This window comes from Cajanus cajan, chromosome 4 (genome assembly GCF_000230855.2).
Source record: "Cajanus cajan strain Asha chromosome 4, NIPB_CcT2T_4, whole genome shotgun sequence".
Classification (NCBI taxonomy): Eukaryota; Viridiplantae; Streptophyta; class Magnoliopsida; order Fabales; family Fabaceae; genus Cajanus; species Cajanus cajan.
This window is the reverse complement of record NC_138520.1, coordinates 71,019,102-71,163,280: the sequence shown is the minus strand read 5'-3', so window position 1 is coordinate 71,163,280 and position 144,179 is coordinate 71,019,102. Positions and strand designations below refer to the sequence as shown.

The 144,179-nt window shown below is 32.9% G+C and overlaps 6 protein-coding genes and 2 long non-coding RNA genes across 22 annotated transcripts in view; 6 read left to right on the top strand and 2 right to left on the bottom strand.

The window, feature by feature from the left end:
• The window catches only part of LOC109802693 (MATE efflux family protein), a 5,618-nt gene extending 3,103 nt beyond the window's left edge, over nucleotides 1-2,515 (top strand). The window contains exons 3-8 of the mRNA XM_020364105.3: nucleotides 365-421; nucleotides 515-753; nucleotides 841-959; nucleotides 1,804-1,890; nucleotides 2,084-2,148; nucleotides 2,277-2,515. Of these exons, the coding sequence (XP_020219694.1) occupies nucleotides 365-421; nucleotides 515-753; nucleotides 841-959; nucleotides 1,804-1,890; nucleotides 2,084-2,148; nucleotides 2,277-2,304 (595 nt within the window). The 3' untranslated portion in view covers nucleotides 2,305-2,515. The remainder of the gene's footprint in view (nucleotides 1-364; nucleotides 422-514; nucleotides 754-840; nucleotides 960-1,803; nucleotides 1,891-2,083; nucleotides 2,149-2,276) is intronic.
• Nucleotides 2,516-18,320: 15,805 nt separating this feature from the next.
• On the top strand, nucleotides 18,321-23,435 carry LOC109802572 (AT-rich interactive domain-containing protein 1). 5 transcript variants are annotated; one of them, XM_020363988.3, is made up of 3 exons: nucleotides 18,321-18,476; nucleotides 19,146-20,129; nucleotides 22,097-23,435. In XM_020363988.3, the coding sequence occupies exons 2-3, from the start codon at nucleotides 19,233-19,235 to the stop codon at nucleotides 22,958-22,960; spliced, it is 1,761 nt and encodes a 586-aa protein (XP_020219577.1). In that variant the 5' UTR covers nucleotides 18,321-18,476; nucleotides 19,146-19,232; the 3' UTR covers nucleotides 22,961-23,435. The 5 variants fall into 5 exon arrangements, with proteins under 5 accessions (XP_020219577.1, XP_029127993.1, XP_020219575.1 ...); XM_029272160.2 differs by lacking the exon at nucleotides 18,321-18,476 and adding an exon at nucleotides 18,650-18,901 and having other exon boundaries at nucleotides 19,160-20,129; XM_020363986.3 differs by lacking the exon at nucleotides 18,321-18,476 and adding an exon at nucleotides 18,650-18,901.
• A 26,030-nt stretch (nucleotides 23,436-49,465) lies between these two features.
• On the top strand, nucleotides 49,466-55,055 carry LOC109802548 (uncharacterized). Of its 3 annotated transcripts, XM_020363951.3 has the most exons (4): nucleotides 49,466-49,599; nucleotides 49,771-50,018; nucleotides 50,181-51,459; nucleotides 53,616-55,055. In XM_020363951.3, the coding sequence occupies exons 3-4, from the start codon at nucleotides 50,359-50,361 to the stop codon at nucleotides 54,468-54,470; spliced, it is 1,956 nt and encodes a 651-aa protein (XP_020219540.2). In that variant the 5' UTR covers nucleotides 49,466-49,599; nucleotides 49,771-50,018; nucleotides 50,181-50,358; the 3' UTR covers nucleotides 54,471-55,055. The 3 variants fall into 3 exon arrangements, with proteins under 3 accessions (XP_020219540.2, XP_020219541.2, XP_082929106.1); XM_020363952.3 differs by lacking the exon at nucleotides 49,771-50,018 and having other exon boundaries at nucleotides 49,468-49,599; XM_083072980.1 differs by lacking the exon at nucleotides 49,466-49,599 and having other exon boundaries at nucleotides 49,681-50,018.
• Nucleotides 55,056-72,981: 17,926 nt separating this feature from the next.
• LOC145956951 (uncharacterized) lies at nucleotides 72,982-75,361 on the top strand. 3 transcript variants are annotated; one of them, XR_014433371.1, is made up of 3 exons: nucleotides 72,982-74,277; nucleotides 74,548-74,675; nucleotides 74,760-75,361. It is a non-coding gene; the product is annotated as an uncharacterized LOC145956951 (long non-coding RNA). The 3 variants fall into 3 exon arrangements; XR_014433372.1 differs by having other exon boundaries at nucleotides 72,983-74,277; nucleotides 74,548-74,634; XR_014433370.1 differs by having other exon boundaries at nucleotides 72,983-74,277; nucleotides 74,548-74,670; nucleotides 74,760-75,360.
• Nucleotides 75,362-81,099: 5,738 nt separating this feature from the next.
• On the bottom strand, nucleotides 81,100-90,211 carry LOC145956950 (uncharacterized). 3 transcript variants are annotated; one of them, XR_014433368.1, is made up of 5 exons: nucleotides 89,917-90,211; nucleotides 89,324-89,451; nucleotides 88,941-89,004; nucleotides 84,159-84,260; nucleotides 81,100-81,655 (listed from the first exon to the last, which is right to left on the bottom strand). It is a non-coding gene; the product is annotated as an uncharacterized LOC145956950 (long non-coding RNA). The 3 variants fall into 3 exon arrangements; XR_014433367.1 differs by lacking the exon at nucleotides 89,917-90,211 and adding an exon at nucleotides 89,598-89,852; XR_014433369.1 differs by lacking the exon at nucleotides 89,917-90,211 and adding an exon at nucleotides 89,598-89,852 and having other exon boundaries at nucleotides 89,351-89,451.
• Nucleotides 85,980-87,492, top strand: LOC145956949 (putative serine/threonine-protein kinase PBL22). The gene is made up of 4 exons (XM_083072978.1): nucleotides 85,980-86,239; nucleotides 86,324-86,419; nucleotides 86,921-87,139; nucleotides 87,226-87,492. Exons 1-4 carry the CDS (start codon nucleotides 86,023-86,025, stop codon nucleotides 87,345-87,347), a joined length of 654 nt encoding a protein of 217 aa, XP_082929104.1. The 5' UTR covers nucleotides 85,980-86,022; the 3' UTR covers nucleotides 87,348-87,492.
• A 16,579-nt stretch (nucleotides 90,212-106,790) lies between the features above and the next one.
• Nucleotides 106,791-109,659, top strand: LOC109802172 (ubiquitin-conjugating enzyme E2-23 kDa). Of its 2 annotated transcripts, none has more exons than XM_083072977.1 (6): nucleotides 106,791-106,978; nucleotides 107,077-107,156; nucleotides 107,695-107,809; nucleotides 107,948-108,000; nucleotides 108,113-108,241; nucleotides 108,321-108,658. In XM_083072977.1, exons 1-6 carry the CDS (start codon nucleotides 106,935-106,937, stop codon nucleotides 108,416-108,418), a joined length of 519 nt encoding a protein of 172 aa, XP_082929103.1. In that variant the 5' UTR covers nucleotides 106,791-106,934; the 3' UTR covers nucleotides 108,419-108,658. The 2 variants fall into 2 exon arrangements, with proteins under 2 accessions (XP_082929103.1, XP_020218997.1); XM_020363408.3 differs by lacking the exon at nucleotides 108,321-108,658 and adding an exon at nucleotides 109,362-109,659 and having other exon boundaries at nucleotides 106,795-106,978.
• Nucleotides 109,660-129,092: 19,433 nt separating this feature from the next.
• Nucleotides 129,093-143,498, bottom strand: LOC109801999 (chromatin remodeling ATPase BRAHMA). Of its 4 annotated transcripts, none has more exons than XM_020363182.3 (15): nucleotides 143,100-143,498; nucleotides 142,824-143,011; nucleotides 139,147-140,460; nucleotides 137,691-138,986; nucleotides 137,422-137,534; nucleotides 137,088-137,175; nucleotides 136,914-137,000; nucleotides 136,619-136,711; nucleotides 136,449-136,532; nucleotides 136,162-136,365; nucleotides 134,869-135,111; nucleotides 133,255-134,793; nucleotides 132,613-133,152; nucleotides 131,636-131,887; nucleotides 129,093-129,934 (listed from the first exon to the last, which is right to left on the bottom strand). In XM_020363182.3, exons 2-15 carry the CDS (start codon nucleotides 142,986-142,988, stop codon nucleotides 129,314-129,316), a joined length of 6,639 nt encoding a protein of 2,212 aa, XP_020218771.2. In that variant the 5' UTR covers nucleotides 142,989-143,011; nucleotides 143,100-143,498; the 3' UTR covers nucleotides 129,093-129,313. The 4 variants fall into 4 exon arrangements, with proteins under 4 accessions (XP_020218771.2, XP_020218772.2, XP_020218776.2 ...); XM_020363183.3 differs by having other exon boundaries at nucleotides 143,205-143,498; XM_020363187.3 differs by lacking the exon at nucleotides 143,100-143,498 and adding an exon at nucleotides 142,598-142,697 and having other exon boundaries at nucleotides 142,824-142,964.
• Between the last annotated feature and the right edge of the window lie 681 nt (nucleotides 143,499-144,179).

The window sequence follows — 144,179 nt, the reverse complement described above, 5'->3', positions numbered from 1 at the left end:
TGATTGAAATAATTTCTCATGAAGTACTTATAAAAAAAAATAAAAAGATAAAATAAATTAAGTCTCTTTTATAAAATAAAATTAACTTATACATAGTGATAATAAGTTAATCTATAGAAACTTTTTTATTTAGCTTCTTCAAAAGCTGATTGAGATTATGCATAAATTCATTTATGTTCATTAAGGAAGTTTAATTCATTTCACCTTCTTATTTTCTTTTAGTTATAAATTCATACCGGTACGTTTATCTATAGGTGGCCAAACTCCATGACATGGAACAACATTAATTATGTTCTTTACTTAGGTTGTTCTCTTAAATACTCTTTGTACTGATTTCATACTTGTTATGTTTTCCCTCTTTCAGCATGAATATCAATGGATGGGAAGGTATGTTATTTATAGGGATCAATGCAGCAGTGAGGTAAATTCTTCATTTATGACTGATCCCACCCCCCCAAACCTCAGTGTGAAGATTATTTTACAACTTTTTTTGAATGATTTTTTATTTTGTCAGTGTGAGAGTTTCCAATGAGCTTGGATCAGGACGGCCAAGAGCAGCAAAATATTCTGTCATTGTCACAGTTGTTGAGTCCCTCATCATTGGAATAATTTGTGCAGCCATTATTTTAATCACAAAAGATCATTTTGCTATCATTTTCACTAAAAGTAAAGACATGATGAAAGCAGTTTCTAAATTAGCAGGCCTTCTTGGAGTAACCATGGTTCTGAATAGTATTCAGCCGGTAATATCAGGTAAGAGGATCCAATAACTTGTATGATATTAATTATTATGTAATAGAAATAGCCAAATCATGAAATATTGCTTCTATGTTCTTGCAGGTGTTGCTGTTGGAGGAGGTTGGCAGGCTTTGGTAGCTTACATCAATCTATTCTGTTATTATATCATCGGACTCCCTCTTGGTATCATTTTTGGTTACAAGTTGGGTTATAGAGTGAAGGTAAAGTTCACCATTATCACTCAAATAAAAAACTAGACAATCTCATCATTAAATTGATGAGGGAAAAAAAAAGTAATTTTATTTGAGTAGATTACTTTCTCTAACTAAAGAAAGTAAGCAATCTGTATGTAATTTCACAAAATCTCATTAAGTGTCTATATAATTTATTTATTTTGATTTTATTTTTCTTTGGGATGAGGAGTTTTTGTAAGTAAAATTATTTTTCATCTAATTTTCTCTCCTACAATATTTGGAAGGAAATGAAGGATTTAAAAATATTTTCAATATAATATCTAAAATATTTTTATATATTTTTAAATTTAAAATTATAGGAAGATAAATTAGTTTTTGAAATTCTTCTCCCTTCATATACTAAACAAGAAAAGAGGCAACTCCCTGTCCCTCCATTGAAATCCCCTACCTCCCCCCTCTAAACCCTAAAATTAGAATCACTAGCCCATTTGATCCGTTCAAATTTTTTCTTGACTTTCGAAATTACCTAAAACTAATAAATAAATGATAAGATTCTTAACAATGTAAAAGTTTTTACTAAAATCATATAATAAGAAACCGTTATATGATATATATTTACTTTTATAATAACAATTTAAAAGTCATATTAGTTAAAGTCAAAAGGAAAAAGTGCATACATGTTGAACACAACTAGTTTGATATTTTACTTCAACCATTATCATTCAAATTAGTTTTGGCTTTTATGTATATTAGCCAATTTTGATTCTTATCATTAGGGCCAAATCAACTTAGGGGTTGTCAACTTAAGGAACTAAATTGACTTGTTTAGTAATATTAGAGACTGAATTGACGATGGAAAGTGTTGTTTCAGGGTATTTGGGTTGGAATGATCTGTGGTACAGCGTTGCAAACTACCATCTTGTTGCTCATTGTCTACAGAACAAACTGGAACAAGGAGGTGAGAATCAATGCTTTTCTGGGTAGTCATGAAATTAATATTTCATCAACTAAAATAATTGACTAAAAAATCGTATTTAATGCTTAAAGTTATGGCAAGGGAAAAAAAAAAAAAAAAAAAAAAAAAAGCTCAAGCAAATACAATTGTATATTGGATCTTCTACTTTTGATTCCTAATTAAGATTAAATTTCAGGTTGAGCAAGCATCAGAACGATTGCGGAAATGGTCGGGACAAGAATTTGAAACTAATAGTAACATGTAAAATTAACAAAATTCAAACCTTTTCATAATTTGTGTGTATTTGTTATATGACAAATATTGTCATATATATCTTAAGCCACATGCAGCAGAAGTTTCTTATGGTTTTGTTTGTCTTTTGAACGAAGGGAAACTAATCAAACAGCCACAAAATAATCTCTTTCAAGCCTAGAGATCGCTACATAGTGATGCTTAAAGTGGACTTCATCTCTCTTAAAGAAGCTTTCTTCATATGCTTAAGAAATTTAGCCATCTGCAAATTATGTTGGACAATTTTGGTGGATCTGCTTTCTTTGATAGTTTTGTATTTGTAAATATTCATATTATCTATATCATTATATAAAGAGAAAACTTCTTTCAATAATTATTTTTTATTTTCATTTTAGTATGGATCGTTTTAATTTTTATTCATTTTTTTATAAATTTTTAAAACTATTTTTCATGCATTAATATCTCTTTTTCTTTACTTTACTTATTGTATTATAAAATTTATATTTATATTTTAAAATTATTTATAAATAATTGCTCATAATTATTATTTTTTAATATAGTGTAGGCACAGTGTGCCTTTTTCATGATAGTATTCTTTAACGTTTGTACATTTTATAGGTTTTTTGAATACACGTTTTTCATATTAATAATATAAATAAATATTTGTTTTATACCTTTAATGTGCATTGCATCTGAGGTTAGAACATGGATAAAATTTATTTTTCGATTACGTTCTCTATCTTCTCATTCTTTTATTATTATTATTATTATTATTATTATTATTATTATTATTATTATTATTATTATTATTATTATTATTATTATTATTATTGTGAATACATCAAATGATTTAATATTTGAAAAACAATTTTTTTATAAATTCTGCAGTGTATTTTTCAGTACAACTTTACCGTGGATATTCTATAATTTATTTAATTAGAAAATAATGTTGATTTAAAAATTATAATTTATTTATTATTTTTTGTGTACTAAATTATTGGTTAAATTGTACTTTTGATCTCTATAATATAAAATTTGCACTTCTATCTTTCTATTTTTATTTTCACAATTTTAGTCCCTTAATTTTACAAAATTTACTTATTTGGTTCATTTATTGAATATTTATTCATTAATCATTAAAATTATAATGTCAATTATGATGAAATTTAATTAATAATATAATATTTAATATTTAATAATATTTAAATAAAAATTCTCTTTTAGTTCTCATTCTAAAGTCATAAAAGCGATAAAATAAGATGAAAATGAAAACTAAAAATATAATTTAGTTTAAATTTTAGTTATCATGTTATCTATTTAAAGTTAGCTCACGACAAACGTTACAATTTAATAATTAGCATGTCTATATGTGGTGAGGGAACCAAAGTTACAAATTATAGAAAGTTGAGGACTAAAATTATGAATAAAAAATATAGGGATCAAAATTGTAATATTGTAAGTTCTGTTTCATTATTTTTTTGTATTTACAAGTAATTGCATGTGTGATGCTTGATGTGCGGTTGAGAGACTCTAAGGGGTTAAGGAACTCTTATAGAGTTGTTAAAGTGTTTGGAGGGTTTCTCTAGTTAGAGGTCTAGTTGACCCTGTGAAATAAGGTATTTAAAGTTTCTTTTAAGATTCATGCTTCATAATCTAATTCTCAAAGAATCTTAAGGAGAACCTATAGAGAGGAGCTCTAAAGCTAATCCTTATTATTCTTCCTTCTAGATTCCCGAGGTAGTAGAAGATCCTTGTTGATCAGTGGTGTAGCAATTTGAAGCTGCTAAAGTTGAGGATTTACTTTGATGTAGAGTTTCTCAAAGCTTAGAAAGCTTCTTCTTCTTCCTCTTCTCTCTTGGATTGTGAGACTATTGGAGATAAGGGTAGCTACGATTTAATTATTGATTGAATTTCTTGTTGTTGTTTTCATCAAATGTGAGCATGTATTTGGTTTAAAATCGGATTGAATGATGGAAGCAGTGAGTTTTGGCATTCTTGAGCTATGAAGGTGATTTTGATGATTCTGAATGATTTGGTGTTGCATGTTGTTATTTGGATGAGGAATACTTTATGTGGTGTGTATGGATGGATTCTGGTGTTGTATTCTTGTGTTGTTTGATTTTCAAGTGGTTAAGGGTGAATTTGCGATCTACATGCATGTAGAAATCTCAGTCATGTCGAGCACGATCCATGGTGTTGGGCATTATTCTAACCAGAGGCCTCTATCTTGATTCACGTTAGGTGTATAAGTGATGGTGTCGAGTGTGAGGAGAAAAACTTGTCATGAATTGAATGGCATTGGGCATGAGACTCCTAGAAGGGCTCTAACTTGGTGACATTAGACCTAGATGGATGGTGCCAAGTGCGATCAAGGTAAAGAATCTTTGCCAAGACGACGTTGGGCACCAATGAGGAGACATCAATCATGGATCAGGCAAAGGTTCTATGCTTGAAATGAGTGTTGGTTTAGTGGCGATGGGCATGAGCAAGGCAAAGAGTTTTCTACCTCAATGATGTCAAACGCAGGTTATGTGATGTCAAGCATGAGTTGTTTTGAAAACTTGTTATTTTGTAAGTTGAAAGGTGAACATGAATATAATGTTTGAATCTGTTGCATGATGATGCTAGTTGTGTGTGTGTGTATATATATATATATATATATATATATATTGATATAGGATAATATATGTAGATGTTTGAATGATTAAATTGTTGATGAGCATTGATATGCTATACTTGAATGAATTGTTAAGCATTAGTATGTTATGCATGATTAATGCAATTTGATCTTTATATTCATTGACCAAGGATAATTATATAGATTATGAGTGTTGATATTGAGAATATTACAGGTATTAAAGCATGTCGATTGACTTAGGACTTGAGGAGAGGATGTTGATTTAAAAAAGTTGAATATCCCATTTAGAAAATATTTTTATGATACTTTGGGAGGCCATTTGTTGAAAACCCTCCTTAAGTAGGCATGAAACTCTTGGAGTGGATTTATTGAGTCTACTTTAGGTCCTTAGTTAATGTTGGAATAGATTTATTTTGTCATTCAATTAAACATTTTTATAAAAAAATCCATTATAATTAAAACATCCATTTAAAATGGTATTTATTAAAGTTTAATACTCCAAACAAAATTATTAAAATATTCATATAAATAAACATATTAATTTATAAAATTATCTTTAAAATTAAGTAAATAATTTTTACTATAAATAATTAAATAATATTCAAAAGTCATCTTATATATGTTGAATAACTAATCGATTATAGAATATTTTATTTCTTTATATAATGTTAAAATAATTAAATAATTTCTTATATAAATTTTTCTTTAAAAATATTATTAAAAGATTTATCAAACTATACAAATTTAAATTTATTAAATTTAAATGACAACCATAAATATTTTTAAATTTAGTATCTATTAAATTAATTTTTTTAAAAACGATTTTATATTCACATTCGTTGCAACTGTATTTTTAATAAAACTAAAAAAATTAATATCAATATACATTGAATAAAAGATTCCATTTACTTTTACGTTTTAAATTATAAAATATACATATATAAGAATTCAAAATTAAATGGATCATTTTCAATAAAATGAAATAGTAAACTTTTACCTCTCAACAAATCGATAATAAAAAATTAGGCTAAAACCCTATTTTGGTCCCTTATAATCTTTTTTTGTTTCAATTTAGTCCTTCATTAATTTTTGGTCTCAAATTGGTCCCAAATTAATTAATTGGTTTCAATTTAGTCCCAAATTAATTAATTAGTTTCAATGTGGGACTTCCGTCCAAATTATTTAAACGGAGTTAACTTTTGGCCACGTGGATGCCACGTAGATGCATACGTGGCATCCACGTGGATGAGAAAATTCTTTTTAATACACCTGGACCCGGAACGGACCGTTCTGAAACCGGAACGGGCCGTTCTGGTTTCAGAACGGCCCGTTCCAGAACTGTGAATAAAATATTATTTACTTAATTGTGTTTTTGATATTATAATTATGCAATTTTGATCTCTAAGATTTTAATTGAGTAATTTCAGTCCTTAAAAAATTATAATTGTGTAATTTTAGTCTCACAATTTTTAATTGAACAATTTTAATCTCTCAAATATCATAATTGTGGAATTTTAGTCTTTCTCATTAAAAATTTAATAATTTTAAATTTTTAATATATATATATATATATATATATATATATATATATATATAATGTTTTAAAACTATATAATTGTTTGTTTATTTAAATTAAAGTATATTATTTTTTTTAATGTATCAAATGATATATATTTACTATTACTAAATAAATAAAATTTATATATTATTAGTATTTTAATATTACTGATAAATTAATATCAATAATATTTTTACCGGTTAAAACCCTATTTTGGTCCCTTATAATCTTTTTTTGTTTCAATTTAGTCTCTCATTAATTTTTGGTCTCAATTTGGTCCCAAATTAATTAATTGGTTTCAATTTAGTCCTAAATTAATTAATTGGTTTCAATGTGGGACTTTCCGTCTAAATTGCTTTAACGGTGTTAACTTTTGGCCACGTGGACGCCACGTAGATGCATACGTGGCATCCACGCGGATGAGAATTTTTTTGAAAACACCTGGACCCAAAACGGCCCGTTCTGAAACCGGAACGGGCCGTTCTGGTTGCAAAATTAAAACACCACCAGTGAAGCAGAACGGGCTGTTCTGAAATCAGAACGGGGCCGTTCTGCTTTCAAAACGGCCAGTTCCAGAACTGTGAATAAAATATTCTTTACTTAATTGTGTTTTTGATATTATAATTATGCAATTTTGATCTCTAAGGTTTTAATTGAGTAATTTCAGTCTTTAAAAGATTATAATTGTGTAATTTTAGTCTCACAATTTTTAAATTGAACAATTTTAATCTCTCAAATATCATAATTGTGGAATTTTAGTCTTTCTCATTAAAAATTTAATAATTTTAAAATTTTAATATATATATATATATATATATATATATATAATGCTTTAAAACTATATAATTGTTTGTTTATTTAAATTAACGTATATTATTTTTTTAATGTATCAAATGATATATATTTACTATTACTAAATAAATAAAATTTATATATTATTAGTATTTTAATATTACTGATAAATTAATATCAATAATATTTTTACCTTTTTTATAAATAAACTAATAATTTGATAAATATAACTTAATATATATTAATATAATTTTACAAAAATATAAATATATAAGATCATATATATATTTCTAATTAATATACTTATATTTTTGTAAAAGTATATTAATATACAACAAGTTATATTTATCAAATTATTAGTTTATCTATAAATATATTAATAATATTATTGATATAATATCGAAAATTATAATATACGTTAATTTGAATAGATAAATAATTATTTAATTTTAAAATATTATATATATATATATATATATATTAAAATTATTAATTTTTAATGGGAGAAACAAAAATCATACTATTATGATATTTGAGGGACTAAAATTGTTCAATTAAAAATTGAAGGACCAAAATCGCGCAATTGCAATTCTTTAAGGACTAAAATTATGCAATTAAAATCTTGGAGATCACAAAACTGCACAATTGTAATACTTGAGGGATAAAAAATGCAATTAAACCAATATTCTTAATTAATTTTATTAAAAAATATAATAATTAATAAGATAAAAGGAATATCACTTTATAATTTTTTGCAACTTATTTAAGATTAAAAGAATAAAATGATAAAAATTAATAAGATAAACATAATAAAATAAAATATAAAAAAAATATTAATATATTTATTTTATTGGATATAATAACATAATTAAAATATAATTAATAATATATATTTTATAAAATTATTAATATTTTATATATATAAAATAAAATAAAACCGGAACGGCCCGTTCTGAAACTGGAACGGGACGTTCTGGTGCATTTTGGGTGCGTTAATTTTGCACTTGGAACGGGCCGTTCCGGATGCAAAATTAACACACCAAAAGTGCACCCAGAACAGCCCGTTCCGGTTTCAGAACGGGCCGTTGTGGGTCCAGGTGTTTTCAAAAAAATTCTCATCCACGTGGATGCCACGTATGCATCTACGTGGCGTCCACGTGGCCAAAAGTTAACACCGTTAAAGCAATTTGGACGGAAAGTCCCACATTGAAACCAATTAATTAATTTAAGACTAAATTGAAACTAATTAATTAATTTGGGACCAAATTGAGACCAAAAATTAATAAGGGACTAAATTGAAACAAAAAAAAAATTATAAAGGACCAAAATAGGATTTTAACCTAAAAAAATTATCACTTTATAACGTCAATTTTACGTTACTATTTGGGATAAATCTTTGATATGTAACACATTTTGGATATTACTGGCGCATCTTACTAATTAAGATTATTTTAGTGTGATTTGATGCAAGACTACGCATAAAAATGAGCAAAATTTATAAGAGACTAAATTGAAACAAAAAAAAATTATAAGGGATCAAAATAGGGTTTTAACCTAAAAAAATTATCACTTTATAACGTCAATTTTACGTTACTATTTGGGATAAATCTTTGATATGTAACACATTTTGGATATTACTAGCGCATCTTACTAATTAAGATTATTTTAGTGTGATTTGATGCAAGACTACGCATAAAAATGAGCAAAATTTATAAAATTAAATTTATGAATAAGTTTAATTTAGAAAATGATTATAAAATTAAATAGTGAAGGAAAAAATTGAAGAGTATAAATAACATTTACTACACAATTGCATAAAATAAGTTAAATACTTTTTAGTGAGGTTCTTTTCAAAGACTAAAAAGGTATAAATTGTTTCCCAAAAATTGAACCAATTCACATACTCTACAAAAATATAAAATTTTTAAGGTGGTTATGAGTTTAATACCTAATTAAGAAATATTGAATTTTTTTTAATTTGCAATTCAATTATGTATTTACTTCCCCATAAAAAAGTTATAAATATGCATATGTATATATAAATTAAAAAAATTTGTTAATAATTTCTAAATAAATATTATATTGATCATCCAATTACTCTTTTTTTTTTATACCACTAGTCTTTTTTTTTTAATGATTTTAAGGTTTAAAAATACGAAATACACAAAATTAGGTATAGAAAAAAAAACATGACATTTGAATAATTGCTTCATAATTTTATAGGAATGCAAGTAGTGTTTTTATCAAAGTACATATAAATTATTTTTATAATTTTACCTAGATCTTTCCCACAACAAGATTTAAATAATTATTTACAATAATTTCTCATGATAAGAATTTATCCTCCTTTAAAAAACACAATAAAAGTTATTATATCATTAAAATATTTGTATCTCAATGATATTTCAAAAAAATATCTTAAGAAAAATTATAAATAAAGAGATGATACTTTATTATGAAATGTATTAAGGATGACAACTTATTATTGTGAAATGTAGCACTGAAGCTTTTGTTCCACCTATGTTTCGAGATTTCCTTTCCTTGTTGAGTCAACTTAACACTCATATGATTAATGCAGGAAATGAACAATTATCAGATCATTGAAAATTAACTCATAAAAATGTTAATAGAAAAGTACAAAAGAGATAAATGATCTGGAAAATATATTATTATATTTGTTCAATGTTTGGATGAAGTTTGCTCAAATTTTCAATAACAAAAAAAATAGTAAAAAAGACAAAAAAAAAAAGTAAAATAAACTATATAAAAGTTAATTAACAATGTGCATTAAGGTATGCTAAATTGTCAATAGAGTATGAATATAAATGATGAGAAAAAATTGACAGTAGAATGAAGATGTGATAGAAGATGAGAAACTGAAAGGGAGTGAGAATGAAGAAAACATTGTAGAGGTCTTATACTTCTTAACAATTATCTAGCATCATTAAAGAAATGTAGGAAAAGAAGAAGAAAAAAATAAGTGAGAGAAAATGAAATTTATCACCCAGGATAAAAAAAAAATCATTATTTCACCATTACATGCATATAAGAAATTAATCATAATAAATTGTCTCATAAATAAACTTTAATTTTAATTTTAATTAAATTAAAAAATAACCATCATTTTACTATTATATGCATTTAATATATTAATTGTGTTCCTTATAATATTTCGAATTCTCTATGAAAGATTATTTATGTGCTTAATTAGAGTAATTTAATTTAATAAATATTAATAAAAAAATTATAATTAATAGGAAACATTTGAATTTTAAAACTTTAAAAAACTTAAGAAAAAATAGGTCTGAGTATGTAATTTTGACAAAACAAAAAATATTTTTTAGAATATTATTATAAATTTGAATTTAAATTATGTTAAAAATAAATAAAATTAACTATCATTTCACCATTATATGCATTAAAAATATTAATCATATTTCTTATAATATTTCAAGTTTTTTATAAAAAAAATTTATTTATGTGCTTAATTGAAGTATATTCAATTTATTAAATAATAATAGATTTATTTTACAATAAATAGGAATGTTCAAATTTTAAAAGGGTAAAAAAAATTAAGAAAAAAAAAGGTCTAAGCTATGTTATTTTAGGTAGGAAAATTATTCTACTTGTAATAATATATATATTGAAGAGACACTACTATAATTTATCCTATTATATGTGGCTTTTCCTGCAAATTTTTTATAAAAATTCGCAGCAAACGTTTCTACAAATTTTTCTGCGAAATTTTATTTACAGGTAATACCTTCGTGGATAATATATTTTTGCGAATTTTAAAACTCGCAGGAAATTTTCCTGCGAAATTTCTTGCGAAAAAAATTTGCAGGAAAGTTTCCTGCAAAAAAAATTTGCAGGAAATTTTCTTGCAAAAAAAATTTGCAGGAAATTTTCCTACAAAAAAAATTCGCAGGAAACTTTCCTGCAAATTTTTTCGCAAGAAATTCTGCAGGAATATTTTTTACGAAAAAAATTAAAGAAATTACTATAAATTCTAATTTTTAAGAATTCATAATCTTTTATTTTCATGTCTCCAACATGTGATACATAATCTTTTAAATTCTAAGATTGTAGATTATAAGCCTAACACTCAACTATACAAATCAACTTATAAGGTAAGTGTTGCCCCAACTTATATACTTTTTAATTGTTTTATTTTCAATCGATGTGGGACTTGAAATTTTTTTAAAATATTAAACTTATGAATTTAAATATTTTTTTTATTTTTCCTGCAGATTAAAATTTGCAGGAAAATCCACCGGAAAAATTATCTGCAAAATTTTTCAACCATTTAGTAAACATTACTTGCGAATTTATTTTTGCAAGAAAATCTGCAATAAAATAAAATAAAATTCTTACAATATTTTCTGCAAATTTTTACTATGAAATTTTTTTTCCATGATTATTAAAATTGTAGCAAAATTTGTAAGAAATATCTGTAAATTATTTTTCGCAAAAAATTTCTACAAAATTTTTTTGCAGGAAAATTCGCAAAAAAATTTCTGCGAATATTTTTTTGCAAGAAAATTTGCAAAAAATTTCTACGAATATTTTTTTGCAGGAAAATTCTCAGAAAAATGATACTTTTCTAGTAGTGAGATTAATAAATATTTTAACTATTGGTAATTAAAAATCATCATTCATATAAGAAGTTAACATGATAAATAAAATTAATACCTTTACTTTTATATTGCATACAATTTTTATTAGATTTTTTATTTATAAGTTATCTTTGTTATTCAATTTTTTTTCTTAGCTTTTTCTTTTTTTTTTTACTATTGATTAAATCAAATTGTAGTTTTGATTTTTATAATATTTAATCTATAATTTCGCTCTATCAATGTTATAAAATTTATAATTTTAATCTCACTATTAAATATTTATAGGTTGACTATTAAAATTATAACATTAATTATATTTTTATATTAAATAATAATAATAATATACAAGATATCCATACATTGAAAGTAATCAAAAATTAAAAATAAAGTATTCTAATTGAAGGATTAGATTTTGATTCATCTTGTTTATTTGTTTCAAATTGTGTGAAGTAGGAATGAGAATGGACAGGGTTTAGATAGGTCTTATAGGACTTGTCTAGTTCCTGCGTTGAATGATAATACTTGTACTCAACTTTATATTCATGTGAGTAGTAATTTTGATCTTCATTTTTATACCTGTTGAGTACTTAAATACTCATATTCACACTTTACTTATATACGAGATTAGCAATAATAAATTAATTAAAAAAAATTTAAAGATCTTTCTTTTCGACAAGACCAAATGAAAATTAGCAACTGTAGTTTTTAATTCAATTTAGTAAGAAGGAAAAAAAATTACATGGAAGGTGAAGATTGTTCCACACTCATATACATTAATTTGATCATACCACAAGTCAATGTGGGATCTTTGTAACACACCTCCCTCACATTGAGGACTAAACATCTTGAGCGTGAAATTTGTAGGACTGGACTTTTACAAGTGGTCTAATAGCGACTTAGTAGCGGGTGAACTAATAAGCCCAACAACACTCGCTAGGATGGACTTTAATATGCTTTGATACTATCTTAAGAAAGAGAATTAAGAGTTTAATTCATCCTTACAAAAGCCAACTTGTAAGGTGAAAATTGCTTTGACCTTATTTCTAGTCGGTGTGAGATCTCCAACACACATCTCTTATATCGAGGACTAAACATCTCAAACATAAAATTTGCAGGATTATACACCCACAAATGATCCTAACATAACAACCCGATAGTCGGCTAGATAAGTCCAACAATAGGAGTTTCTATGATAGACATTGATACCATTTTAAGAAAGTGAGTTAAGAGTCTAATTCAACTTTACAAAACTAACTTACAAGGTGATAATTGCTCCCCACTTATATACACTAATCAATGTGGGATCTCTGCAACAACTTTGCATTATAGAAAAAAGTTTGAACAAGTAAAATGGATATCAAAACCACAAGGGGAGTTGGTGAATATAAAATCGACCAAACCCTACTCATATCTTGTTTAGATGGAAGTTAGAAGCATTTTGAGAGTTTTTCTATTGGAAATAAATAATATGTTTCAGTAGCAAAACTCTCAAAAATATTTTTAAGTTTGTATCCAAAGAGACTTTCAAATAGTTAAGATATAGTCAAATTTTCTACAACAAATCAAGGGTGAGCTAAACAACCTGCTTAAGAAAAAACATTGATGTATTTACTTGGTTTCCAATGGATTTGTCATGACTTGACCTAGAGATGTTTTGTCACTCTTCGTCCATAGATCAATGTGTGAAGCCAATATGTCAAAAGAGAAGTTGGACGAGTCCAAAGCGAGCTGAAGAAGTTGAAAAGCAAGTCGGAGAGCTCCTAAATATGAGATTTATAAGCGAGATCAGAACATCTCCAGTGATGGTTTTTAAAAGTAACTTATTAATGTTTTTATTTTACTTTAGATAGGATCTATTGTGTAACGTTGTGAGTAGATTTCAGAGTTTAGTTGACTTTGGAGAGAAGAGTATATAAGGGTTTCTCTGAGAAAGGGACTTCATAAGTTCATTCTCAAAGAAACTTAGAGAGAAGTTTTAGAGAGAAAGACTCTGGGTTCATGAGCTTCTTTCTCTCCCAAATTTCTCTTTTTGATTCTTCTTCTCTTCTAGATTACTAATCTCTTTTGTCTTCTCTTGGAATTCAGGCTAAAAATTTTGCTTTTGGAGGATTGAAGTCCGGGAGTCGAGCTTCGAAGGAAATTCTTCTTCTTCTCAATTTGTGGCTATTCTTGAGCCAATCTTTCAGGTGATATAAGCTAGAATGTAGGTTGTTTGGTTGCATGTGAGTTTAGGAACTTCATTGATGCATGAATTTTAAGAATCCATGGTTGGATTGGAGAAACTTCTCATTTTCGGGGTTTTGGGAAAAATAAGGGTTTTTGATGATTTTGATGCGTATGTTAGATGCTTGTTGAATCTGAGGTTATTTTTGAATTGTGTGAAGCATATGTGTCGTGTTTCATGGATTGCATGTGGCTAGATTTCCTGATTTTCAGGTTTTAGATGGAATTTTCTAGGTTTTGGGGGTTTCTGCATTCATCAAAGGCAACCATTTCTTGATCACGCTGGGCGCGAGGCTAGTCGTGCTGGGCGTGATTGAAAATGGAAGTCTCTAGATGAGTTCACGCCAGGCGTGGGGAGAACCACGCCTGGCGTGATATTAGATAGTGACCCTATTTGGTGTTTTACTGATGTGGCGCCAGGCGCAGGGTTGATGCGTCGGGCGTGAAGACCCTTGGAAGTCTATGTTTGATTTGGCGTCGGGCGCAGGGTGTACGTGCCGGGTGTGGAAACACTTGTGAGCCTCTGTTTGAAGGACGCCGGGCACGAGTTGATTGCGCTAGGTGTGAATGAGCCTTAGAGCTCTCAGGTTAGATATTAGGCTGGGCGCGAGTTGGCTGCGCTGGGCGTGAATATGCTTAATGATGTTGATTGAAGATGATGCTTTTGCATGTTTAAGAGTGAAGTTGGATCATGTATGAATGTTTAAATATGATATGACATGTGTATATGTTCATATGAGGATGATTATTGATCATGATTGTGGATAGACCATGTATGATGTATGATGCATTATTGCATGTGATGTCTTATGACATGTTTCTAGCCTAGGACTTGAGGAAAGGGAAAATGCTTTAGAACTGGAAGAGCTCACATAGAGTCTCTTGATAGTGGTGCTTGGATAGACCACTGATTGATGAGAGTGGTGCTTGGATAGGCCACTGGTTTGGGTGAGAATGGTGCTTAGATAGACCACTGATTTGGGTGAGTCTCCTCTAAGTCCTTAGTTAGTGTTGGAGCGGGGTATGAGGTTGAGAGTTATTCCTTTAACCAAGTACTGGGAAAGATGCGTGGTTCCTTGTGGATAGTCGGTGGGCGAACTCCACAAGTGGCTTGGTAATGCATGCCAAGGTTGTGGTAAGCCTGTATCCAGCTGTGCTATACCTGACTGTGAAACTGAACTTCCAAGTGTGTAAGTGACATCGTCCAAATAAACCCAAGTGAGGATTTATATCCTATTTAGTTGTGGCCAAGCGGGCGCATTGGGCGTGAAAACGATTGGGGTGGTTTCGGTAGGATTGGGATGTCACTTATATTGCTTTGTTGTTAGGGAGATCTCCTAGGTGTATGTGTGACGACGCATTAGATGATTGATATGCATTGATATATGTCATAAGTTGCTATTGTTGCATGATTTCTAGTATGATGAAGTGTATGGTGTTGACTTCATGTTTGATGAATTGATGATTGATTGAGATGGAAGTCCCTTTGGGACTTGATTCGATGATTATATAGTATAGATTATTGTTCTATACTTGTATGGTTGTTTATTGAACTCTAGCTTACTCTTCTGTTTCCATGTGGATGGACTGCAATGATCATACTGTGTATGGGAGCAGATCAAGGTTAGGTTAGAGATGGTCGCGGTGACTGCTGCGAGATGAGGAGTTTTGTCTTCGTGTCAAAGTTACCACTTGGGTAGCTGTTTTGTCTGTGCTTGACCGGCACTAGGAAGATATTATTTTTGGGATGACTGTACATATTTGGTGTTATATTTTGTGCATTGAAACATAGTTATTAATATCTTTTCTTAGTCTATCTGTATAGCTAGTGCGATTTCTCTAAGTGTAAGGACTATGGCGAGTTGTTACATATTGCATTATTCTTAAGTTACTCACATTACAATTTTACAAATTTTGCTTCAATGGTAAGATCTTATAAGCAACTCACACTTTTATAATTTTTTATTTATAATTTATTTTTGTACAACTTTAAAAATTAATGTAACTATTATAATTAATCATTAATTTAATTAAATATAATAAATAATATTTTTAATTTATAAGAATAATGTGTATTTTAAGTAATGTTTATTTCATACTCATTTCTTATTTTTAAGCAATTTCATATGTCATATTATCACATTAATAGAAGTTACTAATAAATATTGTTACTTGCACAAAAACTTTGTATTTGAGATGCTCGTAGGCATACCATGTGGTTGGTGAATATTATCGTTGAAAAGAAGCAATTAGGAATGATAAATAAACCCGTACTCGTGGGTAATACTCGAACCTGTCCTGAATTTGACGAAAAATACCTGGTTTGACCGGGTACGGGTACGGGTACGGGTATATACATACCCACCCCATACCCATCCCCGTTCCTGATTGAATTATATTAAAAAAAATTAATATTTTATTGTGTAATTATTTATTATAATGTGAAATATTTATAGTTGTTTAATTATTAAGAAATCTCTTGATTAAAATATGAGATAAAGAAACAATTTAATTATAATGATAATATAATGAAAAAATAATTTAAAAATATTGTATTTTTTTGTAAAAAAATAATAATAATTTTTTACAGGTACGGGTATATCTGATACCCGACGGGGACGAGAATGGGGACGGAAATTACATACCCAGTGGGTACGGGTACGAGTACGGAGATAAATTTGAGTCGCGGGAACGGGTATCATGAAACCCGTACCCGATCTGCCCCGTTGCCATCCCTAGAAGCAATCACGAAGCAAACATAACGCAAAAGATCTGTATGCATTGAGATATAATTTTTTTTATTGTTGTATTTAATGCCTTAATTTATTCACTATATTTTAAATAAATTGTCATTTAAAGTAATACATAAATTTTATAAAGTAATTAATACTTATAATAACAATTTTTTATCTATGCTAATTTTTTTAATCATGTTATTAGTATGGAGTAGGGTATAAGAGAGTCAGATTAGGTCGGGTTTTGATGGATTTATTACTTGACTCGATTAAAATTTAATAGGTTTAGTTAAGTCAGGACTCGCATTTTTTTAAATCTTACCCAACCTGCTCACAATTCATAAACATGTTGAGTTAAGTAAATCTAGTCAACATAATCAATTTTATTTTTTATTATAAAAATTTTAAATATTTAAGAATATATGTAAATTATTTGATATTTTACTGCAAATGTTATGTTATCAACTCATAGAATAAATAATGATACAAATTAAATTCTAAAATAAATATTAATGTTACTAACTCAAACAACTCATTAATATAATATAAAATTTAAAATAGATCTGTTGTACTATTATGAGGCAATCAACCAAAAAGTACAAAATCAGTTACTAAACAAGAGTGATAATGAGTATTATCTCAAGTAAGTAATCATTCAAATACTAACTTATTATAATACGTGACTGGTTAAGGTCACATGTAAAAATTACAAAATCTATTACTCAACATGTAGTGTCAAACTTTGATTGAGTCGAATTAGGATTGATTCGAACTCCAAAAAAATTGATTTGAATTCATTAAATTGGTTTAAGTCAACTATCACTTGCATGTTACATGTACTACCATGTATTACTTACATTCCTAATACAAAGTATCCACCGATTTTGCTAATGATTGATATATATCTGGGATCCTTGGTTGGCCATCTTTAATATGGCCTCCCCTCCCAGCCATTTTTTATTATACACAAGACGTGAACTCAAAACTTTGTTAGTTTTGTATCTCGTAATAATTTATTTTTTTTTCTATATATTACTAAAGAATTGAGTTATATCAACATTTTTTTAAATATTTAGTTATTTCCTAACTATGTTGGACCTTATTAATAAATAAGAATATTTTATAATAATTAAATACTCTCAAAATAATAAATAATTTTTAAAAATAAAAAATATTATTTTTTATCAATAAAAATTATAATGATAATAATAAAATTCAAACTTAAGACAATTTGCATATACCCAACTTCCTAATACTATGTGAGCTATAATGGTTCAAAATAATTAATATTTACATTTATAAAAATAAAAACATTTATAAATCTCATTAATAACCAACCACTTTTGAATAACACATGATTTGTAATTGTGTTGATATATACTATGATGAGTCATTTCTACTTTTTATTTTACATAGCAATCCACAATATAAAACTCAACCCAATTCAATCAATCTATCCCTAGTTAAATAGTAACCATGATTAGTAAAACCTCCACAAACCCAAATTCAAGTATATAAAAGGGTAATGTTACTTGATTCTCTCCCCATAAAAAAAAATCTCTATATATTTTTTAAAAGTTGGATCTCTTCAAATTCTTCTTTCCTCTCTCCTCCTCCTACAAGCATATATTAAAATAGAGAGATAGAAAAAGGGGTTTAGGGCAAAAAATATATATATAAAAAATACAACAACATTTGGGATTTGGCAAGTTAAGAGATATGTTGGTGAAAATTAGGATGAAAGCATTCTCTCAAGTTTCTCTTTATTGATACTGGTATGTCTCTCTCTCTCCTCTATTTTTCACTTCCAATGAAAATTATTTTTTATTTTATTTTTACTTCCAATGAAAATTATCGTCCCGTTTGACAAATATATTTTTTTTTTCTCTGAAATTTCTGAAAACCCTTATTTTTATTTAATTTTCTGAAGCTATTTTCATTTTCTGATTTTCAAAAACCCTATTGGATTTTGAAGAATAGGGTCTGCATCTGTTGAAAACTTGAACTTTGGCCCCTCCTTCATTCTCCAAAGTCCAAAATACACCATCTGCAATTTTTAGATTTTTAGGCACAGAAACAAAGCGCGGGACTCTGAAAATTATCTCCCTCGCTTCGCTTTCTCTCTCTTACTAGTGTTGTGTAGAGAGAGAAAGCACAGAGTTTTCTTTCTCCAAAAGCCACGACCCATGATTCTGAATCGGTACCTTTTCTCAATTATCACCTTGAATCCTTTCATACCTAGTGTCCCTTCTTTTGTCTCTGCATTTTTTCAATTTTCCGGTGGCGGAATAAAAATCGAACCTTTACACCGTTTTATTTTTGGGGGGGATCTGGATTTGAGATACATGGCAGGTTGGTGTGTCTCGTTAATGGGATTGTCTTTGATTTCGCTAAAACCCCTTGAAAGAGTTTGAAGTTGAAATTGATACTAAGTGTTTTTGTAGGTTAATGTTACCAGGGCACAAGCTGTCTTGATCATTTCCTTGGTGGGTTGTTTTTGAAAGAGATCTGTGCCTACTGCCTAGAAATTGATGACTAACGGGGAACCCTTGGATTTGTATAAGCTTTTCATGGTGGTGAAGGAGAAAGGTGGTTATGATGCTGTTTGTAAGAACAGGTTGTGGGATTTGGTGGGGGAAGAATATGGATTGGGTGGGAAGGTTGGTTCGTCTGTGGAACTAGTTTACAGTAAGCACTTGGGTGCTCTGGAGACATGTTTTAAGAATGTTGCTGATGGTAAGTTCCGTGAGGGTGGTTTTGTGGATGATAGAGTTAAGTTTTGCAAGCGTAAGATTGAGGCACCAGTTGAATCTTTGTCGAAAGATTATGTAGAGGAAGAAAGGGGGGATGAATTTGAGAGGAGGGTGTGTGAGTGTCCGGATGGGAGGAAGTTGTGTGGTACTAATAGAGTGAAGGGTGTGAAACCTGAGTCTAATGTGGCCAATGAAGTTCAAAGTGAAGGATATGTTGATTTGGATATGCTGGACAATGGGGCGAATGAGCCTATTCCCGAAAACTTTTGTAGCCTTAATACTGAAAGGGATATACTGAATGTACCTGGTGTGGGCAAAATACTAACTGTTGATGCATCTGATGCAGAAAGCGACATGCCTATGTTGTCCGATGGAAGCAAGAGCTGTGATAATGATGACGACAACAATAGTGGTGAAGTCTTGATATTGGATCCATCCAGTGTTGACAGAAAGAGCTTTGGTCGTAAGAGGAAGAGAGAGACCAAATCAGAAATGCTAAGTTGGATTACTAGCATTGCTAAAAATCCTTGTGATCCTGCAGTTGGTTCAATGCCTGAAAAGTCTAAGTGGAAGTCTTACAGTAGTCGAGAGATGTGGAAGCAGGCTTTGTTGTTTCGAGAATCTGTCTTTCTGAAGAAAGATTTTCAGACAACCACCGAAAAACTTAGTTGGCAGGTAATGTGAAAAGACCATTTGCTCTTCATTTGCCATGCAGGTCATTTAAGAAATATGAATTAAAATATAGGGTTCGATGTTGTTGTTTTGTTTTGAGATCATATATCATGGAGAAAGATTATCATAAATTTTGGGTAAATTTATTTCCTGAATTATCTAATAATCGAATAGGTGTCTTTATGTGATTTTTTTTTAATGTTTGGTAACTATTATCAGTATTTTTTGTTATAGTCCCTTTCACCATTAGCATTATAATTATTGTATTTATATGTGAAAATCATGGATGGTGTGTTTCTACATTTTTTCCCTTTCATTTATTAATGCATTGGTATTTGTTTATAACTACTATCTTCTTACCTGTTTTCTGGATTGCACCTTCCTATATTGTATTGTTGTATTAAAACGTTCATATTGCAAATCTTCTGTTGATTTTTCCCCCTGTTGAATGTGTTGTTTTTTCATTAGTTGTTAGATAGATCTTTTATGTCTTTAATTATGATATACTTACTACTTAAATCTTGCCCTATTGTTCTCCATACTTTAATTACTGGATACTTTTTTTTATATTTTTTTATTTCCTTCTCATATGTGTTGTTGCAATTCTATTTATGTTGAGCCATGTTCCGTTTCAGAAATCCTGTATATAATTGACATTGATATATTGATATCTATAATCTATAATCTATAGCAATATATAAAGGAATATACTAATTTGGTCTCCATTTTTTTTAAACGATTATACCTTTAATTAACTATAAGGATATAACCATGCACATATGCCGTATCCATTCTTTTTTGTATTTTTTTATTCCTTTACCCCTCAACTACAATGTGAACATTTTTACACTTTATATATATATAAATATATATATACACACATACATATTGATTTATCTATGAAAATGTAACTGCTCTGTAACACATTCCTCCATGGTTTTTCTGGTCCTGCGGAATACGCAATATGTCTTCCGTGTTTTTTTTTTTTTTTCACCTTCTATTATCTCTATTTTTATTTTATTTTTAAATAAATATATAGAGGCAAGAAGTGTCTCTTTCCCCCTAGTATAATATAAAAGAAGAATCATTTAAAATTGATACGGAAATCATTTAGCTTGTGACATTAATGTTTCATCAAAGTTGATGTCTCAGTTTTTCTGTGCTTAATGTTAGCACAATAAGTTATTACAAAAAAATTAAAATTTCTATTTTTATCTTATTACAAACTATGCTAAATTTAATTACCAAAAAGAAAAATTATACTAAATTTGAATCTTTGTCAATATCTTATTTATGGTGAGAATTCATTAATATCTTACTACTTAGTTCTTTATTTTTTTTTAATTTTATATTCTTCTCAAGCAATTCAAAATTTGAATTTATGTTAAATCAAGTCATTATTATTGATATTTTATTACAATGTTCAAAAATTTTAATTTTTGGTATGAAATGATTGTTGATGTAATGTTTGATTAATTTAGAATTCTATTAGTTGTCTGTTAAATTATCTTTTAAATTATTCCATCTGTTGCATGGGTGTTAATCTATTTTTGAAGTAAACAGAACTCAAAAAACAAGGCAGAGAAACTTGATGAAAGTTCAGCTCATAACTGGTCTTTTGTACTTTTTTTGTATTCTATGAAAGCACAAACACTTCTAATTTGAGGTGTCAGATTTTTACATTCATACTGATATAATAAACTGGTAAAAATAGTGTTAATATCAGTGTATTGCCAAATAGCAGAGGGTAACTAGTTATTAGTTAATTTAATAAGTATCATGTAGTTACTATTTATAGATAAGTTCTTGATAGAATTATTTGCTTTCCTTTTGGATGATAATGGTCTTTTTCTTAGCTGGTACATGAGATGAATTGCATATTTGTTCAAGTGTTTCGACTTGTTTTTATTGAAAATAGAAAACATCCTTGTTGTATCATATTAAAACCAAAATCTTATGCTATTTTGTAGGGTCAGAAAATGCATCCTTCCATGTATGAAGATCGTGTTGGTGGAGTGTACAGTCTTAGACAGAGGTTGAAATGTGACAAGAGGCTTTTATCAGGAAATTCTAAATCTGATGGAGTCTCTTCATCTATAGGAACGCATGGAGGTTCAGAGAAAACCCCAAGTCCTCGTGTTGAAAATCGTCCTGAGAAACAGTTACTTGACTCTTGTACTGCACGCTCAAGTCGAGATAAATGTGCAAGGGTGCGCGTCCCTGTGGGGCCAAAGCATCAAGCTGAAGTGCCGAAATGGACTGACATGACATATGAGAGTGATTCTAAGTGGTTGGGGACCCAAATATGGCCTCTGGAAGAGGTAAATTCCAAACTACTTGTTGCTGAAAGGGACCCCATTGGAAAGGGAAGACAAGATTCATGTGGCTGCCAAGTACAAGGTTCTGTTGAGTGTGTCCGATTCCACATTGTTAAACAAAAGTCTAAAGTTAAGTTGGAATTGGGCGATGCTTTTTTCCGGTGGGATTTCCACAAGGCAGGTGAAGAAGTTAGGGGTTCATGGACTGAGCAAGAAGAGAAGAAGTTCAAAGATGTGGTGAAATCAAACCCTGCTTCACTTGATAAATGTTTTTGGGATCATCTTTTTAAAACCTTTCCTACAAAGAGCAGAGAAGATTTAGTCAGCTACTATTTCAATGTCTTTCTTTTGCAGCGCAGAGCATATCAGAATAGGTATACTCCAGATAACATTGACAGTGATGATGATGAATCAGAATTTACACCATTGAGGAAAATTTTTGGACATCAATCTCAGAAATCGCGCAGCTTCACCTTGTTATCCCCGAAAAAGGCCACAGACAAAACGGCAAAATAGCAAGTGGATGTTGGTCAAACCCTCTGCATCATAGAGAACGTGAACCGACAGTTTTGTGCTTCTTCACTGCAGCAATTTTGGTATGATTGGATCTTTCTCTCCTTACTTAGAATTTTAAATCACCATCGATTTTGGGGAGTAGAAAATGGAACATTAAAAGACTTGTTTGGTGGTAGGGTCAATTTAGGAGAGATGAAAGGTGTTTTTTGGAAGCTGACAACTGAATATCTGACGCTGTGAAAGTTGGGTTGACTTTTGGTTTACATGCTTCTATTCTTGAAACATGCTTTTTGTCTGTTTGCAGTGACATGTTGCACATTTTATTTTCACCATGTTTTGGCAAGGGTTACTTTCAAGTTAAAACAATAGCATAAAAAATATATAGAGCAACATTTTATTGTAGAGTTTTCTGAACAAATACAGCAAAGTGTTATTCAAATTTGTGCCTTTCATCTGATGGGAATTTCAATCTGAATGCTTCTTGCAATGCTATATAGATATTGTTTTTGCTCGTTGCTCTAATACCATTTTTTGGTATTATTTTCCTATTCGAACTTCTTTTTTCTTCTGTAACTTGACATAATTAATGTTTGCATTAAAGATTGTGTCATCACAGGGAAATCTTAATTCTAATTGGAGAATAATACTAAAAACACGTAAAAAATAGAACTATATAACAGTTAGCTATATATATTTGGTCTGTGTAATGTCTTTGTATAAATATTTTTGTAGTGTGATTGTTCATTGTGGCGAGTTGAATAACAAATACTGATCGGAACTATTATACATATTTATTTAGCTAGGCTAGTTTCAATGACGTAACCTGCAAATGAACAAACGTTGGGAAGTAATATCTTCTTTCCTTGGTCAACATTTTAAGTACATGTCACAAATTTTTTTGTTTTCCAAAGAAAACAGCCAAACCATCACAAAATTCTATCGCATTTGTTTATGTGCTATTGCTATTAATGTTATCATCGATGCTGTTCAAACGACAGATTTCTACTACTATTTGGACAAAGTTTAGGTATTACTTAGGTGTTTTTGGAAGTTAACCAAAATTGATACACTCAAGTCACTAATGATTTATTTGTAGATCTCTAAAATCTTGTTACAATAGGAATTAATTACAACTCCACTAATTACTTTATAGACAAGTTAAGTTATTCTGAAATTGAGTTCTTAATGAGAGCTTCAACCCAAGTGTAGAGGTAGCAACTTTATACGGGATTTTGATCTGTTAAGAGTCTGAATTGGCTCTGATTTGTGAGAGACGAATTTAAAGATCTGTCTTAGCTGTTCGTAGCCACTAGGTTTGTTGAATTCCAATGTCTAGCTTCAAATATGTTATGTACAAGACATTAATGTCAAATAAGCGAAAATTTGAAAATGAACTAAAATTGAGGTTTAAGCTCAACTAAGCTCGTCGATACAAAAACACAGTCAAATTACAAATATTAGATACACATATTGGTCAAATATTTTTTTGAAATAATTCGTAATTGAATGTATAAAGTGTGTTTTTATCAATTTACCCCACACATAGTCTTTTGTATTATCGAGCAAAGAGAAGAATAGGATAATTTCCGGGCTAATAAGATAGGTACGAGTAATTTAGTACCTAACTCTACCCATACTTGCACAAAATAATAATAATAATAATAATAAGTGTCTAATTTGAAAAATGATATATACATCTACTATTTTTATTTTTTTTATATAAACACACCTCATATCTTTTTTTTAAAAAAATCCTAAAATGTCCTTCTAATTAATTTTTATCTTTTTCATTCACCCCTTACCTTCCTCCTCCTCCTCATATACACCTTTTTTTTTTAAAAAAAAATACACCTCCTATCTTTTTTATTAAAAAAATCTTAAAATGTCCTTGTACTTAATTAAAAGGGAGGACAAGGGGATACATGTGAAAATTGAAAGGGAGAGAGAAGGAGATTTGTGGAAAAAAAAGAAGAAAGTGTAAGATTGAATGTTGGAGAAGTAAATTAAAAAAATTAGAAAATAAAAATATTAATAGTATTTTAAGAATTTACTTATATATAAAAAAAAAGGTGCTAACAAGAAGGGTTATTTAGCCCATTGCGGGCTAGTCCAATGTGGGTCACGAGTTACAACATATTAAGTAAAGGTCTGAATTTAATTTTGTACAAATGATGTATACACCTCCCTATCTTGATAAATAAACCCCACTTCCCTATTTTATTTCCAAAATAAATCCTTAAACATCTTTTTAATTTATTCCCTTATTAAAATAAATTTTATTTTCAATAATTATTTTCCTTATTCTCTCGTTCTTTCTCCATTCATTGTATTTCGTTACTTTATCACTCTAACTATTTTTCATTGTTTTTTTTTTTTTTACCTTTTCTTTCTCTACAATCACTACTCATCTTTATTGTTATTTAAATCCAATTTTCTGCACTCTTAACTTCTTTTTTAAATCAATTTTTCAACCCATCTTCCATATTGTATACGTTGGATATAATATTGTAAATTTTTTAAAGTATTGTTTCGAAAGGTATGATCCATAAATTTTAAAATAAATGATTGATTAGAGATAATATTTTATTTTTATTATTATTAGAAAGTAATTTTGCCATATGAACACAAACCCAACTCATTTTGTCATATCTAGTCTAAATAGGAGTGAGCCTTTTTGGCCAACTTATCTGAATTGGTGACTTGCTTAAGGTTAGGCTAATAACTAATATTTATTTTTTTATCATGATATTTATAGAAATATTTATCAGTTTCGTAAAAAATTAATCTTTTTTAAAATTTTGACTATATTAAGATTATTATTTTTAACGTTATTTTTTTATATCAAATTTAAGATTTAATAATATTTTAAATTTATAAATTTAAATTATAATTTTGAATAATAAAATTATAAAGAAAATTTTAAATTTTTTATTCTTATCTACCCAATTACTTTTGTAAAATCCTTTTCATGATTATATTTATCTTTACTCTTTATGTGTTGCTATTTATTTTAATTAATAACAAAAATTCTATATTAAAACTGACACAAAAGACTTAAATCACAAACTAATCTAAAAATATCTCTACAAATTTGTCACAATTATCACAAATAAAAACTAACAAACAAAATCATTTCATTACTCTATAGACTATTCTAAGTATTGAAGCAAAACACGTAAAATAGTTCTTATAAGATAGATTATTTTAGGAACAAAAGTTGTAAAAAAAAAAAAAAAACTCAAGTCAAGGATAATGCATGGAGATTGTTAGATAATATTAGTTGAAGATGCATAGAAATTGTTGGATAATATCGGTGAAAAGAATTAGGGACGAGAATAATTTAAACTTTAAACAAGGACATATTATCTAGTTTATTTAAAGTCTGGTTTAATTTAAATAATTTAATAAAAAATTTAATTTTAAAATTTTAAATTTTATTTATTTAAATAGATTGAGCTTCTTTTATGTCAAATATGTTTTTAACTATATAGTATAATAAATATATTAACAATATAATTAAATATAATTAAATAAATAAATTTATAATGAAAAAAATCATTTATATTTCAAACAAAATCAATAAATAGAAGGTAGAAATTATAGTAATTACATTTTCATATACTCTTTTCCTTTATCTTCATAGTCAATTATTTGGAATATTTCAAATAATATAGAAAACATTTAGAAAATTTCTTTTTGTTGATAAAATTACCCACTTTTACCACAATTTGTCGTGAATGTACTTAGTATAAATGAGTATGTATGAGATGTTTTTCTTATATAAATTTTTTAAAATTTAAAATTTAATAATAATAAAGTGTAGTATTTTTTTATAGCACAAATTAAAAAATACGTATATTTAAGATTAGATTCGTGACTTATTTAAAATTAACTTTATTGACTTGTTAATATAAAATAAGTTTTTAAATAAACTAAAAAATAAGATTAAACTTTAAAAAAAAATTAAATTAAGTCTATAATAAAATTTACAATAAATAATAAGTGAAATCTAAACTTTAGATATGACGTATTTTAATACTTAGAAAAATATCCCATGATAATAAGGAACCAAATAATGCTTTTGTAGGAAGGATTTAATATTTTCATTAGCATTATTATTTAGTTAATTACTTAAATATATAATGATCGAAATTACTTAATTGTAATGCTAATGAAGACATCTTGAGCTCTCATTTTGTTCTGTTCATTATGTTTTTTTCTTAGCTTTCAATGACCGACGCCGACAAAACGCAATTCATGACCATGATGTTAATTCTTAGGCATTTTGAACGAGGACTTCTTTTTGCTTTATCTTGATAGCAAATTTATTTATTTTTAGGTTTTGACCCTCGAAATCATTTATTTTACATGTAATATGGGATGACCCATGTGGGCTGGGCTGAATAACTCATTCAATATGACACCTCTATTGATATGTTTTGTAAAAGTTTTATTTTTTTATAGGATTTTAATTTCATTTATGTCATATTTTACTTAATATTTTTATTTAACATTTTTTCATAGTTAATGAAAGCACGAGTAACGAGTATAAGTACGAACATTTAGGTACTCAATAGAGAAGAACAATACAATTTTTAATATAAGAAAAAGACAATATCATATTCGTTTCTCTCATAAAGGACAATGTAAATTTACTCGAAATGATAATATGCTATGAAATAGTCATTTGTCAACGTGATGGGTGTAATTGAAATTGTGACACTCTATACAATTTTTTTATTATTAAATTGTGAAAATTAAGATAAAATCTTATACAACTACTTTATAGATAAAAGATTCACATCACTAAATTTTCCCAATAAAATTTTAAAATAAAATTATGACAAATATAAAAGATTAAGAAGACACTCCAAAAGAGCTTTACAAAGTTTATTAAAAATTAAAAGGTATAAGAAACTAAAATAAACAAAGGTGAAATTTAAACAAACTAAGAATTATATTTTCATCTCCACACTCTAATGTTACATTTATTAGAGTATAACTTCAAATAAAGTAAAATAAACTAGAAACTTAAGCTTTACCTCTAACATTCTCATCATGCACATATAGTTGAACCTTGTCTATAAATAACATTTTTATCCCAAAATATTTTTTTAATCATTTAAATTATAAATTTATGGATAAAATGATATTTTTTTTAGATAAAATGGTCCTCTTAACAAAATTTTCTCATATAAATGAACACAACTTGATAAAGACACTCCAAAGGTGTATATCAAAGCACATAAAAAATTAAATTAAATTAAAAGATACCAAACTATTATGAAAACTAAATGAGAAAGGTTAAAGTAAACATGAATCTCTCAAAATACCTTGAATGTCACATTATGAGAGAAAAACCATACAACTATAAATGGGAAGCCTAAGCTTCATCTCCAACACGATTCTCATCATCTGCCTAAATCTCACCTATAATTGGCAATCAATTTAAACTAAAACAAAACACAAAAAGGCAAACACAGAGAGTGAGATACATCTCATATCATGCCTTAGTATGAAATGAAAAACTAGGTAGTATCTTAACACATATATAATCAAATTATATCATACTCAATCACACTTCTCAAATCACATCTAATGCAGACTCTTATACTATTAACTTTGTATGCACATGGTACCGATTTCACAAATGGCCAAGTCTTGGAATTAGTCTTTGAGAAGTAGTTTAGGAGTACATGAAAACCAATGAGTCACTATAGTATGAGCATCCACTGTCCCATTCTCAACTAGTCGAATATTCAACCAGGCCTAACTAGGATCTCATAGTCACATATGGATACCTTTTTCTCAACATGTTGAGGAGGAGATCCCAACATACAAAACCCCCGTGGTATTGATAAATGATCATAAAACCCCCCTAATTAAATTTCATCACAAAACCTCCAATAGGAAATGCATGGCTCGTATACTTGCACAACTCATCATAACTTAATTCACATTTTGTTAAGTCTCAAACTTAGCCTTTTCACAACGCTGATAAGCACTAGACTTAGTCTTTTCACAAATTTGCTAAGCTCCACACTTATTCTTTTTCGATGGTTATGCTTGAGGATTATTATTTCATAAATCTCACATCACAATTATTCATTCTTTTTTCTTATTCACAAGTTATCTATGCCTTTATTATAACTTGCACAACTTCACAAAAACCTTACATTGTTACTATTATAAATCTCAATGTACTTAATAACATACATGGAAATTCACACTTTGATCGCACAGTCAACACAATCATATTATTCACAAGCTATCTATGCCTTTATTATAACTCGTGCTACATGATCATGATAGGGCTAGCACCTGCATGTTGCCCACTAACCATGTGCGTGCTTGGTTTGTCACATCTCCACTCATTTTTTGATCATGAACATGCTTCATTTAATTACAATTGTGTTTGATTTCTCTCATTTCTTCTTTGAAAAAAAGCACAACATCAACACGACCTTGTCATTGAATATGACCATGTTACCCAACACGACCATACTCAATTTGAGAATACTTTTGTGTTTAATTACAACATGAGCAAACTTAATTTAAGAACAGTCATGTTACCACCTAGCATGGTTGTGCTCTCAAATATGGAGTCCTAGACTTGGCGACTGAATCTTTGCGAGTCACAATTTTAAAGCCCCAATTTTGTTTAATAGCTATATGATTTACTCTTGATTTTACGACCCATAAACTACTCGATTAGATTATAACTCATTACCTAAACAATTGTAGTAAAGTGCCAAATTATGAATCTTAATATATTCAAATTAGATAAACTCATTATCATTCAATCAGATCAACATCTCAATTCATCCAATTTCATCAATTACAACCACAATGTATCCGATCAAGACACAACACAAAACAACATATATTCAACACTCTTTTAGGGGTGTTCATAAAACTCTTTCAAAAGCATACAACTCATAATTCTAAAAAGGTTTGAAAGTCACTCCACTACCCACGATTTTAGTTCATACATATAGCAAGATGAAACTCATTCCCTCTTACTTAGATAGTTTGATCTCTAATGTGAAAGGTGTGGTTTACTACTCCAAAGTCATCTCCCCAGGTTCCTCTATTTCCTTTTTTGCATGTCCTTTCAAGCATTAAAAAGAAACCCCATAAACACCCTCCACTTTTTCAATTGCTCTCTCAGATTCTGACGGGTTAAGTGATACGTTTGGCTCCTAAGAATTTAGAAGTCCATTACTTAATTCTTTAGACCAAACTTAATCCAACTCCTTTTATTTTTCAAAAAACAAAAAACACATCCACATGTTATTTTAAAAGTCCAATTAAATAAATTAAATTAAACTAATGTATTTAAGATATAAAAAAAAAACATTTACCACTAGGCTAGACAACCAAAACATGTCATGAGTTATAAATATATTATACATATACAACTATTTTGCAAATAATGAAACATTTAAAACATTATTTTGTAACTAGGGGAGATTCGAACCTAGTCACTTCTAGATAATATAGGGCCTAATTACCACTAGGCTAGAAAGTTTTTATATGTTATGTTTTTAAAATTTTCATTATTTGTAATATAGTTGTATATTATAACATATTTGTTAATCATAACTTATTGTGGTTGTTCACCTTTGGGAGCATTTGATCGGTAAAATATTTTTACTTTTGTAGGAATCTTGCATTAGAAATATTAATTTTTAATGTTTAATAGCTATTTAAAAAAAGGTTCTTAGGATATATACTTTCTTGGGAATAATTTTTATTCAACTTCCCACAAAATAATTCCTAGGGGGTTTTGAGAATCCAATTTTCTCAAATTAAGGAGAAAGTTTTATGTATATAAAATATCACAATACCCCTTTTTAAAAAATAATATATATAATTGAGATTCATTTTCTTCCAAAACATTTATCTTTTCACATAGTCCCATTGTTTATTTTTCAAATTCTAAAAAAAGATAATAACATTGTGCACTATCTCATAAGCTTCATATAAGTCCTTATCTCTCTCTCTCATTCTTCTATCTCTTTATGATGTGAATATTTTTATTGATTCAAAACTCATGATTTTCGTTATCTCTTATTTGATTGATTTTGTGTCATTACCTATTTGATTAAGTTGTTAAATTCTATATTTTTATAATTTCATAAAACACAATTTCAATAAATGAAACCTAATTTTTTTTATCCAATATCACTTGAAAAACAAACAAAAAAAACATGAAAACAAATTATTTTTATTAAACAATTAGAATATAAATTAAATTAAATAATTTATTAGACATATTTTTTTTGTTCTTTTATTTATTTTATCACTTTTAATTATATTTTTTTAGAAAAAAATCAGTGTAACGTTTCGTGTACAAACTCTTAACAAATTATTTATTGTATTTTTATTACAAAATATTGATTGTTTATTATGTAGGAATTACTATTTATTTTTATTATTTTTCTCTTTAACCTAATAATAAAAATCAAATAATTATATAATTTTCATAAGACGTGATATTTTTATAATCATTTAAAATTTATAAACTATAAAAAACCATCCAATGAGATTATTTTAATAAAAGATATTTTTGAAAAAAATTCCATATGTACAAGAAGGTAATATTGTAACAAATTTGGAAATCTTTATTTTTCAAGAAGTCTATATAAATATTTTTGAGAATTTTTATGAATAATCATACAGATTTTATTCATTCTTAAGAATCATGATTTTTGAGATTTGTAATTTTCAGGAATCACGATTCCTAGTATAAAAAAACTTTTTTCCTGCCAAATATCCCCTTAGTGGTTAGTGATTTATATCTTCAAGTAGGGGGATAGGATTCAAGTGCCCCTCGTGTAGGGCTGGAAATGAGTCAAAATGAGTTGAGTTCGATTTAGCTTAGTTTGACTCAGCTCGTAATTCGACTCGAGTTTGAAAGGATCTTCTTTTTTTAGTTCAAACTTAACTCAATTCAAACTCAATTTTATTAGCTCAAATCAATAATCAATTTTTTTAATCTTATACATTTCAAAATTTCAATTTAATAATAGATTTTAGATAAAATGGTAGTTTATTATTTTTTTTAAAGATAAAACATAACTTATTATATCAACTTTGTAAGGTTACAAGGTATGGCTCCAAAGAAACATAAAATTGAAGTTTGTATAAGTAAAAATTACTCCACCATGCATAAAATAATAAAAAAAACTCAATCCATAACCACGGACGAATCAACATTGTGAAGAGTGGGGGCACTTGCCCCACTACAATTTGACACATACATATTTTTTTGTTTAAAAAATAATATATTTTAAAAAATAAGTTATATTTTAATAATATATATATGTTTAAATTATCATATGTATAAAATATAGATTCGGAAAAAACGTTCATTTATTTGATGTTTTTCAAACTTTTGAAGGAGATTAATTCTCTTATGTGATAAAGAATACTTCTTAATGACGAATAAACTTTTTTAAAAAGTTTAATTATAATATATATATATATATATATATTAATACTCACATACATAATATAATATATTAAAAAAAATTAATTTTTGATAAAATAAAATTTGCAGTATGTATGTTTACCTTTTGTGTTTTCTATTTATTGTATACGTTGATTAAAAATGTGAGACCCGCTCCCTCCTTCTCCCCCCTCCCTCTCTACATTTCCTTTTCATACTCACTTTCTCCTTCCCACTCTCTTTGCTCAAGTTATAGATTCTCAAGCTCTTGGTGATTGTAGGTGCTGACTAGAGGTTAGTAGAGTGCACCGAGTGGTTCATCTCTTCTCCGTTTATCTTCTTCTTCTTCTTCTTTTCCCGGAAGCTCGGATTCCTCTCCTCCGAGGTAAGGGAAGCTAGATTTTTGTGCAGATTGTTTGAAATGAGTTTAGAAACTCAAAGGCTGCGTGATTCTTGAAGAATGATGGTCGGATTTGAGGAGATTGCATGTTCTGGGTTTTCGGGAAAATGGGGATTTTTAGGTGTTTGATGGTTGCATGTTGAAATTTTTTTTTTAGGTTGTATGCTGAAAATGTGTTTCATTGAATGGATTGCATGTGTTTGAGCTGATTGATTTTGCAGGTTTTGGGTGGAATTTTCAAAGTTTGAAGGTTGTTGTTCGTAATTGCGCCGGGCGTAGTTCTTGGCACCGGGCGTGTAACCATCAGAGAGTTCCATTGGTCAAGCATGCCGGGTGCAAGGTTGTTTGCGCCGGGCGAGCTTGGGAATGGAAGTCCCTGGATGGCTCATGCCGGGCGTGGGAGAACCGCGCTGGGCGTGATATCAGGCAGGGACTCAAGAAGTTGGGTTACTGGTGTGGCGCCAGGCGTGATTAGATCTCGCTAGGCGTTGAGACTCCCTAGGGTCTCTGCCAGTGGTGGCGCCGGGCGTAGAATGAGCGCTCTGGGCGTGAGACCTTGGTAAGGTCTCTGCCTTACTTGCGCCGAGCGTGGGTTTGGTACGCCGGGCTTGTGAGACTCTTGGGAGTCTTTGCCTTCTATTACGCCGGGCGCAATTAGAATTGCGTCGAGCGCGTAAGAGCTTTGGAGCTCTCTGGTTGGTCCAGGTCGGAAGCAAATCCTTTTGCGCTTAGCACGAATGTGTTTTTTTATAACTATGCTGATTAATGTTATTAATGTTGTATGATGTAAAGTTGAGTGGTGTTGTATGATGTTTAGGGTGTATGATGTAAAGTTGAGCTGTGTTGTATGATGCTTATGATAATTAATGTTGTTGAGCCGAGCTGGGTTGTATGTTGTCTAAGTTGTTAATGATGTTAAGTTGTGTTGTGCTGAATGTTGAATATGAGCTGTGTAGGCCATAAGGCTGAGCTGTTGATCACTAAGTCTAAAGAAAATGTTTTTTTGAAGATGCTCATCCCATCGTGTGGATTGAGGAAGCTGTGGTGCTCTTAGAGCCCAATTTGTTGAAAACCCTCCTTGGGAAGTTGTCCCTTAGAGTGGTCATTGTGTTGTTCTCCTCTAGGTACTTAGTTGGTCTCGTGTGTGGGCAAGGTCGAGGCACACATGTACAAAGCGACCACGGTATAGGGGTCAGGTCGAGCTATACCGATTACAAGTGACCAATCGAGTAAAGTACGAAGTCGAGAACTCAGTTCTTAACTGAGTATGAGAAGGTTGTTGTATTTGGAGGATAGTCGGCAGGCTAATTCCATAGGTGGCTTAGTTAAGCTAGCTAACGTCGTGGTAGGCCTAAAACCCAGTTGTTCTATCCTGACATAGTATCATACTTCCTTGTTTAAGTGGAAAAGTTTGAGAAATCGTGAAATTGTGGATTGATATCCAAATTGTCGTTTACCTAGCAAACCAAAAAGGTTCTTTGTTGTCGGTTCGGTAAGACCTAGTCACTTAAGCTACTCACCTTTGTTGTAGGAGATCTCCTAGTTGAAATGTGTGACGACACATAAGCTGTTAGATGTTGATTTTGCTGAATGATATGAGCTGTATGTGTGTAGTGTGTTGTGAGGCTGAGATGTAGATGTATGTTGTTATGTGTTGTATGTTAACTCTGTTGAAATTGATGATGTGCTATTGAGTTGAAGTTGTTTATAATCATTTATATGCTAATTCTTTCACTAGCTTACCCTTGCCTGTTTCCATGTGAGTTAGACTGCAATGATCATACTGTGTATGGGAGCAGAGCAAGGATATGTTGGAGTATAGTAGCAGGACTGCAACTAGCAGATGGAGTTGATATTTGTGTTATTTTTGGCTACTTAGTGTAGCTAGGTTGATGTTATTTGTATATTGACTTGTTGAGTCTCAGGCTAGACCTATGTATATATATTTTCTTTTTATATGCATACTCTATTCTGTGTGGTGTTGTTTGTTGTGCGACGGTTAGGCGGGTCGTTACAAAAAAATCAAAATAGTAGAATTGTATATATTAATTAAAAAAAATCAAAATAAGAAAAATCAGAAGATTTATATTCCATTTAGAATTGTTATTATAAAATATATTTTAAAATAAACTATCATCTAAAAATATATATTAGATATTAAAAACATGTTTATATCATAAATAAATTAAACTTGATTTTTATAAAATTTAACATATTTATTTTTATATTTTTAATAATGTTAAATTATTATAAAGTAGGTCTTTAAGATTGTAGTTTTAACCAAACATTTAAAAAATGTCTATGATAAATAAATAAGTCATACTTAGGATATATATTTTTAAAGAAAGTTAGATTCAAACTTACTGAATTATAATAAAATATAGTCTGACCTAATTTATTATCATATTTAATTATAATCGTAGATATAAAAGCTTGTAAAAAATAATTATGATATATATTTATACTTTTAAAAGTTATGCATAAAAATTTTAATACTACAGATATATGAATAAGTATTGTCTTCATTATCTAAAACTTCTAGATTCATCGGTGTCCATAACCATGAAACTCTAAAGTGTTCACTTTATCATTATTGTTGTTGTTAATTTACAACTAAATTTTGAAGATTCTTTCAAATTTTGATAAGTTAAAAGTAAATAAAAAATTAATTAAATTAATTCATGAACCGAGAAAACAAAATTATATGCAATTAAAATCCGACTCATTTATTTATTAAATTCAATCTTTAATTTAAGTTCAACTCATTTAATTCACGAATTAAATTTAAATAATTAATTATTGAATCAAGTTTTAAATTATTCATTGTCACCTACATCTGTATAATAAAGTTTCTGATTAATTTTTTTTATTATTAAAATAACATTGTAAACTGGACTAATGCATGACCGAGTCACCGTTTTTTGACAGAAACCAGCTTTGACCCGATTTGATCAAGATAGAAGTGTTGTAACTAAAACCAAAAATAAATAAGAAGTGTGAAAGAAAATAAATCAAGATAGAAATTTTTTAATTGTATTTAATTCCATAGTTGTTCACTGTATTTTTTTATTATTTGTCATTTAAGGTAATACATTTTTTTTAAAATGTAATCAATATTTTTTTAAAAAATTAAATAATTTTTTTTATTTGTACTGAAAATATTCACCAACTAATAATCAAATATATTATTGAGGTGTAAAGATCATGAAATTGACTTTTGTTTTTCCAAATAAAGTATTCTCTAATGCATAGATAATCAAACTCTATCAACATATTTAAAAAAAAATTAGTTATCTACCAACTATGCTAAGCCTTAAATAAAGAAATCAAGTAATTAATATTTGTGTTTATGGAAATAAAAACATTCATAAATCTCATTAATAAACAACCACTTTTAAATAGCACATAATTTGCAATTGTGTTGATATACACTATGAGGGGTCATTTATCCTTTTTTCCATAAACCTTTTTTTTAAGGTGTAAATGGGTTGGTCAAGTTAGATTTTGGAATGTTTTAGTAACCAACCCAATTAAACTTAACTGAATCGAGTTGGATTAATTTTTTTTTTAAGCAATCCAGCTTAACTACAATTGGATCAAGTGTATTTGTGCAATTAAAAAATTAATATATTTTAAAAATTTGAAACAAAAAAATAGATATTTAATTTAAATTTTAATACATGATTTAAAGTACAAATATCATTATAACAATTACAAATAAAAAATCATAATTGTTCCAAACAAGCAAATATTAAGTCTCTGACATAACAAATTTTGAATTACATAAAAAAAAGGTAGATTTTATTGTCTTACTTCATGTCTTTTTCAATTTAATGAATCAACTAATTCCTGTGAAAAAAAAAAGTAGAATTAAATATGTGTCTATATATTAAATCAATTATATAAAGAAAGTAAGTTTACTCAAAGACTTCAAAGACACTTCTCACCCTAACCTCTTCATCTATCACAAAGCTTGTAATACCCAATATCTCTAATAAAACGTTAGGTATAATTGCATTTCTACTTTCTATTTTTAGTATTTTGTGAGTCAACAATATTAGCAAAATGTTTATTGTATGTCATCATATAATAAACTCCTTGATCCGTTGTCCAATCAAATTATAATTGGATAACATAAAATTTATCTAACCCAATCTGATAGTCCAACCTAGTTGATAAAAATGTAATTAGGTTGAGACAAGTAGGTTAGATTTGTGAGTGGATTTTACCCGCTTACACCCCCTACTTTTTTCTAAACCCCTAATATCAATGCGCAACGTACCTATTCAAAAACTCAACCTAATTCAAACATTTCACGCACAATTAAATAACAATGATTAGTAAGAGAGTTGTCATTTTGGGTTAGCTCGACTCATTCATGCTAACCCATCATAAGCCAACCTAGGGCCAATAGTTTTTAAAATACAAAAAATATAAACTATTAAATAAATTAGTTTTATTTTTTAATAACTTTAAAAAATGAATTTTTTATTGAAGCATACTTATATTATTTCATTAATAACTGTACTATCTGTACCGCGAATTCGAGCTTGAGCTCGGCATCATAGCGCAGATTGACATCGAACATGCACCACATGATATCGGTCACGCCAAAGGCCCACTATCTAAACATGTCATAACCGAACTCAGGCCCAAGTCCCAGAAAAACCCTAATTTACACTAAGGTACGTGCATTACTTATACGAGACCCATATACCCACAAACACTAACTTTAGCATCGGAGTCTCTTTTGCAGGTACCACCCCTATTTTGGAACAACAAGCGTACCCAGTGAAGGAGGCTCACCAATCTTGCCCAGCAGATCGTCCCTATGACCGATCTCTGGTAAGAACATTTGGCGCTCACTATGGGGCCGATCAAGACATCTCTTATCAGCCACGCTTATGGTTTTAACCCAAAGCCATAGTAGACGAGCAACAGATGACCTAGATCGCGCGACAAGAATGGAAGGCAAAGCGACATTGAGGCGGCTGATTGAGCAGGTCGATCAAATGCGGCAACAACACGCCGTCGACCTAGAAAACATCCACACCAGGCACGAAGCCGACCTAGCGGTGCGGCGCGCCGAGAATGAGCGCATTTGCGCCCAGCTTCCTCAGTGCCCTTCTGATCAACCCCTTTAATCGAGTAATCAAAACGAGAAAGATGGGCACTCGGTTTCCCAGCCACCGACTGTGCCCAGGGCGGCGACCCATAGGTCTACTGTTCATCGGTCACACGTACCAACGAATAGGTCAGACCACGAAGTCAGCAATGCGCCTGCCCAGGCTCTAAGACATAGGGCAGGCATCTGCCGCCATCCTTTTGTTAACGGCATCATGGAGACGCCCCTGCCTTTTGGATGGAAGCCTCTCAACATCGACCATTATGATGGCACTGTCGACCCAGATAAGCACGTCGATCTGTACGTCACACAGGTAAACCTAAACACTAACGAGGATGCTATTTTGTGTAGGATTTTTTTGACCTCGCTCAAGGGAGCAGCGCTCGCTTGGTATACTCAATTGCCGGCGGGGTCAATCGACAACTTTGACACCCTGGTGAGACGATTCACGGTGTAGTATGCAACGAGCCGACCTCACCACATCACGTCGGTCGCCTTGGCTAGTCTCAGACAGGGCGACGACGAACCACTAAGGGCGTTCATGGAGCACTTTGCTAGCACCTCGGTCAAGATCCGCAACCTAAATCCCGAGGTCGCCCTTCACGCCATGCTCATGGCGCTCAAGCCAGGACCTTTCGTTGACAGCCTGTGTCGACGACCTCCCCCAGATATGGACATACTCCATGCCCGAGTTGTAGGGTACATTCAGATGGAAGAGCACACCGCTTTTCGTGACAAAGTTCATGGAAAATCACAGGCGAAGCTGGACCACGACCATAAGGATAAGATGAAAGTCACCAATGATAGCTAGTTCAAAAAGGCTAGGGAAACCAATGGAGGGAGGTATGACTTCTACACTCCCTTGAACGCACCCCGAGTACATATCCTAGAAGAGGCCAACAACACCAATCTGCTCACTCTGCCACCACCTGGACACAATCCAAACAGTGCAGACAAGTCCAAACACTGCCGATACCATAGAAACTACTGTCACACAACCAAGGAGTGCCGCACACTCAGAGACCGTATTGAGGAACTCGTCTAAGGAGGGCATATCGGGCAGTACGTCCAACGACAACAATCTCACAGAGGAGGTTACCATGGCCGAGGACGAGGGCGAGGCCGAGGTTCTGGCACTCGCACAGACCAACTCTCCGGATCTCAGCAAAATAATGGCGGAATGGTGCAGGCCGAGGTAAGTCAGGATACAGGATCGGCTCCCTTACGAGGAGTCATCAACACAATTGCAGGTGGCTTCGCAGGGGGAGGCTCCAGAAGCTCGGCGCGCAAAAGATATTTGTGCAGCATCAACAATGTCCACACTACCACCTCGACCCCGCACCACAACACACCACCCATCACCTTTATGGACGACGACTACACTGGCATTTGTCTAAACCAGGATGATCCCATGGTCATCGTAGTGGAAGTCGCCAGATGAGAAGTCCACAAAACATTGATCGACCAGGGAAGCTCAGCGGACGTCCTATACTGGCTGACGTTTCTAAGGTTAGATATCCCTCACTCCCTCATTCAACCTCACATAGAACCCCTAGTCAGTTTTGCAGGAGAGCGAGTTCACACTTGAGGGTACGTAGATCTGCTGACAACCTTTGGAACTCCCCCCGACTCAAGGAGAATCCTGGTCAGATACCTCCTCGTTGAGGCCAACACGTCATACAACATCATCATCGGCAGGCCAACCCTAAACCAACTTGGAGCTGTGGTGTCCACCCCACACCTGACAATGAAATTCCCAGGGAGCAATGGAAAGATCATCTCAGTCAGAGCAAATCAGAAGATAGCTCGGCAATGCTATGCTGAAAGCTTGAAGGTCTCACCATCTGAGGAGCGCCACAAAGGTGATCCCCCTACGGTAGCTCACATCGCCCAGGTTGACATCACTGACCTGGACCCAAGGTCGGAATCCCATGACGAACGGCCAAGTCCCATCGAAGAGCTCGACGACCTTCAAGTCGGTAACCTCCTTGGACAGTGCATGAAGATAAGCCGACAACTAAACCCAAAGCTGCGACAGCGGCTCATAGAGGAAATCTGTAAAAATACCGATCTTTTCGCATGGTCAAGTGTCGATATGCTAGATATTGATCCTAACCTCATCTGCCACAGGCTAGCCATCCACAAGGAAGAAAAGCCGATTGCTCAGAGAAAAAGGAAAGTCGGAGGGGAAAGACGCGATGCCATCATCATCAAGACACAAAAGCTACTGAACGCGGGCTTCATCCGCGAAGTCAGATACATCACGTATCTGGTGAATGTGGTACTAGTCAAGAAGAACTCGGGGAAGTGACGTATGTGCGTCGACTATACCGACCTCAACAAGGCGTGTCCCAAAGACTCATACCCCCTTCCGAGCATCGACAGGTTGGTTGACGGTGCTTCCGGCCATGCTCTCCTCAGCTTCCTCGACGCATACTCGGGGTATAATCAGATCATGATGTACCCACTAGACAAGGAGCACACAACCTTCATCACCGACCATGCAAATTTCTACTATTGCGTGATGCCCTTCGGCCTCAAAAATGCCAGAGCCACTTACCAGCGTTTGATGGACAAAGTCTTACAGCACCAGATTGGAAGAAACATGGAGGTGTACGTGGACGACATGGTCGTCAAGACATTGTCAGCCGAGGCTCATGCCACCGACTTGGCCGAGGTGTTCAGCCAAATCCAAAAGCACAACATGCGTCTAAACCGAGAGAAATGTGTTTTCGGGGTACAGGGAAGAAAATTTCTTGGCTTCATGATCACCAGCATGGGAATTGAAGCCAACCTGGAGAAGTGCAAAGCCATTATACAAATGCAGAGTCTGCAGACTATCAAGGACGTCCAATGTTTGGCAGGAAGGTTAGTCTCCCTTTCTTGCTTCATCCCCAGGTTGGCAAAGAGAGCAGGACCATCTTCACCCTACTACGGAAGCCGAAGAATTTTGAATGGACTGACCAATGTGAATAAGCTTTCAAGAGCTTCAAAATCTTCCTCACCACTCTGCCAGTCCTTCAAAGGCTGAATCATCACTCCGACCTCCTCCTCTATCTCGCCGTGGTAGAAAGCACCATCAGCGCGGTCATCGTACAAGAACACCACAAAGCGCAAACACCAATTTACTTCATCAGCCGAGTCCTTCAAGACGTGGAGAAGCGATATCAAATGATCGAGAAGATGGCATTAGCGCTCGTCACCGCAGCTTGGTGTCTCTGACCTTACTTCCAAAGTCACCAGGTGGTCGTCAAAACCGACTACCCAATTAACCAAATATTGAGAAAGCCGGAGCTCGCCGGGCGTATGATAACATGGTTAGTGGAGCTATCCGAGTTCGGAATCCAATATGAAAGCCACGGCCCGTTGAAAGCTCAATGCCTGACAAATTTCATGGCCGAACTCACCCCAACCTCGAATAAAGAACAACATGTATGGACTTTACACGTTGATGGATCCTCCAATTCTAAAGGTGGTGGTGCAAGTATCATTTTGGAGGGGACCAAATAAAGTCACTGTAGAGCAATCTCTTAAATTTGGCTTCAAAGTGACCAACAATCAAGCAGAATACGAAGCGCTACTAGCAAGATTGAAGTTGGCACGTGACCTCGGAGCACAGCGGGTGAGTTGCAACAGCGACTCAAAACTCATGGTAGAACAGCTTAGTGGGGCATACTAGACCAAGGATACCCTACTGCAGAGGTACTTTCATGTAGCCTCCCAACAAATCTCCTCCTTCGATGAGTTCACCATACACCATGTGCCCCGTGAGCAGAATGCCAAAGCTGATCTCCTATCCAAACTCGCCAGTACGAAACATCCCGGGTAACATCGGACCATCATCCAGGAGACCCTGAACTCACCCAGTCTAGACGAGAAAGTTGTTAACACTAGTGACAGTGAAGACCAAGGATGGATGACGGGCATTTGGAGCTACTTAAAGGAGGGTACTTTGCCCGAGGACAAAGATGAAGCACGAAAGATGAGGATAAGGTCGGCTAAGTTCGTCATCATTGGAGACGAGCTGTTCAAACGTGGCATCTTCATTCCTCTACTGAAATGCCTAGCAGAGTCCCAGGCCACCTATGTCATCAAGGAGATCCACCGAGGGATCTGTGGGATGCATTATGGGGCCCGTTCGATGGCGACCAGGGTACTCCGGGCTGGGTATTACTGGCCTACACTGAAGTCGGATTGCCAAGCTTATGTGAAAAGGTGCAAGGAATGTCAGCAGTTTAGTAATGCACATCGACAACCACCTGAAGTCCTTCACCAGATGATGTCACCGTGGCCTTTCGCCCAGTGGGGAATGAATATCCTCGGACCATTTCCCCCTGTGAAGGGTCAACTCAAATTCCTCCTAGTGGCAATCGACTACTTCACCAAGTAGATCGAGGCATGCCCACTTGCCAAGATCACCGCCGAAAATGTACAGAAATTTACCTAGAAGAGCATCATTTGCAGGTTTGGCATCCCACATTCTCTTGTCACCGATAATGGCAGACAGTTCATCACATAGAGCTTCGAGGACTTCCTCCGCGAACTCGGAATCAAGTACCTCCCAACCTCGATGGAGCATCCCCAAACTAATGGCCAAGCTGAAGCTACAAACAAAGTAATACTCTGAGAGCTCAAGAAGCGGCTAGGAAGCGCCAAAGGATAATGGGTCGACGAGCTCCCTAGCATTCTTTGGGCGTACCACTGTACTCCTCAATCGACAACGCAGGAAACGCCTTACAGGATGACCTACGGAGCCGATGCCATGATCCTAGTGGAGGTCGGCGAAACGTCTCATCGACGTCATACCTTTGATAGTGAGCAGAACGCTCAAGAGACAACAGTCAACCTCGACCTGATTGACGAGCTTAGAGAGGAGGTTCGGATTCATGAGGAAGCTTGCAAACTTCGAGCCTCTAGGAGATACAACACGCGAGTCTGACCTCGCTCTTTCCGGGTAGGCGACCTGGTGTGGCGACTACAAGGTGAAGCACGAAAAGACCCATCAAAAGGAAAACTCGCGCCTAATTGGGATGGCCCATTTCGAGTTACAGAAGACTTAGAAAATGGGGCATACCGACTAGCAGAGCTCAGCGGCAAAACCATCCCACGAACTTGGAACGCCACGCATCTCAAGTTTTACTTTAGTTAAATTGTACAAATGGGTTGTGCACTCTTTTCCCGACTCAGTCTTTTATCCCAAAAAATAGAAAAAATGGGTTTTGGTTGAGAGAGTTTTTAACGAGGCATACCCACAACATCAATAAAAGTGAATCACTCCACTCATTTCTTCTTAAATTTACACCATGTTGGTAGGAATTATACCATGTTAAACCAAGGTCGGATTCGAACCTTGGTACGAATTACTTTATCTTAAGCCAAGGTCGAATTCGAACCTTGGTATGAATTATTTTATCTTAAGCCAAGGTCGAATTCGAACCTTGGTGCGAATTACTTTATCTTAAGCCAAGGTCGAATCCGAACCTTGGTACAAATTACTTTATCTTAAGCCAAGGTCGAATTCGAACCTTGGTACCAATTACTTTATCTTAAGCCAAGGTCGAATTCGAACCTTGGTACGAATTATTTTATTTTAAGCCAATGTCGAATCCGAACCTTGGTACAAATTACTTTATCTTAAGCCAAGGTCAAATTCGAACCTTGGTACGAATTACTTTATCTTAAGCCAAGGTCGAATTCAAACCTTGGTATGAATTATTTTATCTTAAGCCAAGGTCGAATTCGAACCTTGGTATGAATTACTTTATCTTAAGCCAAGGTCGAATTCGAACCTTGGTACGAATTATTTTATCTTAAGCCAAGGTCGAATTCGAACCTTGGTGCGAATTATTTTATCTTAAGCCAAGGTCGAATTCGAATCTTGGTACGAATTATTTTATCTTAATCCAAGGTTGAATTCGAACCTTGGTACGAATTACTTTATCTTAAGCTAAGGTCGAATTCGAACCTTGGTATGATTTATTTTATCTTAAGCCAAGGTCGAATTTGAACCTTGGTACGAATTACTTTATCTTAAGCTAGGGTCGAATTCGAACCTCGACGCGAATTACTCGACACGATCAAAATCAACAAAAAAAAGGCCAAGCTTGAGCCTTAAAGCAAAAAATACAGGACAAGTTTCGAACCTCAAAAACAGGTCATGACTAAGCCCAAAATTTCAGATTCACTCCCTAAGAATAAAGTCGATGGTCAAATTTGAACCTTATCAAAATGAGAATCATCAAAAGAGCAAGACGCGTGCAAATCAAATAAGAACCGCAAATGAGAAAAGCAAATTATATATACATAACAAGTTCATTAATGCAAGATATGAGTTCAAAAGGCAAGAAAAGTAAACTAAATTACTACAGAAGGCCTAGGCGATAGTGTTCTCGCTTGAGCTGTCAGGCAGGTCGTCCTCATTCACTAGTTGGCCACCTTGCACCTCCTTCTCTATGTGCATAGCAAAGAGGTCGACCCTCGGCGCCAACAACCTAGCCTGACGAGCCACTTTGGCAAACCCCTTGTGCTCCCTCAAGACGGCCTTCTCAGTTTCCACAAGTTTCCCCTCCAAGCTCGCCCACGCCGTTATCACCCAATCAAGGTCGGTCTTCAAGGCACCTACCTCTTCCTCTTTACCGGCCAAAAGTACCTCGTCATAGAGACGCCTCTCGGCTGCTTCTGCCAGGTCAGCCTTCAGCGACGAGACCTCATCTTCTAGGGAGTGCGCCCGACCTCGAGAAGTATTGGCAATCTCTTGAAGCTCGCCAACCTGGGCAGCGTAGACCTCGTTAGCCCTCAAAACAATCTCCAAAGACTTCTGAGTCCTTGCGAGATCCCTCCTCGTGGCTTGCAGCTCGACCTCATTTTTCTTTACTGCCTCGCTCAAAGCGGCCCCCAAGGCCCGGTTCTCCTCCTCTAGGGACTGAACTCGGCTTCTGGCACTCTCGAGCTCCCCTTGCAGCTTCGACCACCTGCGCTCCCAATGGTCCACAATGGTGATCGACCTCTGCATGAAGACCTCCTCCGTGTTTAGACCCTCCACTGGCCCTACCTTCTCGATCATCGCCTTGTCAATCGAGCGAAGTGCACCTCTCGGGTAGAAGGTCTCGGTGGTCACCTTCGAACTCCACATCGAGTCCACATCCGATGACACGCTCACATGGTCCAACCTTGCCAGGGGGTAATTAACATCGAAACGCTGCGCGATGAACTTCCCCTTTGGAGCCCCCGATAGAGGAGGAGGCGGCGCAGCGGCTGCAAGAGTTGGCGTCGGAGTCCCCGAGCTCGGCCCCTCTCCGTGGACCTCGGCGGGGGTTGGAGTAGGAATCGCCTGTGCAATAGCTGAGGCACTCGGCCTTGGCGCCCCTGAGCTCGGCTTCAATAAAGCCTTGGCGGAAGTCGGGGCTGGTTCCACCTACACAAAATAGAAATTTTTCTAAGTTACAATACAGGACAATCATGCAACGCGGAAGAGAAATAACAAGGAAAAAACACAAACCTGCACCTTATGAGCGACCTCTTCCGTGGCCACTCTGGATGACCCCCCAACGGAGGACTCTCAGTGAGGTTGACCGGGTCGACGTCGGTGGCCTTCAAGGTCACCTCTTCAGCATCTTGAGGGGTAGAGGTCTCGCCGACTCTCTTTTCACCCCTCTTTCTTTTTCTACGAGTCTCCAGGGGAGCAACCTCCTCCTCCCCGGGCTCGGGGATCTCAATCTCCTCGGTGTTGTAGCGGGCTTTCAACTCGCGCCACTTACTCTTGCCCATTATACCTGCAAGCACAAAAACCCAAGACATAAGAAAAAGCAAAAAGGCAAAGAGCCTCACAACTAAAGAAGACAAGGTACTCACTCTCTAAAATCCTCTCCTTGTTCACCATGTTAACAAGCGACAGAACGAGCTTGCAATCCAAGGGGCCGGGGAGCACGGCTAGGTCAGCAATGGCAGCAGTATCCGAGGTCATCAACTAAAGACTGCTTGACCCGTTGAACTTGATCGGATTCTGCTGCCAGAAGAGAGGGAACCACGACAACCCGCTGAAATGGAACACTTCATCCTTTAGCAGGTCGGCCTCGGCAGGCCGAACTCGGAAGAACTTCTTTTTGAAGCTCTTGTACGACTGGGAGTAAAGTGAAAACAAACCCCCAGCCTTACTCCCGTTCAGAGACACCCAGCCCAAGGGAGGCTCACCCAGCTTGAGCTGGTAAAAATGGAGAAAAATGGGCATTGAAAACCCTATCCCCAGGGCCGAGCACAGGACTTGAAAAGCCCTAAAAAAACCCCAACTATTGGGGTGCAGCTGGCACAGAGCCGCATTGATGAAATTTAGAAAATCACACTCAAACCGTGTGAAGGGAAGACATATGCCCAAGCCCCTGAAGAAACACTGGTACATGTAGAAAAAGGGGATAGTGGAAGTACCCCCAATATACACACGCTCATCGGGTTGACAAGGCTCAACCCGGATGAGCTTGGAAATGGTCGCTTGGTAGATTCTATGCGATTTCCACATCACATTGACCTCAATAAACGATTTAAAAATGCTCTGGAATTCCTCGACGTCCCCCTAACCCATTCATAGCCAGGAGCGGTAATGGTGGGGTGAGAATCTTTAGGGTTATTCCCACCCCTCTTCTTTTCGGCGGTGACCGTCTCGTCGGCCACCGCCTTGCCACGCGCCTTGCCCTTGCCCTTGGCCGGCGCAGAAGGTGCGACACTACTCTCTCCAACCATCAAGAAGATGAAAAGACTAGAAATGGGGGGAAAAGGAGTAGAAGACGGAGGAGACGAAGTACCTAGTACTCCTTTGATAATGATAGAACAATGACAAAGGACGGGGACCTGATTACCGACAACGGCAACGACGAAGAAGAACGGAAACAAGGGAGGTAGGAGACGGAGAAAAAAGTGTGCGAGGGAAGCCAAAAAGATGAAAAGGAAGTGCGTGCATAGAGGAGAGGGAAAAATGCTTTCAAAATAGGAATGTGGATGAACGTGACGCGAGGGCAAAGAAATGACAAAAGTAATGGGCATTAAATGAAGCCCATTATGATGGGTACAACCATCATTACAAAATTGTTAGTACCCATTTACACGCCTCCCATGCGTTTCGGGAAGCGAGGTGACGCTTAGGACACATGGCACCACGACAGAGAAGCGTATGCGAAGAGTCACGACCCTTCATCGAGCTCGGTATTAACTCCTCAACCCACGGTCTTCGAAGCTCGAGGGGCTAGTGTACTATCCATATCGCGAAGTCGAGCTTGAGCTCGGCATCACAACGCAGATTGACATCGGACATGCGCCACACGACATCGGCCACGCCAAAGGCCCACTATCTAAACAGGTCATAACCGAACTCAGGCCCAAGGCCCAGAAAAACCCTAATTTACACTAAGGTACGTGCATTACTTATACGAGACCCATATAACCCACAAACACTAACTTTAGCATCAGAGTCTCTTTTGCAGGTACTACCCCCACTTTGGAACAACAATCGTACCCAGCGAAGGAGGCTCACCAATCTTGCCCAACAGATCGTCCCTACGACCGATCTCCGGTAAGAACAATAACCAACTGCTCAATGCATGGAATAACATGATTGAAAGTGAAGGCTACGTAATGATGGAGCCACCCTAACAAGCTCATGGACAACACCATTTACTTACCTCTTAATAAAACAATATCATATGTTGGATTGTGAGACAAAGAGATTTTGCAATCTTCTACTATGGCTCATAACTCATATTTATCAATAGCAAAACCTCTTATTTTATCTACCACTACTTTGCTATCTAATTCAAATATCACATTGTTCATACCTAAAAGGGCAATAAATTAGATTGTTGATAAAATTATCCATGCCTCACCTTCTGAAACATCCATACAAGGTTGGTGCCAATTGGTTATTGTGATAGTATTATTACCATCGACATTACAAATACAATAAACAATACCAGTACAATTTTGCTCATAAAAAAAGTATCAACATTACATTTGAATGAACTTGGTGCAAATGGCACTACAACAAAATTTATTATTACTGTCAATTATTTAACGATAATAAATTAATTGTCTCTATTTTATTATCTAATAAAAATATTAATGACTAATATATAATAACCACTAAAAATATATTTACATTACACCAAAATTTACTATTATCTACAATTTTTTATTATAAAAACTTAATCACACATCGACTATAGATAAAATAATTAAAGATTATGTAAGTAGAAAACAACTATTACCTTACAAGTTCCACATCTCTTAGGAAATAAGACAATTAAAAAAAGAGGAAAAAATCCAAGCCATACATCGACCATAGATAAAATAATTAAAGAGTATGTAAGTAGAAAACAACTTTCACCTTATAAGTCTCATATTTCTTAGGACATAAGACAATTAAAAAATAAGAAAAAAATTCAAGTCCCACATTGACTATAGATAAAAAACTAATTAGGAAATAAAACAATTAAAAAAGTAAGGAAATTAAAGAATATATAAGTAGAGGACAACCATCATTTTACAAGTCTCACATCGACTAGATATAAGGTAATTAAAGAGTATTATGAATCATTTCTTAAACTTTTAGTGACAATAACAAAAAATATTAATTGAGTAAAACAAAAGCTTATACATTTTTTTCGACCATTATAAGGATCTTTATCAGCATGCGAATAATTGTTGATAAATGTTTTAATGACATTGCATACAATGATTAATGTGGAAATGCTGGTAAAAGATTTTGCAACATTTTTTACTGTCATCGAAAATCATATTAAATGTCATTAAAAATTCATTTTGTTGTAATGTGGTGTCCATTACGTGACAATGTTGCTTATAGGAGTTGGTCTTGTGCATCTAGTTGCACATTGAGTGCTATTTCATTCATGAAAAAATCCATCACCATGTTGAATAACAAAATAATTTGAACAAGCTTTATCATCCCAAGGCTTATCATATCATCTTTGCCACAAGCTCTAAATCATCATAACTACACGTTGTTGTGGATTCAAATCTTGTAAAACAGTAAATAGTCCAGAGAGAATATATTGAATTAAGATCATTATTTTAATCACTATGAATGATACATAACAATAGAAATAAAATAAAGTATATCAATTATAACCATAAATAAATGCTAAAAGTTAAAACAAAATTCAATATGCATAAAATGTCAACCTTAAAACAAAGATATACAAATATAGTATTAAATTTATTATTTATTATTTTATCATAAATAAAGCCACCTCTATTTAGTGAAAATTTAAGATCAGATTGGATTTAACCAAAATGACCTCAAACATAATTTTTAGGGATCAATCCAACTAATTTATTAGGCCCATTGGACCAACAGACAAACATTTTTACATTTTTTGAAACCTTTTCAAACCCAAATCCATTTAGTGTTACTTGATTTCTTTCTTCATAAAAGACACCTTATTTTTTTATTTTTAAAATGAAACTCTTGAAATTCTTCTTTTCTCTCTCCTCCTCATATAAGCATATAAAAAAGGAGAAAAGAAAAAAGTTTTAGGGCAAAAGAAAAAAAATTAGGATTTAGCAAGTTAAGAGAGAAGTTGGTGCCCAAAGCAAAAGTAAGGTCACATTAGGTTGGTTGTGGAAGCATTCTCTCAAGTTTCTCTTTATTGATACTGGTATGTCCCCATTTCTTTCTCTATTTTTCACTTCCAATGAAATTTTTTTCCCCTCTTTTTACTTCCAATGAAAATTTAGAATCGGTCCGTTTAACAAATATATATTTTTTCCCTGAAATTTCTGAAAACCCTTATTTTTATTTAATTTTCTGAAGCTATTTTCTTTTTCAGATTTTCAAAAACCCGCTTGGATTTTGAAGAATAGGGTCTGCATCTGTTCAAAACTTGAACTTTGGCCCCTCCTTCATTCTCCAAAATACACCATCTGCAATTTTTAGATTTTTAGGCACAGAAACAAAGCGCGGGACTCTGAAAATTCTCTACCTCGCTGTCTCTTTCTCTCTCTTACAAGTATCGTGTGGAGAGAGAAAGCACAGAGTTTTCTTTCTCCAAAGGCCACGACCCATGAATCTGAATCGGTACCTTTTCTCAATTATCACCTTGAATCCTTTCATACCTAGTCGCCCTTCCTTAGTTTCTGCATTTTTTCGTTTTTCTCGGTGGCGGTGGGGGAATAAAAATTCAACCTTTACATTGTTTTTTTTTTTTTTTTTTTGATTTGGATTTGATATACATGGCAGGTTGGTGTGTCTCGTTGGTGGGGTTGTCTTCGATTTTGTTAAAACCCCTTGAATGAGTTTGAACTTGAAGTTGATACTAAGTGTTTTTGTGGGTTTATGTTATAAGGGTACATGTTGTTTTGATCAATTCCTCGTTGGGCTGTTTTGAAAGAGATCTGTGCCTACTGCATAGAAATTCATGAGTAACGAGGAACCCTTGGATTTGTATAAGCTTTTCATGGTGGTGAAGGAGAAAGGTGGTTATGATGCTGTTTGTAAGAACAGGTTGTGGGATTTGGTGGGGGAAGAATATGGGTTGGGTGTGAAGGTTGGTTCCTCTGTGGAACTTGTTTACAGTAAGCACTTGAGTGCTGTAGAGACATGTTTGAAGAATGCTGCTGATGGTGAGTTCCCTGAGGGTGGTTTAGTGGATGATAAACTTAAGTTTTGCAAGCGTGTGATGGAGGCACCAGTTGAATCTTTGTCGGAGGCACAAATTGAATCTTTGTCGGAAGATTATGGCGAGGAAGAGGGGGCCGATGAAATCAAGAGGAGGGTGTGTGAATGTCCGGATGGGAGGAAGTTGTGTGGTACTAATAGAGTGAAGGGTGTGAAACCGGAATCAAATGGGGCCGAACATGAGAGGTTATATATGGATTTAGATGATAGGAAGTTGTGTGTTGGTAATAGAACGAAGGACAAGAATAAAGATTCTAGTGGCGATGAATCTGTTAAGGTATGTGACTATCTAGATGGGAAGAAGTCGTGTGGTACTAATAGAGTGAAGGGTGTGAATCCAGAGTCTAATGTGGCCAATGAAGTTCAGAGTGAAGGAGTTGTTGATTTGGATATGGTGGACCATGGGACGAATGAGCCTCATCTCAGAAACATGTGCAGTTTTAATACTGAAATGGATATATTGGAAGTGTCTGGTGAAGGCAAAAGAGTAACCATTGCTGCATCTGATGCAGAATGTGACATGCCTAAATTGTTTGATGGAAGCAAGAGCTGTGATAATGATGATGACGACAATGGTAATGATGTCTTGATATTGGATCCATCCAGTGTTGACAAAGAGAGCTTTGGTCGTAAGAGGAAGAGAGAGTTGAAGTCAGAAATGCTAAGTTGGGTTACTAGCATTGCTAAAAATCCTTGTGACCCTGCAGTTGGTTCAATGCCTGAAAAGTCTAAGTGGAAGTCTTACACTAGTCAGGAGATCTGGAAGCAGGCTTTGTTGTTTCGAGAAGCTGTCTTTCTGAAGAAAGATTTTCAGACAATCACTGAAAAACTTAGTTGGCAGGTAATTTGAAAATACCATGTGCTCTTCGTTTGCCATGCAGATCATTAATGAAATATGAACTAGTTTATAGGGTTCAATGTCATTGTTTTGTTTTGAGACCATATGTCATGGAGAAAGATCCTTATAAATTTTGGATAAATTTATTTCCTGAATTATCTAATAATCAAATAGATGTCTTTATGTGATTTTTTTTTAATGTTTGGTTACCATTATCAGTATTTTCTGTTATAGACCCTTTCACCATTAGCATTATAATTATTCTATTTATATGTCGAAATCATGGATGGCGTATTTCTGCATTTTTCCCCTATTACTTATTAATGTATTGGTATTTGTTTATAACTACTAACTATTTTCTTATCTGTTTTCTGGATTGCACCTTTCTATATTGTTCTATTAAAGTATTCATATTGCAAATCTTCTGTTGAGTTTTCCTCTATGTTGAATATGGTTTTTTTTTTTTTTTTCATTTGTTGTTAGATAACTCTTTTATGGGGTTTTTAATTATTATTATGTACTTATTACCTAAATTTTGCCCTAGTGTCCTTCATAATTTAATTCTTGGATAATTGATTTTTAATTTCCTTCTCATATGTTTTGCTGCTATTTTATTTATGGTGAGCCATTTTCCTTTTCGGAGATCATTTATATAATTGACATTGATGTATTGTTGTATAATATGAAAGGAGAATCATTTATAATTAATATTGAAATCATTTAGCATGTGACATTGATGTTTCATCAAAGTTGATGTCTCATAAATTTTCTGTGCCTAATGGTAGCACAATAAATTATTTCAAAAAACCTTTAAATCTAAAATTTCTATTTTTATCTTATTGCAAACTATACTAAATTTGAATCTTTGTGAATATCTTATTTGTGGTGGGAATTTGTTAATATCTTACTACATATTTCAATTTATTTTTTGATTTTAAGTTCATCTCAAAGAATTCACATTTTGAATTTTTGTTCCATCTTTTTTATGGAAAGAAGTCATTATTATACATGTCTTATTACAATGTTCAAATTTTTAAATTTTAATTTTTCAGTATGATTTTTTTTTTAAATTTTTATTTTTAACATGAAATGGTTGCTGATGTAATGTTAGATTAATTTAGAATTTAGAATTGTATTAGTTGTATGCAAGATCATCTTTTAAATTATGCCATCTGTTGCATGGGTGTTAATCTAGTATTGATGTAAATAGAGCCCAACAAACAAGGCAGAGAAACTTACATAGTGTTTGGTTGGAGGAAAATGGAGGGGAAGGGAGAAATTTTATTAAATTTAGCTTGTTTGGTTCAAATTTTAGGAGGGGGAGGGGAGTAAAATCTCTCCTAACTCAATTTTAGCTCAGGGGAGAGATTGTAAAACATTTGTAGTATAATGTCTAAAATATCCTTACTTATGTTTTAAAATTTAAAATTGTAAGGTTACAATGGTAAATTGGTTTTTAAAATTCTTTCCCTCTCCTTGTAAACCAAACGAGAGATGAGTTACCTCCCCTTTCCTCACCCCTTCTCGACCAAACAAAATTTTGAACTCATTTCCTCTCCTCCCTTCTCTTCCTTTCCCCTCCCCTCCATTAAAATCTCTCCCTTCCCCCTCCTTTGAACCAAACAGACCTTTAATGAATGGTGGTGGCTGATAGGAGAAAGAAGCTAGGCTTTTTTCGTTTCTAGTATGAGAGTGGGTGTTGATCTTGCACGCCAAATTGAACCACTCTCCAACCCATACATTAAGGAAATATTAATGCATAATTATAATTATATATTATATAATAGAGAAATCTATAATATATAATAATATATAAACAAAATATATATAAATAATGCATGCTGTGAATATTGTAAGCCCATCTTGTTGATGACGTGTATGCCATTAATGGATTTATGAATGGTTTTCTGGGAGGGTTTTGCCAAATTGCAGAGGGTCATTAGTCATTAGTTAATTTAATATGTATCATGTAGTTACCATTTATAGATAAGATCTTGATAGAATTAACTGCTTTCCTTTTGAATGATAATGGTCTTCTTCAAAGCTGCTTCTTGAGATGCCTTGAATAATTTTCCAAATGTTTCGACTTGTTTTTTATTGAAAATTGAAATCATCCCTGTGACATCACATTAAAGCCTAAATCTTATGCCATTTTGCAGGGTCAGAAGATGCATCCTTCCATGTATGATGATCGTGTTGGGGCAGTGTACAGTCTTAGACAGAGGTTGAAATGTGACAAGAGGCATTTATCAGGAAATTCTAAATCTGACGGAGTCTCTACAGCTTCATCTGGAGGTTCAGAGAAAACACCGAGTCCTCATGTTGAAGATCGTCCTGAGAAACATTTACTTGACTCTTGTACTGCACGCTCAAGTCGTGATAAATGTGTCAGGGTGCACATCCCTGTGGGCCCAAACCATCAAGCCAAAGTGCCGAAATGGACTGACATGTCATATGAGAGTGATTCTAAGTGGTTGGGGACCCAAATATGGCCTCTGGAAAAGGTAAATTCCAAACTTCTTCTAGTTGAAAGGGACCCCATCGGAAAGGGAAGACAAGATTCATGTGGCTGCCAAGTACAAGGTTCTGTTGAGTGTGTCCGGTTCCACATTGCTAAGAAAAGGTCTAAAGTTAAGTTGGAATTGGGCGAGGCTTTTTACCTGTGGAATTTGCACAAGGTGGGTGAAGAAGTTAGGGGTTCATGGACTGAGCAAGAAGAGAAGAAGTTCATCGATGTGGTGAAATCAAATCCTGCTTCACTTGATAAGTGTTTTTGGGATCATCTTTTTAAAACATTTCCTATGAAGAGTAGAGAAGATTTGGTCAGCTATTATTTCAACGTCTTTCTTTTGCAGCGCAGAGCATATCAGAATAGGCATACTCCAGACAACATTGACAGTGATGATGATGAATCAGAATTTACACCTTTGAGGAAAGTTTTTGGACATCAAACTCAGAAATCGCGCAGCTTCACCTTGTTGTCCCCAAAAAAGGCCACAGACAAAAAGGCATAATAGAAAGTGAATGTTGATCAGATAGTCAGCGTCATTGAGAATGTGAACTTACAGTTTTGTGCTTCTTCACTTTAGCAATTTTGGTATAATTGAATATTTCTCTCCTTAGAATTTTAAATCACCATCAAAAGATTGGTTTGGTGTAGGTTCAATTTAGGAGAGATGAAAGGTGTTTTGGAAGCCGACAACTAGAATCTAAGACACCATAGAACTTGGGGTTGTTTTTGGTTTTCATGCTTCTATTTTTGAGACATGGCTTTTGTCTGTTGGCAGTGATATGTTGCAGCCACAGGTACTCTTGCACATTTTATCTTCACCATGTTTTGACAAGGGTTACTTTGAAGTTAAAACAATAGCATCAAGAATATATAGAGCAACATTTTATTGTAGAGTTTTATGACCAAATACAGCAAAGTTTTATTCAAATTTCAGCCTTTCATCTGGCGCGAATTTCAATCTGAATGCTTCTTGCAGTGCTATATAGATATTGTATTTGTTCAGGTATATTTGCAAGTTAGTCTATTACCATTTTTTATGGACAAATATTAGTGGCAATTTCATGTTTCTGCTATTGTTTTCCTATTAGATTATAAGGTTTTGTTCTGCAACTTGACGTATTAAATGTTGGCATTAAAGATTAGATCACCAAAGTGAAATTCTAATAGGACAGTGATACCAAAAGCATGGATAAGAATATAACTATTAACAGTTTGTTATTTGTATTTGGTCTGTGTTGTGTCTTTGCATGAATATTTTGTAGTGTGGTTCTTCTTGTGTTGGTCATCTCCTTTCAGAGATAATATCCAAACTAACTGAAGTAGTTGTGAGTGCATCATTGTGGCGAGTTGAATAACAAATATTGATTGGAACTATTATACATATTTATTTTAGGGTAAAAATACTCTTATATTATTTATTAGTGTCAATTTAGGCTCACTTTAATTAATTGAATTAATTTAGTCTCACATCTTTAAAATGTATCTTAATGTTTGACCTTTCGTTTTTTCTGTTTAAATATTTAACATATCTGACACGTGTCTTGTCATTGTGCTATGTGTCATGCCACGTGTCATGATGTCGTGTCACGTGACATGATAGCATGACACGTGTTACATTCGTGAAGTATTTAAATAGAAGAAACATAAGATTAAATATTGAGATACATTTTAAAGATGTGAGATTAAATTAATTCAATTAATTAAAGTGAGATTAAATTGATACTAATAAATAATATAAGGGACAAAAAGTATATTTTTACCTTATTTTAGCTAAAGTTTCATGACCTGACATGCCAATGTACATTATAATAAACGTTAAGAAGTTGATATCTTTCTTCCTTAGCTATTGTTTAAGTACAGGTCATACTACGATGAACCTAAATTATACTACCTGTCTTTGATTATAAATTTTTTTTTAAATTAAATTATCCTCTTGAAAGTAATTAATTAATTTAGTTAATAGTATTAAATTTGTTAATAATAAATTACTTTAAATAAATTTTTATTTTTATTTCTATAATTTTTTTCGTTGTTTTTCTGATTTTTATAAAAAAAATTCTTTGTTTTTCATCTTTCTTAAATTTAAAATGATTGATTTTAATTTATTATAATATATAATCATTTTTAATTACTTATTAAAAGATTAAATAGTAATCTCGTGTTTTTCATGTTTGTTATTATTATTATATTAGTATGTAATATCTCAATTTTTTTAAACTCTTTAAAATAAATATTATTCATCTATCTAAAAATGATTGTTAAAAATTAAAAATGGCAATTTTAGATTTTAGAGGACAAAAATAAAAAAATGTTTTGTAAGGACTAAAATTTAAAACATATTCATTTTATAAAGGACTAAAAATTGTGTTTACAAATTTTAGAAAAATAAAAAATAAAGAAAGAAATTTGTACAAACTAAAATCAAAGTTTGCTTATTTTATAAAGATTTAAAACATATTTAAGTTTTTCCAAAATTACCTTTAATATCTCTTAAACTAACATTCTCTCTTTTTAATTAATAATTTTTCACCTATTTAATTAATGTTTGGAAGAGATCAATGTGTTTATTTATATTCTTCAATCCTAACATAACTTAATTATTTATATTAATTTACATTTTTTATTACAATTAGTATATTAATTTGTCATTTTTTTATTTTAGATGGAGATTTATTATTATTTGTGGATGTTTTTATATTTTATTAAAAAATTAAATTAAATATTTTGATATATTTAGTTTAAATTTTTACATGTAAGTTAATTTTGAATTATCTATAAAGAAAATCAAAGCGTCCATTGATAGTCTCATTAGAATGTCCAATGATTTTTAACAGGCAAGTGTTTAATGATTTATTTTCCTTTATACTTTAAGTGTTGGAAAAATTCTTATTCAGTTGGATCATGTTTAGTATGATAAACTTAAATAATGTACGAATATCATATCATAATATATTTTTATTTGTACAATTAACATATGCATATTTTTGAGAAAAAATAATGTATGTTATTTTATCTTATGCAAAAAAAAAAGTTCATAGTTACAAGTTCGATACTTTACCATTACTGATGATTTAAAAGAATTAATTAGTACTATTCATATTAATAAGATGTATTTATTTTTCGATAAGTTATCACTTAAGAATTCATAGTTACTTGTGCTTGACTTAAAATAATTTAGGGATGAGTGAACTTCTAGGAAATTTTTCAGAAAGTGTGAGTAAAAACAAAACATATTGAAAAATATTATATTGATCTATGAAGATAATAATTGATTCCAAAAGTGGACAAGCAAGTTGGAGAGCATTACCCATAGAGGATTTTGATCGAGGAAAGATTTTAACCAAAAAAAATTTGAGTAAAGTGTTATGGAGTGTATATGTTGAAATGTCAAATGTAAAAGGCATTACAAATGGTATTAGAGTTAGATTCTCTCTAATTTAGGTATCTAGATGAAATGTGATAGGCTTATAATATCAATGACATACCGAAATGAAAAAGATTCAAAGGTTGCATAAGTGTGAAATTGAACAACTGATGATGACTTAAAAGAATTAACCAGTAACATATATACTGATTTTGGTAGCTTATCACTTAATAGTTAAGTATTTTTAATTTGGTAGTATTTTAAGAATGAGTGAGATTCTAGGAAGTTTCTTAGAAAGTGAGTGAGAAAAAAATACATAATCTTGTGTTTGTTTATAGAGACAATCATTGATCATAAAAGTAAACTTGCATCTTGAAAAGGGTTACCCATAAAAGATTTTAAATTTTTAATTAGTGAAATATTTTAATCAATAAAGAATTGAATAAAGTGTCATTGTGTGAAGTGCAACTACTAAAATGTCAAACCTGAGAGATAATACAAATGGTATCAAAGTCATGTCATCTTTAATTTAGGAAATCAAAGGAAGTGTGGTGGCCTTGTAACATCTTTAGCACATTGAAATGATAGAGATCCAAATACTGTATAAGTGTGAGACTATATAATTGATGATGACCTAAAAAAATTTAATTAATATTACCTATACCAATAAGATGCAACTACCTTTTAATAACTCATCATTTAAGAATTTCATAGTTAAACGTACTTGACTTGAAGTAATTTATGAATGAGTACAATTATTGATTTTTAAATGGATACTTCAAATATGAAGAAAAATTAAGGAAAATTATTTTTTGATAATAAAAATAATGATCGAAATACAAAAAAAGAGAGCATGTATTCGATTTTAATTTAATTATGAAATATTATTTTAATTATGCGAATATATTTTACATAATATTGATTGAGAAGGTTTGAGTATTAATTAATACTAGAGATAGGTAAGAACTTTGTTGGTGCTTTGCACATTGAACTTAAAAGGCGAAGGAGAGAGAGAGAATCTCGTGTGGCAAGAGAATGACATGTCTACATGTAAAAGAAGCCCAAAAATTAAACCAACAGTGCATAAGAGAATAACATGGGGGCAAAAGTTGGGTAATTTTTATGAGTTAATCATCTATACACTGTCAATGTAAAGTTTTTTACCCTGACAATTAATTATACCTTTTAAAGTTGCTTATTTTATTATTATTTTATTAAATAAGTAACTGACATGACATTATTAAAAGATATGATTGGTTACCAGTGTAAAAAAATTTTACACTGACAATGTATAAATGATTAACTCAATTTTTATAATGGACAAAACTTACCTGTAGTAACATTGATATTGTAGTTGTTATTTTTTAATCAGTATCGAAATTTTACTTTTACTATAAGAAAATTGTCATATAGTGACATACACCCTATAGTGACACTATACATGTTATTAAAAATTACTTTTACTCATACAATAATTATAATATATGTTGGTATATTAATAAAAAGTGTGGGTATAGGCTATAGTGACACATAAAATATATTATTAAATCTCATTCAAAATCAACACTAAAATTGTGTGTAACTATATGTCAAATAGACATATACCTATATATATTATACTTATAGTGACACTTTTTGTATGTCATTATATGTAACATTTCTTGTAGTGTTTAATAATGAATGTTTATAATCAGGGAGTGTTTGATACTCGATAACTTTTTTTTTCATAATGAGAATCATAAATTATGGCAATCATCATTCTTAAGAATGATGAAAAAAATACTTGGTTGGGGATAAATATTTATAAGAATGTTTTTTGTTTTGGTATATAAAGGGAAAAGAAATAAGAAATGAGAATGTTTATAAATGTTATATGAGAATTAATTTTTTTTTACTACATAAAATAAGTAAATGAAATTAACATGACATTTTTACTGCATCAAAGTTTTATCTTTAGTTTGAGAATGTTAGTTTTTCAACTTTTGTGGGGTACCCATATAAAAACCATTCCAAGAAAATAATGTGTTCTAAGAATGTTAATTTTAAAATAACCAACTAAATATGAAAAATTAATATTTTCAATGTCAGATTCTAAAAAAAGAAATATGTATCAAACACCCCTTAATGAAATTCTTTATTGGTCATATTACCGAGGTGATACTATAATTTTGTTTGAAGAATAACACCTTTTAATATAGTACCTAAATTTTATCTTTTTATATAACTATAGACTAAAGAAACCATAAAAAATATGTATAATGATGACAATAAAGTTTAATTTGAATTTAAAATCTTGTGAAAACTATTCAAATATCTACTAACACTATATTGATTCTAATATGTACAAAATAAAAAAAAGGGAAACTAAAAAAATATCCTCTAATTAAGTAATTAATTTTTCAAATATAATATTAATTTCATTTGATATAAAAACTTAAGCATGATGTGTTATAAATATGTATCATTGTCATTTGAAATTATATTTTAAAAGACAATAATTGACCTGTGAAATTTTAAAATATTGTGCCTGAAGACAAAGGGACTAAAGAAAAAGAAAAGGATGTTAAAAAACAAATAATATTACGTGAACTTAATTATAATTATTCCATGAAACGTCAAACATCGCTAGCTACCTCATAGATTTTGATTGATGGAGGAGGAAACATAAGGTTGATTGAATTATTTATCTAAAAGGGTACCATCCATTTGAATGAGTTGGAAAAGAAGCACCATGAATACTCAACAAATGTGCTTCACCCACTCAAGTTATATTGCCGTCTAAGTATGAAAATTTTAGCCACACATGACTCCAACATGCTCCTAATGGGTATCAGTCAATTATCAAGTTGCCAAAACGAGACCAATATGATTGTCTTTTAGTTTGAATTTTTAGCTGGTTAATCATGAATTCAACAGATATTCACATGTGATGGTTTAGATAGACAAACCAATTCATTTTAGGTTCATTCTAGAAAATAATAGTGAAAAAAACAAAATAGAAGTGAAAGCTACATTCAATTGTGAAAATTTTTCACCACTTAATTATGAATTATGATTGTTTGTACAGTATATTTATTTTCCATTCTAATCCAACTCGGATCAGTTGGCTAATAGAATACCACGTATTAAACTAAAAATAATCCCTAAGGATCACGATGGGTAATGAATACAATGAATATTCGATTTTTTTTTATTTTTTTTATTTTTATGATGGATGGGATAATTATCCACTTAATAAGTACAGGGACGAACAACTTACTATCCAATCTACTCATACACAACAATATGAACAAGAATGTGTTCAAACAGTTGGTCGAGATATGAAAAAGTACGTAATAAATGTTAAATTATATTTATTTAATTAGATTTGTGTGTATTTTTATTACTTATGTCACATTGTTGATTTTATGATGTTTTAATTTTAATTGCATGATTATTGTTGTCTAATTGTTAGTTGTTGTAGTTTTGTTGTATAAGAACTCTACAGTTAATGAACTTTGAGATTTAAGTTGATCTTTGAGAAAGTTAGACTAGAGATAAGTTAATTCAATTTAAGGGAGGGTATATAAGTTTTTTTTTTAGACACGAGTCTCAAATTCAATTTTAAGAAAAATTTAGATAGAAGCTAGAGTGAAGTTTTCTAGAACTTGAGTGAAACTTCTCCACTTTTCGTTGCTAAAATCTTTCTCTTCCTAGCCTTGTAGCTGATCAAGCTTAGTTGAGTTGGAGATTCAAAGTTGTGTAGCCAAGAACACAAGGTCAGAGTTGTATGAAGTTAGTTATTCTCTTCCATTCATGCTGATTCAGTTCTCCAAGAGATAAGGGAAACTTGTGTTGATTGTATGTTGATACATTGTTATTTGGTTGCATTATTGATGTCTGTTTTTGGAATGGAAAATCTAAATGACAAGGTAAATGTGTGGTGTCAAGGTTCTTTGTTGCATTTTGAAGGAGAATATGATGATTTTTGGTTGTGATGGATGCCTAATTACTACAATGCATGTGTTTTGGTTGCTGCATTTCAGGTGATTTTGGGTGAATTCAGTTTTGCATAGGTGTAAAATTGATATTGTGTTAGGTGCGCCATCAAGATGCTAGACGTGATTTCAACTAAGGGGTTTTGTCTCGTTTACGCCAGGCGTTGTGACACCCTCTACCCCAACATACATATATAGTAATTATAAATAAATATATATAATTTTACATCAATAAAAATCAATTTTCCAACCACGTAAGGGTAAAGAGTTCACATTCATAAACTTAATCCAAATAACATGCCGATAAAATTACAAAGAAATAAAACTAAATTTTTCAAAATAATTTAATAAGAACATCTTAAACTAATCCTATCTATGCCCCGATGTCACATATCCTATCAGAGCAAAACCCAACATAGAAGCCTAAGCTTCATCACCAACATCCTCAGCCTCACACTGATGATCACCTGTATAATAGTCACAACAAAACAACACGAGAAAAGGGAGTGAGAAACATCTCACTCTGGCTCACAGTGTAGAAATATATGCAGGATAGCCAAACACAAACAAAACAAGTATAACATAAATAAATTAATAATAACATCACATTCATCCAAGACATAAACCATCACTTTATCGTATAACATTAAAAATGTATAAGTATGGACACAGACTACATATTATCATGCATGTGGCGCCAGTAAAACATCACATGACATATTGCCGCTAGCAATACACGAAGAGTAGTCTAGGAGTACATGCCGGGTCACACCCTCTGCGCACTCTCACTAGAAGGATATACTACCAGAGTCTCGTCGGGATAGCTAAGCCGCGCAAGATACATCTCATGCACACAATGGGCGAGACTGGGACTTCCAAACCGAGCTATCCCCAAGGACTAATCCCCAAAGCTTTTACACTAGGGGGCCTTCTCTGGCGGTGTATTCCATATCGTACCCTTAAAACACTTATGCAAATGATGCATGTCAATCAAGACTCTATGCATTCTCATATCACATTATCATTTCCCATGGTTATTTCACATCATCACATTTCGTCATCACATTTCATCATCATATTTCTTTATCACATTTCATATCATGTCTCAATCACATTCCGCATTATCTCATCATATTCACAAAGCCTCCACAGAGCACTTTAATTTATATCAAAACTCGTTTATTTATAAAATTAAATACATATTTTTACATCTCATCAAACAAGAAATATAACAGAACAATCAGAAATCAAAACAGAAAATATTCATATTTTGCTTATTTCTCCCGCAGGAACCCATAGAGCACTTTAAATCATATCAAAACATGTTTATTCTCAAAATTAATCACATATTTACACATTACATTCAGCAAGGAATACAACAGAACAATTAGAAGATAAAACAGAAAATATTAGAAATATGCCTGTTTCTCATAGGGTTCTCACAGGAACCCACAGAGCACTCTAATTCATATCAAAACTTGTTTATTTTCAAAATTAGACACATATTTACACTCAACAAATATCAAGAAACATAATAGAAAACTCAGAAGATAAAACAGAAAACATTTAAAATTGTCTCTTACAATTACCAATGCATTCCCTAAGGGTTTCTCACAGGAACCCACAGAGATCTCAAATTACAAATTTATATTTAAATATAGGAAAAATAATATAATAAACATATATATAATTAAGAAAAATCCTTCATACGTGAGCATATAACAACAACAATAACAAACAGGGGATTGAGGGCCAATCCCACTACCCAACAACATTCCCACACCCAGAGTAAGGTTTCTCAGTTCCCCCTTACCTGGATGAGCAGAAGATGAATGGTCTTGGTGTGATCTAAGGTTGTTCTTGAGTACTCTTTCTAGAGCTCTTTGTTTCTCTTCTTTTTTTCCCTAACCTTCCAGAACGCAAATGAGGCAGATAAGATTAACGCTACCTGACTCTTTTCTTAAAATTAATCTATTGGGCTGGGTCAACCCAACCCATTTTCCTTCTCTTCTAACCCACTTCTCTTTTTCCTCAAAATAATTAAATAAAATAAATACATGTATATTATACAATATTTTTCCTCTATAATAATAATATATTTCTGACCTAAAATATAATAATAAATTTCGATAACAAAATATCATATAAAATCAACCTTCTCTTAAAACATATAAATATTCATTTAAAAATACTAAACAAAATAAATATTTAATACGTACAAAATAATTGTCCAAAACAATAATTATTTAAACGTACAAAATAATATTCCTCTATAATTATTAAAATAATTATGACCAAATACCATATAATAATAATAATAATAATAATAATAATAATAATAATAACCTTTTTGAAAACTGAGGTGTTACAATTCTCCCCTCCTTTTAAAAATTTCGTCCCCGAAATTACCTGAAGCAAATAAAAATGGATATCTCTCTTGACTTAGACTTTCTAATGTTTCACGTTAGACTTTTGGAATACTACACACAAGTCCACAACTTCCTCTACTCCTCTCTTCAGCTTAGACCATTACGCTTCCGCTACGCCACTCTCATACATCCTCCTAAGGTCCTAATCCATCTAATAGCTCCTAAGTGAATACTAAGAGTACTCTTATTGCCTTTTTCAAAGATCATCTTCCTTAATTCGGGATTATTAGGCACATAGATTCTATCCTCAAACCACAAAACACCATCAACTTCCACTCGAAAAGAGTTATCTATAGCCTTACCAATCCCCTATGCACTTGGTTCACTAAGAAAGGATCTAACTCTTAGGCTCCTCTAATCTCATCCATTAATTTACTAGTCACTTTCGACATACTCAATTCAATGCTTCTAAGGGTAAGCTCACAAATTAAGCTTAAATCTCTAAACTCTTCAATCAAATTTAACCTTTAAATCATCAAAACGATAGATGAAAGATCATCCTACTCAAGGCATCTGTCACCACATTGCCTTTTCCTAGATAGTAACTGAGATTAAAATCCTAGTCCTCAAGAAATTCCAACTATCTCCTTTGGTCAAAAGATATTTAAGACTCTAACAATCACTAAATACCTTGAGCTTAGAATCATATAAGTAGTGTCTCCAAATCTTAATGTAATATCATAACCACTAACTCATATATAAGGTAGTTCCTCTCATGAATTTTCAATTGCCTAGAAACACAAGCTACTACCTTTCCTTCTTGCATCAACAATGCACCCAAATTCATCTTATAAGTACTACTATATACCACAAAAGGCTTACTAAAATCCAATAATATTAACACTAGTCAATCTTGCCTTAAGAGTTGGAACTACTCTCATACTTACTATCCCACATAAAGACAATACTTCTCCTAGTGAATGTAGTTAAGGGCAATGCTATCTTGGAAATTCCTTCAATAAATCTCCAATAATAATAAGCTAACCTCATAAAATTCTTATCCTTACTAACTGGTTTAGATATCTCCCCACTTAAACACAACTTCTACCTGAGACAGATCCATGTTTACCTCAACTGGAATTTACAGGAACTAGAAAACTTATCTCATACAATAAAAAAAAATAATAAAATAAGATAAAATAAAATAGTAATACTTAGATAACTTAACATACAGCCGTCTTGGATATATCTTCACCCTCAAATACAACATGATCATATCACACCCCAAGATCAATCTCACTAACCACACGACATTCACCAATTGATCCCTAAGGTCATCTATCCACATATCAACATACATGCATATTAAATCATATTAGAATACCTACTTTAAACCTTCAAATATACCATCCATAAGCATGTACATGAACAACCATTACCACATAGCATCATACAACCTTAAACAACCTCTCAATCCACATGAAAACACCCCCAAAACATCTTAACAAATTCAATTCTTATCCTTGCGTTGCCTAACGATTCAAAAATATCATGACACCATACATATCCCTTCAACAACGATCAAAGAAAATGATACCTAGAGATTTATACTCATCCAAATGATCTCAAACCAATCTCAAAAGAAAGCTAAGAGAATAAGCTACAACTCCTATGAGGACATAAGATTCTAAAAAGATCATCTTCTTAGCTAAAAATTTTAAAAACCGCAGCAGATATATTCAGCGCTTACAGCTAGACCTTTGATCACCAAAGTAGCTATAACTGGAGTTCTAGACCTCCGTTTTACCTGATTCCAGTTCCATTGGAAAGATAACGTCCAAGGCTACAACTTTTGTGAAGACCATAAAATCTAAATCTGTCAATATGGTACTCATCCTGGCACAACAAAACGGCAGCAAAATATCCTCTACACCAAACAGCAATAGTATATCAATGTATTTAAGCCCACAAAAATACCTCAACCCTTCCAAACTCACACCTCGACTTCATATTCAAGCTTTCAACTACACTCCTAAACCAAAATAACTCACATATTCAATACAAAAGGCTTAGAAAATAAAATTCACATTCTACCTAAACTATAAAAGGTCAACATACAACCATCAAACTCTAGAAATCATCAACACTTCAATCTCTCCTTAAGAATACCAAAACTCCAATTCTCAACATACATCATCCTTGGATTCAATCGCTACAACTATAGTTTTCAAAAATTACACCAATCGTAAACTCTTAATACACTAAAAAAAATCAATGTCTTACCCAAAGCTAAGGCCTCAATAGTTTTTACAATATTAGCACAATATCTCGTCCACCACTACTCGGACATATGCTTGCAACACAAGCGATATCACTCAACCACTACTTCTTACATAAGCAAGAAGTATCAAACAAATAAGCAATCATAAGAATGCAAAAAAACAATCATAATGGTATTAGTTAACACTATCATGACTATCATTCCTCTAATTACAAAATAGCTTAACAAAGTCAAACTCAACAATATCAACACAAGAAGAACATTATCATCATCAAAGCAAAACATCATCGTAGTACACAACAAACAAGACACAGTCAGAGTACATAACAGAGTCGTGATAAGTACATAACTCACGGCCGATTGGATCGACCGGCTTTGATACCACTTAATGTGACACCCTCTACCCCAACATACATATATAGTAATTATAAATAAATATATATAATTTTACATCAATAAAAATCAATTTTCCAACCACGTAAGGGTAAAGAGTTCACATTCATAAACTTAATCCAAATAACATGCCGATAAAATTACAAAGAAATAAAACTAAATTTTTCAAAATAATTTAATAAGAACATCATAAACTAATCCTATCTATGCCCCAATGTCACATGTCCTATCAGAGCAAAACCCAACATAGAAGCCTAAGCTTCATCACCAACATCCTTAGCCTCACACTGATGATCACCTGTATAATAGTCACAGCAAAACAACACGAGAAAAGGGAGTGAGAAACATCTCACTCTGGCTCACAGTGTAGAAATATATGCAGGATAGCCAAACACAAACAAAACAAGTATAACATAAATAAATTAATAATAACATCACATTCATCCAAGACATAAACCATCACTTTATCGTATAACATTAAAAATGCATAAGTATGGACACGGACTACATATTATCATGCATGTGGCGCCAGTAAAACATCACATGACATATTGCCGCTAGCAATACACGAAGAGTAGTCTAGGAGTACATGCCGGGTCACACCCTCTGCGCACTCTCACTAGAAGGATATACTACCAGAGTCTCGTCGGGATAGCTAAGCCGCGCAAGATACATCCCATGCACACAATGGGCGAGACTGGGACTTCCAAACCGAGCTATCCCCAAGGACTAATCCCCAAAGCTTTTACACTAGGGGGCCTTCTCTGGCGGTGTATTCCATATCGTACCCTTAAAACACTTATGCAAATGATGCATGTCAATCAAGACTCTATGCATTCTCATATCACATTATCATTTCCCATGGTTATTTCACATCATCACATTTCGTCATCACATTTCATCATCATATTTCATTATCACATTTCATATCTCATGTCTCAATCACATTCCGCATTATCTCATCATATTCACAAAGCCTCCACAGAGCACTTTAATTTATATCAAAACTCGTTTATTTATAAAATTAAATACATATTTTTACATCTCATCAAACAAGAAATATAACAGAATAATCAGAAATCAAAACAGAAAATATTCATATTTTGCTTATTTCTCCCGCAGGAACCCATAGAGCACTTTAAATCATATCAAAACATGTTTATTCTCAAAATTAATCACATATTTACACATTACATTCAGCAAGGAATACAACAGAACAATCAGAAGGTAAAACAGAAAATATTAGAAATATGTCTGTTTCTCATAGAGTTCTCACATGAACCCACAAAGCACTCTAATTCATATCAAAACTTGTTTATTTTCAAAATTAGACACATATTTACACTCAGCAAATATCAAGAAACATAATAGAAAACTCAGAAGATAAAATAGAAAACATTTAAAATTGTCTCTTACAATTACCAATGCATTCCCTAAGGGTTTCTCACAGGAACCCACAGAGATCTCAAATTACAAATTTATATTTAAATATAGGAAAAATAATATAATAAACATATATATAATTAAGAAAAATCCCTCATACGTGAGCATATAACAACAACAATAACAAACAGGGGATTGAGGGCCAATCCCACTACCCAACATACATTCCCACACCCAGAGTAAGGTTTCTCAATCCCCCCTTACCTGGATGAGCAGAAGATGAATGATCTTGGTGTGATCTAAGGTTGTTCTTGAGTACTCTTTCTAGAGCTCTTTGTTTCTCTTCTTTTTTTCCCTAACCTTCCAGAACGCAAATGAGACAGATAGGGTTAACGCTACTTGACTCCTTTCTTAAAATTAATCTATTGGGCTGGGTCAACCCAACCCATTTTCCTTCTCTTCTAACCCACTTCTCTTTTTCCTCAAAATAATTAAATAAAATAAATACATGTATATTATACAATATTTTTCCTCTATAATAAAAATATATTTCTGACCTAAAATATAATAATAAATTTCGATAACAAAATATCATATAAAATCAACCTTCTCTTAAAACATATAAATATTTATTTAAAAATACTAAACAAAATAATTATTTAATACGTACAAAATAATTGTCCAAAACAATAATTATTTAAACGTACAAAATAATATTCCTCTATAATTATTAAAATAATTATGACCAAATACCATATAATAATAATAATAATAATAATAATAATAATAATAATAATAATAACCTTTTTGAAAACTGGGGTGTTACAGGCGTAGGATTGATGACATTAGACGTGAGAAGAAAGAATTGTCTCCTCACGTCGGACATAATCTAAGTGGCATTGGACATTATGAGAGAGAATTGTCTCGAGTAAGAATCATGTTGGACAACAATGGAGTGACATCGAGCATGAGTTGTGTGGAGATCTCAACACGCTGGGGTTAGGCATGAGCTCTTGCCATGCCAACACAATAGAATGGGAAACTCTCTACCTTAATCACGTTAGATGTGGGTAGTTTGGTGTTGTACGTGGGTGACAAGGAGCCCTTTGCCTAAATTATGTTGAGAGTCCTCTAAGTGGCACCTTACGCAGGTTGCATGATTAAAAATTATTTTTTTAAGTTATTTTATAGTTGAATGATGATGAATAAGTTATACGGATGATGACTTATGATGATGAATAGATATGTTGTACGTTGATATATTATATGGTGACATTTAATTTGTTAAGTTGTAAGCTATTAAAATGATGAAGTTGTATGATGCTATAATTGTTCATGTTGTTAAAGCTATAAGCATGTGGGTTAGATACATGTCTTAGTTATAACACATAAAAACTAGAGGAGAGTGAAAAATGTTTTAGAAATTAGAATATTTGAGAGCCTAGTTGAAACCCTTTAATAAGTAAGTTAGTTTCTGAATGGGTAGTTGTTTTAAGTTATCTCTCATAGGTTTTATTTGGTAGTCATACATGGTTAAGATTGAGATATACATGTATAAAGAGATCAATCGAATAAAGTACAAAGTCAGGGATTTACTTCCTAATCGAGTATCGAAGGGACATAGTACTGAGAGGGTAGTCGGTGGGACTAATCTCATAGGAGGCTTAATGTTGCAAACTAATGTCATGATAGACTCATACTCAAATTGTTCTACCTTGATAATAGTACTAGACTTCCTAGTTTAAGTGGTGAAACCTAAGAAATCAAATTAAGTTGTTAAATAGGGTCTCTATGAGGCCTAAAGTTATTTATACCTGACCTGACTACGATAGATCAAATGTTGTAATTTGGTAGGTCTAACCACTTAAATTGCTCATCTTTTGTAGGAGATTCCCTTAGTTGATATACGTGATAACACATTAATTGTATATCATTGTATAATGGTTATGTTGTTGAGATGAAGTTGTTAAGTTGCTTTATGTTGTAAGTTGCATGTTGACATTGATGTTGTTGTTTATGTTGTTCATCTTGACATTGATGTTATGCTTGCGTGTTGTTTTTATTTCACAAGCTTACCTTGTGTTTTCCTTATGGTTGAAACTACAATCGTCATACTTGATACCAAAGCAGAATAAGATTTAGCAGGATTGCTTGGGTTATAGTTGGTGGTGAGTCATGCTTGGAGATGGCTTCCCTTTTTTAGTGTTGTCTTTTGGTGGTAGATACGTCATTGTATAGTCGCTTGACCGATGAGTATGGATATTTATATACTTTTTGTATATTTGTATGTAAATTGTATATGTATTAAGTTATGCTTTTTATATTTCTTACCTTATAAATATATCAATATGCATGATAATCCTGGGCAAGTTGTTTTATTTTTCTTCGTTGCATAGTAGTCATACTATAATAAGTATAGTGACTTATTGGGTTGTTACAACTTATTTCAATTCTTATTATAAGGTGCAATTTTTTTTAAAAAATATTGGTCATTTTTATAAGGTACTTTACAATTTATATAAAACAAATTTATTTTTCATATTTTGTCTCTATTAAAGATTGTGATACCATGTGTTTCTTGTTATTGAATAATAGAAGAGAACTTGAAAAAATAATAATAATAATCATGGTATTAGTATGAAATATATATTGCTAGAAGTATATTTATTTTAATAAGACACTTTATAGTTTATATAAAAATAATTTTATTTTTCATCTTTTGTCTCTAGTAAAGATTGTGATAACATGTGTTTCTTGTTATTGAATAATGAGAAGAGAATTTTGAGAAATTTTTCTTGGTAACCATGATATTAGTACAAAATACCCACTGGCAAAAGTATAATCATTTTTATAAGGCACTTCACAATTTATATATAATATAGTTTTATTTTCATGTTTTGTCTCTATTAATGATTATGATAACATGTGTTTCTTGTTATTGAATAATGAGAAGATAATTTGAGATTTTTTTTTTGTAACTATGATATATATATATATATATATATATATATATATATATATTAAACAATGACTAATCTCCATCAAGAACTATGAGTATGAGAAATGATTAATCTTCGTCAAGAACTGTAGTGACTAATTTTCATCGAAAATCGTGAGCATAATATTCTTCTCCCAACATAATATATTCAATATCTAAGTTTAGGATTCAAATCTTAAACAACTTAGTCAAGAAACACAAGATACTACCACTTGTGTCAACTAATGTTGGTTAGAAATTTTGAGAAATAATTGTTTTTTTTTCTCATATCTTAAACTCTCAAATAGTCATTATAATTTTATTTTATAAATTTAATAAAATTAACTAATATAACTACTTATATTGATTTATGTGAGTCAATCAAAAGTGTCTTGTAGTAAGGAATGGAAGGAGAATTAATTTTCTTTTTTCATGTTATAATTTTTGTTGGCATATTATTGGACTTAAACAATATTTACACTAGGAAGAGAGTTAATATGTTAGGGATCCTTTGATCAAATATCACTATTCATTTAGTAGTGCGTTAAAACTTAGTAGTACTTAAGACTTTACTTGTTGAACTAAAGATCAACAAAGGTTCACCAGAAATTTTTTGCTTTTGACACTAAAGATTTTAATGATTATAAGAGATATCGAATTCACACCATGGAGAATACAAACTCAAACCGGATCTTGAACCATTTGTGTCAATCCACGTTGACAAACTTCTATCATAAAGAACACAAATTTAAACTAAATCTTAAATCATTTGTGTTAACTCATGATGACAACTCAACTATCATTCATGTATAATATATGTATAATTCAATGATTAATTCTAGGTGGAAAGAAATACTACCATTTGGCCATTAATAATTTAATTTTATCATACTTTATTATGGAATAACAAATTAAATACGTATTAGGTGTAGCAAACATTTTCAACGAGATAACCCGAAAGCAGATCAATCTGGGTATTACTATTGAACTTGCTTATAATCGTCAATCCATAGCCTCTTTGATTTTCATAACGAAAGCGTTTTCTTAAATTGACTCCTAGCTTTTGTAGGAATAATTGAATAGTTGAATTCTTGAATCTTAGATGTTAAGAAATTGAAAATAATTATTCTTCTTTCCATCATCATGATCATTAATGAGTTGCAAACATAAAAGAAAGTAGAAGAAATGTAGGTTTATTTATTTATTTAAAAGATAACTTCTAACATAAACATCACATCTTAAATTCTTAACTATATGAGTCAATAATTGAATCACAAGTTCGTTGACATCAATATTGCTAACTCGAACCGGACAATACATAAATTTGTGAGACTTTTGACTCATGGTCGCCAATTTAAACCAATTGATCGAAGTCATAATAGAAGTAATTAACATTTAATAAATAGGTAAAATATAAATTTGGTCCTTCATCGGAATGTTTGTGTTTCTTTTTCTTTTTAGTTTTTAAAATTAAAATTTTTCATTTTAATTTAGAGAATTTCTATGGTACCTTCTATAAAAGAAGGGTACCAATACAGTCGATGATGTGTCAGATGATGTGTCGTTTATATAAATTTACGTGTCTTATATAAAATCCATGTCATTTTAAATTTTTTATTTATTTAAAATTCACAAACTGAAGTTCTCGTTTTATAATTTCGTATCTGGCTTCTTTTTAGGTTTCTGTTTCTTTCCTCTTTTCCCCGTTCTATCTCGCCGACGAACTGGTCTTGCGGGTCGGCGAGTCGTGAAGGCGGAGAGCGCGACCGCCGGCGAGGCGTGGGGGAGGAGCGTGGCGGAGAGGGAGAAGACATCAAAGCGGCCGTCTTCTTTCTGTGGTTGAACCAGGCCCGGGCCTCGACCACCTCGCTTCCGCCCGTGATTTCTAAAATAAAAGGGGTCATAGCGGTCTCGGGCTCCCGAGTGGCGGTTTGGGCTTGTTTTTGGAGCCGGGAGGGTGGCCCCTGGGGCGCCTGACCACTTCAGTTGTGGCCCCGTGGCCGGCAGAGGCGGAAGCGGCGTTGGGGCGGGCGTGGTGGTCCATGGGCGTTTGACATTCCCGCGAGAATTGGAAAAGTTGGTGGATTCTTCTTGTATAGAAAGAAAGCGCTAGTTTAGTTTTGCCGGATTTGTGAGTCTAGGGTTTAATTATTTCTGTTTGTGATCTATGTGGTTTGTGTAAAAAAGAGGCTCTGTTTTAGATTTTCTTATGTGCTTTTTGTTCCCCTTTCATGTTTGGATTAACTATATTGATAAAATGTCTTGGGAAAAAATGTTAATTAGGTTAGGATATGACTCCCTGATTACAGTGCTTTCTCCTTGTTATCGTTAATTTACATAATGCAATCATTGATTCATGTGATGTTATTATGATTATCATGTATATACAATCGTGCACAATCTTGCATTTCTTAGTCCCATTTCTGTTTTTGAGCAAAGGGGTTGTATATCAGAGTTCCCAACTAACACATCAAATGTAAATGTCATATGAGGACTTAGACAATAGATAAGATGAATTTTCGTCCTTTGATCTTTTTGGAAGTAATTTCGTTTCTTAATGCATTGTAGCATATCTTCTGAATCTGTAATTGATATTCCAATGAACGAAATCCTGGTTTTATAAATATTACATGAAGATTTTATCCTAAAAAGGAAAAATAATGTAAGGGAAATACACGACTATTGTATGGTAGCAATTTTGATGAGGTTTCTTAGTTAATGACTTAGTTGTTTTTGAAGCAGCTGTCAACAGGTTTATGTAGGCCTGTAAAACAATTACACTGATATTCCATCTCCTTCTCTTTTTCTCAACTATTTTTTATTATGAATAGAAACAACATTTATGCATGCCCTTCTGTATTGTTTTAGTTTGTCATACCCTTATTCCCCCTTTTGCTCACTTTGTCATACTCGTGTAGTACACCTCTTTCCCCTCTTAATCTCTTTATCAAACCCCAGCGTTACAGTCGGCATGTCCAAAAAATCATGTCTAGAAAAAATACATGAAGAAGGTACTATTTCTAGCAATGATGAGTAGAGGCCATGGTCTGTAGATTGGCAAGTTGCAGGGTTAGTAACAATATTATTGTGGTTAATTTTTACCTTCACAGTTTTGGTTCCTAATTAATATAAATTTCATAACAGTAAAGAATTAATTAATTGTGTGTTTTGTAGTTATACAAAGAGATAGAAAATAAAATCGTATAATATAACATTTGCGACTGTAAAGGTAAGAAAGTGGTTTAAATTGATAGTCATTATGCACTCAATCAATGCAGTTTACCTTATAGGTGATACAGCTTTAAATTGTCTGGTGAGTTTCTGCATTTGATTCCATTTATTTGTCCACTTCCAATTCTTATGCATCAGAAAATTCTTACCCTTTATTTTTTTATTCCTCTTCAGAGATTCCCTTAGTTCAGAATAGGATACTTTTGCCTATGGACAGTCACATATGTGATTCTCCAGTGGATTGTTCATGCTTGCATTAATCTCTGGTATAAAGTCTTTGACTGACACTATTTTTAGTTTGGCTTGAACTACTATGAAGACATCATTGTTTAATGTAAGTTTCTTCTTCTCTGGAAAAAACAGGTGACCGTATCCATTTCTTGACTTTTTCAAAATCTTATTGTAATTTATGCATAATTTATAGAAAATTTTATTTTAATTACTTTTTATTGTTCTGTATTAAAAACACTTTTAAGAAGCTCAGAAATTGCTCTAGTTCTTGTTCTATACTAGCTTTTAAGATACCTGATTCTTATAAATTATTAGAATTGATTTGCTGATTTCTTTCCTCATTTTTTTTCAATGCTTTGAAATTGATGGTTAGGTACTTTGCGGTGGCATTATTGCAGATTCCATGCTATGGAATTTTCGCTTTGTTAATGAAGCTGAAACATTATGTCTTGTCAACACGGTATCCAGACTCGTATCAATGTGTTAGATGAATTCAGCTTAGTACTAAACTACCTTTGATTCAGCTGTGTACTAAACTATACAAATTTAATTTATGTTAAAATTGTTTTGTTCCCCCTTGCACAGAATTCAATGCAGCTGAATCTGACACCAGGATCTAACAAAAGTTGCATTACCATCTTGGGAGATACAGGTAACGTGACATTCATTTCTTTTCTTGTGTGATTACTTATGGTAGATAGATAATTGAGCTGCTGTAGCCTATAAGCTAATTGACTATTTGTCATTTGACTCATTTCTTGCCTCAGTTTAAGGATATAGCTTCCTTGATCTTAATTGTCTCACCTTTCACAGTGCTGTAAACATGTATTGCATATCATGGAGTTGTGGGGTATGGTATACAACTCCTGTGTAGATTTTCTACTTCCTCATCGATGTTAATTCTTCTCTGGATTTGTTTGAAGAATCATGTACTATGTTTATAAACCATGGCAGGATCAGGTAAATGCATAATTATATAATATTGTACTTCAGATTCTTGAATGTTGAGTGTATGGAACAAGAGGCAATCTTCTAATCCATTATTTGTTGTTTGGTTCTTTGAAAAAGACATGCATGTATGCACGATTTCCTACATTCTTTTATGCTATCCTATCTAACAAATGGATTCTATCTAGACGGAAATATGAATGCACACAAGACTTGTGTACATAAGTGAAACTATAAGCTTTTTTTTGTGATAGATGGTACTATTTTTATCATTGTTTTTCCTGTATCTCAGATGTTATTTATGAAAAATGTTCCAAATTGTCACATTCAAGATGGGTAGCAAGATAAATTATATTATTATTGTTTGACCAACTTGTAGTCGGCTTCTTTCATTTATATTAGTAGTGCTTGGCTCAAAGGAATGCCAAGGTGGAAAAAAACATGTTCAGATGCTTTTAGGAGAATGCTTATTTGCGTAAATAAGAACAAGGATATTGTTTGAAATTTAAACTTAGTTTACTGTATTTGGTATTTCATGAAAATTTTCATTTTTTCATTCATGAGTATGATTGCATTGAGATTGAATTAGTGTCAATTCTACTTTGAGAGTCGTCCTTAGTGCAAAGTTTTTAACAGCAGGTCCTTGGATAGGTGAAATGCTGGTACAGGATCTATGAAGACTTTGATGCGAAGAAGGAAGCAAAATCCCAAAAGCATCTTTGGGTGGCTTTGCTGGAGGAATCCCGGTGAGCACATTGCTGCACTTTCTTAGGTATAGCTCTGCTATACTTTGCTTTAGTTCTTAGAGTGATGTGTACTGTCCTATGATCCAGCATCTTAGTTTGAAAGAAACAAGAGTGAAAAAAAACACTAACTCATGAATGGATTGCCTAAATGTTTTTGAAAGTTATGCCCTGATAGGGGCTTGGGTGTTATTGGGTGCATAAGTTGGACATCAAGTTGTATGGAATGCTTGATGGAGTACTTCTCTGGCTCTCGGTTGTCCCCCATTGACAACTAGCTTTTAAGGGAGGGTTCTCCAAGTGTTTGGGTGCTTATCACACCCTTTCATGTTTTGGAGCTTTATCTGTCATATGAGGACTTAGACAATAGATAAGATGAATTTTCCTCCTTTGATCTTTTTGGAAGTAATTTCGTTTCTTAATGCATTGTAGCATATCTTCTGAATCTGTAATTGATATTCAAATGAACGAAATCCTGGTTTTATAAATATTACATGAAGATTTTATCCCAAATAAAAAGGAAAAATAATGTAAGGGAAATACACGACTGTTGTATGGTAGCAATTTTGATGAGGTTTCTTAGTTAATGACTTAGTTGTTTCTAACTTTGTTAATCATTTCATTGCAGTTTTTTGTTTTGAGAGATTATGCAAGAGAAACACTTTCTTTGAGATGGAGGTCTTGGATGACAAGCTACATGGATCGCTATTTGAAGAATCAGACTTTCTATAAAATTCAGTCACAGTCAATCATTGATAATCCAGACCAACGAATTGTAGATGATCTAAGTTCTTTCACGGGACATCCCTTGCTTTCTCCCTGACTCTCTTTAATGCTGTTGTAGACTTAGTCTCCTTCTGTTAGACCTGCAATATGATACACATTGAAGGAGGCCAAGGCCGGAAATAATGGATACAGCAGCTGATAATTAGATAGAATCTAATTAACTTGAATCCAATTATGATACAATTAGATAAGATCTGTTCGGATTTGTTTATGTTTTTTAGTCTCACTCATTCCTTTATTCAGTTTTGTTATTTTGATTATTAGAAATAAAATTTCTACCATTTTTTTTTTGTTAAAAAATTGATTCTTTGCTACCATCTTTTTTTTCAACTAAAAATAACAATTTTCTACTTACTTAACCTGTTGGTCTAAATTGGTATTAAGAAAATGCTAGTCTTAATTGTTTAAAAAAAACGTTTATTTTCTTTACAAATAGTTCTCTATTTTTTAAGAAGTAAATCTTATTTTAAAAAATTAGCTTTGTTTTTAATTTCAAACAAACTAAGTCAATATCATATCTACAATTTTCATTCCATAATGTTTGATTTCACAATTTTAGTTCTTCAATCAAGTGAAATTTACAATTTTGGTTCAAATATTAGATGCACATTAGTTAACTATTAAAATTATAATATTAATTATGATCTTATGTAAAAAATATGACATTAAAAATACACCAACTAATGTATACCTATTATAAAGATAATAAATTTTGGTGACTAACATTTTTTAGTTTTTATTTTTATATTAGATACTATTATCCATATATTTAATAAAAAAAATTATTTAAAAAATAAATTTTTTTTTTATATTGGACACTATAATCCTTATACTTATTAAAAATTCTTTAAAAATATTTTAAAAAATAAGTATATAGAAGCACAAAGTATTTCTTTTCCTATTAATTATATATAATAAACAAACATGTACAATGGCCTGATTTAAAATTTATTTTTTAAAAATTCTTTTGTTGAAGAAGAAAAGTCTCTAAAGATGCTTGTAGATAAGATAGATATATGTGTTTAATAAGTAAAGGTTAATTAATAAATAATTATAAAAAATATAAGTCAAATTGGATAAAAAAAAAATTTTCAAAAAATCTCTGACAAATTACATAGTTATCTATAAAATAATATTTCATAATTGTACATTATTTTAATTTCTTATGTAACTCAAATTTTAGTTATCACATATATCCTACTAAATAATTTTTACTGTCATTTAAATAATTTTGATGAGAAAAATTTAAAGTTTTTTTAAAATTTAACATGTAATTCAATTTTGATTTATCAAATTTATCTTTAAATTATACTTTAATATTTTTTAAAATAAATTCGACAAGAAAGTTTTTACGATTTGTTTAAGTTATTAATATGTAATATTAGCAATATGTGGTGTTAGTTTTATATATCTTAATTTTGACAATAACATAAAATATAAGGTTACTTAATACAATATCTAAAAGAGTTTATATATACTTCGTCATTTTCAGATTGTTAGGTGATAAATATTATTTCTTTATCTTGAGACACTTTAATTATGAGTTTTTAATTTTAAGTTGCACTTTTATTTTTGTACTACCCACATCGGTACCACATCAGCTTATCAAGTTGGACCGCTCCCCAACCGATAAGATAAACTGATAAGATCACAATCTTATCAAATCGTAACCAATCTCATTATCACTTATAGGAAAAGCCGTAATCTGCATCAAGGTATGTGCATTATATATATGACACTTACACACCCACAAAGACTAACTTAAGCATTAAAGTCTCTTTTGCATATACAAACCCCATCTTCGAGCAGCCGACATATCAAGCAGAACAGGCTCACCAAACTTGCCCGAAGATCGTAAAGCAGAAGAGGCTTACCGATCTTGCCAGAAGATCGTCTCACCATCGATCACAGGTTAGAACAATTTTAAATACTACTGTGCATGGTAATATTTTATGAAAAGGCTTCAGATATAGTTTTTGTTCATCTTTATTATAGTAATTAATAAAATTAAGTGATGTTGCTAATCATTGAAATAAAATATTGAATTAAATAATAAAAGTAATATAAATTAATTTGTACATACTTCAATCATTAAATTTGTATATTATTTTTATATTTGAATTATCTTTCGGTAAAAATGATTTATAAATTTTTGTAATTATTTGTGTTTTTTTAGTTAAAATATTTAATATTATTTTTTTAAATAATTTGATAAATTAAAAACAAGTTTTGTAAATATTATAATTATCATGTTTTTTTTATAAATAATTAATTTAAAATGTAAAAAATATAAGATAAGTTAATAAATTAAAAAAGATATTAAATTTAGGATTTAGATTTTTAAGGTTTAGTGTTTAATAGATTTTTTATACATTATAATTATGTTTTTAAAGATTTTGTAATTATTGTAGTGATAATTTATTTTTGAAACTGACATATAACAATTTTTGGTTTTAAAATATCGTATTTATTTCAGTCATTTTTTTAAACCGAATCATTTCAAATTTAAACTTTAAAATAATTTAATAAATTTAAAAAATAATTTTTTAGATTTTAAAGTTTAGGGTTTAGTAGATTTGTTTATGTATTATAATTATCTAAACCTATTATAAAAGGTCTATAGGGGTATGTAACTGGTTTCGGTCTTGACTTTTTAATGGACCATTATACTCTTCAGATGTTAAAAAATATTATATAGTCTTTGAATAACTATACATAACTTTCTAATATTATGTCTATGTATAATTATTAAAGACACAAACAATCCCTATAGTTTTCTTAAATATTTTATAATTATTCTAGTCATTTTGTTTTAGTAACTAAAAAAAGGTTTTATGAATATTATAATTATTATGGTAATTTTTTACCTATATTATTTCAAATTTAATTTTTTTTATATAATTTGATAAATTAAAAAAGCATTTAATATTTACGATTTAGAAATTTAAGTTTTAGGATTTATTATATGCTTTATATTAGAATTATGTTTTACAAAGAAGGAACTAAAAATTTCGATAATATTATAGTAATTTTTTTTAACTGACATATAACAAACTTTTTACTTATAAATATAGTAATAAATTTGATGAAAGCTGAAATATTTAAAATTTACAGATAATTTATTAAATTAAAAAAGGTTAAATTTAAAAACAAATGTTACTTAAAAATTAATTAATTAATCTAAATTTGTACACATGGTGTAAAATAAAGAATTTCAAAATACCGATAATTTTTTATTTATCACATGTATCTTTAAATTGAAATATAATAATTTTAAAACAAATTTAACAAAAAATATTTTAGAAATTATTTTTATCTCGTTATCAAATATAACTTTATTTATTATCTAAATTATCGATAATTCAAAATATAGTTGTTGATTTTGTTTTTGAAACTGATATATAACAATTTTTTATTTTAAAATATCATAATTATTTTGGTGAATTTATTTTTGTAACTGAAACAATTCAAATTTAAATTTTAAGATAATTTAATAAATTTTAAAGAAATGTTTATATAGTTATATTTTAGTATATATATATTTTTTTTGTTAGAACTATCTTCTGATGAAAATAATTTAAAATTTTTTAATTTATCTATTGATATTTTGTTGGTAACAAGAAAATGTAAAAGATTTAATTTAAAAATTATAAATGATTTGATAACTAAAAACATGTTTAATGAATATTATAATTGGTATCGTAATTTATTAACTATATTATTTCAGATCTAAATTTTTTTATCTATAATTTGATAAATTAAAAAAAACATTTAAAATTTACGGTATAGAAATTTAAGTTTTAGGGTTTATTGCAGTTTTTATATATTAAAATTATGTTCTATAAAAAATGATTATTTCAAAGGCGCTGATATTCTAGTAATTTTTTTTAACTGACATATAGCAAATTTTTTAAATATTTGTTTTTAGCCCTTGAAGAAATTTTATTTGGTTTTAGTTCCTAAAAAAATAAATTTGGAAAAGTTCAAGGACTAAAAGTGAAATTTGGAAAAAGTTCTGAGACTAAAATTAGTAAAAAAATTGTTTAAGGACTAAAAACAAAAATGGACAAAAGTTTAGAGACTAAACATATGGAGAAGATTGTTACAATGCTTGGAAAGGCTGATTATATAACTTCAGCACAAGAGAAGGAAACTAAGTAATTTTGAAAAGATAAATTCTTTGGGAGAGAGACCATTGGCGGCTCTGCAGTCTTTTTACTGTCCAATCTCTCTTGATATTATGGTTGATCCTGTGGAGACTTCCTCTAGGAAGACATTTGAGAGAAGTGCAATAGAGAAATGGTTTGCTGAAGGGAACACTCACTGTCCCTTGACAAGGTTGCCTCTGGATACTAAAATCCTAAGGCCAAATAAAACTCTTAAACAGTCTATTCAAGAATGGAAGGACAGGAACAAAATAATTACCATTTCTACCATCAAATCCGAACTTGAAAAAAATGAAGATGAGGGAGTGATTTAGTCCCTAGATAAACTTCATGACATATGCTTAGAAAGACACGAGCACCGAGAATGGTTAAAAATGGAGAATTACATCACTGATCTTATTGGACTTCTTAGTTCTAAAAATCGTGAAATAAGGAAGCGAGTTCTGCTCATCCTGTCTATGCTTGCAATGGATAATGCAGAGAACAAGGTACCTTATAAATCCTTCTCATTACTAACTATACACATTTTTAGATAGCTATATGTAAAACTGAAGATACCAACATTGATTTGCATGAAAAAGATGGTGATACTTCATTCTGGCAGGAAGATATTGCTAAAGTGGAGAATGCACTTGGATCTATTGTTCGTTCACTTTCACGTCAAGTTGAGGAACGCAAGTTCGCCTTGGAGTTGCTGTTGGAGTTGTCTAAAAGTAAAACGGTGTGCAGTCTCATAGGAAACATTCAAGGAAGCATACTTCTCCTGGTATCAATGTTTAATAGAGATGATGTTGAAGCAGCCAAAAATGCACACGAGCTGCTGGAGAACCTCTCTTTCCTTGATCAAAATGTTACACCCAATTTAAGAATAATAATAAATATATCAATTTTTATATAATTTTATTCTCTTAATAAATATATTATTTTTAATTGTGATGGTTAAATAATTTACTAGGAATAAATTAAAAAAAATACCATAAAGAATGTTTGAAACAATAAACAGGCGGCCTAAATTGCTAGTCGACAGTTGAAATGGATAAGACAAAAAATTGGCCTTGTTAACCAAGAACCAGTTCTCTTTACTTGTATATATATATTGTATTAAAATGCTAGTATAAAGTCCTCAATCATATCATATTGGAAATTATCTCAATTTAGTGATCCACTAGGTAATAATATTCTATATAGTTCATGAAGTTCACCAACATAAAGAAAGCTCTTTGGGAGGAAATTTTCACAATTAGTCCATATGTCTTCAAACCTACCATCTCTTGGTACCCCAAAACTGGACACTGCTTTTAGACATTTCTTTTTCTGGATTTATAACAATTGGCTATAATTCATGTTACAGAGTAGAGTTGTACCGGTGGAATGTTTAAGACCCTATACAGACCATAGTTGAACTTGGAAAAAAGGGAGTGAAAAATCTGTTGGCTGTTCCAATCAGGTAAATATACTAGTTTTACTTAATCAGTTTATATCATCTCCACCTCCTTTCTTGATCTCTCTCTCTATGTGCACATTGTTAACTTGTACTTAAATCACAGTTTTGTCAGTGAGCAAAAGAATAAAAATTCAGTCTATAATAAACAGGCAGCCTAAATTGTTGGTCGACAGTTGAAATGGATAAGACAAAAAATTGGCCTTGTTAACCAAGAACCAGTTCTCTTTACTTGTAATGTCTGATGCACAGAATCCTCCTAAGAACAAAGATCATTGATCCATAATTTATGTTTAGATTTTTTCATCGGCAAGCTGAATTTTTATCCTGTAATATGTAGACTAAAATATGCTTTTGTTGTTCTCTTAATCAAAATTAGAGTTATACCTTGGTAATTTGCAAAAAAAAATTTCCAATGAAAATTAGCATACATTATCGACGTAAATTTTCAATTTTGATTAGAAAAAAAAACACTAAAAGCACATAAGGTACTACATCAATGTTTTGTCCTTTATTCAGAAACCAGTGTGTTTATTTCTTGAGTCCAATAGAAGAAATACTTGTTTCTTTGTTTGCAGGTCATGATATTCTTTAGTGCACATGGGGTGCCTCTTGCTTATGTGGAAGAGGCTGGTGATCCATACAAGGCTGAGATGGAGGAATGTGGGGATTTGTTCATGGAAGAACTCAAGACAAGAAAGATAACTAATAGCTACACCCTTGCTTATCAGGTAACTACTTTTTGTCGTTTCAGTAATTGATTCTCAATGAGTTCTGATTTTAACAACTATTATATATATATATATATATATATATATATATATATATATATATATATATATATATGTATGTATATGTATATGTATATATCTATTGTATTAAAATGCTAGTATAAAGTCCTCAATGATATCATATTGGAAATTATCTCAATTTAGTGATCCACTAGTTAATAATATTCTATATAGTTCATGAAGTTCACCAACATAAAGAAAGCTCTTTGGGAGGAAATTTTCACAATTAGTCCATATGTCTTCAAACCTACCATCTCTTGGTACCCTAAAACTGGACACTGCTTTTAGACATTTATTTTTCTGGATTTATAACAGTTAGCTATAATTCATGTTACAGAGTAGAGTTGGACCGGTGGAATGGTTAAGACCCTATACAGACCATAGTTGAACTTGGAAAAAAGGGAGTGAAAAGTCTGTTGGCTGTTCCAATCAGGTAAATATACTAGTTTTACTTAATCAGTTTCTATCATCTCCACCTCCTTTCTTGATCTCTCTCTCCATGTGCACATTGTTAACTTGTACTTAAATCACAGTTTTGTCAGTGAGCAAAAGAATAAAAATTCAGTCTACATATTACAGGATAGTCCAGTCCAGATTCATATTTTAGGTCAAATGCATGTAAAATCTTTTGCAAAAAACTAAAACAAACATATTCACCAAGTAAATAAATCATTATTGAGCCAAAAATTATCATATGTAACAATGAAACCAAATTAGCTCTCAAAAACTGAATGGTGATAAACTCATGGAAGTAGCTTTCTACTTTGTTTGAGAAACAACATAGTTGATGGATAAAAGATCAAAATTCTCAATTCCTGAAATAATAATCAACTACACACTTTGGAACAGCAAAAGCATATAAATTCTGCCAATAAAAATATCAAAACAAACAAGCATCAAAAGGGAAAACAATAATCTCACAGAACGCCAAAAATCTTGTTAAAGCACACCCAAATCATGTCATATACAACAATACCGCAGAATCATTCACAGCAACATCAAGCACCATCCATGAATACTCCCAGAATTGAATCCAACGTGAGTGAGATAACTTTTAAAAAAAAGAAGAAGAAGAAGAAGGGAAAAACCAGGAAGCGGAGGGGAAATACCAGGACTGCGTTGCCTAAATCCAGTGCTCAGAAATTCGGTAACGTTCTTCTTCTCGCTCGCTCGCCAAGGGTACGTCCACAAATTCTGTTTTCACTTTATATCTGCATTAAGCGAGAAACATGCATAAAGATAGGAAAAAAAAAAACCGTGAATTTCAGTTAAGTTTTTTATTTACGTGGATTTTACATAAATAAAAAATTAAAAATTAAAACAGAAGGGGATAGTGGGGTCGAGGGGGATGTCGTCAGAGACAAAGGCAACCTTGGAGGAGTCATGGTTGATGGTGGAGAGGAGGGAATAATGGAAGGCGGAGGAGGAGGGGAGGGAGGAGTGGCAAATGGCTGTGGCGAGGGAGTTGAAGAAGTAGGGGGAGGGGTTGAGACGGAGGGGCGAGGGAGAGGTGGGAGACGGACGGAGGGGCGAGGGAGAGGTGGGAGATGGAGGGGAGAGGGAGAGGTTGGAGAAGGACGGAGGGGCGAGGGAGAGGTGGGAGACGGAGGGGAGAGGAAATCGTATAATTATAAAAATATTAATAAAAACTTAAAAATAAATAATATAAAAATTTAAATACAAAATAATTTGTATTTAAAAGGCTGACATGGCATTTGACATGGCATTTAAATGATGTGTACATACACATCAGATACAGTACCAAAACCCCTCATTTATCAGGAGTACAGTAGCAACCCCCAATAAGAAGTGGTACACTATGCTAATACAATGAGAAGTTTATATTAACCATTTATGTCAAAACCACCTACAGCCATTATGAGCAATATATCTAATAGCATGTTACATTTTTCCTGTTCTAGTGTAATGAAATTTCAAGGGAAAAGTTCATTGCTATTGCTTCTTCTGCTGTTCATCACCCTTCATCTTGGGTGTTCTCAAACTTCTGTTTATAATTGTGTCCTTGATATTCAATTTTCTTCTGCATTGACTAGTCCAAATTGTGATTTGTACAATTGGGGAGGGTTTATCAATGGCTGTTGTGGACACTATTTTGGTGATTACCTATATGCTTTGGGGCTGAGGGCAAACCAAACTGGAAAAATATTCTTGAATTCCTCAGAACAGAAAAATTGTTTAGCATCAATAGAAGCTTTTGAGAAAAATTTCACTTGTTATGGGATAGAGAAGCTAACAAGTGGAGGTGGTGGTTGCTCTGATTTCACTGTCACAGACGTTATTAATCAGCTTGGAGACAACTTTAGGAGATTGGATGAAGATTGCATTTCTTTGAACATAAATAGTAGGCCAAATGAAACTTGCACTAAATGTTTGGAAGCATGGGAAGGTATCAGTGAATCAGAAACTACAAGGGGATTGGAATCAGCAAATAATAGTGCTTCTCTTTGTCGGTTTGCTGAACTTGTCTCAGTAACAAGCACAAGAATATATGATAGGGAATCAATTCAGGAAGTTTATAAATGCCTTGGGAAATACACCCTTTCTGCAGGTGAGATCTAAAACTAGAGCTAATTTAATTTTTTACTTTGATTAGCAACTAATGTTGAAAGAGTCCTTTCTCTTTTCAATTCTCCTATTTTACTTTGAGTTTGCTAGTTTCAACTTTTATTCATGAAAAATCACTTCCGAAAAAAATGAGTGATTTTGCATCCTCAATGATAGTTTTTTTTGGTTTAATTCTTTCCTAATAGATTGGCTCCTTTTAGGAATAAAGTGGTATTTTCAATTGTGATTTCGACTTATATCAAGATAGAGATTAAATTTCGACTTAATTTTGGTATCCTCAATGAATTTTGAACTTCAGCTAATCTTTTTTTTTTTTTTTCCTGATACAACAGTTAACCAAGAAGTTAAGGCTAGGGGCAATGCTAATATCAAAACAGGTAGGTACTTATGTTCCGGTTCCTACCTGATATGATTTATGATGATTTTGTTAAAATGTCACAACAATTTTACAAAATTACAAACTTAGTCATGACAATTTTGTTGAAAAACATGAGGGAAACAGGCCTCTGGATTGCCTTTGGCATAACAGGAGTTATAGTTGTGGTGCTTCTTGCGGCACTTACATCATCTGTCACAAGAAAAAGAGCTCCAATCTTACAAGATGGTACTCAAGACAAAGCCTTTGTGAACTTTTATGGTTCTTAACCATCTATTTCTTTATCTTATATGACACCATCGAATTATCCAGAGTCTGATCCAACGTCACTGAAGATAACTTTGAGGGAAGTTTATGTAGCAACAAACAATCTCAGCGTTTCAAATTTCATAGGCCAAGGCATAGCCGGTAAGAACATGCCTCAACTTTTAGAATTGTATTTTCTATTCATCACAATTACAATTGAAAGACCTCTAATATGTAATGTTTCCTACAATCAAGGAAGACTTTGTAGAAGTTATACAAAAAACCACATCTATATTTGACAACACAAACAAATAATACGGAAAATAATATAACCACGTAACCTAGTAGTTAAGGAAGCTAAGTCAAGTTGCAGAATGAAAATATTTAAACACAGATTACATGAAGTACACTCAAAAAAGGAGTCCTATATCAACAAGATGAGACACGATTAATAGATAAAAGCATGTAAAAACATCGAAACCTGGTTCCTATGTATGAAAAAACATTTATTGAAAGATAACAACTCCTTAACTGTATTTCAATACATTGAAAGATTAGTTCTTATATTTCTGTTAGGGAATACCTTGATTTACAAAAAGAAAATAAAAGGCGAGTCCTATCAACTGAAATGATCTTTTTCATTTTCTATTTGGGTTACTGCAGGAAAAGTGTACAAAGGTGTACTCTCCAACAATCAATCTGTTGCAGTGAAGCATATCACCAATGAAGGTTACATGGAGACATTTGTAAGAGAAGTGAGAAGCCTTTCCCATGTAAGACATCAAAATCTAGTAGCTTTGTTGGGATACTGTGAAAGTGAAGCTGAATGCTTCCTAGTGTATGAGCTATGCCACAAAGGAAGCCTCTCAGAGTGGCTATTTGGTACATTTTACCCCCATCTTTTATCCATTCAATATTTCCTAAGCATCTTTTAGTAAAAGTTCTTGAACACAAAATTAATTCAACAGGCACTGGTAAAGTTCTCTCATGGATTCAAAGACTAGAGATTGCCATTGATAGTGCAAGAGGTCTTGAGTTTCTACACACCTACCCAGTTGGCTGCATAGTTCACCGTGACATAAAGGTATAATCTTTATCTTTCTACTATTCAGTTTTGAGTAAATACTCACTTTGGTCCTTGAATTTGGAAGAGCATCTCATTTTGATCCTTGAAATTAAGAAATTCTCAAATATGTCTCTAAAATGTCAAATAAATCCTTAAATTTAACTATTTATTGTCACTTTAGTCCTTGATTATACATCAATATTGTCATTTAAGTTACACATTATTTTGAATTTTGGACTTTCAAGGATCAAAATGGTGTTTACTCATTCAGTTTCGTTCTCTTATCTCATAAGGGAGGGTTTATCAATGGCTGTTGTGGACAATATTTTGGTGATTACCTATATGCTTTGGGGCTGAGGGCAAACCAAACTGGAAAAATATTCTTGAATTCCTCAGAACAGAAAAATTGTTTAGCATCAATAGAAGCTTTTGAGAAAAATTTCACTTGTTATGGGATAGAGAAGCTAACAAGTGGAGGTGGTGGTTGCTCTGATTTCACTGTCACAGATGTTATTAATCAGCTTGGAGACAACTTTAGGAGATTGGATGAAGATTGCATTTCTTTGAACATAAATAGTAGGCCAAATGAAACTTGCATAAAAAAAGAACACTAAGAAAAGAAAAATTAAATATATACAGTGATGCAAGCATAAAATTCACATGAGTGATTTAGTAATTTAAATTCAAGCTTCTGTGTGAGTTTAATACAAGTTGTTTGAACACTAGAACTAGAAGCATGCGACTTTAGGATATACTATTCAGGGAAAGAATCAAGTAGATGGAAGACAAGATAAAGTGATTTGGATCATCTATTTGAAGGGCTATATGACAATGAAGAATGAAATTTATTGTCCTCCAATTGCATGCAAGTTAAATTCGTCCTATAATGGCAAATTTGGACCAATCTTTAGAAATGGATGACCAATGTGACATGACATATATCTTTTGAGGACCAATTTGGACATCCACTCTCAAGAATATAATGGTAGTTTCAATTCTTTTTTCTGTATACCACATATCAGGGATTTCCATAGAATATAACGCAGGCCCGCATTCAAATTATTATAGCAAAACTCAGATTATCTACTTGAGACAGATCAAAGGATTTCTGAATTGCTTTGGGAAATCCTCAGCACTATTAATTACATACACATGATTTACAATCTCTAATATTAGAAAAGCAGGAAAATAAAGAAACTAGGAAAACAATACAAGTTAAACCCTGATTATTTAAAAAAAAAATAAACAAACACCCAATATGCAGCCACTGAATAGGAAATGTTCTGCTTAAATAGGAGACACTTTCCAACAGATTCAATTAGTGAATCTTTTCTTTAATATTGGAGTCAAAACATTTGAGCCCATGGTTTAAAACTTAAATGAGAAATCAATTTGCATAACTTGGAGAAAGTATAAAACGTTTGTGACTAGTTGGTCAAAACAGATGCCATTGACTATAAAAAACAAATTAAAAAAGAAGGTGTTTTCAAACACAGATCAGAAGGGAAAAGTCATGATCAGTACAACAAGCCTATGTTGAAAGGAGAAATTTTAGACCAAGAGGCTTCAGGATCCCCAAAAAAAGGTGTTTTTCAACATACAACAATAAAAGCTAACCTTTGAAGGCCCAGCTGCATGGAGAAACCTACAGGCCTCTCGACCGTGTCCTTCAGATTGAATCCTATAATAAGTATGAAATTTGAATACTTAGAAGGCAAAACAGACATATTGTGGAGATGCACAAACAGAATGAATATGCACTAATCTGGCAGTAATATTGCTGATAACATAAAGAAAAATGAAAACTACAGAACTCAAAATACATTTGTTTGATGTACTACAGAACAGACTAATTTGTCAGTGGATGTTGGCTCTAAACCTAATTAGCTCCACAAATGAAAAACTACAAAAATATATTTCCAAGGAACCAACAAATGTACTCCCGGAATTGAATCCAACGTGAGTGAGATAACCGAAAAAAAAAAAAAGAAGGGAAAAACCAGGAAGCGGAGGGGAAAAACCAGGACCAAGTTGCCTAAATCCAGTACTCAGAAATCCAATAACGTTCTTGTTCTTGCTCGCTCGCCAAGGGTACGTCCACAAATTCTGTTTTCACTTTCCCGTATATCTGCACGAAGTGAGAAACATGCATAAAGATAGGGGAAAAAATCGTGAATTTCAGTTAAGTTTTTTATTTACGTGGATTTTACATAAATAAAAAATTAAAAATGAAAACAGAAGGGGAAAGTGGGGTCGAGGGGGATGTCGTCTAACCTTGGAGGAGTCATGGTCGACGGTGGAGAGGAGGGAATAGTGGATGGCGGAGGAGGAGGGGAGGGAGGAGTGGCAAATGGCTGTGGCGAGGGAGTTCAAGAAGTAGGGAGAGGGGTTGAGGCGGAGGGGAGGGGAGTGGGAGACGGAGGGGCGAGGGAGAGGTGGGAGACGGAGGGGAGAGGGAGAGGTGGGAGACGGAGAGGTGGGAGACGGTCGGAGGGGCGAGGGAGAGATGGGAGACGGAGGGCAGAGGAGATCGTATAATTATAAAAATATTAATAAAAAAAAATAATGTAAAAATTTAAATACAAAATATTACCTTCTTCCTATGCCGCAGACGGTGGCGGTCGCGTAGGTGACGGCGATGGTGGAGGCGGAGCCGAGGGCGGTGACGGCGGTTATGAGGAGAATGGCGGAGAGGGAGAAGAGGAGAGTGAAGGTTGGTGTCATTGGTGGGACGGTGAAGGTTTCTTCTTCTTCTTCATTGAGAGGGAAAATTGTTACGAAAGAAAGGAACTACCGAGAGAAAATCTCGTAAGGAAATCAATGCATACATTTAACATTAACAATAAAATTTCATATAACTGACGTGGATGGAGATTTTAAATAATTAAAAAAATTATAAATAATTTAGATTTACACGTAAGTGACACGTCATCGATACGTCATCGACAGTACCGGTACCCCTCATTTACCAGGGGTACAGTAGCAACTCCCTTTAATTTATTAAACTATCTTTGTTAAACCTAATTATTTACCATTTTGATCATTTGTGACAGATGTCTGTATAAAGAGTGATATCATTCCTTATCTCTTAAGTGTTTGTTTGTTGGTCTAACGATTCATGTAGTGATTTAACTCAATGTTAAACTGTGTCCATATGCATATTTTAACATGTAAAAATGGTTATCCCAAATTCCCAATTAAATTAATCAACTAGAGGTTCATACAAAGTGACCCACTTTGGTAAAAAGGTACTCCTGGTGATCTAAGCAATCCCGAGGGTTCAAAAACATAAAGAATAAACATTAAAAAAGATAAATATACCTAAACTAACAGTGAGGTTTATGGACCACATGAGATTCAAAAGCCACCAAAACCACCATATAATAATCCACTAGATTAGTCCCTAGAAGTTAGGGACTTTAGATTTTAAAATGCTTTGGAAAATTTTTAATGGTAAGGAAATTGAGTCGATGCATTTCAATTCTATCAGTTACAAAAACAACTTATTTACATAACTATTTGTAAAATTAAAATGTCCATGCGGTTAATAAACCGTTTACAAATCATTAATTTAACACAATATTCTTTATTTTCTCCTCTTATCATAGGACCTAATTATATATATATATATATTAAAAAATAAACTCAGTTACATTGTATAGTTTTAGGATCTATTTAAAAAATTCCAATAGGGTTTTGGGCATAAATGTGTTATCTTTATATAAAACTTGGTAATAAAAAACATGCACGGTAATTCATGCACTTTGATTTTTTTTTTTTTATATATGTTTTTTTCTTAAACGATTCATTGAATCATCCTACATATATAAAACAAATTATATATAAAAGATCAACTGATATTTAAGGAAGGGATTATGTTTTTAATAAAGTTGTTAAAATGAGTTGCTGGATATGGACCAGCACACTAGGTCAAAGTTTGAAAAATAGGTAACGTCAAATTTCATATAGTTCACAAGTTTTTTGTTTTTTTTTTGGTATAGTTTGACAAGTTGAATCAAATTATTTATTTTTCATTACATAATTTATATTTTTTTTACAAGAAACAAATAAAGAAATATATTGGTCAAATAAGCCTAATAACTTTTCAACTAACATTTTCATAGTTTAGACTCACTTATTGATCATTAGGCTAAATTAACCTTATTTTTTCAAACCTCAAAATATAGAGTCCAATATAACTTACTTCTCCTACCAAGTCATCAAAGTAGACCAATTTCAAAAAGTAGTTTTTTAAAAGGTCATAATTTTCATATTTTATTTATTTAATTGTAACACTATGTTATTTGTCTATTAATTATATGATTAGATTGTTGAGTTATTGTTATTACCGTGTTTCAGAACTCTAAGGGTTAACATACTCTGAAAAATAAATTGTCTTTGAGATAGTTTGAATCAAAGTTAAGTTAATTGGTTCAACTTAAGGAATAATTAGAGAAAAAATTTAAATTTTTAAAAATTCGTGTTTTAAGAAAAATTAGAGAAAAGGTCTTTGGAGCCTGAAGTTTACTTCTCTCTCTTTTCTACTGAAAAGTTTACTTCTCTCTCTTTTCTACTGAAAACTCCTTTCTTCTTCTTCTTCTCCTTGGTTGATCGACTAGAGGTATTCTTCTTCTCCTCGGTTGATCGACTAGAGGTAAGGAAAGCTTGTGATTTATATTTTGCTTGAGTAGTATTGCATGTTTGCTATTGAGTTCTTCCATTAATGACTGTTTTAGATTGAAAAATTGGACAAAGATGATGATAGTTGTTGAGTTTTGGTGCTTGGAGGTGCTTGTGGGTGAAATCATGGTTCTTAGAATGTGATGATTGCATGTTATGTTTTGAGTTGATTTCAATCTATTAATAATGTTTGAATGTTGAATTCTATGTTGCATGTTGGTTATTTGCTAAATTTCAGGCGGTTAAGCATGACTCTATTTAGAGGTTCTTGACTTTGATGACGTCGAGTGCATGATTGGCAACACTGTGCATAAAGAGAGAGGATTGTCTCTAACTTGGTCATGTTGAACAAGAGTTTGAATGACGTCAAACGTAAGGAGGGACAATCATCTGTACCTAAGTTAGTGTTGGGAGTCAATAGTGACTTTGGACGTAAGTCAAGTAGAGGCCTTTTACCTAATTGGAGTCAAGTGTGGAGATTTGTCACACTAGGCATGAAAGACTTAGAGGTTTTCTATCTCATCCACGTCAGGCATGAGTATATTGGCATCAGGCATGTGCAAGACAAAAAACTCTTGTCTCAATAACATCAAGCGTGAGTTGTGTGATAAACATGATGTTTTAAGTTGATTGGTAGTTGAAAGATGATAATTAAATTATATGACGATAACTCATTATCCATTAAATTTAGTTCCTCAAATTTAAAATTTCTTTTTTTTAAGTGATAGATTGAAATAGTTATGCAATATCAATTGAATTTAATGTGATATTTTTACTAAAAAGGACACTAGTCGGTAGATTCTATATGACATCATTTGACATATTTTCTAACAAAATTGAAGTATAAAAACTAAAACAAGATTTTTAAAAATTACTGGGGCTAAAAACATTTACCTTAGATTATGTTTTGAGTGAAACAAATTCTCAATTAATAATATTTTTTTGTGTTGATTGTCACAATAATCATGTTTTTAATCTCTTAAATTTAAGATAAATTTATTTTTATCCTTTAAATTTGATTTTTTTAGTTCTAAAATCTTTTTAAAAAGTATTTTAATTTTTCAAGACCACTTGCAACATTAGTAATAGAGGCAAATTAAATCAACTCATTCATCCTCTAAATACAAATTATCATAAACGAATAGGTAGAATTATCAATACCACCACTATCAATCCAAACGCAAGCCTAAACACTTACCTTCTTACCTGCACAGAAAACAAAAGCCACTCCCTTTCACCAAACACCACCCTCCATCACCTTTCATGACTCATCATCAGATTTTGATGATAAACTCATCTTTTTTCATCTCTCTCGACCTCAACCCATTCCATCTCACAACCAAAAACCACAATAGAAGCTCCACAACTACCTAAGTCCAAAACATGATGTCTCATGCATGGGATTTAGTACTTAAGACAAAGCATCAAGAGAAGGTGAGTCTAAAAATCACTCAACATCTTTTTACAAGAAGAGAAGAAGCAACAAAAATAGCTTGAGTTGGCTATCGAAGAGGAATGACTGCTACAGGATGTTCTTCAAGCCTCTATCACTAAAGACGTTGAAAGCAACATGAGTTGGAGCTGGAGCAAATGCTGAGAGATTTTCCAACTGAGGGATACAAAATTGTCTTTGTATCAAAGTCATTCTTCAAGGTGATGTATGAATTTCAACACTCTAGAATAGCGAGAAAAATTCAACATCCTCTCACTTGGATGACTTTTGTAGCCATGTATCCCGACTCCTCTCTTCCTCTGATTCTATGATCAACATAGACAAGAGCGACTATTATTCAAAATGTTGCTGAAGAAATCATTGTACAACTTTCAACACTCTGTCAAGTCCAACTAATTCCACCAAAATCCCATACACTATCTATTAAAACTATTATTCCTTTTGGAACAAGCTATGGAAAGTGCAAGTATTGAAGAAGTCTCGTTGCCTAAAAAAGAGGCTACTAGAACAACCAATGAAATTGTACCACCTTCTACTGACTCTAGTGAAATCGAGGCTAAATAATTGAATATGGCTACATTACTAGTGGAGCCATACTCAAGACATCCAAAGAACTATGCTTGGACACCAAGTGGGCCATTGAAGCAATGAGCTTTGCTTCTTATGATTTGGAGCAATTAATGGAAGTGCGCACAAATGAAGAAGATAGTCCTAGTGTTGTGACTTATAATTTCTACTCCTCTAAGATAAAATTCATAAATTATAAAGCAAAGTTGCTAATTTTACTTCTGAATTTGTTGACAACCCTCTAGTCCTAGTAAGCCAACAATCTTTATCTTAAGAAAACTTCAAATTGTTTGTAAGAGATTTATTCTAAAAACAAAGCATAAATGAACAGAAGCGAATTAATAAATTAATTCAATTAAAAATTAAGAAAATAACTTGATCATGCAAATTTAAGAATTTAATTATTTGAGTTTTGTTAATCAAAAGTATTTTGATCACTCACTTTTAATTAAATAAGATAAGAATTGAAAAATACTAAAATAATATGATAACAAACACAAATAATTCATGAATTCATCATTTGCAGTTCACTAGGAATAATTATATCACAATCCTAGAAAGAGGAACTAGCTAAACATACTACTTGAACCTATTAAACATAGGAAAAGAAAATTGTGATAAGAAGAATCCTTCTCTAAGGATTTGGATTTTAACCTTTTACAAAATTTCAATAACAAATACAAGAGAGAAATATAGAAGAAACTAAAGATAAAAACTGGATAAAAGTGAAAACAATGTGGTTTGAACATCCCTATTTATAGTAAAAAACCAAATGTGAATTTTTAAGCACATCCATGCATCTAGGCATGCTTCATTAAGACAAAAAGCACGAGCGTGCTTATGAATGTCCATGCTTCACAGCATGAGCGTGCTTCATTAGTGACAAGGGTGTGCTTGTCATCCACAGGTGCTCTAAGGGAAACACGACTATGAATATTGGTAAACATGATTGTGCTTTGTAACATGGTTGTGCATTTGGGCATGTTTGATAATAAAATCATTTTTGTTTATGTTATTCCTTAACAAATCGAAAGAATAAAAAAAAATTCTGATACTTGAACTTCAAAAGGAATGGAGATATGCTTTTCGTCCAAAAAAGGACAAACAAATCTCTCAAAGTGTGCATAGTCTAAGATAAAGTCATTTTTGATTGTCACACACAATAGTTCTTTCTGTTTTGTACCTTAAAGGTGATAAATAATTTTCTTGATCATATAAGAAATGATAATTTGGTGAAATGCTTTTAATGTTCGCAATTAATGCATCAACAAACATTTCTTTCTACAAGAAAGGAAGACGAAAAAAGAAAAAACAAGCCCTGAGAGAAACTCAAGGATTTGCAATGGTCATCTTTATGAAACACCTATATAAAAAAGCTTGCAGACTCAAAAAGAAAAGAAAACAACAATTGTAAAAACTTCATCCATTCTTTCTATAAGATTTTTGTACTTATTTTGGTTGTATCATGTCTTGAAAGTAAGACGAAACAACAAGTAGTTTTGTAACTTTAATTTTGTATTGTTGCTTGAAACTTGAAGAGGTTTTATTGTAAAGAATACTTGGTTGTTGAAAGCTAAAGAGGTTTTATTGTAAAAAAATATTTGATTGTTAAAGCTCGGAGAGACTTCGTTATTCAAAGAATATTTGGGTAATTGCTTGAAAAAGCAAGTCAAAGAATACTTAGATCGAGTTAGTAGTGACTTGTAAAAGAATACTTATATCTTTGAAAAAGATAGTAAAACTTGATTGGGTTGATCAAGAACTGAAAGTAGTCTCAGGAATTGAGACAAATCGGTATATAAATAGCTTGTGTTCTTTGCACTTATCTACTTATCTACACTTTTCCAGTCATGCTACTACTCCACTATTTCAAAAAGGTGTTGAGTTTTTTTTTTTATTGATATTATTCAATCTCTTTCAAGTGTCTTTTTTTCTCTCTCCAAAATTTGTTTTGATGTCTATAAAATATTATTATTTTTTCAATTTTAACCCTTGATGTTATTTTTTTAGTCCTTATAAATGTAAAGTTTTGATAAGATTCCTATAATCTTTGATTTTACGATTTTAGTCATTGATTTTCTCCAATAGATGTTTGTTGTGTGACACCCTCTACCTCAACGTTAATACACAATAAATGTAAACAATAATTTCTTTTTCTTTTTGAGTAAATAAAATCTTTCATAGTTTAATAACATCTTTCATGTATAAAACAATTGTTTCAAATCTCATAAGGTAGAAGATTCACATTCGTAACTCATCAATCATAAAAAGTCAACATATAAGTATCAAAACTTAAAAAGTCATATAAAAGAAAATATAAACTTAATTCCAGCAAAGGTGGCAGTGCCTCCTAGTTAGGAATTAATTTATATTTTCCAAATCATGTTATAAAAATTAAACAAAGATATTCATTCTGGTCTTTTATCAAGAACGTTCAAAATTACAAAGGAAGACAAAATTAAAGCTTTTAAAATAATAACATGTTAAAATAAGCCTAGCTATGCCCGATGTCACATCCTATCAGAGCATGCCCAACTGAAGCCTTAAGCCTCATTACCAACATCCTCATGATGTTGATCACCTGCAACATAATTTAAACATATACAAGAACAACAAGGGAGTGAGAAACATCTCACTCAGTTTCAGGTGCAGAAATAAAGGTTAGATAGCACCCACACACACACAACAAATATAAGTCACATATAAACAATACACATACATCATCAATATCACATATATACTCATTTATCATGCAATGATGTCATGAACTTGACTCATAAATGCATGCATGTGGCTCCATAAGGAAGTTTCACATATCATCACTGGTGACCCAAAGGTACACCTGGTTACCTCACTGGTGACCCTAAGGTACACCTTGTTAGCAAGTTACATCACCGGTGACCCTAAGGTACACCTCGTTAGCAAGTTACATCACCGGTGACCCTAAGGTACACCTCGTTAGCAAGTTACATCGCCGGTGACCCTAAGGTACACCTCGTTAGCATCGATGGTATGCGGCCTCAGCGGCACACCTGGAGTAATATATGCATATGATGCATGACATATATTCATTATTTCATGAACTCAACATTTAACTTAGTACAAGGTTTCATCAAGTATATCATGTCATTATTTTTCATATTCTTATTATCACAACTTGTCTCAATAGTCCATTTTTAGGTCTCATAGTCCATTCTTAGGTCTCATGTCATTTGTTCATATTTCCATGGTCATGTCATAAATACTCCTCATAAGGTCCGCATAGGTATTCACAGAGATTCAGAGAGCATTCTTATTCATATTAAAACTCATTTATTATTAACATTAATTTCATATTCATTTATTACTTCAACAAAGAAAAAGGTAGAGTAAATAGAAAATCAAACAGAACAACGGCACCTTCAACAAAGAGCAAAGTAGAGTAAATAGAAAATCAAACAGAACAACGGCACCTTCAACAAAGAGCAAAGTAGAGTAAATAGAAAATCCAACAGAGCAACGGCAAGGGATTGGGGGCCAATCCGACAAACAAACTATCCAACAATTATCCCCACACCCCTGAGCGAGGTTTCTCACTCCCCCCTTACCTGGATAAGCAGGAGCTGGAACTTGGGCAGGGCCTCCTCCTCTGGATTCTCTCTTTCTTCCCTCTCTTTCTTTCTTTCTTTCTTTCTCTCTCTCTCTCCCTCTCTCTCTCCTCTTTCTCTTTCTAAGATTTCACCTTCTCACTCAGTATATAATTTTTCACCCCTCAGCCTCCTATTTATAGGCAAACTGGTGTACCCGAAACGGCCCGTACTGAATTCGGAACGGCCCGTTCCAGATCCTTCGAATTTGTGCAAATTTCTCAACTGGAACGGTCCGTTCCAAAATCGGAACGGCCTGTTCCAAAACCAGCAGAACGACCCGTTCTATTTTCAGAACGGCCCGTTCTCCTTTCCAGAACGGCCCGCTCCAGGACCGTTCTGGGTCTTTAAAAACAAGCATATTCCCTCTTTTGGAACGGCCCGTTCTGCATTTGGAACGGCCCGTTTCGACACCCAGAAATACCCTTATTCCTTTATTAAAATTACGAAAATTCCATCAATAATTAAGAAAATGCCATCTTTTTAAAAAAACTGGGTGTTACAATTCTCCCCTTCTTTTAGAAATTTCGTCCCTGAAATTTTTGTAATGGAAGACTCTTTGCTTCTTAACTTCTAATTCTTATGCAACTTCACTATCTTATCGATATACAACTCTATCAATTTCATCCAAGGATTTCTAAGGATAAGACAAGCAAATTTGGTAAGCCTATCCACTAAAACACAATTAGAATCAATCTCTTAAACGTCTCAGACAAACCTACAATTAAAGTCTATCCATTCACCATCTCACTTCCAAAATGAGAAGTCTAATTGCTACAAAATTTCTAAAGACTTCTTGCATACTAAACACGAGTATATGATTTCTTTTCTCTTCACCTTAGGTCACTACACTTCCGCTGCGCTACTCTGATACGTCTTAGTAGCTCCTAAATAAAAGAGTACTCTTATGTCCTTTCTCTAAAATCATCTTTCTTAATTCAAGATTACTAAGCATCCAAATTTATTCTCAAAACAACATCAATTTCTATTTAGAAAAGGTTACTCATACTCCTACTAATCTTTTCCACTTGATTTACTAGGAAAGGCTCTAACCCCTGAGCTTCTTTAATCTCATCACTAATTTACTAATTACTTTCAATCATAATCAATTCAATGCTCCTAAGGGTAATCTCACACATCCAGCATAAGTCTCTAAATTCTTCAATCAAATCCAATCCTTAAATAATCAAAAATAATATATCAGTGATCATCATAATCAAGGCATCTGTCACAATATTGGTTTAACTTTTGTGAGCCTTTCCACAACCTTTCCAAAGATCAAACACTTAAGCATAAGTTCACTAGGTACACATACCAGATCTCTAATTTCACCATTCCATCTACATCCAAGTCAAACTCTTATCCATCACCTTATCCTATAGTCTCATATCTTATTCAAGTCATACCTAGTTTCACACTACTAGGAGTAATCTCATAAGTCAAACTTAAATTCCTAATTTGAGTCCAAAGATCCATTTCTCTAATCATAAAGGAAGATAAATATCAAGGTTTCCTACTCAAAACATCGGTTACCATAATGGCTTTGGCCAAATAACCAATAAGATCAAAATCTTATTTCTTAAGGAATTCCAACTATCTCTTTTGGTCAATAGATATTTAAAGCTCTTTTGATCACTAAATACCTTAAGCTTAGAATCATATAGGTAATGTCTCCAAATCTAGTATAAATATTAAAACCGCTAACTCAAGGTCATGGGTAAGGTAATTCCTCTCATAAATTTTTAATTGCCTAGAATCATAAGCCACTACCATTCCTCTTACATCTACAATGCATCCAAATTCATCTTATAAGTATTACTATATACACAAAAGGCTTACTAAAATCCAATAATATTAACGCTATTCATTCTTGCCTTTAAGAGTTGAAACTACTCTCATACTTACTATCACACATAAAGGCAATACTCCTCCTAATAAATGTAGTTAAGGGCAATGCTATCTTAAAAATTCCTTCAATAAATCGCCAACAATAATAATAAGATAACCTCCTAAAACCTTTATCCTCGCTAACTTGCTTAAATATCTCTCCACTTAAACACAACTTCTACTTAAGACAGATCCATGTTTACCTCAACTGAAATTTACAGGAACTAGAAAACTTATCTCATATAATAAAAGAATAATAATAAAATAAAATAAAATAGTAATACTTAGATAACTTAACATACAACCGTCTTGAATATATCTTCACCTTCAACTACAATATGATCATATCACACCCTAAGATCAATCTCACTAACCATACAACATTCACCATTTGATCCCTAAGGTCATCTATCCACATATCAACGTACATGTATATTAAATCATATTAGAATACCTACTTAAAACCTTCATATATACCATCCATAAGCATGTACATGAACAACCTTTACCACATAGCATCATACAACCTTAAACAACCTCTCAATCCACATGAAAACACCCCAAAACATCTTAACAAAGTCCATTCTTATCCTTGCATTGCTTACTAACCGAAAACATTATTACAGCCTACCTCTTCTTTCAACAACTATCAAAGAAAATAACACATAGAGAGTTGTACTCATTCACGTGATCTCAACCTATCACCAAAAAAAAACTAAGTGATTAAGCTACAACTCTTAGGGAGACATGAGATTTTAAAAGGATCATCTTCTTAGCTAAAAATTCAAAAATCACCACAGATATATTCAACGCTTACAATTAGACCTTTGCTCACCAAAGTAGCTATAACTGGAGTGCAAACATCCATTACACAATAACGCATCAACATCTAGGCCACAAAATACCTCAATCCTTCCAAACTTACTCCTTTCCACCTCAAATTCGTATCAAAGTTTCCCACTACAAACCAAACAACGCACATATTCAGTACAAAAGGCTTAGAAAATAAAATTCACATGCAACCATCAAACTCTAGAAATCATCAACACTTCAATCTCTCCTTAATAATACCAAAACTCCAATTCTCAACATATATCATCCTTGGATTCAATCGCTACAACTATAGCTTTCAAAAAATTTCACCAATCGTAAACTCTTAATACACTTGAAAAAAAATCAATGTCTTACTCAAATCTAAGGCCTCAATAGTTCCTATAATATTAGCATAATATCTCGTCTACTACTCACACATATGCTTGCAACACAAGTGATACCACTCAGCCACTACTTCTTACATAAGCAAGAAGTATCAAACAAATAAGCAATCATAAGAATGAAGAAGAGCAGTCATAATGGTATTAGCTAACACTATCATGACTATCATTCCTCTAATTACAAAATAACTTAACAATATCAAACTCTACAATATCAGTACAAGGAGAACATCATCTTCATCATTATCAAAGCAAAGCATCATCAAAGTATACAACAAACAAAACATTGTCAGAGTACACAACAAAATCATGATAAGTACATAACTCACGGTCGATTAGATCGACCTGCTCTGATACCACTAAATGTGACACCCTCTACCCTAACGTTAATACACAATAAATGTAAACAATAATTTCTTTTTCTTTTTGAGTAAATAAAATCTTTCATAGTTTAATAACATCTTTCATATATAAAACAATTGTTTCAAATCTCATAAGGTAGAAGATTCACATTCGTAACTCATCAATCATAAAAAGTCAACATATAAGTATCAAAACTTAAAAAGTCATATAAAAGAAAATATAAACTTAATTCCAGCAAAGGTGGCAGTGCCTCCTAGTTAGGAATTAATTTATATTTTCCAAATCATGTAATAAAAATTTAACAAAGATATTCATTCTGGTCTTTTATCAAGAACGTTCAAAATTACAAAGGAAGAGAAAATTAAAGCTTTTAAAATAATAACATGTTAAAATAAGCCTAGCTATGCCCGATGTCACATCCTATCAGAGCATGCCCAACTGAAGCCTTAAGCCTCATTACCAACATCCTCATGATGCTGATCACCTGCAACATAATTTAAACATATACAAGAACAACAAGGGAGTGAGAAACATCTCACTCAGTTTCAGGTGCAGAAATAAAGGTTAGATAGCACCCACACACACACAACAAATATAAGTCACATATAAACAATACACATACATCATCAATATCACATATATACTCATTTATCATGCAATGATGTCATGAACTCGACTCATAAATGCATGCATGTGGCGCCATAAGGAAGTTTCACATATCATCACTGGTGACCCAAAGGTACACCTAGTTACATCACTGGTGACCCTAAGGTACACATTGTTAGCAAGTTACATCACCGGTGACCCTAAGGTACACCTCGTTAGCAAGTTACATCACCGGTGACCCTAAGGTACACCTCGTTAGCAAGTTATATCACCGGTGACCCTAAGGTACACCTCGTTAGCATCGATGGTATGCGGCCTCAGCAGCACACCTGGAGTAATATATGCATATGATGCATGACATATATTCATTATTTCATGAACTCAACATTTAACTTAGTACAAGGTTTCATCAAGTATATCATGTCATTATTTTTCATATTCTTATTATCACAGCTTGTCTCAATAGTCCATTTTTAGGTCTCATAGTCCATTCTTAGGTCTCATGTCATTTGTCCATATTTCCATGGTCATGTCATAAATACTCCTCATAAGGTCCGCATAGGTATTCACAGAGATTTAGAGAGCATTCTTATTCATATTAAAACTCATTTATTATTAACATTAATTTCATATTCATTTATTACTTCAACAAAGAAAAAGGTAGAGTAAATAGAAAATCAAACAGAACAACGACACCTTCAACAAAGAGCAAAGTAGAGTAAATAGAAAATCAAACAGAACAACGGCACCTTCAACAAAGAGCAAAGTAGAGTAAATAGAAAATCCAACAGAGCAACGGCAAGGGATTGGGGGCCAATCCGACAAACAAACTATCCAACAATTATCCCCACACCCCTGAGCGAGGTTTCTCACTCCCCCCTTACCTGGATAAGCAGGAGCTGGAACTTGGGCAGGGCCTCCTCCTCTGGATTCTCTCTTTCTTCCCTATCTTTCTTTCTTTCTTTCTTTCTCTCTCTCTCTCTCTCTCTCTCTAAGATTTCACCTTCTCACTCAGTATATAATTTTTCACCCCTTAGCCTCCTATTTATAGGCAAACTGGTGTACCTGGAACGACCCGTATTGAATTCGGAACGGCCCGTTCCAGATCCTTCGAATTTGTGCAAATTTCTCAACTGGAACGGCCCGTTCCAAAATTGGAACGGCCTGTTCCAAAACCCAGCATAACGGCCCGTTCTGTTTTCAGAACGGCCCGTTCTCCTTTCCAGAACGGCCCGTTCCAGGACCGTTCTGGGTCTTTAAAAACAAGCATATTCCCTTTTTTGGAACGGCCCGTTCTGCATTTGGAACGGCCCGTTCCGACACCCAGAAATACCTTTATTCCTTTATTAAAATTACGAAAATGCCATCAATAATTACGAAAATGTCATCTTTTTAAAAAAAACTAGGTGTTACATGTTGCATTATCAATAAATAACGTCAAATTCTAAAACTATAAGATAAAATTATAGGGACTAAATCAATAATAAAATGTGTATATTACGATGACTAAAAATATGTTAAAAAATTATGTAATAAAATGTTTCATTTTAATAAAAATAAGTATTTTATTTTTATTAAATATGTATTAAAGGAGAAATTAGTTTGTCCTAGGTACATAAATTGTCAAGAATGGGCTTGATTAATTTGTATTACCTATAAAAAAAATATATTTATTTTTCAATAACTCACCACTAAGAACTTCATAGTTATGCATGTTTGACTTGAAATGATTTAGAGATAAATGATTTTTTGAAAAAGTGCACATGTGAAAACAAAGTACACTGAAAAATCTTGTTTTAGTTTATAATTCAATCATTGATTCTAAAGACAGACAAACATATCAAAAAGGTTACCACGAAACATTTTAAATGGTGAAGGTTATGATCAAGGAATAGTTGTGTGAAGTGCTAACATGTGAAGTGTTACAATATTTGTGAATCCACTCATATGATTAGATAACACATGTCAATTGTATAGAATTCAATTATCATGTCTTGATATACAATGTTTTGTGCATATTTATTTAATTACGAACCATAATTAACCTTCACATAATTTTGTCATTAAAAATATAATAAATAAAATAAACAATCACATAAATTATATTATGAAATAATAAATTAATATTTACTATTTGCATATCATTGTTATTTTTATTTTTTTAATTATAAAATGTATGTCTTGAAAGCTATTTAAAGATTTTTATTTTAAATTATAAAAAGGTCACTATAAAACATTTGAGTCACAAATAAATTCTGGAATATTTATTTTTGTAACTCAATTATTGTTTCTTCAAGCTTTTAAGTAAAAATAAATTCTAAATTATAAAAAGATCAACAAAAATCTAATTACTTTCATGTTTTAAAAAATAAGATATGTTTGTCATGTTTTTTTTTGGTAATTTGTAGGCATCAATTTATAAAAATAAAATATCATAAACAATCTTAATATTAATTGTAAAAATTATCATATTATCGAATGATTTTAATTAAGATGAATTTAATATTCTATTATAAGATAAATGAAAAAAAAACACCATACATGTGTTATTTTAAAATTTGTATTTATATAAAATAAATTCAAGTTTAGTCTAAATAAATAGAATAATCAATGCAAATTAGCTATTAAATCGTATTAAATATTTAAAAATTCAAAAAATATATTATTTAAATAATTTTTCCAAACTAAAATTTTGAAACAATTATTATTCAATCAAATAAAAATAAAAAACATTGTTTAATGTTTTTTTAACATTATGATACCATTACATATCTTAGTTTAAACGATTTTAATATTTATTATCACTATACTAAAATTAGTCTTTTGGAGTCATTATTTTATTCTTTAGTGACCATATAAATGATTTTTTTTATAGATAATTAAATAATGGCTGGGATCGCTAATACTATTAGCGACATTTATATAGAATACTAGTAAAGATTCACTAAATTGTCAGGAAAACTTATTTTTTTGTGGTAATTCTAGTAGCCATTTTAAAAAATATTAAAAGTTATTCTTTTTCAATTGTCTCATTTCCATTCATTTAGTGACTTTTATCTATTTGCTAGTAAAACCTTAAATAATTTATTCCTATCATTTTCTTTTCTAAATTCACAACTTATATACTTTATTTTATCTCTAGTTGATGTATAACACCGTTGAACTTGGTAATAGTGAGTGATTTAATACCAACTTAGAATAATAAATTAAGAGTCTAACTCAACTTTACAAAATTAACTTGTAAGGTGATAATTATCACTTACTTATATAGTCTTTAATTATTTTATCTTTAATCAATGTGAGACCTAAGTTTTTTTTTTCAATAAATAATTATTGCTAATAATAAACTTAATATAATATAAATACATTTTTAGTGACTATTATATATTAGCCATTAATATTTTTATTATATAATTAAATAACAACAATTTATTGTTATTAATAATAAATTTTGTTGTAATATATAAAAAAGATAAAAAATAAACAATTCACATTCTTACTTAAAAATGATTTAAATAAATTTAATATTTATTATAAGATATGATTATAATGTATATAAAAATCAATATGACTAATATGACTATTATGTTTATAAAGATAAGATATGATAATAATGATGTTCATTTGTTTTTATTTAAATAAATCAATATGAAAAAATATAAATATCAAAATTAACATAATTTATACATTAATAATAAAGATTACGTTATGATTGTATTTATTTTAATTAGATGATTTTACTATCTATTATAAAAAAAATTGAACTAACAATCTTTTTTTGTTGTGAAAATAAATATCTACTAAATATAACTGAAATAAGATATTATAAAATATTTAGATATGTCATCATAAAAAAATGTATGTCTTAATAGTCTAATGAGAGAAATAATAAGAAAATATGTCACACAATAACTTTATACTTATAATTTGACTGTACAATATATGATTTAAAAAAATGTCAAATGACATGGATGGAAATATATTAATATTTGAATTACAATAAAAACAGATTTTATTGTAATTTTATATCTTTTTCTAGTTTATTTTCATAATAATTTAATATAATTATATTTTTTGTATTGCCATTTTACTTGAATAATAATTTCTTATCTTTTTAACTTATCTAACCAAATCATTTTTTTTTGTAATTAGACTATTTTTTTGTAAAAAAATTATACTGAATTAGTATAAAATAATTTTACAGAGTCATTTAATTATAAAACATCATATAGTATTTGTTGGTTTTTGTAATAATTATTAAAAGTTATACTAATAATTATAAGAATAAAACTAAGATATAGTTTCTTAAGTGTATTCTCCAATCAGAATTGATATTTTATTTTATTAATATGTGTTAACATATTAATATATTAAATATAATTGTATATTATCAAAATAAATCTCTAATTTTAATTAATTGTTATATAGTAAATAAGAATATTTTAAAAAAAATTAGAAACCTTTTTTAATGAGGAGATTTTAGAAATAAATTTAACATTTAATTTAATTTAATTTTTATTTGTCATAATTATTTATTATTTAAATCTTAATATTTTTAAAATAAATTAATCAATAAAAATAATATTATACTGCATTATAAATTATTTATCATAAATCTAAAATATAATTTATAAGTTATTATAAAAAATACATAATTTATATATTTAAAAATATTTATTTATATAAATTTTAAATATAATTTATATATTTAAATAATATATATATATATATAATTTATTATAATTTTTATTATATATTATAAATACTAAAAAATATTTGATTTAACACCAATCATTCAAGACTACTTAAATTTTATCTTAATTTAAAATTGGTGGTTGGTGCATGACTAAACACATAAATTATTATATAAATAAATACATAGAATATTATATATATATATATATATAATATGGGAGTTTCTGATACATAATCACAAATCACAATTCATACTCATTTAATATTTTTATTTATTTATATCGACTCATAATATTGTATTTATATTTTTCTCAATTCTGTGGTGACTTTAAATAATCCATTCTGTGTATTATTATTATTGTTATTATTATTATTATCTGTTATTTGTGTTGATTGCTGTCTGAACCAAATTTCACTTGCTTTGAGCTGCACAAGAGTCTCCAATCCCAACTCCACTCTCTCTCTCTACAACTTGCCAAATAAGAGAAGAAGAAAAGTCGAAGCAACGGCGAAACCAAACATGTCTTCCCCAAGCAAGCGTCGAGAGATGGACTTGATGAAACTGTTAATCTCTTCTCCCTCAATTCATCAAAGTTTCAATCTTTTTTCTAATGGGTCTTTCCCCTCTCTCTTTTTCATTCTGGGTCTTTCTTATTTGGCAGGATGATGAGTGATTACAAGGTGGAGACGATTAATGATGGAATGCAAGAATTTTATGTTCTTTTTCATGGACCCAAAGAAAGTCAGTTCTCTTTTCCTTTTTTTATTTTTTATTTTTTATTATTGCTTTGCTGCTTCTCATCAAGTGAGATTTTTTTTTATATTTTTTTTTCTTTAATTTCTGGATATGGTAGAGATAGCTGTTTGACCGAGTTGAATTTAGAATTTTAGATTTGGGAAGCTACAGAATAGTATTGATACCCCTTTTCGTTTTTGTTTATTGTGTTGATTCTTATGCTATCTGTCTCTGTAAATAGATTTGAAAACAAAACAACAATATTGATTTTTTGTTTTTTTGTAATTCTTTAATTCTGCAAAAAAAATTGTTTCTTTTTTGTTGGTTCCTCTTTGTGTATTGTGGAATTCTTAATCTAAGTATATAATTGGTATGAGCTAGAATTTTTCTGTTTTTAGAAATATTTCATTTTGCATCATTCTTGCTGATTTCACCTTTGATCGCTGTTTTATCCTAGTTTGAGATCCTTATCTATATTTATGTATTATTCACTTTTTTTTCTTTTTCAATAATAGTCTTTTTATCTTTGTGATGATTCTGGCAGGTCCTTATTATGGTGGTGTTTGGAAAGTAAGAGTTGAGTTGCCGGATGCTTATCCTTATAAATCTCCTTCCATTGGTTTTGTCAATAAGATCTATCACCCAAATGTTGATGAGATGTAAGCACTTAGTATTAGTAGTGATGTTCTGAAAATTATCTGTATTGAGTAGTTTACATGTGTATTGGATATATATATATATATATATATATATAATTGTTTGTCTGATCTGATTATCTTAAATGACAATAATTTCAGGTCAGGATCAGTTTGTCTGGATGTTATCAATCAAACCTGGAGTCCCATGTTTGGTAATGAAATTCATTAATTTTTAAAAAAAATTGTGGTTTTGTAACTTTATTCAAAATTTTATATTTTTACATTTTTAGTTCATTTCATATGTCAAAATCTACTGTATTTCAGATCTTGTCAATGTGTTTGAGGTGTTTCTACCTCAACTTCTGCTGTATCCTAATCCATCAGACCCCTTGAATGGAGAAGCTGCGGCTTTAATGATGCGTGACCGAGCTACTTATGACCAAAGGGTTAAAGGTATTGAACCTTTTTTTTTTTAAATATGTATTTTTTGTATTAGTGTTCATATGCACTTGTTCCCATGTCTGCATCACAGACTTGCTATGCTTTCTTTGCAGTTTTTTAACATGTCAACCACGATCAAAATCTAAGCCAAGAAGGACATTTGAACTAACATTTTTGACCTCTGGGTAGTAGATGTAGGCTACCATCACTACTGAGCAAATGGGATGTGTACAACTGCTTGAATGTGTGTCAGTGTGTGTGCATGCACATGCACATACACTCTCGCAAACAATTAGAAGAACTTTACTTTTAATTATTCTCAACCTCATTTGATTATCTTATCAACATTTTCATCTATCAACTGCAGTATAAACAACATTTCAAGTTTTGATTTATCAATAGAACCAACTTTGTTGACATCTGCCACAATATCATGTTACTGCCTATTTTGATACCATCAAATGCTTAACATAAAAATGGGGCATAAAAACGTTAAAGAATGGAGTAGGACAACCATTTATCAGAACTACTTGTGTTATAAGAACATGAGAAAGTTTGGTTTAGTAACCATTGTAGTAGTGATCTAAAAAATGTTATGAAATTGCTGAAATTTTTTATTTCTGGCAAAATATTAGTGAAAGGATGGCAATGACATGCTTTTATTATAGTTTTAATATTTTCTTTTGAAACTTTCAAAACTAAATCAGTTTTTGATGGAGGTTAATTTTCAAATTAAACTATCCTTTTGACTTTTTTTGGATTTAAACCATAAAAAAATTTAAAATAGGATGGGATGGGACACAACCTGGTGGAATGCATTCCAATTCATTCCATCCAATACCTTCTTTTTCTTTCCCTCCAATTTGAAGGATATGATCATATGAAATGAAACTAGTTATCTATGTATCTGTCTCTCTATGGACAATGAATTGGTAACTTTATTCTATTTCTTTTCACTTTATCTTATTTCATTCTATTCCTTGAATATCCAAAAATAACCATGTTTTGTTTGTTTTCCTTAATCTAGGTTTGATTTCTTCTGAGAGTCAATTTTTGGTTTTTATTTCAGAAACATTTAAGTTTTTCTTTATTTAATTAACACTCAACTGATGTGTACTGGCCTCAATGTCAGAGTACTGTGAGAAGTATGCCAAAAAGGAAGACATAGGTGAAGTCCCAGAAGAAAAATCCAGTGATGAGGAGATGAGTGAGGATGAATATGATTCTAGTGATGAACAGGTTGTTGGTAAAGCAGATCCCTAGTTTTGCATGCATGTCCTGTTATTAACTTTGTATTTTATCTGTACATGACGTACTAGTTCTGTTAATTCACCTCCCCATACGTGAACTTATCATGGATAAGGGGAAAATTCCCCTTCCTTTTAGTTTCCTGTGACTGTAAATAAAGTACTATTGATTTTCTGATGCAATCGTACTGTTTAGGGTTTATATTTAATTAAGAATGCTGGCACACACTAGATGACACTTTTTGTATTGAGTGATTTATGTTTTGGTGGTTTGCCTGTTTTAAAGTTGGGTAGAATTGATTTTAATATAATTAATTTTCAAGTTTTGAAAGTAATTGAGGTACGTGCTTGAATTAATGTCGGCCACAGATTGACATTAGAAAATATGTATCATGTTGCCCTTGGTTGGTTTAACATGGAATTAACCTGATAGCATCAGGAGTTTTACTTTAATAATATATGGAGACATTTAATAAAATATTTTATCATATATATTGTTGAGGAGAAATTTATTCTTTAATTAAGTTTTACTTTAATAATATATATGGATATTTAATGAAATATTTTATCACATTGTTGAGAAGAAATTTCAAATTTCATGCATGTAAGTTTTATCCAAAAGAGAATGCTTGCTGGTACACATATGTATTCGATGAGGAACTGGAAGTTGGAAAATGTAGTATTTAACATAATTAGAACATCAATGCTGTGATTACCAATAAAATATATGTAATTTTTAGTTTCTTAATCAATTTTTTAGGATAGTTTTTAACAAGAATTGAAAGAAAAATTGTTGACATACTCCCTCCGATTTTTAACATTTACAAAAATTAATAAAATAAAAATCATTCATGTTTGTTGAGAAAGGTTGTTTATATCATCTATTTTTGTTAATCTTATCTAACAAATAATTTATTTTTCTAAATTATCTTTTGAAACTTGATATCAAGAATAAAAAGAAATATTATAAATATAATTTTAATTAAATAAAAGATATTTTAGAGATGATAGATTAAGTAGAATGAAATTAGTTGAAATTTGTTTATATTTGAGGTTAATAAATGAGATTTTTTTTGTTTATATTTAAAATTGGAGAGAGTATTTAGTTATTAGAGATAAAAAAAAAGAGATTTTAAATAAATATTAAGAATAAAAGTTAAAAGAAAAAATAGCAACTATCAAAACAAGTTTAATTGGTGCACAAGTTTATTTTAGTACTTTTTAGTTTGTTTTCATAAGTTATTTTAACTAGTTTTTGAAAATAATTTAGTTTATACGCTAATATCTTTTTTTATAAAAATTATCTTTGTTAATTTATTCAAAAACTTTTTTTTATCTCACAAATGTGTCCTTTTATATTATTTTATATTTATCAACTAATCTTATTAAATACTTTTAATTAAATTGGTTAATTTATGAGTTTTTTTTTTTAATTTTCAATTTATACCTTCTATCTTATAATGAGGGATGTCTTGAATTTTTATATAGATCAATAAAAATTGGTAAATAAATAAAAGAGAATAATAATTTTATAAAATTAAGTCTTTTTATTAATTTTCTTTACTAGAAATAATATGTAACGCCACAATAATGTTTAAAGAATAGTATTATGAATATAAATTAAAAATAGTTAAATAATATTTACATTGAAAGCTAAAATAACGCTTATTTTAGGATAATTTTTTTTCTTACAACATTTACTATATAATAGAGGGACTAGTAAGCTTACTCACTTATAAGCTTTCAAGTAGTGTATAAAGTTTTACCAAATACATTTGTTGTCTAAGAAAATAAGCTAGAGGTACTAAAATAAGTTTATGTATCAAACAAGTTTTTTTTTTCGTATTTAATAAAACTAGTAAACTATTAAAAGTTTATAAACTTAAAAGTTAGAAATTGAAAAACTAAAAATTGATAAGCTAACTAATTGAATTAAAAATATTTAATAAGATTAGTTAATAAATATAAAATGACATAAAAAAACATAATTAATTATTTGAGGTAAAAAATTCAAATAAATTAATGTAGATAAAAAAAAAAAGTTAGAATGTGTTTCACAAGACATTGAAAGAACTTAAAAACTAGTTTAACTAATTTAAAGTTAATTTGGTCAAAATAAGTTTATTTGATATGCAAGTTTATTTTAGTAATTTCTAACTTATAAAAATAAGCTAACTTATAAGCTTCAATTTTTTTTGTTTTTTTCATTCTTATCCTCTTTAATTTATTTGAAATCTCTTTTTATCTCAAATAACTAAATATGTTATTTTATGTCATTTTATATTTATCAACTAACTTATAAATTTGATTTTCAATTTAATCAATTATCTTTAAAAAATTTAAACTTTTTACTTCTTAGTTTATAGCTTTTTAACTTCATCTAGCTCGTAAACTAGTTTTTTCAAATATAATTTTAGTAGTTTATAAGTTACTTTATTTTTATAAGCCTCTTTAATAAGGTTATGAAAAAACATTAAAAATTAGTAAAATAATTTTTTTTCATGTTTTATCAAACACACTCCAAGATTGAACCAGTTTATAAGTCAGTTAAACTATCTTATAAATTCTTTTAATGTCTTGTTAAACACACTCTTCATATAAGTATGATCTTGCTATCATTTAATTCTTATATAAAATAATTTTTGTAAATTAAAACTTTTAATGTTATCAAATATTAATATTTTTAGAAATTTTAATAAATTTTTACTTATTAACTTCTCTAATATTGTCTTAAGAAGAGTTTAAAAAAAACATCCAATTTGATGAGTTGGATTAGGTTAGATTGGGTTGGGTTTAAAAAGTGGCTCAAAAAGAATTGGATCAAAGGCTAATAGTTTTCAAGGTTAAAATTTATCGGATTTATCTGACTCGATATTAATTTTTATTTTTCTTTTTAAAATTTAAATAAAATAGGAAAAGAATGAGCCTATGTGGCCTATGAGATCTACTAGCCAAGAATTTACACTTGAATTCAATTTGAAGAATCTTTCGTTCAAGAATGTTTATATGGATGAGATCTTCTCCATCAAGGTTTGTTACTCAGATTTTAACTATCAATCCAAAACGTTTATTTAGAAGATATCCTTCTCAACCAAGATTTTACACTTTGATTTAATTCAAAGAAAGTTCCATCCAAGAACGTTTACTTAGATGAGATCTTGGCCACGATTTTTCATGAATTTAATTCATAGAAACTTTCATCTAAGAGCATTTACTCAAGTGATATCTTTCTCAACTAAGATTTTACACTTATATTTAATTTGAAGAAAATTCCTTCCAAGAACTTTTACTCAAATGAGAACTTTTTGGCTTCTCGGTCAATATTTTATACTTGAGTTTTAATTTAAATTTGAGAAAATTTAGTTAGATGGGATATTCTCGACCAAAATTTTATACTTTGATTTTTAACTTGAAGAAACATATATTTGAGATCGTTTACTCATACAAGATCTTCTCAATCTTCTTGTTGTTTATCATTCTTAATGATCCATAATGCAAGTGACTATAGGAAAGATTTCTATGCCCCATGATGAATGCTAAATGTACTTGTCAAAAGTTGAGAACCCTCCTTCTTCCTTTGTTTTACAAGCTCCAGAATTATCTAAGTAGGATGAGGTACCTAATGACACTTTGACACATGTAGATAAATAGTGTAAAGGTGTAATGTGTGTACCTTATAATTAAACATGTCTTTTATATACCAAAATTACATTACACATTATTAAGAGTCATAACGAAGATGTTTATGTACTACTTTCATTCAAATTTATAAGATCCAATATATATAGAATAATTGTATTTTTTTATATAAGTCTCAATTCTTTTCCCACATATTAATTATTTTTAGGCTAAAATATCCTTAATTAAAACATATTTTCTTAATTTCGTAGAATATATTAATAAACTTTTTAAAAGCACATGTTCTTATTGATTAGGAGAAAATTTATTATTAATTAAGAGAGAAAAATAATATATAACATGTATTTATTTAATTAGAAGATATATGAGTATTAGTTATGAAAGAAAAATATTATAAGAATAATTTTAAAAAATATATAAATTAATTGTTATCAAATATCATTGATAATATATAGTGAATAATATAAGGTGAAATATGACTAATATCACAATGATGATCTTTGAAATCAGTTGACTTTGCCAAACAATGAGCCATTGAATTCGCTTAGTTAAGAATAAAATTGACCACACAGTTAAATAAACTGTTGAAAAGTTGTTTACATTTACAAATGATGAACCCTAAACTTTGAAATATCACTCTGCAAGTTATTGATACTGAGAGCTACACTTTGGTAATATCTATCAAAGGTGACCTAAATTTGGTCTGTTTGTCCACTATAGTGCTGCATGGAGAGCTAGAGCCTTACATCCAAATTACATTTCAGACTTCCAAACTTCGGGCTACTCCATATTCTTCAGCTACTCTTCTTTTAATTACTATGTGTACCTGTCTGAGGATACACTCGTAATCTTCTAGTAACAGGAGGGTCGAACGAGAGCTTCGGGTTGGTGCTTCAGAGGGGGGAGGTACCTGCAAAAGGCACTCCGACGCTCAAGTCAGGACAAGCACGATTCTCAAGGGTAATAAATGAACAGTGACATACCTCGTTTCGTGTGACTTATTTATAGTACCTGTCATAGGCCTGAGCATGGTGGGCCTTCTCTGACACTTACCAAATTAGGTAATACGATGCTAATCGGCTGATTATGCCTTAATTACGTGTTGTCCCTTGTTGACCATGATTATCGTCGTAATTATCTTCTGTTGGTCCTTGGCCCAGCCGATAGGGAGTGGTCGAGACGGCCTCTCAGTCTATGGCCGAGCCGATAGGAGAACGGGTATTTTCCGAGTCCTCGGCCCCTTACCGAGCCGAGGTGGTATTCGAGCTGCGTCAATGTCTGATAAGACATGACATGTCGGTCCACGTGACCGATCCACGTGGCCGATAGGACCCTTCCGGTACACAAGCCCCTCAGCCTTAAGGAGTGAAACGACGTAAAGGGTAGAAGTGACTTTTTCATTTGTGGCGGTTGGGTTGAAGTGTGGAGTTATAATTGTTGGGTTCGTAACCGTTGGGTATTAATTGAGAAATTGAAGTGTTGTAACCGTTGGGTTGGTAACCGTTGGGCACTAATTGTAACGACCCGGCTGGTCACTACACACGGCACCACTCACTAAAAACACCGCACAGAAGAGAACAAATGTATACATATAGAGTCTAGAATATACATATACATGATCCAGTCTGAACAGAGTTAAAGTGTACAAAAGAAATTAAAATCAAATGTTACTATCACAAGTAACTACACAGCAAAAGATATCACAACAGAAATCAGCTCCACGGGTCCACTAGAGACTCACCACCAGACACCCACCTATCCCTGCTCTACTCCCATACATTGTATGATCATCGCAGTCCAACATCATGGAGACAACAAAAGGGTAAGCTAGTGTAATTAAAATTCAACATACAAATATATATCAATATAAATAAACAACAGATACAGTTATCAACACACTTGTACAGCTTATACCACTCAACAATATCAGCACCGCAATGCGGCAATATCAGCACTGCTTAGCAGCAACAACAGCACCACTTGAGTGGCTATAACGGCACCGCAAAGCGGCAACAACAGCACTGCCTTAGCGGTTAGAATCAGCACCACATATGTGGCTAACAACAGCACCGACTTAGCGGCTATAATATCCCACAACTCAGCACAACCCAGCACAGCACAACACAGCACAACATTTCAACACAATTATTATTTTCCACAATTCAGCCCAACAGTCTAAAATTCCGTCATACTATAAAATTTCACTTATTAATCCAATGATTCCAGCTCAACAATACACCTCTAATACAACTAACATATTTATCTCCTAGTCATCACAGCATATTCATCAAATACAACATGGTTCAGCATATAACGTCATTGATTTACAATTTCGGCACAATTCAACAGCCAACATCATATAGGTCATCATCTCCTTGCGCGCCCGGTGCACTCGAGTTCGCGCCCAGCGCGGCTTAACCCGAGAGCACCAGGACAAGCGCGCCCGACGCAAGGATACTCGCGCCCAGCGAGACTCAACCCGAGATCACCAAGGCTCTCCCGCGCCTGGCGCAATTCCAAATTGCGCCCAACGCCTGCCTGGCAGAGACTCAAGGAGTCTCGTGCGCTCAGCGGGGCCTAACCCGCGCCCAGCGTGGGGAAGGCAGAGACCTACCAAGGTCTCGCGCCCAGCGCAATTCGCATTGCGCCCGGCGTGCTCTTGGCAGAGACTCCCAAGGAGCCTCCGCGCCCAGCGAGTCCAAAAGTACGCCTAGCGCGACACCAAGTATCCCAAAACATGTTACTCTTGATATCGCGCCCAGTGCAGCTCGAGTCACGCCCGGCGCGGGCCAACCAGAGACTCCCATTTGCAAGCTCGCCCAGCGCACACAGCCTTGCGCCCGGCGGGCATGCCTAAACAGAGTCTCCTGGTGGTCGCGCGCCCGGCGCGAAGAATAGCGCCCAGCGCGAACTCATCAGTACCTCTCCCCAAGTTCAAAAATTGTTCAAAACCTGCAAATCTTAACAGAAAACAAGCATGCAATCCAGCCAAAATGCCATATTCTCATCAGACATCAAGAAAAATACCTCATTTTCCACATGCAACCACAATCCAGGAATTTCCTCAAAATTTCTCAAAATCCCGAAAACCCCAAAAACTTAAACTTTAGAAGTTCTCAGCCAAAATCATTAGTTCTCAACCGTTTAAATGAGTCCCTAGACCCATCTTTACCCAAAACACAGCAGAAATCTAGCTTCCCTTACCTTAGTTCGAAGGTCCGAGCTTCGGGAAGGAAAAATGAAGAAGGGGGAAGCTTGGTCGGAGAAGATGGACAAGCTTGAACAGCAAGGGAGAAGAAGAGCTCTGAGAACTCTCCTAGGAAATCCTGAACCTACTCTTCACCACCACCTTGAGACAGCGAAAATGGAAGAATGAGGCCCAATACTCAAGTGGGAGCAAGGAGAAAATGAGAGTTAGAGGGTAAGAGAGTTGGGGAAGAAAGGGTTCCGTACGGGGGGTCTCACACTAATGATGGGGAATTTGAAAAGTTGTGGCTTGTGGATCGTTGGATCAAGCTAATCCAACGGTTCATAGGGGTGTGGCGGTTGGTATGCGTATCCTGGGAACGCTATAAATAGAGGTAATGGGGACCAATTCGCTACGTTCACTTGCTCTAGTCTTCATCTGCTCCGAGCCGATACAGGTTGATCGTGATTGTTAGCTACCGACCGAGACCAACTTCACTTCAAGGCACATTTCTATGGCTGATTTAGGAGGGGGTATGGATGATAGGTTTTCGCAGGCTGGCTCCTCTAGGGATGCTAGGACTGGATCTGCCGATACGGGCTCGCGTGAGCCTTCGGATCGGCCTGAGGTTTCGACTTCGGCATCGAACTAGTCGGTGAGTGTTGAAGTCGTTGAAGGGTTCGAACGCTCTCAAAGTGTGGAGGAAGCTTCCTCTCTAGACATGATTGAAGGCCGACCGAGCACCCGAAGAGTCGGCTCGGCCTCTCGCAGTTTCAGCCCTATAGAAGTCCCCGGCTATAGGTGGGTACATGGAGAGGTAGGTAGCTTATTTTCGCGTTATACTGATAAGAGTTCGATTACGTTATTGTTTGACACCGAGAACTTTGTTACCATTCCGGAGGATGAGGTGTCGTCCGGTTTCTTCTTCGAGCTGTGCCGCAATGATGGATCGTGGGATTTAGATTTTGTCTTTCTTGGCCGAGAGAAGTGCAAATACAACTACTTTTTTGTTTATGATTATCTATTTAGGGATTTGGGGGTTACTCTCCCTTTTGATAAGTTTTTTGTGGGCGTACTTCGGCTGCTTAACGTCGCGCTGACACAACTGCATCCTAACAGCTGGGCCGCGATGCAGGGTTTTCGGCAATTGTGTATAACACTTCGCATTGAGCCGACCCCCCATCTGTTCTTGTACTACTATGCCTCTCGGCCGACAAGGAAGACAAAGTGGTATCCTTGTTCCGAGCGGAACATTGTTTACTTCAGCCGTTTACTACGTCTTACAAAGGATTTAAAGTAGGATTCTTCAAGGTGATGATCCGGCCTACCACCGGCAACAAATATTTCTTTGACGAGGAAGGAAGGGCGTTGTTTCCTCTGTACTGGACTCGGGCACCCAGGAAGTATGACGTAGTGTCGAAGTCCAAAATATCCCCGGAGGAGCAAGCCGACTTGAAAATATTAGAGAAGTTACCTCGGCCATTGCCGTGCCGGGACCTCGTTCGGCTGATGAAGTCGTCACAGTCGCTTGATGATTTGATCGGTATAATATCTGTCCTATATTTAACTTCATGTGTTGTCATTGATTTTGACTAGTATTTGTTTAGGTATCATGGCGAGTTGTGGGAGTGATGACCTGGACATCTGCAATTTAATCTGGGGCCGAGCGCCGATGTCGACGCCGACTAGGCAGGGGGGAATCGGACTCCGGCGCGCGAGATGGCCCGGCTCCAACCCCAGCCGAGAGAGAAAAATACCCAAGATGCTCACAAGGCGAGGGTTGTGAAGAGGAAGGCCGACGAGGCGAGGGCCGAGGCCGAAGCACGAAAGCAGAAGCAACAAAGGTTTCCGGTGCTGGTGGCTCCTCAGGGACTGGTGAGCCCAAGCTTTCTAGCTTCCGACGTTAGTGCTCAGGAGCGTCTGAGCAAAGACCTGACATCAGAATCGGGTTAGGCGATGCTGGGGCAGATGAGTTCGGCCCACAAGTGGACCTTTTTCTGCGAGTTTCAAGCTCGTTCCTTGGCTTTGGCGCAAAGCATTATGATGCAGCCAAGTTCCGAGGCCAAGAGTTTGCGCCGACAGCTTGCTGAGTCAGAAAAGTCCGTGCAGGAAGCCTTGGCTGCTCTGTCCGAGGCGCAGTCGAACGAGAAGAAGTTCGAAGCCGAGATGGTCCACCGTGGTCGTCAGAATGATAACCTGATGCTCCAAGTGCAACGGCTAGAAAATGCATTGAAGGTTGAGGTCGATAAATCAACTACGTTGGCCGACGAGTTGGAGGCCGGGAAGAAGTCCTACGGGGCGTACCGAGAGAGGGCTAGGCGCAAGGTTCTCTCTCAGCATGAAGCTGGCTTCGCGCAAGCGGCACGGCAGGCCTAGCATTTCGGAAGCCTTCCCTCAGACTTCCAGTTTGATATGGCTATGGATTTCTATCGGGGGAAATATGTCAATCTGACTCAAATCCCCCCGAATGAACAGCCGGATGCTGAAGCTCCTGTTCGCCACCAGGCCGGACCGGATGGTGAACAGGTGAATGAGGAAGTTTCCGAGCAGGAAGCGCCGACTCAAGGAGAGCCTCAAGTAGAGTCTTAGGGTTATTTTCTGTTGATTCCTGTAAGCTGAGGCCGATAGAGCCTCTTTTGAAATTGCTGTATTTTTGGGCCGATAGAGCCCTCTTTAATGAAAGTTTTTGTTCTTGTCAAATACGTTTATTCCGATATAGCATTAATGTAACGAATTAAATTGTGCCGAGAATCGCGTTTTTGACCGAGGGGGTTCCCGGGAGCGAAGACTTGTGAGTTAAAGCCGTATCCTTGGCCGAGAGGGTTCTCGGGAGGGAAGACATTTTAACGTAAGCCACATCCTTGGCCGAGAGAGATCTTCGGAGGAAAGACTTGTAAAATTTAATGTAAGTCACATCCTTGGCCGAGAGAGTTCTCGGGAGGGAAGACTTGTAAAATAATTAAAGAACTAAAGCCACGTCCTTGGCCGAGAGGGGTCTCAGGAGGGAAGACTTGAATCCTTGGCCGAGAGGAATCTCGGGAGGGAAGACTTGTAGAATAATGTTGAATATGTAAAATGAGTCGTAGATAACTGAACTGTATTGTCATTAATGAGTGGATGCCTCGTTAAAAACCTTGCCGGCCAAAAACCTCTTTCACAATTTTTTAAGAGGAAAAAAGACCGGTTCAAGGAAAAGAGTGCATCATAAGACATTTACACATGTACATGAATCAAATTTTAACTGTAATAAGTCTTCAAGTGAGTGGAATTCCATGTCCGAGGGATAACCTTGCCAGACAACTCTTCCAATTTGTACGCACCATTATTGAGAGCGTGTCGGACTCGAAATGGGCCGTCCCAGTTTGCCGCCAACTTCCCTTCGGTTGGGTTGCGCCGTGCCGATCCGGTTGCCCTCCAAACAAGGTCGCCTTCTTGGAAGTTCCTCGGCTTCAACGTGGAGTTAAATCGCCGAGTCATTCTCCGTTTGCACGCTTCAGCTACAATTTGCGCTTTCTCTCGGGTTTCGTCTAAGACGTCGAGTTCGGTGCGGATCGCGCCGTCATTAGACTCTTCGTGAAAGTGCTTCTGCCGGAATGAAGGTTCGCCCACTTGAACGGGTATCATAGCGTCCGTGCCGTATGCCAATCGGAACGGAGTCTCTTTTGTGCTTGATTGGGGCGTGCATCTGTACACCTAGAGTACTTCGGGGAGTTCTTCAGCCCAGGCTCCTTTGGCCGAGCCGAGACATTTTTTCAGTTCGGTCAGAACAACCTTGTTAGCTGCTTCAGCCTGACCAATGGACTGAGGGTGTTCAACAAACGTGAATCGGTGTCGGATGCCGAGGTTCTCAAGGAAAGTGTTAAACTTTTTGTCCGTGAATTCAAGTCCATTGTCAGAGATAATTGCATGCGGGATGCCGAACCGGGTGATGATATTTTTCTAGACGAATTTCTGGACATTAGCGGCCGTTATTGTTGCAAACGGTTCGGCTTCAATCCACTTGGTAAAATAGTCCACAGCCACTACTAGGAATTTGCACTGGCCTTTGGCGAGTGGGAACGGGCCGAGGATGTCGATACCCCATAGAGCAAACGGCCAAGGGGCACTGATAGCGTGTAGCTGCTCGGCCGAGGCATGTATTAGGTTGTTGTGTTGTTGGCATTGCTTGCATTTCTTCACATACTCGGCACAGTCGATTTTCAAGGTCGGCCAATAGTAGCCGACCCTCAACACCTTAGCAATTAATGTCCTTCCACCTGAATGGGATCCGCAGATTCCTTCGTGAATTTCACGTATGACGTAGTCGGCTTGCTGTTCGTCGATGCATTTCAACAAGGGTGTGGAGAACCCTCGTCAGTATAACTCTCCAGCCACCACGGAGTAGCGTGCTGCTTGGGTCCGGATCTTCCTTGCTTCGACCGGATCGGCCGGTTCCAAGCCGTTAACAATGAAATTCCAGACATCGGTCATCCATGTTTGCAGGGCTTCATTCACCGGCATGCATACTTGTGTGACACTCGGGGTAGGCAATTCCAGATGTATTGTCGACCGGAGCTGTCCCGGTTTACGACTACTTGCCAGTCGAGCCAACTGGTCGGCTCTCTTGTTATTCCCACGCAGCGTGTGCTTAACATGTATCTCTTGGAACTGGTTGCTCATCCCCCGGAAGAGATGGTAATATTTAACCCTCATCTCGGCTGCCAATCTCATTCCGACCAATAAAGCTTCGTACTCGGCTTGGTTGTTCGATGCCCAGAAGCCGAAACGCAGTGATTGTTCCAAGGTAATGCCAGACGGGCTCTTCAAGATGATTCTGGCACCACTACCTTGATCATTGGAGGAGCCGTCTACACGCATTGTCCAAGTGTTGTCTTCAAAGTGGTCGAGTGGTGACAGTTCGTTGATGAAGTCGGCTAAGCTTTGTGATTTGATGGCCCCCCGGGGTTCAAAACGAATGTCAAACTCGGATAGCTCGATTGACCATGTCATCATTCGGCCGGCCAATTCAGGTTTCTGCAGCACTTTGGCAATCGGGCAGTCGGTTTGGACCACCACTTTGTGACTCTGGAAGTACTGCCGAAGGCGCCTAGCAGCATATATAAGTCCCAACACTACATTTTCCAAGAGTTGGTACCGGCGCTCGGCATCCTAGAGCACTCGACTTATGAAGTATATGGGTTGCTGTTGGCCGTCTTGTTCTTGTATCATGTCGGCGCTTATGGCCTTGCCAGAAACTGCCAAGTATAGAACTACCTCTCGGCCGGGGTTGGCTTGGCCAGCACAGGCGGGGTGCCGAGCCGTTCTTTGAAGAGCTGAAAAGATGCTTTGCACTCATTTGTCCATTGAAATCGATTTGCTTTTTTCAGAAGACCATGGTAGGAAGCGAGATAACGTTGTTAGGCGGCCAGCTAACTTTTGAACCTCTTTCAAGTTTGACGGGATTCTCATGTTGATAATAGCTTGACACTTGTCCGGGTTAGCCTCAATGCCCCGGCTTGATAGCATGAAACCCAGGAACTTGCCGCCCAAGATGCCGAATACACATTTGTCAAGATTAAGTCTCATTTGGTGCTTCCGAAGTGCATGGAAAACTTCAGCTAGGTCGGCTACATGAGAGAATGTGTCGGCCGATTTGACCACCATGTCATCTACATAAACTTCCATATTCTTCCCAATCTGGTTGCCAAACATCTTGTCCATGAGCCGTTGATATGTGGCCCAGACGTTCTTCAGGCGGAAAGGCATGACCTGGTAGCAGTAATTGGCCGATTCCGTGACGAATGCCGTTTTGTCCTCGTCTCGGGAATGCATACGGATTTGATTATAACCCGAGTATGCATCGAGAAATGTCAAGAACTTATGACCGGCCGCGCCATCAACCAATCGGTCTATGTTCGGCAACGGATAGGCATCCTTGGGACAAGCTTTGTTCAAGTCTGTGTAGTCAGTGCACATTCGCCACTTTCCGTTTGACTTTTTGACCATGACAACGTTGGCCAACCATGTTGTGTACTAGATTTCTCGAATGAAGCCCGCTTCTAAGAGCTTGGATATCTCAGTTTCGACTGCCTTTTTCCTTTCTTCTCCCATCTTTCTTTTTCGTTGGGCAACCGGTTTCACCTCTCGGCACACTGAGAGTTTGTGGCACAAAAAGTTGGGGTCGACACCTGGCATATCGGCCGGCCGCCACGCGAAGAGGTCTTTGTTTTTCCTAACGACTTGTCTGATTTCGCGCTTTTCCGTAATCTTCTAGTAACAGGAGGGTCGAATGAGAGCTTCGGGTTGGTGCTTCGGAGGGGGGAGGTACCTGCAAAAGGCACTCCGACGCTCAAGTCAAGACAAGCACGATTCTCAAGGATAATAAATGAACAGTGACATACCTCGTTTCGTGTAACTTATTTATAGTACCTGTCATGGGCCTGAGCATGGTGGGCCTTCTCTGACCTTACCAAATTAGGTAATACGATGCTAATCGGCTATTATGCCTTAATTACGTGTTGTCCCTTGTTGACCATGATTATCGTCGTAACTATCTTCTGTTGGTCATTGGCCGAGCCGATAGGGAGTGGCCGAGACGGTCTCTCGGTTTATGGTCGAGCCGATAGGAGAACGAGTATTTTCCGAGTCCTCGGCCCCTTACCGAGCCGAAGTGGTATTCGAACTGCGTCAATGTCTAATAAGACATGACATGTCGGTCCACGTGACTGATCCACGTGGCCGATAGCTTCCTTCCGATACACCATGCATCTCCATGCATGGCTTGGATTTGTGTCTTGCATCAAACTTTAAAGTCAATTAAAATAACTATGTTGTCTAAAAACTTATAGATGTTTCTAGAGCTTTTAAAATTAATCATCTACTCCGGTGAGACTTACCTTACTCAAAAGGTGGATCAATATAATCAGGCTTATTTTTTTTAGTCTATAAAAAAAATCTGCATAACCCATTTAATAAATTAAACGACTTGATTGACTTAAAATACAATAAAAATTAATTAAAAACACTCTTATATAATCTTGTATACTGGAATTGCAATTGTTAGGATAAAGTTATTAAAAAAAATCAATCACAACCAACTTATAAAAAAATATATATATATATATATATATATATATATATATATTAAAGTAATAGCATGAAATATTAATAAATAATAAATTCAGTCAATGATATGAAAATATAATCAAATAAACAGGTATTTAATAAACAAAAAAGTATTGTTAGTGATATAGTTTTAATTTTAAAGATAAAATAAGCACTTGAAAGCGGAGAAAAAATTCAAAATTTGTAATGTAAAAATATAGGATTTAGGGTTCGTGGCAACATCACTATAAAAACGTGTCCTCCAACACCCTTTTCTTTATTTCGCTCTTCTTGCAAATTTTCATTCGCTCTCTTTTCTCTATTCTTCATCTCAACATACTTTGTTAATAATGCTTCGATCTTTCTCTTCTTTCTTTTTCTTTTTCTTTATCTTCTTTTAGTTTTTAGGGACTTTTTTTTAAAGATAATAATGAAATTATATTTGGAAACAGAAAAATTAAGCTTGAAGTTAATAAAGATGAGGCTTAGAGATGACATGGAATAAAATGAACGCCTTGAAGAAGATTTTGATGAAAGACATGATGACCAACTTTGGAATATCTCGATTACAATCCATATGGAAGGGTAAATTTTCCTGTATTTGTTCAAAGAAGTCTTCTTTTTTTTTTTTAAATAAATAAATCGTAATATTCATAGTTTGGATAGAGAATTTAAATAGAATAATTTATTTGTTTGAAAATTTTCAAATTTTTTGAGGTGAAATACCTTATTTGTATGAAAAACTTATAAAAAGTTTGAAATTCAAACATTTGTGAAATTCTTTGAAATAATAGAATTTCAAATTCTCTAAAAAAAAGGTAAGAATTTGAAATTTATCATATTTTTTTCTTCTTATTTCACTTATATATTATTTCTTATATCCTCATGTTTTTAATTATTGAATATTCAAAAATATTTTTAAAATTATTAAATATTATCTAATATTATTTTTTAAAATTATTAAATATTCAAAAATTAGTTAATATTTCTTTTTATAAAACTTAATTTAAAAATCTCAGCATATAAATATATCTTTAAAATCAATTTTACCATGGTGGAATTAAGTTATCATATTCAACCTAACAATTTAAAATTTAAGAGATTTGAATTGGCTTATCCAAATAAAATATTATAAGAATGATAGAAATTGAAATTAAAGTAATTTAAATACTAAGAATTTAAAATTCTTTAAATTTGTAAAATTTCTCATCCAAACACAACATCAGTGTGACACCTCTACCCCGCATATACCACAATCTTTCATTTTTAAAAATACCAAACATGTTCAGATAGAGAGCACCACATTCATAACTTAAACAAATAACATAATCAGTGGTAATTACAAAAGAAATAAGGTTAAGGTTTTCAAAATAATTTAACAGAAACTTAATCCTATTTACGCCCCGATGTCACATGTCCTATCAGAGCAAATCCTAACATAGAAGCCTAAGCTTCATCAACATCCTCAGCCTCATGTTGATAATCACCTATATGACAGTCAAAGAAAACAACACAAGAGAAAAGGAAACAACACAAGAGAAAAGGGAGTGAGAAACATTTCACTCTGGCTCACAGTTTAGAAATATACGCTAGATAGCCAAACACAAACAAAACAAGTATAACATAAATAAATTAATAATAACATCACATCTCACTCATCCAAGACATATTAATTTTTCATATAACATTAAAATGCACATGTATGGACACGGACTACATTTTATCATGCATATGGTGCTAGTAACATGTCACATGGCATATTGCCGCTAGCAATACACAAAGAGTAGTCTAGGAGTACATTACATTTTATCATGCATGTGGCGCCAGTAACATATTACATGGCATATTGCCGCTAGCAATACACGAAGAGTAGTTTAGTAGTACATGCCGGGTCACACCCTCTGCGCACTCTCACTAGAAGGACATACTACCAGAGTCTCGTCGGGATAGCTAAGCCGCGCAAGATACATCCATGTACACAATGGGCGAGACTAGGACTTACAAACCGAGCTATCCCCAAGGACTAATCCCCAAAGCTTTTACACTAGGGGGTCTTCTCTGGCAGTATATTCCATATCGTACCCTTAAAAACATTTATGCACATGATGCATGTCAATCAAGACTCGATGCTTTATGATGTTTCATTCTCATATCACATCACATGGTCCTGTCTCATCATCATATTCACATTATCACAATATATTCACAATTTTCACATAGTACTTTAATTCATATCAAAACTCATCTATTTACAAAATTAAATACATATTCATACATCTCATACAACAAGAAATACAACAAAACAATTAGAAGGTAAAACAGAAAATATTATAAATATGCCTGTTTCTCATAGGTTTCCACAGAAATCCACGGAGCACTCTAATTCATATCAAAACTTGTTTATTTTTAAAATTAGACACATATTTACACTCAACAAACATCAAGAAACACAACAAAAAATTTATAAGGTAAAACAGAAACATTTAAAATTTGTCTATTACAATTACCAATGTCCTTAGGGTTTCCCACAGGAACCCATAAAAATCTCAAATTACACATTTATACTTAAATATAGGAAAAATAATGGAAGAAACATATATAATTAGGGAAAACTCCTCATACATGAGGATACAACAACAACAAACATAGAATTGAGGGTCAATCTCACTACCCAACATACATTCTCACACCCAGAGCAAGATTTCTCATTCTCCCTCCTTACCTCGATAAGCAGGAGCTGAAACTAAAGCTAGATTTTGTTGGTCTCCTCCTCTGAGTTCCCCCTTGGTCTTTAGAGAGTATAGAAGAAAAAGAGGTGAAAAGTAAAAAATATACTTTTGGAGTGACAGAGCGTTCTATTTATAGGCATCAGTAGTCGCCAGAACGGCCCATTTCAAATTCGGAACGGCCCGTTCTGGACTCATACTTCATGTCCAAAATTCACATTTGGAACGTCCCGTTCCATAATCAGAACGGCTCGTTCTCACAACGGCCACATTTGGAACGGCCCGTTCCCAAATCGGAACGTCCGGTTCTGTGTTCGAAGTTTACTCAAAGAATCATGTGTTGGAACGGCCCGTTCCAACCTAGTCTTTCTAGGCCATTTTAGTAGTCTGGAACGACTCATTCCAATTTGAGAACGGCCCGTTCTGGGTTACTAAAAATCAAAATATTACAAAATAATTTTCATAAATATTTATTTTTAAAATAGTCATAATTATTAAAAACCTTTAAAACATTCTATAAAACCTATTAAAATAACTATAAGAAAATAATCTCCATAAATATAAAATAAATAATAAATAACCATTATACTAGTAAAAAATTCGGGAAGCTACAATCAAGGTTAAATCCAAATATTCAATCATGATTATGTAATCAGCCTGATAAATATTACTTCTTCGAATGAATATTCATAATTTGATGAAAGGGAATAAAATCTTATAGTATGTTTGGATAAAAAAATTTAAAAATTTAAGAAATTTGAAATTTTTAGAATTTGAATTATTTTGATTTTAATTTTTATTATACTTTAAATGTTTTGTTTAAATAAGTCAACTCAAATTCTTAAATTTTAAAATTTTAGTTTAGATATGGTAATTTGATTTTCACCATAGGTGAAACTAATATATAAAATTTTTAAAAATAAATATTAGTCACTTTTAAGTATTTAAAAGTTTTAAAAAGTAATATTATATAATATTAATAATTTAAAAATATTTTGAATGTTCAATAATTAAAAGAGATAAAAGATATATAACTAAGATAAGAAGAAAAAAAATTTCAAATTCTTACTTTTTGAAAAGAATTTGAAATTTTATTATTCTAAAGAATTTTACAAATATTTTAATTTTAAACTCTTTGTAAATTCTTCATCCAAATAAAGCATTTCTTTTAAAGAAATTTGATATTTTTTAAAAAAAATGAGTTACTTCATTTAAATTTTACATCTAGGCACACTCTTTGACTAATCATTCTCCTTTTAATTGGTTAATTTCTTGAGTAAAATTATCTCAAAAACATTCTTATTGTGCTACATCTTGCATTGATCCAATTTTATACATGTAGCAATATATTCTGATATGTTATTTACGTGAGTGAGTATATGCATTAGGCTTATTAGTTGTGGATTTAAATTCTTTAAAGTTGACACAAGCTGGAGAACAAAACATGTCAATGCACTTCTAATTCATATTTTTGTTTAAACAAATACTTAATTATTTAGATAACAACCTAATCATTAATAAGTAAAACTTAATTCATATGATTGAGGCAGTGAGTTAAGTCTCTGTTATCTCATTCTTTAGAGAACTCTTGAGCTAAATCATGTGTGATATGTTGTTTACTTCATGTGAATATATGCATTACACTTATTAATCATCTTAAATTTAAATTTTTTAAACTTGATATAGGCTGAAGGGCTTCTAGTGGAGTAAAATATGTCATTCTACTATGAATTAATTGCAAAGTTTACGAGTTGTCGGATATGTTCAAAAATTTTGTAAATAGATGTATGATTTTCATGATCATACCTCTACTTTCAAAAGTCTCGAACATGATCCGATACATAATTAGAAAACTTTGCAACGAGTTCATAACATGATATATTTTGCTCCACTAGAAGCCCTTCAACCTATGTCAAGTGTAAAGAATTTAAATTCAAGATATTTAATAAACCTTAATGCATATACTCACACATGGTGTAAACAACATATGATTTAGTGTAAGAATTCTCTATAAAATTGGAAAATAAAAGACTTAACTCACTATCTCTGATTGAGTTAAATGAGCTGAATTTTATTTCTCATTAATTAGTTTGTTATCTAAATAATCAAGTATTTGTTTGAACAAAAATATTAGAATTGGATATTTACACATGCATTCCCTTCAACCTGCATCAAGTTTAAAGAATTTAAATACAAGATAACTAATAATCTTAATGCATAACATTTCACAATATACTCCTATAAAGTGTTACATGTAGTGCACTATGAGATAATTTCACTCAAGAAACCAATTGAAAGAAGAGTGAATAGCCTAAGATGGTAAGATGCATTTTTGGTTCTTTGATCAAATTATAATTACTCTCAAAGAAGAAACATTTAGTAGGCCGAACCTTGACTTTTAGGTTTCTTTTTGTTAGACCCCATGTTTCTTGAATCAGCTAACTAATTAAGCACTTCTTTGACAAAATATTCTTGTAACTAAACCTAGGAAATTTCAATAGCATTTGAGACTACATCTATTTCCATGTGAGCATAACTGAGAAGGGAAAACTATCCTTCCTTACGATTTGTAATCGAAATCATTCTAAAGAAGGTTTTTCGATATCTTTATTAACTTAAAGAGCGATTTGCTACTTTATTATTAATCCGAAACACCTCATCCCAAGAGAATGTTTATCTAGATCATCTAATCCTGCAAAATGACTTTTCCATAACACTCATTCCGGATCATTAAAAATGGTTTAGAAGCTGATACGATCATTAAAAATAGGGGAAAAACAGTATTTTCCCAAACCAAAGTGACCCTTACACGTCACCAAACTTCGTTCTATTGTTTTTTCCCAGCTTAGACACATCAAAAGGATTATAGTTTATGCAGAGATATGATCATTTGGAAGGGTTAACTATACCTTGTACAGATTAATCCTTGTAAGCCCTACTATGAACCAACAAATTACTATAAAAGAGATTTAGCAGCTATCTAAAGAAAAGCATTTCCTGCAAGATGCATATATCCAAAGAAATTTTTTTGAAGACCATTGTTATTTAACCCATTGAGGTAGCTGTAAAATACAATGGAAGAACTAACTCTATATTAACGGTATAGGCTAAACCTATGAAAGGCAACGGCCACTAAAACTCTTCCTGAAACTATTACCAATAATAATTCCATTATGTACCATCCTTTGTCTCATTGAAAAATCTACATATGGCTTGGTCTCCTCTTACCAGAATCTGTCCTTAAACGCTTTACTGGCTTTGCCCAACCAACTGACCCACCAGACCCATTTGAGTGCTGAGATGGCTGGCTACCCCATCCCTGTTGAGCCAATCTAGCATCCTTCGGGGTTGAGCCTGACCCTGGACTTCTCATAGCACTTGATGGAGAGACAGGACCTGCTGATCCACCAGTCCTAGCCTTCCCCAATGATTTTTCCCTTTCATTTCTCTTTTTCTTGCACACAACCAATGCACCTGGATGAGCAAGGCTATCCTGCTGAGGTTGCTCACGCGCACCACCACCACAACCGCTGCCACTTCCGGTTCTTGAGTCCTTATGTGGCAGATGGCCTTTGGACCTGACATTTTCACCGTTTTGTGGTGGCTTTGGTGAAGGGCTAGGATCAGTTTCCACATCATTGTTGGTCAATCTGTGCCTTTTACTTGGGCCAACTGTCACTTGCCTTGGAGATGCTACGGTGTTGGCAGGAATTTGGCTAGAGAAAGAAAGTGCACTTCTTGCTTCTACGAAGTCTGTATCTGGAAATGCAATTTTCAAGATATCAAAAAAGAGATCATGAACCTTCCTTGCTTCAGTTCTTACCTGCAGAAAATGAACATTCAGAACTATTAAAATTTACAAATTTAGAGATCATGAACAATCATAATCTAAATCGATTCATCAACATTCAACAGCCATCTCAATCCTGGCAGCAGAGATAGACAGACACGTCCGATTCCATCTTTGGCAGTAATTGATGTATTGGCTGAATACATGAGCAAGTATTTTATTTTTGGGAGAGTGCAAAATAAAACAATAGCAATTATTATTTCTTTTTTGATGTGCAAGTTGGATTTATTGATAATTGGAAATAGAGCAACGTGTTTGCATTTCAAATCATCAAGCTTAAAATAATATTACACGTGTAAAATTCAGTGCAAATCAATAATAGTACAGTATGTAGATAGAGATCTCTTTGATAAAATGTTGAAATTTCTTTCTCAAAACAACTAATTCCAATTCAATTGTTGAATTAGTTAAGACATACAAATCCTTCGTAAAGTCATAAAACATCATCCATAAGACAATATAGTTTAGACAATTATTGGTGTGGCCAAATTATATTTAAGCATACTACAAGTTCAGATCCGGATAACTATTTAAACATATGAGCTTGAACACCTATATTCAGAATGCATAATTAGTCTTTATTGATTGAATTATAACTTGTCCAAAACCAAATTAAATACACTCCAATTAAGTATCTTGAAGTACATACTCCAAATTAAATAAATTGATAATTATTCATATTTTTAGAATAACTATGCATGTACACAAGTAAATGCTCTTTTCCAAGAACAACTTACAATTTTTGTTTAATCCCATTAATTGTATTATATCAATAATAGATATACTTATATTTTACAAAATGTATGCAACCATAAGCAACTTCATAACAACGCAAAAACAAGCATACATGATTGGATCATAACATCAAAAGTTATGTTATTCCTTCTTCAAACATGTTAATTTAAAAAATAAAAATAATAATAAAAAAAGGGGGTTTACTGGCACTTTGCAGGGAAGTGGAAATGCAACTAGAAGCATCATATTTCTGACAAATTTAAAAATAAAATTACGCAGGCCAAAACATTAGACACCAATGAGGGTGCAAGATGGAATGTTAAGGGTAGGAATAATTAATGAATCTTTGGATATCATATTATCATTTAAAATAATGTTTGAAATTTATTCATAGAACATGCCTCAACGAACAAAAGGTTGGTATCCAAAAACATAAGGAAAGAATATATACAATCGACTGCCCCTGGCTTGCCTTAATTGCGGCTTTTAGGGCTGCCTTAATTGCATCGTTGAAGGAGGGGGAGGTGGGTGTTTGGTCTTAAACTAACTAGGGATATGGTTTAAGTAGTATAGCCTGGGTAATCCCCACCTCACAAGTAAATTTTGCTAGGTTAAATCCTAAGTCCAAATTCTAATATTTAATGCTTCACTAGGTTCATTAAGAAAACACACAGAAAATTTTTTATTTATGACACAATAAAAGTAAAACAAGGCTTCAAAAAATGACTTGGTTTCTTCTAATTGTGTATGAATTTTCATTAAAAAGATCACAACATACATTAAAAAATATACATTTTCAGGTCCTTTGAACAGAAAACCAAACATCCTATATACCTAAAAATATGACAAGTTGACTTTGGCACCAATAAATTTTCCAAATATAATAAGCATGTATATGTTTCCATCATTTCATACAATAACACGGATAAGAAATCTAACCTCATATGAGTATCCATAGAAATTCATTGCACCCCTCAACATGAACTGCACATCAAATACAAGCTCCATTACTCCGTTATAATCCATTCTATCAATCCGCTGGTCAATCTTCCGTAAATCCAACAGATTGTGACCAGATCCTCCTGCATGCCCAGAATTCTCAATCCTCTTCCACAAATCAGTTAGCAAAGGTACTATTTGATGGCCTTCCTTGTCAATTCTCCTTTGGAGCTTGCTAATTACATTTTTGCACTGTGTGAATAAGTTGTGTGAGTTCACATACTGGCACTGAACAGGCAGATATAAAAACTACAGGAAACATAGCCCCCGTGGGTAAGTTGTGAGTTCATATTTAACAAGGAATGGAGTTGAGACTAAATTCCCATAGCCACCATGAAGTTTTAGTGAAAAACAGAACAAACCGGTAATATTTTCAGGACTACAGCCGGTGAAAAAACCTTCCAGCAGATACCTATGAACTTTATTCTGTTGTATTATACTACCATTGATCCTTTATATTACAAACAAAAAACTAATACATCAAGACCAATAAAAATAGTTTAGTTAATTCATTTTAATTAATAATGTCATAAATTGAAATTTTATTTAAAAAGCACCCATAGAATGAAATGGTTTATGTGACAGTTATATTTAATTATAGTCCTTGTAATTCAAGGGATAATATTTCCTACTAATGACCGTAACTTGATTATTATTAGGCCAATAAAGGCATCCACTTGCACGAGAAATGAGTGTGCATCTCATTGATAGACTTTAAAATAAATTAAGGGTATAAAAAGTAATTTAGCAATTAATACATTTGAAAATGGATTTATGTTTCATATAATTAGAACTAAAAAAATTTACTCATTTGTTTCTTATATAAAAGGCAGGAGGTGGTATTAATATTAATATTTTATCATAATAAAGCTTGAGAATGGATGGGCATACAACATTGAGCAGATAATGACACATACCCCTCTCTGGATGATTTCAGTCATCTTACTCCCATGAGCTGAAGATCCATTTGGATTGATAGACTTCCCCTCCCAGCTTTCTCTAGGGTGTTCACCACCATCCTCTGAAGGAGCAGATGTGCAATTCAATCGATTAGACTTGGGTGATCCATGTAATTTGGATGTATTAGCTACTTTCCTTGAAGGTAGCTTTTGCTTATTTTTTAATGATGATTCATTCTTATCATGCTTGCTGGCATTGGAGTCTCCAAATGATTTTGATTCCGGATCAATCCTCGTTTGCATTTGATATTTATAATCTGCCAAAAGAGATGATTCTCCACGTTGAAGAGATACCATCTCGCTGCCAGACTTGTCCTCGGGCCTTTCCATGGCATGTCGGGGACGAACACGAAGGCTACGTTTACGCTTAATCTTGGGTTTCTGCAAAACTTGTTCATCTTCACCCTCATCATGATCATGAATCCAACTTCCCGACTGTTGATGATCCATGTGAGAATCGCCAGATACTGCAATTTCCCCTTCCTCCAACTCATCCCCCTGACAAAAGTTATCAGAAGATATTTAATCAGAATGAAATAGAACAGAGACAGCCCCCAATAGAAGAATAAAATATTCAAAATACACAGAAAATCCATGTACCATAATTTTTGAAATGGAGCTTGGTCGGGCATCCAGTGCAGAGAGGGAACCAAATTTCTGGGAAGAAACTGATGGAGACACAGTCTGTGTCAATCTTTGACTCTCAGAGGATGATCCTGAGGAACCAGCTTCTTCAACCACATTATTATTTCTAGCACTTTCTGAAGAACGAGGAATTTCGTATCCAGCATCTAAAGTTAGACCATCTTCTTCCAATTGATTTCCATCAGCCCCACTATACCCGTCTTCTTCAAACTCACCATTTTCCCCTTCTTCTTGTGCAGAATATTCATTTCTGTCTTCAGAGCTTGCTTCAGAATATTCTCCATTTTCATCTTCCAACTCTTTATAATTAGGATGCTTTTTTCCCTTGGGCCGTCCCCTTCTCCTTTCAGAACCCACCTCACTGGATTCCATGCCAATACTACCACCCAATAAAGTGTTCTTTGATGGTCTTTTAGATAAAGCAGCAATAGCAGCATTCACTTCTAGTGTATTAGCTCGAAGCCACTCAGGCACCTCATCATGTTGCATCATCTCCCCAGGCCAATCCAGTTCTTCATCCATTTGATCAAACAATTCGAGTTCCTCTTCACTCCTAGCAATCATGCGATTTACCTCCTGAAGAGAAGGAACATCATGGACCATTTCTTGATACCTTTCTTCATCATGTAATAATGTCTCTAAAGTCAAACGTCTCTCTTCATGTGTTGTTCTTTGATCAAAACGCCCAGCATTAATAACCTCATCAGCCATATCTATCTTATATTGTTGAATATTGTTCCTTATGAGGCTCTCAACGGATCCTATATAGCGATCCTTACCCACAAGTTCATCCTCCATATCCACAGTTCCTCCACTTCTCAGTTCATCCTCCTTATGATGGCTAGAGATTTTGTCAACAACAGCTTCCATGTAGATAACTCTGACTTCTCTTTTCTGCCCAATCCGATGAGCTCTGGCCACAGCCTGTTCCTCATTTTTAGGGTTTGGGTCAGGATCATAAATGACAACTGTGTCAGCAGACTGGAGGTTAAGGCCTCTCCCAGCAGCTCGAATACTAAGCAAGAAGATGAAACAGTCTGAATCAGGGCTATTAAAGTCCATTATAGCTGATTCACGATCTTCCAAGTTAGTTGTCCCATCAATTCTTCTGTACACAAGTCTTCGCCTATTCAGATAATCTTCCAAGATGTCTAGGAGCTTTGTCATGGTACTAAACAGCAAAACTCGATGACCAGTTCTTTGAAGCTTTATGAGGATTCTATCCAGGATCCACAATTTCCCACAAGATTTTACAATTAAACTCGTAGATAATTCCTCAAGAAATGGGTAATTAAGACATGGATGATTGCAAGTTTTACGTAGCTCCATACATCTGTTATTTAAAGTCTTATACTCTTTTGCCTGGTATAGAGGATTCTTTTGAATCTTACCATTCTCACCCTCGGGATCAAGACGCAGGGTACCAGTTGATTTGACCCAGTCATAGATGGCACTCTGGACAGCTGACATCTTACAACGTAAAACTACAGAAACCTGCAATGCAGCACGGATATTAGGATTGTGCCATGAGACAGGATATAAAAGGTCAAGTAAGAGTCATAATCAAACCTTCGGTGGTAGTGAACCCTCAACATCTTCAACGCGTCGCCTGAGCATGAAAGGCTCAAGAATCTGATGAAGCCGATGGATAATGATAACTTTTTTCTCAGTCTCAAGCCAATCATCCTCTGTATTTTGAGTGGGGCCTTCCTTTTGAAATGGCTTTGAGAACCAATCATTAAAGGCTTTCTTATTGTCAAAAACCTCAGGAAGAAGTAAATTTAAAAGCGACCAAAGTTCCTTCAAATCATTCTGCAGAGAAAATTACACCATTAATAAATTTTATCATGATATGTACTGCACCATGTATATAAATAATTTCTCAACTGACAGTGCAACATCTAAATGAAGTTAACATACAGAACATGAGCCAATACAATAACATCTATTTTATCACGAATGACATGAATATTCCAGCAACAACAAAATGAACACAACTAGCATAGTTTATATATAATTGACCAAAGGTTACAGTTACAACACAAGGGACCCAATTCAAGATTTTGACTTGTAATTAAGTCAACATTCAAGCTTTAATAAAATGTCTTGACAGTATTTATCATAGTAGTTTATAACAGTAAAGTGTAAAGAAAATGAACCATAGATAAATGTTTTATTAGACCCAAACACCAGCATAGTATATCAGCCATCAGGTGGGCATGACAAGACAAGACTAGGATTTGACCTCTGTCAGATCTGAATCTAGCCATATCAGGTAATTTAGACTCCTTAAAAAGGAACCAACCAATTAAAACCATTCATATAAGAAGATATTATATAACATCTCCAGCTAGTCTAAACAAAAGTTATAATGTGTAAGTAAATGCTAGCATTCAAAATGTTAAAAGAACAATGAAAATTCTATTATTGTCACACACTACTACTAAAAGTTTAAGCTAATAGGTGAAAGCATATGAATGATTTTGATATTTTTGGCACTCCTCTTGACAATAAAAAAAAACCCTTCTGATTTGAATCATAAACAATGTCTCCAACTCTACCTTGTGCTGAAATTCAATTTTGTTTAGAAGACTGGAGGTACCAAAGAATGAACTTATGACCACTTGGTCATAAAGGATATGATACATGTTTCAAGGAGAGAGTCTTTATAAAGATAAACCTATTAGGTGAAGGCACATGGATGATTTTAATATCTCCAATAGTTACTGAGGGAAGAACAAGCAATGAAACAAAATAGAAAACTGCAAACTTCAAGAAACATGATGTTTGGTGAAACTGGGTCATAGTAGACATTATGAGTACACAGGCAACTAAAGCATATTGTATTAAAGCAAAATAGACCTGTAAAGGTGTTCCTGTTAGAAGCAGGCGTCTTTGACAACGATATCTATCAAGATCACGAGCTAGAACTGAATCTCTATCCTTCATTCTCTGTGCTTCATCAATTATGATATACTTCCAATCAATTTTTGAAAGCCTTGCACGATCATACATGATGAACTCATAAGTAGTCACAAGGACATTAAATTTCATAGCCAGAATCTCCTGAAAATAACAGAAAAAGGAAAGTCAGCATGAACATTAAATTACTCATAATAGTACAAGTCAAAAAGCTTTGCCACACTTACTTGAGAATATAATTTTGACCGGTAATCCTTCCCTCCAGCATAAAAAATGCATGATACGGATGGTAACCAAGTATACAACTCACTCTGCATGGTGAACAAAAGATTTTGGATTAGAAGGGGCACTTAATCACAAAGAAAAAATCACTGAAATTAAAGAGCTGAAAGCTCACCTTCCAGTTAACCATAACAGCATTTGGGACTATTATAAGATGAGGGCCATAGTTTCCTTTAAACTCCATCAAGTACGCAATTAAAGCCATAACCTGGACAGAGATGAAATATTTAAAATTTTCCATATGTTAACATAATCATCACAGTAACTATCATGGAAATAAAAGGAGCAATCTTACATCTCCTATGCATGATGGAACAAAATTTAATATGAAGCGTGAAATCAATTGGCTGGAAAAGAACACAATAGAATTTCTTCCCATTTTAAAGAACACAGCAAAACATAACACTAACCTGTACAGTTTTGCCAAGACCCATCTCATCCGCCAAAATTCCATTTAATTTGTTGTTATACAAAGAAAGCATCCATTGCAAACCAACCTTCAAAAATAACATGTCAAATCCTTACAATCTTACACTAAAAGACAACAGCAATTACGGACAAATTCATCAAACTTAGCAACCTACAAGCTGATAGTCTCTTAGTGTTCCAGCTCGTAACATTGATGGTTGACTTAAAACCTTCTCACTCACAGCATGAGCAAGGCTGTAATACCTAGTTTGTAGCCAATAATGGAAACCATTAGGTATCAGATGCATTATTATACAACTCAACAAAATACTAAAATCATAATTTCGATAAACAACATAAAGGCATTAAATTAAAATTACAATAAATATTAGTATTAGGCTATTATCACATTTTGTGCCAACACCTGCCTCTAAAAATACACCTGAGCTCAAGCATCATTATCTGAAAAGCACATAACTAAAAATACACGCAAAAAAGAGCAATGCTCACTTGCTCACTGATGAACTATCTCTAGGAGCATTCATCTCCATAAAACGATTTCTAATCATCACTTCCTCTCCAGCACAGGCTGCTGCTGCTCTGACTTCTTCTTCAGAAAGACCCTTTAGTCAAAACATAATGGATCAATGATTAACATATGATTACAAAGAAGTTAAAAAAGTGCATTAGAAAACGTCAAAAACAGAAATCTCAAAAATGAATTGTACAAACTAAAAAAGGCACACAAAATGACAAAAACAAAGATTGATGAAGCATGCCTGCAATCGAGCAGCAGCTGCAGCAGCTTTTGCTGCCTCCTCCACTTCCTGTTGATTCTTAGCAGCAGTTATCTTACTTCCTAATTTATGAAGATACTCTTCAGTCTGAGTTAAGAAAGTTGAAAGAACAGCATATCTCTCCGCAGCATCACCTGGCATACTAGTCTGCTGCTCCAGCAACATCTCCCTGTATCTGTCAACATCATTGTTTTTTAAGGCTTCCATCCTTTTATTTCTGTCATCATCCTTACGCTTTGAGAACTCTCTCAACATCCTTTCATGATATTTGGCCACGCCCCTATTGCGAGCAGTACGGGCATCACGAATGGTCCAATGTGTTTCAAGAAGCTTCTTGCGCCATTGGAAAATGGATTTGAGCTGTTTTTCCCTTAAAGCTCTCTGAGATGCCTGCACTTGTCTAGTAAGTTCCATTCGCTGACGTTCACACAGCCTAACAAACTTGCGATATGGCCTATCTGGCATTGCCATTATCTCTTGTTGCTGTTGATCAATCTCATCCCTTAAACGTGCCTGAAGATCTAAAAGGCGAAGCTTTTTCTCTTCAATTTGCAACCTCAACACAAGATCTGGCCTAATTCTTTTCCTCTCTAAGTTTACTGCCAGTAAACCTTCAATCTTCTTTAAATTCTCTGTTCTTCTCTTGCTAAAAACCTCCACACCTTCCTCAAACAGAAGCTCTTTCACATCATATGCCAACGACATACTGTTGCTTGCCATCATTGATGACCCAAGGGAATCATGTTTCCTAGTGAAGAAAGGAAAATCAAATAGTGGTCCATGATATTTTCTTGTGGATCCCAGATCCTTTGGCCCAGCAACAGCACTTGCCTGTGCAGGTTTATTAAGTTGCATGGCCTCAGTTACAGAAGCCTGGGGAGCAGCAACAGCTTTTCCCTTATCTAATACTAACTCATTTCTAACAGAAGTTCTGCTAATTCCATGTTCACTTTCCCGATCCGACCTAGCAGAGCATATGACAGACTGCTGCTCTTCCTTTCCAGCAGATTCCTTTGTCACAGGAGGTGTGAGTTGCATATGAACTGCTGTCACAGTGGATTTCTCATCTCTGACTAAGGCTTCCAGCTTTGAAGAGCTCTTACCATTAATCGATGGGATAGGTTGTGGATCCTTGGAATTGGACTTATTCACAATATTTCCAGCAGATTTCTCTTGATTTTGTGCTCCTGCAGAATGAGCTGACTGCTGCACTTGCGAATCAAGAGGCGGTGGAATGATGGCCCGAAGAAGTTCTTGCGGGAGCGTACCTTCTCCTTTCTATCAAAAAACAGAGAGAAAGAATATCAGTGATCACAATCTCCGTTAAATATTATGTAATACATCTTCACTAGATCTCTAAAAATAGGACATGAACACATATGGCAGGCAGGTAGACAGACAGATACACACAGAATGAAGAAGGAAGCAGAGCTTAAACCTTCAGACGCCTAAATGCTAGTATTTGTGCCTTAAGAACATGAAGCTGTGGTTTGGTAAAAGCACTATGTTGTTGAGGCATCTGAGAAGGTCCCCCTTGAGTTTTGGTGTAATTTCCTGAACCACCTTCAATTGTCAGACCTCCAGCCTGAGAAGTAGATTGGTTTAATTGCTTCATGTACTGCATTTTCCCAGGTTCTGGACCAGATGATGAAGCTCTTGCATTCAGAGGATGATCTGCACCTAAGTTCATGTTTGCAGAGGACTGATGTGGATGCAGAGAAGGCATTCCATTTCCATTTATACCAGAATGCTTCAAAGACCCTTGAGTGTCTCTGCCATGAAGACTGAATTGCTGAACTGCCATGTCACTAGAGCTACCAGCTATAGCAGCAGTGAATGATGGGCTCAAATGGCTGGGTGGAGCCGTCTGCCTGGCTTTTCCAGAACCTGACTGTGCAGACACATCACTAGATGAATTAGCATGTGCTGAACCCTCACTTGCAACTGCTGGAGAAGAAACCTGCTGGCTTGAAACAGGGACAGATGATGACTGTGCACCTAAGTTGGTATCATTTGCCTTTGGTTGTTGAGCCATCCTTGACTGCATCAGCGGAATGAGCTGAGCCATTAAGTTAGCATTTGCAGGATGTGATAGATCAATATTTCGTTCATGTGCCCATGCTTGCATAGCCCGCAATTGAGCAGACATGGCAATCTGGTTGCTCATAGAATTTGGGATGCTTTGTTGAGTTGCCAGAGCTTGCACAGGTCTTGTAATATTTCCAGGTATTAAGTTTCCCACAGATGGTCCCTGGCTTGAAGGCTTTCCTTCACTCTTCTGATCAGGTGCTAGCTGCTGCCCTTGCTCTATCCTTTTTTCCCCATGGGGAAAATGTTCAGATGAATTTCTAGATGATGACGATGCTTGGGCTTGATTCACTGCCTGCATGGACATAAGGTCTTGCATTTTCAAATTTCCTGTTCGCATTTCCTGATCCTTTGCGGATGAAGGGCCCAACATTCCCATTTTAGGTTGCTGCTGTGACTGCATTGTCAGAGCAGACTTTTGTTGTGAAGCCTGCAGTGCATATTGAAAGTATGCTGCTTGTGCAGGATTTAGCATTTGCTGCTCAATGCCTTGACCCTGGTTGGAGCCATGCTGAGCCAAGTCAACAAATTTTCGAGATTGCTGAGGCAGATGCATGGAACTAGATGAGAAATTGTTACTCCCAAATACTCCTTGAAGACCTGCTTGATATGCCAAAAATGCTTCACTCCCTTCAGGTTTTCTAAGCAGTTGCTGTTGAAATGACTGCATATGTATTTAGATAAGTCATTATTCCATAAGAAAAATAATTGGTTAAAGGTTACCAAATAAAAAGACATAATTGTCTCATAATAACATCAATACTAGATAACTGTTATAAGATCACAATGCAAATTTTATAGATATCAAAACACACACATACAGGTATACAAATACTTTTCAAAGTATAAAATATGCTACATTGGTTCTACAACCTATTTTTGACTTCACGTCTTAAAAGGTATGACAGAAATTTCATGGTGATTTATGAAGGCTACTACTAAAATAAAATACAAAGGAAAAACCAAAAAGACCTATATTAAAGTAACATGACTATAAAATCAGAAATGAGACTATAGTTGTAAGTTGAGACATTCTTAGGTACATTATCGTACATCATAAAGAAAATCAGTCATATATTAATGATCACACCATTTTGAGAAAGAAGCCAATACAATGATGATTTTTCCATTAAGACTGCATTTGATAGAAAATTACAAGTCAATAAGATACAGACGATATCAATCATTGACATCACTCATTTTTTTTACAAATAATAACAGAAGTACCAGAACAGAGAAACGGCAAGAACACTTAATACAAATTGGCAATTTACAGAAGTTGACGAAACTACACTTTATAGCAAATTCCAACTGTAGCTTGATTAGTTACAATCTACAATTAATAAATATCATTAAACTTATACCATTAATTCAGGAGATAAAAGAGAGATAATAGGGAAATTTTAAAATCCAAAGTAGTTAATCATCGTGCATAAATTTCAACAATAGCACCTGAAGAGAGTTAGAAAATCAAAAGAGGGGGGTTCATTAAACCAGAACATAAACCCCAATTGTTATAACCCCGATACTTCATTATCAATCATCATTAACCTCTAAAAGGAAATTCCCCAGAAAAGTGGGGGGGAATTTGCTATAATTCAACATTGCACATCAGTCAACAAATTTGCCTATAAGTCAAATTAGCCTATAATAACAGAAGTAATAGAACAGAGAAACAGCAAAAACAGTTGATACAAATTGACAATATGCAGAAGTTGACGAAACAACACTGGTTGGGATTTGTGTTTGCATGTGTTTTGTGGTGTTGGTTTGCAGGTTCTTTTATGGGATTTGTATCTTTTCATATGCATGTTTCTTTGTATATCCTAATAAGATGCTTTATGCCTAAGTTTCCTTGATATCCTGGTGCTTTATGCCCTTGTATTTCTTTTAGCACTTCTGATGCTCCTTATATATATGTGTGTGTGTGTATATATATTATCTTGGCTGACCAAAAAAAAAATGAAACATCACTTTTTAACAAGTTGCAACTGTAGCTTGTTTAGTTACAATCCACAATCAGTGTCCTTAAACTTATACCATTTGCTCAAAGAGATAAAGAAAGACAAAAGGAAGAATTCATAATCCAAAGCAGTAAATCACCGTGCATAAATTTTAACAATAGCACCTCAAGAGAGAGTTATAAATGCAAAAGAGGGGGGTTCATATTAAACCAGAACATAAACACCAAGTTTTATTACCCTGATGCTTTATTATTGATCATCATTAACACTTTTTAGCAAGTTGCAACTGTAGCTTGTTTAGTTAAAATTCATAATCATTCAATGTCGTATACAATTTACTCAAAAGACAAAGAAAGAGCAAAGGGAGAATTCATTATCCAAAGCTAATCAATGTGTATAAATTTCAACAATAGCACCTGCAGAGAGAGAGAGAGAGAGAGACAGACAGACAGACGGGGTTCATTAAACCAAAACATAAACCTCGAGTTTTATTACATTGTCAATCATCACCAACTTCTAAAAGGAAATTCCCTATAAAAGTGCAGGGGGAAAAAACATGCAGAATAGTCAAATTTGACTATAATTCAACATCACACATCAACAGTAAATAAAGGCAAAGACAAATTAGCAAAAAAAATTAAAAGTCAACAGAAGAGTGCATGTTGTCATGGGATGAAAAGCAAGCTAGATTGGAATTGTGAAATTGACAACATTAGCAGCACAAAACTGCAGCCAATCATTTCCAGGTTCATGATTCCATCAGCTTCCATATTCTGCCTTCAATTCCTGAAAATTAATTGGTTCAAAAAAAAAAAAAGGAAAAAATAAAGCACATACCCAACCAACTAACTAAACACGTTCCTTGATAACCCCAACGCAAAGTGCATTAAATGCAAATTCCACCACAACCCATTTTCCCAACAAGCATCACAGTCCCCTGTGTTCCAAAATCTGAAAATCAGAGCCACAACCAGGTACTACACAATTGCCATCACTTATCAAAAACAACACAATTCAGCATAATAATCATCACAAATTCAGCTAAACCAATCAAAACCCACACCTGCCTAGAACCTATCTGCTGCTGTTGCTGCTGCAATGACTCCAATCCCAAGTGTGATGCCGCCGATGACGAAGACGACGGCGAAGCAGCCGCTGATGACGTTGACGCCGCCCGACCCGCCGGATTCCGGCCCGGTCCACCACCGGCACCGCCCCCAGATTGCATGCAACCACCCCAGAATTCACCACCTGCAAAAAACAACCGAAATTCAGATCACTACCACTGATCAAACCAAAAAAAGTTTCAAACTTTTAATAAAACACAAAATGCCTGAACCTCAAAATCCCTCCAAATTTCAATAAAACCCCATTTTTTCCCTCCGATCCCAACGTTCAAAAAAAATACAATTTTCTCTCTCTAGCTGCAGCTACTGACACCCACTTTCTCTCTCCAGAATCCGCAACTTTCGGGCAATTGGGGACAGATCTTTCCCTGCAGAGAACCGAACTTGACGGAATCGGTGATTCCACTATTTGGGCCACACCAGATGTCGCAATTCCCAGTCAAACCCTAAGGGAAAATATTTTTTTTTTTCAACCCTCGTTATTCTTTTCCATTTTTATAAAAATAAAAATGGTGTTTGTGTTAATTTCTTTTTCTGTTTCGTTTTTCCTCAGGTTGGTGACGAAGCTTTCTCTTTGTCTCTCTTTTTCTCCTTCTATGCTTTCTCACTGTGTGCAATTTATATGTCCAACCCACTACGGTTACATATTTACGAAAACTAAACGGTTCAGAGTGCCCTTCCTTCTCCTCAGAATTACAAGAAAACCTAAACTAGTAAAATTTTATTTTATTTTTAGTCATGATAGCTACAAACATGATATTTTAGTCTTTAGCTATGTCAAATTTTTTTTCTTTTAGTCGTTAATATATATTGTTATAGACTAAAATGAAAAAAAAAAAACATTAAGTGTTAAAAAAACAATGGAAAAATGTATAATAACTTAAATCAAATATTTTTAATTATAAGAATTAAAATATAATTTGTAATCAAATGATAATTTTTTTTATTTGTCATAATTAAATTCGGTACTAAAAAGTTTACAATAATTTTTTAAACTATAGAAATTAAAAATAATAATAACTTGTAATCAAATGATAATTTTTTTTATTTATTGTAATTAAATTCGATACTAAAAATTTTACAGTAATTTGCACATATATACAAGGAAATATCAAATTATTTAAAGAGTAATTTTTTATAAAATTATTTTACTCAATAATTCGTTGTGTGTATTAAATTTCAACAATCTAGTTATTAAATTAAAAGTTCTTAATATATAATTTAATTTTATAAATTTTTTAAAAAAATTAAAATTATTTGATTTTTATATATTTTTATAAATGTTTCATTAT

Excerpts from the sequence above, each read along its gene's own strand:
- LOC109802548 (XM_020363951.3), top strand. The coding sequence starts at position 50,359 with ATGAGTAACGAGGAACCCTTGGATTTGTATAAGCTTTTCATGGTGGTG. Across the intron at positions 51,460-53,615 it reads CTGAAAAACTTAGTTGGCAG|GGTCAGAAGATGCATCCTTC; the intron begins GTAATTTGAAAA and ends GCCATTTTGCAG.
- LOC109801999 (XM_020363182.3), bottom strand. The coding sequence starts at position 142,988 with ATGCAATCTGGGGGCGGTGCCGGTGGTGGACCGGGCCGGAATCCGGCG. Across the intron at positions 137,176-137,421 it reads GATAGTTCATCAGTGAGCAA|GTATTACAGCCTTGCTCATG; the intron begins GTGAGCATTGCT and ends GCTACAAACTAG. Across the intron at positions 137,001-137,087 it reads CACTAAGAGACTATCAGCTT|GTTGGTTTGCAATGGATGCT; the intron begins GTAGGTTGCTAA and ends TTATTTTTGAAG.
- LOC145956949 (XM_083072978.1), top strand. The coding sequence starts at position 86,023 with ATGTTCCGGTTCCTACCTGATATGATTTATGATGATTTTGTTAAAATG. Across the intron at positions 86,240-86,323 it reads AGCTCCAATCTTACAAGATG|AGTCTGATCCAACGTCACTG; the intron begins GTACTCAAGACA and ends CGAATTATCCAG. Across the intron at positions 87,140-87,225 it reads CCTCTCAGAGTGGCTATTTG|GCACTGGTAAAGTTCTCTCA; the intron begins GTACATTTTACC and ends TTAATTCAACAG.
- LOC109802572 (XM_020363988.3), top strand. The coding sequence starts at position 19,233 with ATGACTAACGGGGAACCCTTGGATTTGTATAAGCTTTTCATGGTGGTG. Across the intron at positions 20,130-22,096 it reads CCGAAAAACTTAGTTGGCAG|GGTCAGAAAATGCATCCTTC; the intron begins GTAATGTGAAAA and ends GCTATTTTGTAG.
- LOC109802172 (XM_020363408.3), top strand. The coding sequence starts at position 106,935 with ATGTCTTCCCCAAGCAAGCGTCGAGAGATGGACTTGATGAAACT. Across the intron at positions 106,979-107,076 it reads GAGATGGACTTGATGAAACT|GATGATGAGTGATTACAAGG; the intron begins GTTAATCTCTTC and ends CTTATTTGGCAG. Across the intron at positions 107,157-107,694 it reads TTTTCATGGACCCAAAGAAA|GTCCTTATTATGGTGGTGTT; the intron begins GTCAGTTCTCTT and ends TGATTCTGGCAG.